Source organism: Corvus kubaryi, unplaced genomic scaffold (genome assembly GCF_017639235.1).
Source record: "Corvus kubaryi isolate FWS band 111438036 unplaced genomic scaffold, C.kubaryi_AGA036_p1.0 66, whole genome shotgun sequence".
In the NCBI taxonomy this organism is placed as follows: domain Eukaryota; kingdom Metazoa; phylum Chordata; class Aves; order Passeriformes; family Corvidae; genus Corvus; species Corvus kubaryi.
Genome location: NW_024582054.1, coordinates 23,431,462 through 23,575,640, shown reverse-complemented (window position 1 = coordinate 23,575,640; position 144,179 = coordinate 23,431,462). Strand labels below are relative to the sequence as shown.

The 144,179-nt window shown below is 38.4% G+C and overlaps 1 long non-coding RNA gene across 5 annotated transcripts; it reads left to right on the top strand.

Annotated features, from left to right (window-relative positions):
* The first annotated feature begins 34,894 nt into the window (after positions 1-34,894).
* Positions 34,895-92,099, top strand: LOC121673929. Of its 5 annotated transcripts, none has more exons than XR_006019365.1 (5): positions 61,965-62,575; positions 64,051-64,158; positions 68,904-68,930; positions 72,080-72,138; positions 87,994-92,099. It is a non-coding gene; the product is annotated as an uncharacterized LOC121673929 (long non-coding RNA). The 5 variants fall into 5 exon arrangements; XR_006019364.1 differs by lacking the exon at positions 87,994-92,099 and adding an exon at positions 72,659-76,413; XR_006019362.1 differs by lacking the exons at positions 61,965-62,575; positions 64,051-64,158; positions 87,994-92,099 and adding exons at positions 34,895-36,200; positions 51,041-51,113 and having other exon boundaries at positions 72,080-72,646.
* Positions 92,100-144,179: the final 52,080 nt, after the last annotated feature.

Genomic DNA, 144,179 nt, shown 5'->3' with positions numbered 1-144,179 from the left:
CTCACTTTGCAGACTATAGGATTCTTCACCAGGTTCTACACTGCAGTGTGCTTTTAGGTGTGAACAGTAGTGCATATTCTCACAGTTATACAGAAAGAAAAGAAACTCAGTCCAAAGTCTTTTGTCAAAGTTCAGCTAAGGTCCCCCAGAACAGAAATATTTAGTTCAATTGGGTTTGCATGGCCAGGTTTTTGGTAGCAGGGGAACTACAAGAGTGTCTTTTGTGAGAAGCTGCTGGAAGCTTCCCCCATGTCAAGCAGAACCAATGCCAGTTGGCTCCAGGATGGACCTGCTGCTGGCCAGGACTGGGCCTGTCAGAAATGGTGGGAACACCTCTGTGATAATGTATTTAAGAAGAAAGAAAAAAAGTTATTGAGCAGATGTAATTGTGACCAAACAATACCAGAGTGAGAATATCTGAGACGAACAACTCTGCAGACACCAAGGTCTTTGGAGAATGAGTGAGACGAAGGGCTCCAGACAGGGCAGTGGGCTTCCCTTGCAGCCCGTGGTGCAGACTGTGGTGAGGCAGCTGTTATCCCGCAGCCCATGGAGGCCCCTGGTGATGCAGAGATTCACCTGCAGCCCTTCAGGAGACCCATGGTGGAGCAGGTGATGCCTGAGAGGAGGCTGTGACCCTGTGGGAGGCCTGTGCTGGAGCAGGCTCCTTACAGGGACCCACAGACCCATGGAGAGAGGAACCCACACTTGAGCAGGTTTCCTGGTAGGATTTCTGACCCTGTGAGGACCCACACTGGAGCAGCCTGTGCTTGAAGAACTGTACCCCATGGAAGAGTGACCCATGTTGCAGCAGTTTGTAGAGAACTGTCTCCCATGGGAGATACCCCATGTTGGAACAGGGGAAGGACTCCTCTCCCTGACCAGTGGCAGAAACAATGTGTGATGAACTGACCATAACCCCCATTCCCTGTCTCCCTGCACTGCTGGAGGGGAGGAGGTAGAGATGGGAAGGAGGGAGGGGTGGGGGAAGGTGTTTTTAAGGTCTTACTTCACTTTTCATTATCCTGTTTTGATTTTGTTTGCAAGAAATTAATATCTCTAATTTGAGCGTATTTTGCCCATGACAGTATTTCATGAGTGATTTCTCTCTTTCCTTATCTCAACACATGAATCCTTATATTTTGTCTCCCTTGTCCAGCTGTGGAGGGGAGTGATAGAGAGGTTTTGGTGGGTGTCTGGCATCCAGTCAGCATCAAGCCACTACAACAGTGGGTTGATAGTCATTAAAAATATAAATTAGTGAAAGTTAGAAAATTTCTATAAGAATAAATCGTACTTCCTGAGAAAATGCATATTCAGTTGAATGTGATTTAAAGACATATGAACTCACTTCTAAAATATTGATTTATCTTCATCCATGGATACTTGCACTAACCAAGTATTCAGAAGTGTCAGAAGATGTTCAAGATGGTGTAAAATCACTAAGATAGGTCTCTTTTTCTGTTCTCACTAGTAAACTGTAGCCTGATATACATCTGGGTGCTGGGACATAGGGCAGGGATGGAGCAGGGCCCTCCTTCCACCCACAGGCTGCTGCCTCCTTTGGGACCTGCTACCCTTCCCCCCAGCACCTCTGAGACCAGAAGCAGCTATGGCCTGTTGGGCACTGGGCAGTGTACAGGGCAAATACGCCAGGGTACCTTCCCTGACCATCTTCTCTCCCCAGCTGCCTTGTTCTACCCAGATCTGAACAAGTAGACTGGTTCTGCTGCCAGCACCCCTCCACTCCCCGCTCCTCAATAACCATACTGCATAACAGTAGGATTTTGCCCTGAGCTGTTGTGATGACTCCAGAATTTCCAGTCTTAGAAACTCTCTGCAAATTGATAAAATATTCCTCCCCTTCCCTCTGCATTTCAAAATAAACATCCTACTAACTTAGTGCAGTCTTAGGGGCAATTAAAATGAATAAATACTATGGGAACCTGATAGTTTTGCGGTGCAAAATCAATACTAAAAATAATACATGTATCTTATTACAGGTTGTGATACAACAGGAGCATGATATAAGGGTTTAAAATTGCAGATATTATTGGAAAGATTGATATCATAACAATTTCTCATATCACATTAGAAAACAACAAATTTAATAACACAATGCATGTAAACCCACTAATAAGATTCAAAAATCTAGTAATATAATATCTGGAAACCTACAAATTTGATAGGATGTGTCAGTAGTACTACAAAAATTAGCTGTAAATCTGCTTCAATAAATGCTGATCTTTTTTCTACTCCTAAAAATCCTGCCCTTTATTTCACTATTTCCAAAGAATGTCATATTATCAATTCATGAGAAAAGACACCAAAAATGTGTGAACTACCAGTTTACAAATGGTTATGATTTTATTTTGTTCTTGATAGAAGACCTACCCGAATTTATGCTTTGTTTATCTAAATAGTTACAAGTGTCATTTGAAAACCAGCTACATTTTGGTTGGCTTCTCCCTTTAGTAAATGATATTTCATTGTTAAGTATTCCTTAAACTCATTCAGCTTCAACATCTCCACTGTTCTTCAAAAGCCGGAAAAAAGTGGCGTACTTTTGCAGTTTGTGTGCCAAAGCACTTTGACTCACCAGCAGAGAAAACTGGATCCATGTCTTCTTTAAAATTTTTTCCTCCCCATCGGGTGAAGGACATATTGGATAGGTCAAGAGGTTACATTCAAATTCTCATAATTTTGAAGGAGTTCAATGCAGATACCCATTCCATAGAAGGTGTGGTTCATTAATAAACCAGAGATGGAAATTAACACAGGAAAAGGCCCCTGAAGAGGCTAAGGAAAAGAGGGACTTGGTACAATGTTTGGTTTCTTGGGGGAAGTTATAGTCCTTTTTATCAGCTCTCTTCATCCTCCCTACCAAGGGAGGCCAAAGGTCCCAGCAACGATTTTGGGTCCAGGTTGGAAACTGTGAATGATCTCAAAAGGCTTTTTACTCTGTAAGGTAAAACTCTGTAAGGTAAAACACTTTTCTCAGACAATTTAATGAAAGTGGAGCCTAATTAAACCACACCTAATCTCTCTTCTCCTGCATGAAGAGGACATTAGGCTCCACATTACCTCACAGCTGAAACCTGAACTCCTGTTGACTGGGTCAGTGTGGCCTTCCATGTCCTAGAGCCAAAATCTGTTCATCATTGAGTATCAAGAAATGCTGTACGAAAATATCACTGCTTGCCACATAAAGTGGCAATGCTTCTGGTGGATGGTCAGGATCTCTTAATCAGGTCAGCTTCAGGCTGTCTGAGCATCCTTTACCTGTGGCAGAATTATCCTGGTTGTAATCCCAGGTTTAGATACCAAAGAAAGCCTTCAGGGTGCCAGCTGTACACTGGTGATCCAGACTCTTCTGTATGGTCAGCAGACGGGAGGGACAAGGCATGGTGCATGGAGCAGGCAGGGGCTGGTGAGACAGTGCAGTGACAGGCTCTGGGGAAGTGAAGAGCACAAGAGGGATTTCTTGTGGTTTACCAAATGCCTCAGATAGGCCAGCCTTTCCTGAGTCTTATCCCTCAAGAGCAAAGACTTGGTAGGCTCTTCAAAAGTCTGGAAAGAAACAACACTCACTAGAAATTTCCTTGGAGAATGTTCTGGGCACAGAAATGAAACACATCGCTGAGAAACATCTCATGTACAGTAGAGCAGAGAACAGCCATGTGAAATGGAAGCTAATTAAAAATGGATAGAATAAGGAGCTTGCTGTGTATCAGAATTAAAAAAAAATAAATGTAAAAAAAAGTTTGGAGGTTTCATTTTTTCATACCTGGTATGAATATTTTGTTATTCTTGTTTAGCTGAACTAGTATTTCAGGTGGGACAATGAAAGTGGATAACAAAGTTTCCCCCATTTTTTCCTCCAGTCCTTCTTTGACATGACTATAAAGAGGTACAGTACATGACACTGAATACCTACAGAAAGAATTAAAGGTGAGATGTGGAGGTATCAACTCCCATGGCAAGGAAAAGTCAGACAGGGCCAAAGCTTTGTAATTTGCAAGGAGAACTTCAATTCAGGAGTGTGTAACGAGGGCAGTTATTTCTCTAGCCTAGGTTCAGTTAACAGAATCTATTATTTATCAGCTTTGCCAAGTTTGAATACAGATCTGAATTTCCACGCCCATGTTTTATATGCATGTATAGCTGTATACCTCTGCAGGGTTTCCAGTCTCCTTTCAGAGTTATGCAGGCCCAGTTACTCACTTTGAAATCATTTGCACCTTAGCAGATCAGTTAATTCCTCTGTCTTTTGGTGATTCACATATCTGGTTGCTTGTTTTGATGTTTGCAACCCTCAGTTATGTGAAAATGCCTTACGTATATTGCATCAGTGAATATGGCTTAAATATATTCCATCAGTATTCTTTTTGAATTGTATCTGACATGCTTTTTGCTTTTAATGAGCCATAATAAGATTTCTTTTACTTCATGGCCTGGAGTTTTTTGTCTTCTCTCTTGGATTGCCTAGAACATCTTGGAGGTTTGTATGAGAAATACAGTCTTCCACAAAAACTGCTCAGATATCCAATAATATTATAAAACATGGTTTCCAGCTAACAAACTGCCCCCCACCCCCCTATATATAAAGATTTTACTTCTTGGACACCAATTTTATCTTCAATGCAAATTTTTCACATTAGCAGTATTTAAAGCTATGTTTAATGATACTGTTGATGCCACAGTTCAGCAGTTAAGGTGATGACTAATCACATAGAGCTATGAAAACTGAGTGGATAACCAGGGAAAAGAGCAAGTTTACAGAGAAAGTTTGTGTCTCAGTCCCAAAAGAAATAATTCGTAGTGTATTCTTTCCTCATTTAAGAGGTGGCAATATCACAACTTGTGCAGTATCTTGGCATAATTTGATGTCTTCATTTGAAAGAGGCCTGGGATTAATGGGCAAAAATAAGCCCCTATAATGCAATAAATTGTTGAAATCCTGCAGCGAGCCTGTTTCCCTTCACTTTCATCCTGAAGCTCTTGGCAGACCAGCAGAGAAAGGAGTGATTCAAAGTAGAGGAAACCTCCCTATAGCAGAAACAAATGTGAGTCCCGCCATTTCCATAATCATGATAATAAATCAAAGGCATTTCTTATTGATGTTTTTACATAATGTATTGGTTATATTTTGGTGGGCTATGCTTTCAAATAGCAAATTCTTTTGGGATATGGTCCCTTTTCTCACTGTGATTGTTCAGCATCAACCACACTTTATGAGATTAGCAGAAGCACAGGCTTAGGAGTATATACTGAGTATATATATTATACTGAGTATATATACTGAGTATATATATATATATATATATATATACTGAGTATATACTCAGTATATTATACTGAGTATATACTCAGTATATATATTATACTGAGTATACTCAGTAAGACTGGGCCAGGGTTTCTTCTTGCACCATTTTAAGAAAGGATCAGGCCAGCAAGAGCACTACTTTGGTCTGGCAGCACAATTGCATGGTTGCTTATTCTTTAATGGAGATGTCCATTTCTATTACTACTCAATCACTTCAACAGGCTCTCACAGAAAAATCCAATATAACTGAGCAGAGAATGATAACTTCTCTGTGGCATTTTGAAGCCAACCCAAAGGAATATACAGCAGAGATAAAATGTTACATTGAAAATGTGTATGTTGGTTTTAAAATGTTTTAACAAGACAACCCTTTTTACTAAGATCTATAGGTGTTGCGGTATGCTTTTTTTTAAATTGTTTTTTAAAAACTCTGTTTTGTGGGACTATATTAAATACCATAGGGCTTTGCCATGAGGGTGCAGCAGCGAAACAGTGAGTGTCTATCTCCTAAAATCATCTGAGGCTCCTGCCTAACAGACCATTATAAGGACAGACACACAGGGGCACACACACACAACTGCCACGCAGACCAGAGTCCCTGGCCCCCACCTCCTCTTCCCAAAGACAGCATGTGTGACCTCTGCAGCACACCCTGCTTCTCTGGCTCAGGGCGAGGAACCTGAGTCCTCTGCCATCCCGGGTGGGTGCTGGAGCTGCTGTTGCTGCTGCCTGGATGGGCAGCAGACGAGCAAGGCTCTTGCGACGCCTCCCAAATCCTCCTTATGCCTGGGTTTTTTCTTACAGAGATTTGATCTACTCAGTACCTCTGCCTCTGACAAAAAGATTTGAAACATTTACCTTGTGTCTGCAGAATTCAAAAGCTATTTGCTTGAACAAGGTTTTAGCTTTGTGGACAGGCTCAGCACTAAGTATGCTTTTTTAAGCAAAGAGTTTTATAAGAGTATCAGTCACCCTAACTTTCTGTAGCACTCTGCAGAAAACTGTCCAGAACTCAGGAATGTCTTTATTGACCTGAAGTCAGTTAATATATTATGTTTATTGTTCTGTGTGTACGTATGTCAGTAACTGCATATAATATCACTTCAAACATACCATCAATTCAAAGCAATTTACCTGGGAAATTTCTTTACAATCACAAGTGTGGGCTTCTTTGAAATAGAACAACTTCCAAACTGTCTTATCAAAAGTTCTCATAAGGAAAAATATTTCAATAGGGAAAAAAAGAGAGGAGATATTTTTTCAAAATTCAGATAAAAAACTAATTCTTAAAAATCTTCTTAAAAAAAAGGACTGAAATGTTTGATGAATTAAAATTATTATTATTATTATTAATAATCTGGATTTGGCAAGCTCCACTTTAGACATAAAAACCTTTCAGTTTTACTTATCCCAATCAACAGCTTGAACATTCGCAACACTTGATTTTTAAGCCACTCTCATTGTTCTTGTGGGAGGATGGGAACAGGACATATGCTTTATTTTTCCTTGAAAAAGAGAGGGAAATATTTCCTTTTTGACCTCCAAATATGTTAAACATAGTTCAGCATGAGCTACAATTTCAGTCCAAAGTAGTTGGATGTTTCAGGTCAGAACGCAAAAGCTTTAACAGAACTGTGGGAATTCTGCACAAATAATTCTCTTTGTGGCCCTTCATCCCCAGTGATCCCACTGAAAGGATACTCGCTCACCCTACCCAGCTTGCCCTTAATTTAATCTATACTGTCTGTATAAATTATAGAGAACTCACTCTATTAATGAATAAAGCTTTAGTCAAATGTCATCCTTAAAATGTCCTAGCATTTCAGATTCTGAAATTCAACCAAAAAGGGAGAAGACCCTGGGAACTGTGAGTGTCAATATCTCAAATTTTAATTGATCCTTATTTTCAAAAGGTACAGAATTGAAAGCTAGATTATTTTTACGAGGTATCAGGTTGGGTACTAGATACATCTGACATCTTTCTCTTTCTGTGGACTGATAAAGTTTTATCTTTTGCCTAAATATCAACATTTGAGTATTGGGCTTTACTGCTAATCTGAATGTACCAGAATGGATAAGGGAGCTGTAACCTTTGCAGAAACTCTGCTTGATTTACCTCACCCTGGAGCATGTAACAGGCAAGTGACTCACACAGAGTCCCTCAGTGCCCAGTTCCATCCAGCCTTGCTTCCAGAAAACATAGATCTTCTTTTTCCTGGAGCTTTGTAGTGCCTGTGGTGTCTGTGGTAGCTGTGCCCAGGCAGGTTAGTGGCATGAGAATTTTTTCCCTGTATCACCTTCAGGGCCAAGAGTTTAGAGGACAACTGCAGAATTAGGGCTGGAGCACAAGCTGGACACCTTGTCTGTTGTAAGGATATCTGTCTCCTTTCCTCAGCAATTGGCAGAGTTTGGGGGCTATTCAGGTCTGTCAGCACAAGCTGAAACAAATGATGATGAAGGTAAGCAGGGTGGCACTGACTGTTGGCTTCTCCTTGTTGGAAATGACCTGTCTGTACTCACTCATGACTTGGCTGTGTTCTGGCACTTCGTCATGGTACTCAGGATCCCATGTTTGTGATTCCTTTGAGCATCTCAGACTTCTTGTACTTCTGTTTTGTATTGCATGCCAGGAAGAAGTTGTGTAGTAAACTAGGCAGATAATATTTTGTCAGACACTTAGCAATAAAAAGAAGAAGTTTCAAGAATTTTGGGTTTGCTTTCCAATCCAGGTGAGCACTGAAGGTAAGCGACACTGTGGGTTCTCTTTTGTCTAATAAGGTTTGAGAAGTATTTAAGTTTTTCTCTGAGAAAGGATGCAAAAAAAATCTCTGTCCACTGCCAGCTGTCTATTTTGACAAGACTTAGAGAAACTCAATATTTTTGAAACTCTATCCTAATCAAGTTTAGTCCAAATTAACCGTGCAATTCAAACCTGATGGGAAGAGGAGGGGAAGGATGGGAAGTCTCCAATAAAAAGTCAGTTTTGAAAATTGCTAAATAACATCAAAGTTTGCCACTACAAAAGACTGTTAAAAATATAAAAACCTGTTGTATCTTAATAAGTGCATCAGTGGCCAATGGTTGTGCTGCCCACCACCACACTGGAGTTGACATATCACAAAGGAAGGAAATTTTAGGAGCTACTTTAGCAGTGCTACAGAAGGGAGTAAACTGAATGTGAAATCTCTGTGATGTATCTCATAGCCCTGTTTCATGACACCTCTGTAATACTGGCTGCTCTCTGTCCAGGAAATAGGTGTACAAGATAGGGTTACTCTTATGCAGGGAAGAAAAGAGGCCTGTATTGGCAAATGATACCTTTACATCCTTTGTAGAAAAGGTGTAGTATGCATCTATAATTTCAGGAAGTTAAATTATAGTTTATGAACCTTTCGTAGGTACTTCATCACAGTCATACTCTAAACCATCAAAAAATCAATTCTTTTCCAAGACAATTGCTTTTTCCATTGACCACAAATATGTGCTGATCTTTGACAGTGACATTTTATCCAAAGGAGAAAGATGTGGATATCAACCAGAAGCTAACATAATGCTATACTCTTGAGTCTTTTCTTTTAATTATTATTTTTTAAAAGGATAATTTACTAGAGAGTTGCACCATTTTTCATAAGCCAAGTTTCCCAATGGGTGCGTTAATCATGTGTTTTACACGCTGTCATATCACATAACATTTTGAGTTTGACTTAACCTGGTGTGATATGTCACAATCCTACAGTATGTGTGCCCCAGGGAACTTTAAATCAGTTTGCTGAAAAACAAAATTAAGACCCACAGTGAATTGAGTTTTCGTTAAAACTGTGCACGTACACAAACCCACATATTTTTCTCTAGGAATCAGCACATATTGCCCATGAAAATATTGGTATCACATAAAGACTTTAGAATTTGCAAAGCAAATTAAAAATAATATTTTCCAATTGCTAGATTGTCTAATAAAATTACTTGTATGTAGTGCGATTTAATACTTGCAGCTATTCTTCCCATATTCAGGAGTTACACTGATTTTTTTTGTCCAGCTGCAAAACAATATTAGAAGTGGCACTGGAATGTCTATTTAGATTGGTTTATCATTCCCTGATATTCTGAACACGGTCTACTTGATGGAAACCTATGGGCAAACACTTAAAAAATAAAACCTGCAAGTCAGGAAGGCTTTGAGAAGAACTGAAGGAAGTAGTTATAATAAACAGCATCTTCCAACTCCTATTTTCCAAAATGTACCTTTTACACTTATTTTTTAGCTGACCAGAAAGTGCCTCACCATGGCTGTGTGTAGTCAGACTTCAATGGCCTGATACTGGCGTGTGGGTTGCTTGATTGACCTTCATGGGTTGCTTTGGCTTGTGTCCAAAACGAATGTGTTTTCTCCTGAAACTATTTGAAAATCATCTGCAGATCTGAACTCTTTATTTCAATATATAAATTGGGCAACAGTAGTATGTCATTAAAGGAATTTGATAATGACAAACACTAATACCTATTTTACAAGGTAGTCACAAATTGCTTTTTCATATTATTTATTCAGCTGTGGTTTGGATCTCTAATGATGCTTCTCACATTTTTATTTTCTATCATATGTTGTTGATGTATGAGTGGCAATATACTTAAATGGATTAAGAGCTTTTCATTGCCTGTGGAAAGTGTAGTTTTAAACACAGGGTGCTACTTTAAGCAGGAAGAAACAGATCTTTGTGTCCAAATTCATTTTACTGGGGTACTTATTTTCATATGAAATGGGATGTGTGATGGTTTGCAATAGTAATAATGAAAAAAAGACTAACAAGACAACATACTGCCTAAGCATGTGGCCAGGTTTAACAGTACGTATTTTGACACACATGTAAATACAGGCAGAAGAAAACAAACATGTCTTTTTCACTGTATATGATAGATAGATAAATTCTAAGGGGAAATGACACATTTTGTTATTCATTAACATCCAGTGATCCTTTCACGCAACACCCTGAAGGCTGAATGCAGTGACAGCATAAAAAGGTATACACCCACCAGTACTTGGCATCAGGCATCAAGCAGTTTGCTGGAAAAAATCTGGCATATATTCCTTGATAATATGTCTCATAGTTTTTTTGGATGGCAGTACACTGAAGTGTCTGACCAGTAAATGACATACCAAAATGCTGACATTTAACCACGTGCACCTGTTGCCAGTCACACAAGTTTTCCGCAACTTCTATTCATTTTCTGCATGGAATCATTGAAGTCCATGCTGACAACAAGCTGAGCCTAAGCAAAGTGTAAATACGTTTCATATGTGTTATGAAAGACAAAAATACAAATTTGCAAGGTAAGTGTGGAGCAGAGAATTGCATTACACTCTTAAAAATTGAGATTTGACCTTATTGAAAATTACAGACATAACAACTGCTCTTTATTTGATATATAAAAAATATAAATATAAAATAATGAAACCTCGATTGTAGAACCAGACAGTTGCCTCCAAACAAAACATCTTGTTTGTACAATGAAAAAGGTACAGGAGGGTGAAATGCCTTTGTCGTGTTCCTTTATAAGAGTTTGTGTCCTTGGCTGTAAAAAAACAGATGTGCATAAAGAAAACCAAAGAGAGAGGTACTAATTGCATGTGCATGCAAAAGTTGCTGTAATGGAGCTTTCAGATCACATTTAGCCAAAAAGTGCTCTAGAGTTAGGAATGAAGAATCTTTTCTATCCTCATATTTTCAGAGAACTAGGACTTCATGCAGTCCTTGTAACTAAACAGGTAATGAAACCTTCAATAAAGAAGTAAAAAATAATAAAAAAAATAAAAAGGAAAACACGGACTGGTATATAAAATTTTATACCATAGTGTTAAGGCAAGTGCCCTTATTTAACCCTTCCCAAAGTGTGGACATAATTCTTGATATCTGAGAATCATTTTTGCAGAATATTATTAATGCAAATATCTTGATGAAATGTGCATGGAAGGAGGCAGAATTGACAAAGCACAATACCTGTAAGGAAGAATATTAGGATGGTCACAGAAGAAATGAGATGGGAAAGACCTGTAGTGAGCTTTGCAAGAGAACATAGAGAATTGAACTTGAGATCCGTCATATCTATAAACCACTAGTACATTAATTGTTTCTTCATGAAAATATAACCCAAATTTTTCTGGGTGTAACTTTCTAGAGATTCAGAAAAGGCACTAGCTCATATCTGAACTGGTGGCTAGTCTCTGGGATTTGTAACGAGGGGATTTATAAGGATAATGAAAAAAATCACTATGTTTTTGACATAAAAAATTAAACTTTTCTTATACAATGGTCTCAAATTTATTTCAGGATTACTAATAGCAGATATTTCATTTCTGTGCCATTTGTGGTCAAAATGTTCAGTGCTACCCTTTATTTTCGTTTATTTACTACTCTAAGTGCCATTGACTGAAAACCGACTTTGGAACTGACATTGACTTTGTATGCAGAAGCACTTCCTACATTCATGTGCAAACCTGTAAAGAAGCCTTTTGTAAAGGTAAAAGAAAGTTGCCTTTGTGTACGGCATGGCACAGACAGGCACTTTGAGCTAAAAACCTCAGCTTGTCACAGCACAGCCTGACTCTGAAATGGCTGTCCTAAAAGTTTACCTGACTGGCCTATTTTCAGGCAAACTTCTTTTCCTTCTTGCCTGTAGTATATAGATACGTCTCCCTGTAGGAACTGACATTCTGCTTAACTGCAATACTGAAGTGCTCTGCCTTTTCCGAGCCATGCTTTCTGGTCAAAATTTGCTTTCCCTTACATGTTACATGCAAAAGGACATTGGAAGGGATTGATGAGCCCAACCATTGTCAGTCACAAGTGACATCATTTGGGAGTAATACTTAGAAGATTAGTAACATCTGCTTTTTTAAATATGGTTAGTAGCAACCCCTCCAGCCTACTTCAACCATATGGGATGCTTTGTATGCACAGATAGGCACTGTACACTGCAAAAGCTATGCTGGAGAAGAAATGCTGCCTTCAAATAACACAGATGAAAAAATGAAATGAAATCTGTCTTTCTTGTTTGGTCAGAAAAAGCAAATGCAAAACCATAATGCTGAACTAAGTTTATTTTAAAATTAAAACCTTTACCTTATGTCTACTATTAATAAATATTATTATTACTGAAGTGTTTCTATTTTGTGTAAAAAGCTTTATTGCTCAACAAGACCATCACAGTAAGAAAAAGAAATTCTAATTTTAAGCACAGCATTCTGGTGATTTGTATCTTGGTTATCAGCAAGCTATTGTTTACAATTGTGAAGGAAAAAGCCTGACTAAGTGCTTCAGAAATCCAGAAGCTTTAGCCATTAAAACCCCTCAGCACCCCATTCTGTTCTCACTTCTTGGAGTGCAAGCTCCCTGTAATTCCACTGATTCTCAAAAGAAAGAAAAAAAAAAGGGTATTTACCCCTTTGGGACATTGGAAACAGAATGAAATCCCAGCTCTTTAAAATGATAAAGCAAAAGATTTCTTTTATATATAATTGCTGGGAAGAGGTATTCGTTTAAAAAAAAAAAGTTTAAGAAAATTGGTGAGCTCTTGGTGGGCTATAAATTAGGGGTAAGAGGAGGAAGGAAAGCAGAATATTTGTTCTTTTAGAAATGCTTTTCATAAATGTTTCATTCCCATTTCAGCAATTTGAAGGGATAGTAATAAAAGAACATGAACACAGTTTACTCTCATGTGTGGAATATGGGTTCCTGCCTTCCACAGCTCAAAGCAGAAGGTTTAAGGTTTCCAAATGAGCCTTAAAATTTGTAACTCAGTTGCTTTCATTGCAGCATGAGTTTTTACATTAGCTATCTTGCTTCTTTTCTTATGTCTAGTCTGTACAGAGTCCTGGACATTTTTGGCATAGGCTTATGAAAATGATCTTTTTTTTCTGAATTTGTGTCTAAACCAGTCATATAATTTCTATTATACAGAGCAGAATATCTTGAAATTTTCCTTAAACTAGTTTTGAATATGGTCCCATGCACTCAAACCCAATCTCTTCCATATCCCTAATTTCTTCTCTTGCATTTTACTACTAGGTTGTAACTAAAGAGTCTCCTTTGTTAATACTTATTACACTTTGATAAATTGACAGCTATTATAGCTGCTAAAAATGGGCACATTTCCAAAACATCTGGTCAGAAGAGGTCAGGACTGGCCTCTTCCTCTTCTTGCAAAAACAGTTGGGGCTGATGCAGTTGTAAGCATTAGGGTTCCCAGGGGAACGTTACTTTACCTAATGTACTGGCCGGATGGCACGCTTCACTTCCACAACACCTGCTTACAGATTCCTCCCTGCCACTCAAACCTGAGCCAGCAGAGCATGGGAAATTAGTGATAAAAGCACATACAGAATAACTTGGGAGAGGACAGCACAGTGAACAGGAATAGAGCACACTGAAAAGCATAGACATACAATGAGACAAGAAAGAAAAATGTCCAGCATTGAAGAGGTACATGTTGTCTAGGTAATTGTGATAGACAATTATCCTTTCATCCTACAAGAGCTATGTGTGGTATTGATTTCTTTTTTGTCTGTGATTACACCAGGGCACCATATCCTTGACCCACGAAGAACACTGTTCTCTTTCTACGAAGTTTTTTAGTGTTTTCCCTTGCTATTTTTTCAGAATGGATCATATTATGCTTTGTAAATTATTTGGGAGACTTGAGAAGGGTCAGGCAGTTTTGGATTCAGCCTGTCAACATGTAGCCTAGAAATGCGAATAATCACCTTTGCAGACCACTAGCTCTGCCTGTTTGAGGTGGTGACACTGCTTGTAGAAACTCATTCATTTGTTGTAGTAGAGTGGCAGCTCTCAGCTTCCTCTCTCAGGTAACTTGATCCGATGGGCAGAGAAAGTGGTCAAATGGCAGTAGTCCTCCCTCTTTACTGCACAGGAAAAACAATGAACTATGAAGGAGAATTAGTCTCACATCAACTTATTCTCTAAAACATCTGTGGGGCAGAGAGCTTGTAATTGGCATTTCTTTTGGGCAGGAAGAGAAATGGTATAGAGTGACCTGTATGTTTCTGCTAGACCAATATCCCTCATTAATATCTGTATTTTTATTAACCCATGGACTCCTTGTGAGCAGAGAAACACACTGTGAGCATCATCAGAGTGAGGTGTCATTTTCAAATTCTTTGAGTTCAGGTGGTTTGGGGAAGTAGGAGGTATTTTTAAATGTTGGGCTTTTTAAATTTTATTTTTATTTATTTGTATTTTTGTATTTTTGTTTTCCTTTTCAGGACTCGAGGGTAATTGAGTCATTTTCATTGCCAAAAGAAAGATAACATTAAAGGCTCATTTCAAATACTTTCTTATAGGGTAAAATTGACTGGGGTGGAATAGAAGCAATGTCACAGGGTGAGAACAGATACAGCTGTTTTATGACTAGGACACACTGTCCTGTGTCCTCCTTTCATTGTCTCTGAGGAACAGAATTTGTCCATTGCTATCCTGCTAAGCTCCTCTTTGCATGCTATCACCTAAAAAGGCAGACTAGGAGAAGGGCTCCAATGCTGTACAAACAGGAGGAAACCAGGATCTACTTGTGGCAGGTAAATAGATGATGGTGGGAGGTAGTGAGGCTGATTCTTGTTCTTGTTCAGGGGATCACACAGTGTATTGGTTTTGCACGACCTGGTTTTTGGTAGCAGGGGCGTCACAAGAGTTTGATTCCACTTATGGTGTTTCAAATACGGGTTCAGAAGGAGTGAAAAGATTTTTAGCAACTTAAATTGACAATGCATTGTGAGGGGGTTTATTTACCATCTCTAATTTCCAGTCCTGGATGGAGTGGATCAGTATGCAGTTACTGGTACTGCAGTAGGTTTCCTGCATTCTGCTCTTGGCCCTTACACTCACCTTCAGATATGCTGTACATGAGGAGTTGCTAGTGACAGCTGATATCTTCACTGGAACAACCAAGGCAGTCAGTGGGCCTTTTATCTCCATTAAATTTCATTCAGCAGATTGATGTTTGTGTCTCATTATTCCTCGTTTTCATGTAAAAGTTGTAGTTGTCTGGGTAACTTTTGGCAGACTACGGGTGAAGAAAGGTCTCCTCAGATTATTCTCTTCATGAAGATAAAGGTGTTATCTGTGAGAGATAAATATGGACTCCAGATTGAAGAAATATTTAAGCACTCTCACTAATACTAAGTAAGCCTCATCTGTTTATCTAGAAACATATACATACTAAACCATAAAATCTAGGTCCAAACTAAAATTCATTCTTCTCTCAGGTTTGTGAATACTAAAAACAAACAGGATCAAGTCACACTGCCAAGGTCTGGATTGAGGTTTTTAGAGTTTGGATTTTAGATTCCTGCCTTTAAGTTTTATCCACAACTTATCACAAGAATTGTTGAGCTGCAGGACTTGAAGAGACATCATTCCTTGTAAGTGAATGAAAGAAATTCTACCTGACAAAATTTAAAAGAGCTGTTACAAAAAACTTCATTTTATTTTTGGCCTTTTCAGATATTACTTATGAAATATATGGATCAATATGAATCAACTGCTATTCAACAATACCTTGCATTCTTCTGATAAAATATAAGATTTTCTTAATGGTATCAAATCCAATACTTAATGAAGCTTAGTTCTGGAACTACGTATATTACTAAAGACCCTTACGATTGTACTGTTAATTGCTTTATAAACCCATTGCCCATTCAGAATTAAAGCAATTTCACAAAAGACAAATAAGGGTATAAATTAAATATTAGGAGGTCTGAATAGGAAATAACTATTTATGCAGAACAGCTTTTGCTCTCTGTTCAATCGTGGTTGCTTAATTTTGTCAGCACTTTCCGGTGACACTTTGATTTACTGCTTTTGAAGTCAACAGCACCACCTTTACAGTGTATCATTGAGGTCTGTAAACCGTTAGGCCCAGAGAGATTGGGCAGTTTATTTTCCACATATCCCTGACGTGTCAACCATGTGCATCAGTATGACAAAAACACTGAGCACCCACGGACTTATAACAGTGTCAAACCTTGTCTTTTGCCAGCTAGCACAGTTAGCATTATGTTTGTTACAGGGAAAATGTCCACATGAAAAACAGGCTGGCCTCAATTTGCTTCAATTTCTACCTTTTTTTACAGTATTTATGTTAATTGGCTTTCCTGGAGATGATCCAAGTCACTCTTTGTTATGTTCTACATCTCACTTGGGTTATGGATTTAGTTTGACAAAGAATTCTATATTAATAAAAAAAACCAGAAACAAAACCAACAAAAACTCAAAAAAAAAAAAAAAAAAAAAAAAAAAAAAAAAAAATTGAAAATGCAAAGAGAGGAGGGGCAGAGACAAAACCTACTGGCAAATGTAAGATTTGCCAAGAGGCATGTTAGTCTATGAACATCCAGAGGGTCAGCAGCTCTACAGTGACTGCTTGTGCTCACCTGATACCCCAGGGTAATGCTACCAGCCGTACTCTGGAGAATAAGTGGACAGATGCTTGTGACACTTGTGATGCAAGTTCTCCCCCTACCTTACCTCATGAAAATGTGTCAAGAGCAAATAAAACAATAGAAGGGGAAATTTCCTCTGAATTCTGCTGCAGACACTCTGCCCAGCCAGTGTTCATCCAAGATTTCTCATTGTGCAATTCAGTTTGCTAGCAAGGCATATAGAAAGGCCCTCAGACTCATGGAAAGCTGAGGCACTGGATGGCTTTTTATACTTGTGTGAGTCCTGTCACTTTAACAAGCAGCTTGTAATCTTTGTAGTATATATCTGATAGATATTTAGTGGTAAGTGAAGTTGAATATAAAGCCACATCTATGCTGACACAAAAAAAATATACCAAATAGATACAAAAGGATGGAAAATTTTAAATAAGGTTTTAAAAGCCACTGTAAAGAAATCAAAATAGGTGTAATACATTTAGTCCATTATAAACTTTGTGGTACTTTTTTGGTTTATTTTTTTTTTTTCTCTCCAAACACCTGCCTCTCTTATAAATAGACCCTCTTCTAAAATATCCCCTATTTTCTTTTTTAACATCCAAAGTTTTTTCATCAGCATCTAATAGATTTCAATCCAGAGGTCCAAAAAAAAAACAAAGACATTTTTAAAGATGGATGAAATTGCAACAGAAAAATATCTTCTAAAAAGGACATTTTTCTCAAAAAATGCTTCTCTCTTGACTCTGCCTTCAAAAACCAAAATAAGACCCAGAAAGTTTGCAAGTCTTTGACAGTGTTCAAGTAAAAATCTGAAATTTAGGCCATTTTCAGGTTCACTTCTGTGCTCAAAAAAACCTGTCTTAACTGAATGTAAATCCAATTGCTGTGACTACCTTCTCCTCCTCTAACTGTCACTTGCTACTGTTCTGTGGTATCTAAGTCAGACAGTTTGTGAATTAATTATGAGGGGGTGTATATTTTCTTTTTCTGAAGAACAGTGAAACTAACATTTCTCACTTCAAGTCTGCCAGTGTCATTACGTGCACATTCTTCATTTCTTTCCAATCAGATTGGAGCCTTGCTATAATTTTCTAAAAGTCCAGATCTGCTATTCATTCAGCAAGATAGTCTCTGGCCATGTACAGAACAAAATCACTGATCTTTCTGGATTTTTTTTTTAAATAATGTAATTTTAAGTGCTTTAGACACTAATTGCACACAATGGCAGCCATTGCCTAGCTGGATTGGCTTAAAAGCTTCATGCAAAATGCTGATTTGCAAATTAACTTGCCTTGGCAACCAGGAGAGATGTCAATTTGAAACTAAGTGGCAGTATATCATTTCACCTCAAAAGGCCAGGGTTTGCTGAAAAGTGATACACACATATACACATGATGAAGGATTTGTTATGCTATTGACCATTGACATAAGTAAGTAAGAAACCATTATCCCGAGGACAAAAATAAAAATAAATCAAAGCTCACTTTCCAGCTGTCTATGAGGAGAAGAACTTGCTATTGATGTAATTTCTGGCTAAAATTACTTAGACATGTGCCAGCTGCTTTGTCAAAAGTGAGGGTCTGCTTACTGAAGGCACTATGGCTACTTGTCCAACCAGTGATAAAATCCAAAATTAAGCCATGTTTAAGGCTCTCCTTACAAATAGGGACACCAAAAAAATTTGACACTGACACATGCGCAAATCTACACCCCGTTAATTTCTTTCAAGAAAAGCCTGTTGGTAAACATGATCTTTATATTGTACTTATGGGGTGTTGTATGAATTTAGAGTCAGAGAAATATGAGTTGCCCCATGAAACTGAGAGTTCATATTGGTTGTATTGAAACTAAATGACATGACCATGATTCGGATGGGGCTGCACTGTGAGTGAGTGACAAACAGCAGTACTATCTGCAACACCATGTATCATCTCACAATGAAGCTATGGTGAAAGGCTCTTTGTTCTGGGAACCCAGCCCAGACAGAGGAAACTGTGGGGAGAAGAGATGAAACTTCTCTTGCTTTGTCTGTCCTCAAGGCTTGTCAACTCTGAGGCTGCTGTGTGCAAGCCCTGGCTCCTACAGGGAAGGGAGCTGGCTGACAGCGACGTGGAGCTCAGACCGGTCTCTTTCCCTGTAGAGTTTAGTTCCTATATCTTCTCTCAATCCCTTTCTTCCAGAGCAAAGCAATATTGCAACACGAACAGCCATGCTTGGCCCTTCAGGAAGATCGAAAAAGCAACAGGATGGGCAGCATGTTCGTGTGTGACTGGGTGTCCGTAGGGACGTCCAGGCATGTCGGTGCCCCTGGCAAACTGTGCAGGATGAATCCCACTGCAGGACCTCCCCCTGCAAACCTGAGAGGGGGCAGGAGCCCAGCCTCACCTCGGGAGTGGTGGTTATTGAATGCTCACATGCTGGACAGGAGAAGTTTATCTCAGCCCTTTCAACTCTAAAAGCTGCATTTGTAATTCGTCTGAATGGAAATATTGTGGAGAATGAGAAGGAGCAAAATAGACTTTTTGGTTTTGCTGACAACCCTGTGGTTTAACAGTGGCCTTGGACACAGAAAACCCAGGATTATGTTTCACCTCCAGATAACTCTGAGTAATCACATCTACAAATCAGTGGTGAAAATGAGTAATTTGTGATTCAGGTTGAGAATAGACTTTAGTCTGGGTCTTTTAGTGTTCCTGGCTGTGTTACGCAGACATACACTCACATGTGTGGGCATTTTCACCATATTTGCCAGGAAAAGGAACAAAAGCAAACCAAACAAAACTAGATACGAAGATGTGAAGTCTTGAAAATTAATGTAGCATGGAATTATTGTCCTCCAGTCAGCTTTAATTGCTAGTGCAACAATTGATGATTAGAATTAAAAAACTCATATCCCACAAGTATTCTTCAATTTTTGTTTATAATTTTTCATCCCATCAGATCCTCCTCACAGTAAGTTTATTTATCAGAGTGTTCATGGAAAGTAGAGCCCAAAGGGGATGTAAATACAAAGTAAGTGAATTTGTTTAAATATTTAAATCAACATTTGTGTGATGTATTATTCTAGCTCCAGTCAGTGTTCTGGAGTAAAGTGGGATGAAAAACAATTTTCAGAGGAAATTTTTAAAGATGGAAGTTAATTATAATTCAAATGCCTAAACTGTATTATGTAAATAATAATTCTTTTTGCTATTTTGAATTGAGAAATTTGTTAACATCTATTACAAAGAAGTATTTACATCATTAAAAAAATATGTTTAAAATTCAGTGCTTAAATTTGGTAACAAAAGTTTGAACATATATTCAAACTTGAAAAGTATTTCTATGCTTTCAATTATTTTATTTTTTAAAAATGAAATGCATCTAGTTCTATTTTGGACTTTTAATTTGTTAGAAAATGTTAAATTAACTTGAATATTTTCCAAATATGTTGAAATATGATACTAATCTAATGCAGTGAAAATTTAATTATAAACTCTGTGCAAATGCATTATAATAAAGTTTTTTTCATCCAGAAAGGAAAGTATGTGTGCTCTTGTAAGCAGACTAGCACTGTTGCTTAGTATCTCAATGTTGCCTTTCAGTTTTGAAAAAGAAAAGGAAATATTTTTAACTGTACTAAAAAGTTTGTGATGTGGGTGGGGAATTTTGGGAGGGTGACTGTAAAACTCCATGCTCACCCCAAATGTATTTATGTACAGCTGCACAGTTTTTTGTTATGAATTCATTTTAGCCATGTTTGCTGCTTACCTGCTGTCAACGCAGCAGGAACCAAAGTCATCTGTGTCTGCTGCAGTTATTTCAATTCTTTTCTTATTAAATGTGTGTTTCAAATGACTGGCACCACAGATTACATTCCCAGTAGACTCTTAGACTTTTGCTTAAATTCATGTAGATCGAGAGTTATCCTAAAATCAGCAAGACATTCTCATTATGTAAAGTTAAGCATATGTTCAAGTGTTTGTATTATCAGGGCTAATCCATAAAATTGAGAAGAAAATAGAATACACAAATATACAACATTTTTATAGGAACCTATAAGTGTATAAACTTAAAGGGAATGGGTATTTTAAACATTAATCATGTATGTGTATGTATGATACATATTTGTATTAAATTGAACCAGCTCAGATTTGAAACTGGCATCATCAGCGCTAAATACATGTCAGAAACAAATATATAACTCCTTTTTCTTCCCAAAAATGGGTTTCAGTAATGCCTGTTGCAAGGAGATGTGATTAACACTGCTTGGGCCCTGTGGCATTATATTTTTTATTTATTTATTTCTGAGTGAATCCCTAATCCCTGCTTAATTTTATGAACTGTCAAAATGATTCTAAATATCTCTCTGGTTTGCATTTTCACCTCAGGACAGGAGTCCAGAGGTACAGATTTGTTGTACAACAGTGGACTTCAGGCAATTTTCATCTTTTAATACCTACAGCATCCAAGGTTGAATTTGTAATAATCACCAGATTATCTCTAAAGGATCTTCCTGTTACACTTGCAAATAGTTCTGCAGAAAAATGCAAAAGATATAGAAGAAAAATAATTGATTAGATGCAGGAGATCATTTTGTCACATAATCCCAGATGGAAAAGAAAAAAAATGTGGATTTCTTTTTTTTTTTTTTAATGACAGTTGAAAGATATTATAGGAAAGATACTTGCTATTCTAGTTAAGTCATATGCTGGTTCCAGTCCCCTGGTTAGATTTTAAAATGCCATAAGAAAATGTGCAAAAATAACACTGTAGCTAGAATTTTATTTTAGAATGGGTATGGATTGTTCAAGTGGTGTGTACAACCATGACAGCTAACAAAGCAATGTGCCTCCACTGCTATTGATATGGCAGGTATAAAGAAAAAGAAGGTGCAGACAGAAGTTAACTATAGGTGAGATTATTATTCTTTTTAAAAGAATATGAAGAGACTTCCATTATATTTTAGGGAGCTATGAACTAATTGGGTGATATTTAAAGTGAGAAAGGGAAACAGAATATGGCAACAGATTCCACATAGTAATTATCTATATGAGAGTCAGGTGATGGGAACCACAAAGATTTAATAAATGTTGATAAATAATTTACATTTATTATTGGTATCATAAATGAGATCTAATTCAGGTATAATTTTTGGGCTGTGAAAATTTTCTGTAGTTTTTATTTTACTAAGAGATTGAACATCATCTCTTTCTCAGAGCTGGGATGTGATTCTAATTTTGCTCATATTATAAAAAATTCAATTGAATCCCACTTATGGCATCAATTGAAATTCACACCAAAATAATTGATCAAATCAAGGAAGATGGACTGAAAAAATTTTTAGGCTCTGCCTTTGATTTGAAATGTATTTTTCCTTTATGCATTCACATAAATCTTAACGTTTTAAAAGGTGAGGTATCCTTTGTTGGTCCAGGACAGAGGATGTATGGCACTTAGCCTGCTAGTACAGAAGCTTTAATATGTGAAAGTGGGACAGGGGAAGCCACACATGTGTGTCATTAAGGGGACCAAGAAAGGATGGCTCTCTGGGCAGGTCAAAAGGCAAAAAGAATTGATCAGAGTTTCTGTGTCTGAACACTGCATTTGAGGGCAAGTCAGTGTCTGTTGCAGAAGGAAGTTGTGAGTTGAATTACATGGTTAAAGGATTAGTAAGCAGGAATGAAAAATAGAAAAAAAATAAAGATGTATTTCCTATTTTTCCTACGTCTAAGGGAGTCAAGCTTCAGATGGGGTAATAGAAAGTAATCCAGAGGAAAAATACCTGTCTGTTGCCCAGAAAATACAGCATTTATTATTGTAAAGTAATATATCATACTGAAGTCACCCTGCATAACCTGTCTCCTGAAGCACGTGTTGGGCAGCCTGGAAGAAACTTGGTCTGTCTCCTGTAGAGTTTTCTTGCTGCTTAGAAAGAAAGGCAGGCTGTCCCATGAACCTTTATCTGTACTTGGAGATGAAAGAACAACACTTCTCTTCTCTGAGCTCCACCCTAAACAGCATGAAAGAGACCAAAACTTATGAACCTGGGAATAATTAAAACAGAGCCAGCAGCGGAAGGGTAGAACATGAAATCTTTCTGAAGCAGCACACATATCTACTCTCATCCTGCTGCTGAGGACAAAATGTCATAAACTTAGGAAATTCTAACCCTGATTTCTAGCAGAAGATTGAAATTTTTTTTTTTTTCACTTGTACGTAGTTAAGAATGTTAAAATGAAAGTCAAAAAAACCCCAACAATACAAAAGCAAAAACCAAACCAGGATATTGAAACTGCATCTACTTTCTACTTGTATGTTTTGATGAATGTAGGAGAAAGCATTTGGGAAATTTGAAATTGGGAAGCCAGGTGATGAAATTATCATCTTTGTCCAGATATATAGAGACATTAGGTAGTCATCAAATATTGATGATGCATTAAAGGTATAAGGCAGAGCACTCCATTTGTTTGTTTTGTTTGGCCAATGTGTTAAGTAGAATAACTTATGAGAAATGTTAGAATTCATCCCTTCTACTCCTTTTGTTAACAGGTTAGCGCTCGACCAATTCATGTATCGAAGGCTTTATGTATTATTAATCAAAAGAGTTAAAAAGTCAATCCAATCTGGTTATATACAGTAGTTCTTGTGGTTTTCAAACCTTTAAATAATTTATGGTGTCATCACTTTCCCAGTGGATATCAGGCTAGTTGAGTGTCTGGAATCAGAATCCCACTGGGAAAAAAAGAAACATAGTCAGAAAAAGTAGTAATTTTTTTTTTAATAACAGCAACTCCAGCCTATTGTATCATCACTATCAGTCTCTAGAGAGGCCATTTCTCTGAAAGAGAAGTTTTTCTTATACGAATCCTTTTGGGATCAAACAATCCTGACGAATCTATACCTACATATTGTTCTAACTGGATAAGGGAGTGTGTGTGTGTTGAGCACACATGGAGGTTTGTTCTGTCTCTTTTGAAGTGGTAAGCCCCCACAGTTGATCATTGTAATCTGAAATGGCTATTTTTTTTTTTTTTTCTGTAAGTATGCCTCAAATTAATTCAGCCATTTTTGATTATGTGAATACTGGGGAATCTACTTTTGAGCTTTTAAATCTTTCTAGGTATTCAAGAATACAATAAAAAAGTGATTTAAAATAACACATTTGATTTAAAAGTATGTTAGAGAAATAATGACATTATTTTATGTGATAGAATACCAGATTCTGCCTTCCCAAGAAAGGGACTTGACTTCTATTATTGAATAAACTGCTACCATATATTTAACATATAACCTTCTTTCAGAATTAAAAACCTCCTTTCAACCCAGAAAATCATATATTCTTTCTCCATGCAAAACAAGGTCATTGAAGACCAGGTGTGTGACAGGTACTCTGCTAGTTCCCCAGCAGATTATGAATTTTTATACCTCTTTGTTTTGCACTGTATCTTGCAAAAGACGTCCCATGCAAAGCCTTTTTTTTTTTTCTTGAATCTCTCAATAAAAAATTCAGGAAGCATCAGTGAAGAGAATTGTCCTGTGATCTTTTACAACAGCTGATTTTCCCTTTAGCTGCCAGCTGGCCTTACCCACTGACTTCAACCAGGTCCACAGTTCTTCCTGCTGCATCCAGATCCTGCTTTCTACTTGTCTAGGAAACTTTGCCTCCTGACCCTACAACAGTCTGTACAGTTGTTAACAGAATGGAGTGAATGACAAGTATGCATTTCTGCATGCAGCCTGCCAGCCAAACTAGCAACCTTCTGCTGGGGTTCAGAATTATGCATTTATATAAACTAAGACTGGCCTTAAATGTAAGTCAGGGAAGTAATCTTTCTATGAATGTGAAATGTTTATCCTACAATTATGAAGTGAGACTGAGAAAATTTGCTAGATGAGGGAAGTGGACATTTCACTTACAGAATCAAGATTTGAATTCCTTTAAAAACAGAGACAAAATCTGAAACATAAAATTTAACAGTATAAAACCTGAAAAAAAATGTGAAGGATTTAGGTGCATGCATATCATAAAACTCCCTCAGTACCACTAACTCAGCTGTATTGATGACACGTATTGACTCATATTCTGCTTTCAGCAACACTTGTGTAAATCCAGGGTACTGCAACTTCAGTCACTTCGGAGCAATTGCTCTTGATTTACACTCCTGTAACTGACAGCGTTTGACCCTTAGACTATACATATATCTTAAATTATGCATTTAGCTTCCTGAGCCACAACTGAACAATAAGGCAGTGTATATATCATCTGGTATGTACCATACATCAGTTTAATGTGGACATTTTAGTTCTGCATTTCTTCTACTCTTGTGCTGCCATTCTCATACTTGAAAGAGTATTAAATTTTATGCATGTATACATATACACACACACACATAGGCACTTTTAAAAAATTTGTGTGATTCTTAGATCATGTATGGCTCCAGAATGCTGTGCAGTTCTCTCATCTTTCCTAAACAATGTGTGCAAAAAAATGGTTAAGAACTGCATGACTCTTTAAATTGATCTTAATTAGCACTCTATAAGTGATCAGAACCAATCTTACTGTTCACAAGGATATTCCTCTCCTAGTTCCTATCTCCAAACAGGGACACGGTTGCTCACTGAACACATGAACATGTCTCAGTACAGGTTTACTGAGATGAGGAAGAAGAACAGAGGCGTCCTGGGTCCTCTGTTGGTTTTGGCCATATTTATGAAGCAATTTCTCCCTTTATATGGTGGGGTCATACCTGTGAATCTCTTCTTTTCCCAGGGTAGGTCTGGCTGAATTTCACAATATCAGCCTTATCTTGCCAATGCTCTGCCTAGTGCCAGCTTGCACAATGATTATGCTGCAATCACACTCCCAGAAACTTCTGCTGAAAACAAAAGGTGCTTCCAGAAATACCTTGAGAGACAATTAGCACATCAACTTAGGTGCCCTGCTTTAGCTTCCTCTGAAGACAACTCCTCCTGAACAGCTCCAAAACACAATGACCCCAAATAATTATTCTGTCCTATACTCACTCTTTATACAATGAGAACATCGTAGCCACAGTGAAGATGAGGCCAAGAGCAGAAAAATTATGTACACATCTTTGGAAACTTAGGAATGATCTTAAGCTTTTGGCTTCTTTTTTCTCTCAGTAATATAGAGCACTTCATTCTAGTAACACTTCACATTTCCACAGACTTCTTTCTAAAGAGACTAAACCTGCAGGGCTTGTGTCATTTCTGTGGTTCCTACAGGCTTCCAAGAGGCAGATATACTCTGCAAAAAAATTAAAAGAAGCAGGCATATTTTAAAATTGGATCACTAAGACATGAAAATAGGAATTAATTTTATTTGTAGGCAAAATCAGAAGGAAAAGAGAAGAAAGTTTAACAGAAAAGCAATAAAGTTTTGGACAGTTCACAAGGTCTAGCAGCCTGTGGGCCAAACAATAAGCAATTTGTTGAGGAAGAGAGAATAAAGACATTCTTTCAGGCTGGCCGGCTGGCATGGTGAGCTGCCCATTGTGCTGCTGGCTGCGAGACCTGGGATTAGGGAGCAACTCAGGTTCCCAGGCTTGGCACCAATGGAAACTCAACTTTATGTATTTAGTCTTTGAACAGAAGAAGAGGTCACAGTTCAGTACCATTTGAGAGCTGATATACCAAACAGCACTAGTACTGGCTCCAGAGGATGAATGTTCATCTGCCCATTTGGTCAAAGGTGAGCTGCCCTAATAATGCCTCTAGCAAGGTAGAAAAGATAAAAAAGCTTGGAAAGCATAGTTGGAATGGGGGAGGGACACTCTTTCAACTGATAGACTGTAGTGAAAAGGCAAAATACAGTCATAACAACAATCTGCTCTGTGAAAGTCGCTCAATGGGTTAGAATCAAATAATACAGTATATAAATAGATACATTAAAAATATTCTTGTTATTCATGCGATTTTTTAAAATCAGATGTATTTCTGCATTAAGAAAAGCAAAGGTAGAGAAACAAAGGGTGGTTCTTTGCTATACTAAAGCATGGGTTTTTTCAAAATAAAAAAAAAAAAGGCAGAAAAGCTGGAACGGAGTAATAAAATCCAAATAGTTATAAATAAAGTATATATTGCAAGGTTCATCACACCAAATGTATTCCTCAAGAGTCAATAAGTGGGAAAAACTAAACTACATTAGCACCCCTAATGTCCAGAAATTATTACACTCTGATGACTATGAGGAGCACTAACTTAGGAACTGACATTCTCTCTGGATAGGCATTTGTTGTAGATATTCCAAAAGAGGAAAACCCCATTTTCTGAAATGGTAGGTAACCCTTGTCAGGGGAACTCAAATAATCAGACCTTTTTTGACTACCCCAGTTAATTGAAATACTTACTGGAAATGCAGAGCGAATAATAGCAAAAATTTTATATTGATAACAGACAACTTCGTAGAAGAATTAAGTTCTTTGCTGATACTGTTCCTGTTCCTGTTTTGGTAATTTTATGCAGATCTAGGGGAAATTTTAATAAATTAGTGATCCAATCTCATGGTTATATTTAAAAATTAATTTTCTTGAGTCATGTGCACTAGAATTCTACACTTAATGTTTTTTTCACTTCCTGAAAATATCCACAGGATTGAGTTTTTCCAGAATACATATTTCAGAAAGAAATGTTGATGCTTGCATGTGTGAATGTGAAATTTAGAAGATCTAAAAATTTAGAAGATCTAGAAAGAAATGTCGATGCTTGCATGTGTGAATGTGAAATTTAGATCTAGAAAAAATCCCCAAATAAGTGATCAACAACCAACAGCTGCACCACTTGAATGTTCAGGCTCACTCTGAAAAGAATAAGGAAGACAAAAGTGCCGTTAAGCATACAGGAAGCCTTGCACATTTTTCCCTAATGAATACATTGGAGATAAATGAGTCTGTTTATGAGCATCTAGTGGACAGAAGAAGTATCTAAATTTGTCATCCTCTCTGGGGTATGAACTGAGTCAGGATAGCAAAATCTGGCCTTAGGAGAATTGCTCATTAAAGGCATTAAGTCCAGTTCTACCTTCTTAAGATAAACAGTAAATTTCAGAGTCAGGTTTTCCTGGTAAGAAGCTTTCAGGAGCAGCAATTTAAAAACTCTCCAAAGCACAACACTGCATGAGGGCTTGTGATTCACTCCACCTTTTGATTTTACATTAATCTCTTCTGTTTGATATTTTTCTCTTCTTCACAGACAGAGAAAAGAAATAGTCTTTTATAGAATGAGACCACAGGGTAACCAGGCTGAAGAATTATAACAACAGACATTATGAAAATCTGTAATTATTGGTTTGAGATTCCAGCACAAGAGAGAATGACACTTTGGGTTTCGGTTCTTCAGCTTCTGCTGATGTAAACTAAGCCCCAGGTCCAGCCCAGAAGTGGAAGATAGCACAGCACAGGAGTCATAGGACCTGCCCTCAGCAGAGTATTTCTGCATTTGCTTCTGAACAGTGATCTCTGCAAACTGCTCGACCTCAAATTCTTGCTGTGAGTTTTCCAGAGAGTTGAAATTGGGAGAGTTTCTTAAGACAACTGAATGCTAAGCCTTCTTGCCAGTAGAAAAGCTGGAGAGAGGAAGGATGCTCCCTCAGTTTTGGTGGGACTCTTACCCCTGGTGTCAAAGAACCACCAAATTCTCCTCACAAGGAACCCAGTGACAAATGGCATGAAGAGTCAGTGGCATGGCCAGTGATGGCCAGAGGTGACATGCCTTAGAAAATTTGTGTCCAATGAGGTCATGGAGCTTGCTGTGTAGTGTACTGTTGATTCACGTCTATCCTAAATTAAACAGCGTCAGTCCTTGGCTTGAAAGTTTCTGTGCAGTAGATACCACATCCTCCTTTAGGTTTTCTCTGTATGTGCCGGCAAGGGAAAGAGGGAATACTACCTCTGCTGTGTCTGAGCATTGCTGTCAGAGTAATATGAAACAGCAGCAATTAATCATCTACTTTGGGAGCGTAGTTCAGATTAACTTTATGAGGAACTTGAATGGGAGCTTGAAATTCTGAAAAAACCTTCAAGCCATCTAATCTGAGAGAACAAATCATCTACTAATGCCTTTTTTTTTTTTTTCAGTATAGATTAACTTTATGTATAGAGCTTAGAAAGGGGTTTTCCATATCTTTCTTTTTTGGTCTTGTTGTGCTTTCATCTTTGCTGCAATTCTGCTCCCCTCCAGTGTCAGTTCTCACACATCTCTCATCTGTGCATTTTGATGCATGCCTGTCCTATGACTGCTGTCACCTGCATGTGCCTGGTATAGGCCCCACATCACACCCCTCCCCTTTTCTCTTGCTGCCTCTGTCTCTTTCTCAGACCACAGGGGCCACACGATCACCACTTTCTCAGTGTGGCATTTCCTTCTGTGCGTTGCTCTCGCGTGTTGTTTATCTCTCAGAAGGATTGCAGCTATAGATAGCATCAGTGGAACTGTATCTGTCTAGGAGCAGATGTCTACCTCTGCCCTATCATCTTAATTGCCCTGCTGTGGCTCACCTTCCAGAAGCCTTTTTTTTCTCCTGTCTTACTTTTTTTCCCCCCTCCAATTTTGCAAATGATTAGTTCAAAACCAGCAGGACTCAGGTTATAGTCATAGGACTTAGCTGGGCATATTTAATCTTTTAAGGAGAGAGAATGCCTTTGGTTCCTAACCTACTGGACAGTATTTTCTAAGGTCGTTGAAGTTTTGTCTTACATTTTCATTTTATAGTGAATTAGGTAAACATTACTGAAAGAGAAACTAGAGAAGTAGGAAATTATTATAAAAGTATCAGTCAAAACCAAAGTGTTACAATCTGGACTAGGAGGATAAGCAACTAATGTAAATAACTATATATGACAGAGACATACTCTTACCTGTTTCTAGGGTGTTGATAATTTAGAGTTTGATTTTTTTTTGAGAGAGAGAAAATTGAATCACTCAGCATTTCAGAAGATTCTTCTATGTAAAAAAATTGAAAGGTATTCATTTGGCAAATTATACCTTTCAGTCATTCTAGTTTCACATTGATCAACAGTAAAATATGGATTTGTATTAGTTTGGGACTAAAATTTATATTATGGGAAAGTAAAAAAAAAATGAGCTGGCAAATGATTTATCCATTTTCCATTGTAACTACTTTAGACATTTTTTAGAGGGCTGAAAAAAGTGTTTGTATCAGAAAGCCATGCTTCAATTATCTGTGTTTGCCATGTGACAGAGATAGGTTTGAAAAGTATCCAGGCTTCAGTTAGCTCAGACTTAGCCTGAAGTTCACAATAAAATTTGAATCAAGTTTCCTTTCAGTCTTTGAAATCATGCTGTGGAAAGGGTTTAGTATTCTCATCCAAAAATATTTGGTCCTTTTGATGAAGTAACACAAATACAGTATTTTAGCAGGTGCATACACAACAACATACACATTCACTGTCAGTGATAAATTAAAATTAATCAACTATTACCATGCTAGTATATAAACTACTACAATTATTTCCAATCACAGGCAATACAAATCAACAGAAAAGTAGCACTCTGATGCACCAAGCTAGAAGAACTTTTATTTTAAGTACTTATGTGCATATAAACCATAATTGTATCTCCCACCCTGTCTCCTTTTTTTCATAGGAAGGACTTTCCAATGCAGGATGGGAATATCCTGTACCCAGCATCGGGAATGTGCCTGTCACAAGACATCTAACTTCTATCAGAGCTATTTACAGAAATTTTGGAAAAGTTAAATTAATTTTTTCATTCCTTACCCACTTCCCACCCCATTCCCCTTGCTCCTGCCCCATGACAATTATGCTCTCTTTTGCTGCATTTAATGTCTTCTTAAGATATCTCCTCACTTCTTCAGTATCTTGAGAAAAGCTGAAGCTCTTTGTGCTCTATTTCAGGCACTGCACTAATACAAGTTTCAAAATAAGTCAAATTCAGTGCAGAATCTTCATCTGGATTTTTTTTTCCTTTACTCTTTCACCTCAGCTTTTTCAAACAGATTAAATTTAGTCCAGAATTGCCCTTGCAAAGACAGTATCTTTTTACACATCATAATCATTTCCGAAGTGTCAGCAAAACAAGGATTTTTTTACAACAGCAGCAGCAACAGCAAAATCGTACAGTTTTGGGAGGTGAGGTTCAATCTCTCTTGGTATTTCATCAGAGCTGTTAATTAAATTTCACTTGATAATATTTACCGCAGGTCATGTTGAACCCTCCGCCCTCCCCGTTACAGATATACACACACATACAGACACAAAAAAGTCAGACCTCAGGAAAGAAAGTGAAGCTTTTAAATCTATTTGCAATTGTAACAGTTCTACTTTCAGAGTCTTCATCTGATTTTCAGAATTCTTAGTGACAAAATAACAAAACAGAAAGATTTAATCAAGACAGCGTTACAATCAGGTAAATTTTTAGTAAATATAAATTATTGATATTTAGCAGTTAAAAATAAACTCATAAATTCAACAAAAAGCCCCAAGAATGAGCCCCACTTATTTTCCTCAGAAATATTGGTAAAATTACAAACTTAGATAAAACTGTGGGTCAGACAGATACCTCCCAGAGTCTCTCTGATCCTGGAGATAAATGTAGTTCTTCATCTGCCTTTCTCTTTAGCTTCAAAGATCTCTAGACAGTTATGCTTGATTTCAAGCAAGTGTCCCTTTTTCTGTATCGACATCCCTTTTATCTGACCACTGCAGCAGTACCAGAGGGTACCTACATTTCTGCAAGTTCCTTAAGACCTGAGCTAGCTTTCCATTAATGTCCATTATTTACAGGGACTATATTTATTTTGATATTTGAGTTCTAAAAGTTCTGGGAAGCCTAGATGTCTTTTCAGTTAGCTGCAACAAGAAATAACAGAAAGAAACAATTTTTGCTGCAAAATATTTGGGGTAAGGCGACCTGCTAAGCCTCCTGCTGCCTTGGGAGACAGACAACAGTCATAGACTGCTTCCTCAGCTCAACCACTGATATTCTGTGAGGTGTTTTGGACAAGTTACTAGACTTTTCTTTTGCTTCTATTATCCTTTGGAAAAGGATGTCAGTGATAAAACTTCTTTCCACCACATTTTTTTTTTTTTAAATCTTTCCTTATTAGATTTTTTAAAAGACTGATGCTGGCTTTTGTGTGTCAGCAGAACTAGGTTATACTAGGCTATACTTAGAATTTCTAGCCATTCTATAATCCTAGTGATAAGAATAGTAAATATCTGAATGATTAATTGATGTGAAGAGGAATTTGGAGCTAATCTTAAGCCTCAAATGAATCCAAATTGTTTAGATGGCAGTAGTCCAGACATTCAGAGCCATATCTGAATTTCTTTCAAGTATGAAATGTTTGGGTAGTTCAAGCCCAAAGGACTTAATTATCTTCATGACTAAACTTGTAGTATCTCCATGGAATTGGAAATTCCTCCCTATTTATGCAGGCAAAATAGGGCTACATGTAAGAACAATGTGAATCAGGAGACTGGGATCAGGCCGCCATGTGTTCACTATCATGGGCCATAACTTAGGGAAAGTGAGCTGTAGAAGAAGCACCATTCAGGGAAGTGCTGCCCAACATCCCTTTCTGGTCATTTCTGCCTTAGCAGCCACCCAAAGTGGATCCATTTAGTCTCTCACTGTTATTCCCCACTGATAATAGCATTATGTGATTTGAATGTGGACAGAAGGTTCGTTCTTCACACCTCTTCCCAATTTTTCTTTTCCTGTTTCTGGTGTGACAATAAATTTTGGCAGCATACAGTGCCAACTGAGCCAGTATCAGCATCCACTATTATTACGCTGAATACAGTATCTAGAACCACTGTTGTATGTGCACATTATGAGTTGCTCAGGCCTGTGCTTCTGATCTCACAATTCAGTGTGACAAAAAGGAAGAATTTTGGAAAACTCAATCTGTGCATCTAAAAGTGGGTAGAAGAAGCTGGGTAGCTGAGGAAGTGTTTCATAAGGCATAGGCACTATAAACTGACTCAGCATGAATGGATACTGACTATTCTCTGACAGAAAAAGGAAGAAGTGAATGCAAAGCTGCATGAAGTGCTCTAAGACCTTGTTCTGTACTGCACTGGCTGACCTCCTCAGACAACAAGGCACTGAGGCTTTAGAGATGAACCAGCTTTCTCAATCCCCGAGTTCACCTTACTGACCAACTCTGTAAAATTTCAGTCAATTGTAGTGATTTCTGCAGATGAAGTCTGTCCATTTGGTGACTCTCAATGGGATAACATAAAAAAAAGTTTAACATAAAAAACTTTGCCTTCCACGTGTGCTAGAGAGTTATTTCTCTTCCCACTTTTTTAACTGTTATGTTTTTTTTTTTTCTATTTCGTCTTGTGTTGCCCCTGTAACATCTACAGTGTATACACACTTTTACTGGAGCCCCCGTACAATCCTTGCAGACTGCATTTAGAAGAAGACACTGGTATTGCACAGACCTTTCCCTGAATATAGCAACTGAATTTTGAAGTATTTGTTGGTCCAGCTTTAAAACAACCCCATACATAGAAGAGCACTTTTGAAGATGGCTACACTGTTCTATTACCTGTTTGTTCTGTGGGGACGACCTACTGTTCTCAAAAGCATCAAATTGGCTCTTCATATCAAGTCTATCATTAGCAATGTTTTTCATGAATTTATGGCAAGAAATTATGGAAATACCATTGTTTTCTGCATAGACTTGAAAAAAAAATTGTTTTCAAAAGGGTATTCTTTTCAATATTTCATAAGAACATGTTGATTTTAATGATTTCTTAAGGGAAATATTTCAGTGATTTAAAATCAAAATAAAATAATTAATTTCTGCTTTTGTCTTCCAAATTTATTCTTCTAACATTTGTATTTTATTTTGTATTAAAATTTTACATCATATATATATTTAATATTTCAAACTGATCAGTGAAAAATTTTTTTACTCTACTGAAGCAATTTAACGGTATCAAAACAAATGTATTGTTCCACTTGTTGGAAATAAATACTTTTGAAGTTCTCCCCTGTTGCTCTGTGAATGTGGAGTTCTACATTTTGTCCTAGATAGGCACAAAGGGAAAACTCGAAAAGTCAGGATTCACTCTACCATTCCTAGGATGAAAACTGGCTGTTTTCAGAAGAAAAATGGGCAAAAGAAATACCACAGGAAAAAAAAAGAAGCAACACCTCTTCATGTTGCCTTAGACAACTCACTGGCCTTTGACAATTTACCATACTGTCCAGCTCTGTCCCTTCAGTACTAAGGCTGCTCCTCATTTTTTTGTGTTTTTCATGAGCCATACACCTAACCATAAGAGAGCATTAAATTTTAAGAGTTGCTCAAATACATTTTTTCCACTAACCAAGTCATTTTGCAAAACAAACATCAGTCAAAAAAGTTAGGACATTCTTTATGAGAGGTGACATGTTTGAGAGAGAATAAAGTAAAATGTTATTTACCCACTGAATGATGGAGTCATGGCCATCAGCATTACACAGAAACATTTGTGAATTATACGAGTATCTCAACTTTAGAAAAAGAAAGATAGAGAGAAAAAAATAAATTACTTGGCCTGTCATTAGGGAAGCTCTAGCAATAGCAGCAGGGAAGAGGGTAAAGAATCCAAAAAATAAAAGACAGAGAAAAGGATAAAATCTGATTAATGGAGTTTGTAGATTGGAAAGCCTATCTGTGGTTCATTTAAACATGAATACCTAATGCAAGGCTAGGCAATCCCTTATAGCACTGACTTCTAGAAACTGTAAAAAAAGATCATGCTTTAGTCCTGCTATTATTTTGCCTTGATGATAGGAGAATATGAATGCTGTTTGAAAGATAGTACCATTTCTTTGATACATCAAAAAGCACTCTGCAGTAGACTACTACTTTAGTGGGACACTTATAGTCAAAACCAGTATTTGACTATGTTCCTAATGTCATATTACAATGACAGACGCTCAAGGTATATCAATTTAATCTTAGTTCAAAAAAATCTTTTAGTTCTGCTGTAGAGAAGTCAAAATGGACTTTTATAGTTTTTCAGCTTGAAATTGGACAACGAACAACTTTTATAGTAAAAATGAAATGCAGAATATGGCTGAAAGGGTAATCATATTAGGATTTAAAAAATAAAGCACTTGCTATTTATTTGGCCTAAAGTTTCCAAATAGGAAACTATGCTAACAAGAATGAGATTACACAATTAAAAATCAAGTCTTCTCACTACTAAAAGCGAGTGGCTCTTCATTTCTTGTTCACTTGTTTTATAATGTTTAAGGATAATGGATGCTTTGAAATGAATCCTGATATACCTCGATGGAAATGAGAACTAGGCTCACTTCGTAGATGTTTGACTTAACAGTTTTGTATATGGCTCAATATAATGTGAATAAATTTTGAGTCAGCTTGTACTTTTTAAAACTTCATCAGTGTAATATTTTGTGTTAAAAAAAAAAAAAAAAGAAAAAAAGAAAGTGTTCATTTGTAGAATTACAACATGTAAAAAGTTCTTACAAAGGATAGGTGTTACCAGCCTCTGGTTTCACCAGATTGTAAAATGAATCGGTGGAGTGAGTCACACATTTCAGTCACAGTACCTGGCAGCCAATTCATTACTCACAAAGAGATACAGAAATGGAGTGTATGTACACTCATCACCAATAAAACATTTAACAGGTTTTCTTGACTTTAAAAAAAAATTCCATGTCTAGATATAACCCAGCTCAAGATTCAACTATGTAATTTAAACGACTGGCCCTAGAGATCAAAAAACACATACTGCAGATAATGTAGGTTCTCTCTGCATGTGTACAGCCTTTTCTAGGTAGCATTGTAACTGTATGCAAAGACAAAAGGTGTGAAATCATATAACTTCAGAAAGCAGGTTTCTTTTCCTGTCAAACACTGCACTTGGAGGCTTCTTGTTGTTCAATTTTTACAATATTTGCTATGTTTGATTGGGAAGCCTCATCCCAGGAGGAAAACTGCCTTCCAGCTTCCTCTTTTTCAGATCTATTGGGACCTCTTAGTGGTGGCAACAGTGACCAAAAACCCCCAAGCCCTAGCGATTCACAAGTCTGTACAATTTCTCATTTTTCCTTTCCTGTCATGGTTACAATAATGAAATTCTATGGAGTATTGTGGAAGTAAACTATCCAACTCTTTGGTTTGCTTAAGAGGTAGTTTGTGGTCGGGTATCAAACAGACGTGTCGAATTACCTAACTTTAATTTCAAGTAATTGGTGAACAGAATTACCCTCAGGGTTGAGGGAATTATAAACAACGCAGCTCCTGGTAATTTTCTCCCTTCTGGATAGAGCCAAGTGGAAATTGCTGCTAGTGGGTATGTTACAGCTGCTTGTGACATTCTGAGAAGGTGGATATTTGCAAATAATACAGTTCATTTGACCCTCGCTGCTTGGCAATGAAAGAAAAACTATCTGAAGTACTTTCTTGGGGTTTTGGTAAGCACTATCCTTCTTTCCTGTGATTTCTGCAATAATCATTTAAGTGCTGGCAATAATTTGAGACAATTTCTTTTGAATAAGTTTTCATATGCACAGCATTAGTCTAATAAAAAGGACAATCCAGACTTGACCTCAAATGCTGCTCTTTAACTAACATTATGTCTGCAAAAGAAACATAAATCTTATACTGATTAGGCAGAAAAAGAAATAATAATATGCATGATATGCCCTGTATGCATTTTGTTTATCCTAATTGCTATGAAGGGGGCGATGTGGAAGAATTCATGGGATTTTCACTTCCCAAAAGATTTTCTGTTGTCAATTCAAAGGACCTGATTCTGGTATCACTTACACTGTATTTCCTTGACTTGAACGGGTTTAATTTCTTTTTATGTAGGAAATGTCAACATACTCTCTTCATGTTATTCTATTCTGGACTCTCAAAATCAAGAAGTGAGGATAAATTCAAATCAGTTTGAGATAAATACCTGAGCTCAAGTGGTCTCTTTCAGACTTGATTGGCATTAAGTGGGAACCCAGCAGGTCTGTCAAAGCCTTTCTTAATATAAACCAGTCAGATTATTTGGGATGTCTCCATCTCTACACTTCATGTGTTGCTCTGTTTCCTCTGTTTGTTCTGATCACTGCTGAGACTGATGGGATTTTTGTTGCTTTTATACCAAACTGAACAGCCTATCCACCAGGCCACCTGTCCCCTTAATGAACTTTATGAAACAGTCTGTTGACCACAAAACTAACCACCAGTTGCTGAGTCAGGCTCATATGCAGAAGCAGAGGAATGATGGCCACACAATTTTTAAGTCCATGTTTAGAAAGTTAATGTTTCTGGACTGCTATAGCACTTAACAACATGCATATGGTATACATTCAAACCCTCAAACTGAAAACCTTGAAAAGCACACTGCAGACACACAAGCCAAAGCCTGATGACTAAGAATTCAGCAAGCACCAGTCAGAACATTGTGACTATGAGGCCACACAGCCCATAGTTAAAGACAGTAGGGCTGAGGTTCCCCATGGTCCGACACTGCACTCCTGAGGAGAGCAGAAGAAAAAGTGACATAGTCCACTGTAGGTGAGTTAAAAAAGGCTTTCAGCATATTAGTATATTATTGATAAAGGTGACAGTTGGTCAAAACTTGTAGATCCCAGATTTTGTGGAACAGCTAAGTATACCAGTGCTCAAAAGAAAAAAAAGCTTTAGGAAGAACAAAATTTTCAGTAGACTCTACTTAATATTGCTGCGACTTTTACATGGTGAATTGCTGTTGTTTGTAAGATGAAACAATACACTAGGGGAAAAAAATAGGGGTTTAATTTTATGTTCTATATCTCTTTTCAAGGCTATTGTTAAGGGACAAAGGAAACCAAGAACCATATTGCAAGGCATTGTGTGGCTGTGCCTTGAAATTTTTATTTCAAATAAAAATTGAATTTGAACTCTTCTAATACAAGAGATGAAAGGCATTACTGTGTTGACTTCTACATCAACTGCTGTAGTAATGAAGAGCGGCAATCCAGGCTCTCTCACTGAACAAAGATTTGGTTTTGCATGACAAGCGAGGGAGAAATCAGATATGAGATTTTTTTACTTTCTGGTGCCACAGGACATTCAGTGTCTTACTAGTTCAGCAGGTTTTAGTCTCAATTGCTTGTCAGGGCCTGTACACTGCCTCCATTTTGTTTGGTAACTGTTCATAATTTAACCAGGGATTGTTCTCTTTTATTTGCAAATGGTCTCTGCCTTCCTCAGTTTAGAGTGCCAGCCATAAGTGTCTATGAGAGTGTTTGCTAATGCTTAGTTATTCTTATGGACAAATATTTCTGTGCTTGCAAGATAGGTAGTTCTAGATAGACAGAAATATTTGTCCATAAGGACAGTGATATTTGTGGGAGTTTTGTGGGGATGTCTCTAAGGAAAGCCAAAAATATCCCATGGTCAGTTTCTGTGGGTTTCAGATCGCATGTGAGAGGCTGAGAGTCAAGTCTTGGGCCTGCACATCTTGTTTTATTCCAGTTGAGATCAACGGGCAGATAGAGATTTGGCCCCAGGTGTTTTGAGCCTTTCCTTCCTTTTTAACTAGAGCTCACCTTATCACCCCCAAACTGTTTCAAACTCATCAGCTTTCAACTGTGGGAAACACTGAACAACTGAGTGAAGCCCTGTCTGTTTATGGGAAGCTGCTGCTGTGAGTGTCTGTCCGCACCAGTTACACCTCAGCCCCACTTCCTTCTGGCAGTACCCGTTAGCAGCACATGGCCCTCAGCAAACCTGCCCCATCAAAACCTCTTGATAGGTGCAGGATAGCATTTCAGCTGAAGTGCCTGGGCTTTGACATTTCTTTTTCAGCTGGTAAAAGCTCTCTTTGGATCTTTCAGTTATTTGATTTTTCTTTTCCTTTATTTATTTACTACTGAGCTATCCATGAGCAACTGGAGGAGACAAAACTCATTCTCTGGGATTTTCAAACTTCGAGAAAGCTATAAGACAGGAGGTTCTGCAAGCTGAAGTATTTCCTTTTTATTTTTTTCTATTTTATTACTCATTTACTATTTAATGTTAAAACTTCTTACATATAAAATCTTAGTTCCAGTGGCATATTTTCTCCAAACACTAATTCATTCATGTTTGTGGTATAGCTTAAGACTAAGTGAAGAACTTTCAGTTTTCTCTTCTTTTCCTTTAATTTCTTGATAATACAGAAGCAACATCACCAACATACTTTGTTCCTTCTTTTCATACTCCTTGCACTGATGAAATAAAGCACGCTAAAAATGTGTAAAGCCTCTAAAATGTAGGAGTGGCTTAAAAAGTGAGATATGTTTCTTTGTTTACAGTGATTTTAGAGTTTATATTCATCAAAATTTCAAGCTCTATTTGTTCAATGCATGCTAAAAACATTTTATTCTGTACTGAGATCTAAAATGCTCCTGAAAGCACTTGAGTCCAGTAGTTATGAATGTAAAACAATAAAAAACTCACAGTGAAACTCTCACAACTATCAGCAGGTCTCTCAGGTTAATAAGCAGAAATTTTTCATCAAGACAGATTTAAAAAAAAAAAAAAAAGGCCAAGCAGTTTTATAGTTTATATTCTACATTACCATTTTTACAAAAAGATAACTAGTGTAACCTACTACATTTAATTTTTAATCAACATTAAAAAGTGAGTTTTAGTTTAATCCTGTTCTCTGGTTTAGCTCAGAAGTTTATACAGAAGTCTTAGGAGTGGCTATGTCTCCTGATTTCCCCAGATCTGGTCATTCTGATTTGATATTCAAGTTCTATAATTCTGTACAAGTCGTTTCTCCTGAAGTTTACAGTGATATTCTTTCATTGAGAAAACATCTTTTTCTCCTCCTTCTACTGTACCCATTTTAAGGCTAGTTAGAAAAAATTAGTGTTAAATAAAAAAAACACAGGGGCTATGTTAGCAGTGTCATAGAATCACTAAAGTTGGAAAAGACCTTTAGGATCATCAAATACAACCATTTACTTATCACTGCTAAGTCCACCACTAAACCATGTTTCCTAAGCACCACATCAACATGCCTTTTAAATACCCTCAGGGTTGGCTACTCAACCACTTTCCTGGGCAGCCAGTTCAAAGGCTAGACCACCCTTTCAGCAAACAAAATTTTCCTAATATTCAAAGTAAAACTCCCCTGGCACAATTTGATGTCATTTCAATTTGTCCTATAGCTCATTACCTAGGAGAAGAGACTGACATTCACCTGGCTACAACCTCCTTTCAGGCAGTTGTAGAGAGCAATAAGGTTCCCTCTGAACCTTCTTTTCTCCAGGCTGAACAACCCCAGCTCCCTCAACCACTCCTCATAAGAGCTTCTCCAAACCTTTAGATTCCCTTCTCTGGACATGCTCCAGCACCTCATTGTTTTTCTTGTCGTGAGGGGCCCAAAACTGAGCACAGAATTCCAGGTGCAGCCCCACCATTGCTGAGTATGATCACTGTCCTGGCTGTGCTGGACACACTATTTCTGATATAAGACAAGGTGCCATTGACCTTCTTGGCCACCCGGGCACACTGTCCAGGTAGACAACATTCATAGCCTTTCCCTCATCCACTAAGCAGGTCACCTTGTCACAGAAAAAATCAGGTTGTTAAAATAGGCATAGGACCTATCTGAAATCCATGCTGAATGGCCCTGATCACCTGGTTGTCCTGTATGTGCTGTGTGATGGCACTGAAGATGATCTGCTCCATCACCTTCCCTGGCACCAAGGTCAGGCTGACAGGCCTGTAGTTCACCAGATCCTCTTTCTGGCTCTTAATGTAGATGGGTGTCACATTTGCCAACTTCCAGCCAACTGGCACCTTCCTGGTAAGCCAGGACCAATGATAAATGATGGAAAATGGCTCTTTGACCACTTCTGTCAGCTCCCTCAGTACCCTTGGGTGGATCCCATCCAGCCCCATAGACTTGTGTATGTCTAGCTGGTGTAGCAGCTTGCTGACCAGTTCTCCTTGGATTATGGGAGCTCCTTTCTGCTCCGTGTCCTTGTCTTCCACACTTAAGGAGCTGAGTACCTGAGGATAACTCGTCTTCCTATTAAAGGTTGAAGGAAAGAAGGCATGAATTACCTGAGCCTTTTCCTCATCCTTTGTCACTATGTTTCTCCCTCCATCTGATAAAGGATAGAGATTTTCTTTATCCCTCCTTTTGGTGCTGAGGTATTTACAGAAATATTTTTATTGTCTTTTATGCCAATAGCCAGATTAAATTGACTCTTCTAATTTCCCCCCCGCACAACCTCACGTTATCCCTTTAGTTCTCCTGAGTGGCCTGCCCCTCCATTGAAAGGTCATAAACTCTCCTGTTTTCCCGAGCTCCAGCCAAAGCTCTCTGCTCAGCCAGGCTGATCACCCTGGACCAGGGAAGTTCAGAGAGGTAATAACCTCTCACCACTGGTTAGAGGCATTCATGCAGTGTAAACATGAGCATGTCCTCTGTCTGAGTCCCACCAAGTTAATAAAGGACATGAAGGGCAACAAAGAGCACTCATTTTGATCTGGCTGAGAACAAAACCACAGTATTATTTCTTTGCAGTCATAGCACAATATTTTTTTCTGTTCTTTCAGCCAGGAAGACAGCATTATGACTTTGTTGAGCCATGTTTAGTCATACACATTTTAGAAAAGGTAGGGTTTTTTCCTTTGATAAAGGTTTTTTCTGATTATGAGAGAACACAAACTCGGCTCTCCTTTAAGAATGTTTAATGTTCCAGCTCAGAAAGCAAGTTCAAAAAGAGCTCCAAAGGTGTTAAAACCCTACTGGATAACAATAAAGAAAACAAATTCTTATAGCACACAATAAAGCCAAGGCATTAAGAAAGACAGCAACACAGAAATATTGAGACTCACGTGATGCCAAATTATCAGCCACCCTCCTCTGTCCGTTCAACCAGAGACCAAATATCGTGGCTCTTCGTGAAAGGGGCCTGAATTAAAATATATACAACTCAATCCTCTGGAATATAATGCTTGAAACAAATATGACTAGGCAGAGAGAGGGTGCAGTAAGCAAACTGAAACATCAAAAAAAATTAAGAAGCTAAAACCAAAAAGTCCTTGACATATCACTAAAGGGTAAGAAACTCTCCACTATATAACAATTCTCTGTGCACAGAAACCTCACCTTCAACGATCTTTATAGTCTATATTGTGTATATTATTTACATCTGATCTTTCAGTTTAGTAAAACAAAAAAGCACCATCTGCCCAACCGCACTTTCCTTCCAGGAAATTGAAATGAGAACGGATGTTGTCTTTCGTGCTTATTTTCATTCTTTTTTTTCATGTTTAACTCTTTGTACAGTCAGCATACTCTCAAAATGAAATGTAAACCAACATATTCCTTAGCCACTCTTTCCCAATGCACACAGCAAAGGGAGAAGGAAAAAAAAAAAACACAGGCATAGAAACATCAAAAAAATCCAACCTGAAATAGATTTCCATGCACAGTTATCACAATTAGAAGATGCGGACATTCATTGCCTATGTTCCTTGGCAGCTGTTTTTTCTTATAAGGCATATTAGTCAAGCAGATAGAAAACAACAGCACAGGAGAATAGTCAATTAATCAAGGAGTTATCACTCCTTAGAACAAGATAAATCCTCTACCTTTGAGATTTCTGAAATGTTAGGGGTAACAGAAAGCCCCATCTTTCCTCCCATCCCCCAAATAAGCAGGGTTATGTGCTTGTGCTTATGTATTTAAGCATATATGTTAAAAAGGTGAAGAAGAAAGGCTTCCCGTTATATATTGATGTGTAGGTATGGCAGTATGGCAGTTCTCAGAAAATTCTTCAACATCTGCCTGTCCTTTTTTTTTTTTTTGTGTTGTTATTCCTTGTGTAGTTACAATTAAGGAGCAACGTGCCTATCAGGCATAAATAGTCAGGCTGCAATCATATGCTCCAGGGAATGTTGCTCTTCCCATATTCCTTTTACAGAAAGTATCTGTATACATGCAGTTTAATCCTCATGTTTGTCTGATCATCTGTGAGTGTCTACGAAGTAAGGAGGGAGGATGATGAATTGCCTCAAAGCTCCTCACCACTCTGGGGTGGACAGAGACTATTTTTGACACCCAGTTTACATGAGGATAGCCACAGATCTGCTCAAGCCTACAAAATAACTACAGCAGCTTACTATGAGCTGCTCCAGTGATTCACTACTGTCATGCTTTGAATTTACCTGAGTGTCACCCCCATGTTGGATATGATCCCTTCTTCACCAGATGTGAAGGTTTCCACCTCTGTGTGCCTATGCACTAAGCACACCTCCTAGTGGCTGCGGAATGGGAAGCCAGAGATGGCTCCAAGCACCATCACAGAGCTGCACTGAGTGAATGACAACTGTGAATCGATGGACTGCTCCTTCCCCTTGCCCTTCTGGGTTGTCTGCTTTGTTCTTGGCAGAAATATTAACTTATGATATATAATTACAGCCCAGGTTACCGTTCACAGTGTGCCCAGGGATTGGTTGCAATACTGAGAATGACCAACTACTAATTTTGGGGTTTTGTGAGAATTCTAATTGCAATCCCAAAAGGCTTTACACAAAATCCAAAAATTTCTTCTGGTAGCAGGAAAAGAGGACACTTTTGAGAAAATGGTCCACTGAGTAGTCTGGCTTGAAAAAGTTTTTTGTCAGTGCTTGCTTTGTTACAGCTATCCTGTATGACCCCAGATATTTCTTTGAGGTTTTTTTTGCCTAAATGGTGTAACACGGGTTCCAAAGAAAGACCTCAACAAACAAAAAGCAAAATGTATTAGTGCAGATATGAAAGCATACATCATAGCTTTACTGCTTCTAGTACCCATGCCAGACATATACCCACGTCTCAGTTTCTCTGAGGCATGGGTATATATCCTAAAATGCATTTTGAATCCTAAATCCTAGAAAAAAGTATTCGAAATAAATTAGGTGTTTAAGTACTTTTGAGATGGAGACTTCTAGACCTTTATTCTCCATGTCTAAAATACAGATAATAGATGCTCTTCCTTACCCAGATGGCCTAAGGATATTCATTAATCACATTAAGATTGTGAGGTGCTCAGCTACTATAAATAGAGGAGTTTCATGATCTTCAAAATGGTGGTTACCTAGGAGATATATAGATCAACATATCCCTACTTTGCTTTGCCATTCCTTGAGGATAGCATGGCCATGCTTTTTACTGATCTGCAACCTCCAGCTTTTACTGCTGCTCTGGCCAGTGCCAAAACCACAAGTAGAAGACATATAAGCTGTGTTTTCTAATTTGCTGACTTTCCCCCTCCTCTCTTTCCCATAAGTGTAGAAAGCCTCAACTCTCTGCATTATCAATTTGTAGGCTATAAAATGCCCTTCTGGAAATTTTACCTCTTTTTTTTTTTTTTTTTTTTAATTGGAGTAGTGCAAAGTAAAAAGCTTGTAAAGCTATCTAGTTCTATGCTGATCTTTAGCTCAATGATAAACAACTTTGCTCACTTAAATCAATTTTATATAAAAACAACAGTGAAGGCTGAGTGTTTTGCTTGTGGAGAACCTTTTTGATGGAGAAATTGTGCAGCAGAGGAAGCAGAGAATTGGGATGTACCACTGTACTGAGAATTGCTCAGCTCTATGATATAGACCCTGAGCTGCTAACAGATATCCTTCTTTAGCTACAAGACTGTGCTTTTGGAGTAAAGAAGATCACAACTCCATCTGTACTGTTGCTGTGATGTACTGAGTGGGAGTTGTGTACAGGACAGTGAGAACTGTGAAGTTCGAAAGTGGTCATGGATTTATTATAAAGAGAACTCTCGAGCTGTTTGGTGGTGGTTTTTTTTTTTTTTAACTTATCCTGAATGAAGCTTTTAAAATTTTTGATGTGCTCAGTTAACTATCTGAGAAATTGGTTTACTGCTTTTTTTTTTTTTTTACTTTTAGATACTAAGCAGAATCCCAAGAGCAAATATACCATGTAATGTGGCTTTTTTTATTTTCATGACAGTTTCTGGTTAGAAGTGGAAAACCTCTGGTAAGAATGACTTACAATATGAGATTTATATGCTAGCATCCCAAACTCAGATGCTACCTTTTGCAGGTTGACTATCACTGAGTTGGTAAACAAAGATATATCCTAAAGAAATTAATAGAAAGGATCTGAAACTCCTTAGCTGAATTTTATGGAGGTTTCCAATAGAGAGTTTCAGGGATTTAAAGCCATTTAGAATGTTGATATGGGCATGGATCTGATTCTAATGTGATTTTCAACTCCTTATGAAAGAATGTAAGAAAGCACACCTTGACAAGCCAACAGCTGGTTCAGCCCAGTGCTCTGTCCCCAGGCACCACAATTGCCACTGCTGGCTAGGGAAATCCCAAAAAATGTGGCAGAATCTGGCAATCCAGTCCCATCCACAATGATTGGATTAGGGCTATTAGAGGGTACACCTTCACTTAATCCATTTAGCATCCCTTTATGGACCTGTGGTCCATGATAAAACAGCCAGATTTAAAGCCCCTTAAAAAACCATAAATCCTCTGGGGGAAACCCTGGCAAGCTCCTTTAGTCTGTTATCACTGTTGGGTGCTGCTTTAATCCAGGAGCTGCAGTCGCAGTGTGCAGCCGGAGCAGAGCACGACGGCGATAGCGCTGTCATGTGAATGAGCTGTCCCAGCACTGCACAGCCTGCTCTTTACTGTGCACAGAGACACATCAATACTGAATATAGTGTGTTAGCAAAACAGAATGGAAATCTTTCAGGTGAAGAATGGCTTCACTGATTGCTTTGCTCTACCAGAATGGGGTGTGTTTTCAGGCATTCTGATAAATGTGTGCTATTTTTCAGCCATTCAGTGTGAAGTGCTGTAGGTTTCATATAAACTTTTATTGCTCACCACAGGCATGGAAGGATTGATTACATTGTTTGGGGATTTCCTAACTTCTGAGGCTGCCTTTTTAGTCAGCCTTAATACAGTGTAAGTAGGGAACAAAATGCTACTGTGCTACGCAGTAGCCTGCTTTCTACCTTTGCATTTTTAGGATCAGGCCTTCTGGTTTGGAATGGGGTAGACAACACCCAGCCTCATCCACATGATTTCTGACCATCTCCAATGCCTGAATGCAGCTGGATTGCTAGTGATGACTATGATGATGTCTTGCAACTATAGGAACAAGGGACAGAATTTAAGGATTATTTCATTTTATTACTTATACTTTGGTCAAACTGTGATCATTTCTGAAAAGAGAGCGAAAGACTGACCTTGGAGTTGGGGTGCTGTCAGTGTCTGAAATGTACAAGACAATTTTGGTGAGTCTATGCTGAAATTTCCTTCCTGTGGGGAAATCAAGAGCAGCTGATAACTTTTTTGAGGCAAACAGCTTAATATGCTCAAGTGGGGACTCCTCTGAGTGGGGCACATTCATGCTGAGCCCTAACTGCTAACTTTTAGTGAATTTATAATATACCTTAGGGTTTCTGAATCAGTTACCAGAGATATCACCTTCTCTCCAATTCTGACTTAATGAACTAATCATGTTTCACCCATTCCCTTTTGCATTTTCAGACCTCAAGCTTACTAGAACTCAGTTTTACCAGTTCTCAGGTCACATATTCAACTGAGAATTTTGTTTTTCTGTATAATAATTTTTACTTTATCTGTGGGGACAAACATAGAAACCCCAAACTTTTATCATTATATAAATTTCTTTTGATTTTTAGTAGGACTAGCTATAGCCCTCACAAAGCCATCAGCCTGGATTTCAACTACATCAGACCCTGAATATACTCAAATTGTACTGTAGTTTCATGTAGGATTCTTCTCACCAGTATTTATTAGCTATGCAGCACTCTAGTATATTCTTGATTACTGGGCAAATGTCAGAAATATCTCCGTAAAAAGGAATGTTGCATTTGTTGGCAAAAATCTAGCAAAAGGAGACTGGTGCCCTAGGCATTATGAAAAATACAGGCTTTCGATAAATAAATAATTCAATTCAATTAAAACAAATGTCTGTCCTGATGTACCATAGTTTCTAATTTCTTTAATAAGCATTCTTGGGAGGTGTTTATCAGAAGTGATCCTCAAAAAAATCCCAAAGGAAGGTTCTGTCAGAAAGCAGAAGTTGTGATGTCACTTTACTTTTCTGCCAGGGAGAGTGGTGTAAAGCTCCAAGACAATTCCAGCTCAGAATAAGCTTGCAGAGTTGATGCTATGTATGGAAATGTGAGCTTGGACTACTGGTACACACAGGATCCTCTCTCCTGGAAACGCCCTGCTCAGAGAGACACAGTGGACAAGGAACAAGATAAGGAGCTAGGGAAATATGCAAATCCTGTGCTACTGTGTCTACTGATGGCCTTAGCCATGTGCAAAGACAGTGATGCACTGAAGTTGTTTGTAGCAGCCTTGGCTAGCTCTGCACACTCCCAGACTCCCACCAGGGAAGCCACAGACACAGCCCAGTAGACACAACACAGCCAACTGGCTGTGCAACTGTCTATTTAGGTCTCTGAGCCTAATATTTCCTACTGGCTAGTTGCCTCTGGAGGTTTAGCAACAGCCTCTGTGCACAGATATGGGGATAGAGTTTATGCTCTATCTGCTGGCCTGAGAACAGAATTTTCCTCATACATTCCTGGCATCTTTATCACCTTCCAACCTAATACTGTACCCTAACTTAATCCAAAAAACAGGGTGACTCAACAGACTTGCATTAAAAACCCCTGAGGGAGGTTCACCATTCTGTTTTTCTGCCTGAATAGATATGTGGGAGGGTAACAATGTGTTGAAAAGTGAGAACATTTAGGCACAGAATCTTCCCAAGAGTGAGTGCTCACACTGCCTACCAAAGCAGCTTGAGGGCAGAATCTGGCCCTTAAATATTGTCAGATATCTGGGCAAACACAAACAGTTTAGCTGAAACTGCCTCCATTTCTCTTGCTCAGAAAGACTTCAGTTGACAATATCAATTTTTGAAGGTAAAGCCTGGGTGAGTGATCAGATCCTTACCCTTCCTTTCCTCTGAAGGGAGATTTGTAGTCTCACTTGAAACCAGCCATCAACTCAAACTGAGATTTGCAGGGTACAAACCAGACTTATGCTGATGCCCCAAAACTCAGATCTTGATCTGGGTTTGAAATGGTGAGACTGACAGTGGAGTAAGAAGCCACCTAATCCAAACCCACATAAATCTATATATCTCCCTTTTTAAAAAAAACTTATCAATACACCACATTGATTTCAGCTTATACAAATTCTTTAGAAAATTTTCATGATAGATTAATTTGACTTTGTCTCATTATTATTTACTCTTCACATGCTGTATCACACAGGTGTGTGATATTTTCTACAGAAATTCTTCACAGAGCTCTAAAGGAGAGTTCATCTGTACAGTGCACAGTATGCTACAGCCAGCAAAAGGGGAAAGGAAGAGAGAAAGGAAGCAGAGATGCAGAGAAATTGGTGCTATTTCTTGCCATACAGAGTTGCCAAGTACTTTTAATTTACATAAATGACTTAATGATGATTGTATGATATTTAAAATTACTGCCACCCACCACAGATGCCTTAAAACTTTTATCAATATGTCACTTTTACTATCTATTTGATTGTAAAAATGCAGAGATCATTGGGGAAAACATAGCTTGTTGCCAGTCCCTAAAACCCAACTCTGTGACCCTTCTGGATTAAAATAAAAAAAAAAGTAGCAACAAAGATTCTTCTACTAGTATCAACACGATTTACATTTACATGAACAAATAAGCTGTTTCACACAATGGAAACAAATAATAAACTAGGACAAGAACTGTGACCAGCCTGGGACCTATTAAAGACCCCTCTAGACCTGGCAGGAATCTGCTTTTTCTATCTCAGGGACAATCTCCCTGTCACCCCTCCAAGTCTAATTACCTTTTTAAATTCATATCTAGAACCACAGGCTGCCTCATGGGATTAAGCATAGTATGCTTTGCAAATTGAAAATAAGATAGCTGTTAGGAATATATACTTGCCTCTATGATTACAGCAACAAACAATGGCAAAACACTAATTTACATCTATTATAACAGTGAAAAAAAGCTCAGGATTTCCTTTGTGTTATAGGCAAGAGATAAATCTGCAAAGGTGAGATTCTAAGAGGTGTAGGCTCTAATGAGGGAGATTGTCTTGCAGAGCAGGTAACTGGCAGGATGACATCAACTCAAAGTTATGAGGATTCAGTATATCATTAAATTTATTTACCATAAAATGGATTGAGCTTTTTTTTAATAGCAAAACTATTCATAAGGAGAGGAAGTTTATATATATCTGTGGGTTGGAAGGCATTTGTATGGGGTGAAACAGTGCAGAGCAGTGGCAACAGAAATCCAGTCATGCCTGGATCTAGGATTTTTAAAGGTGCTTTATCTAGTAGAAATGAATACAGCATTTACAAATTGAAAATAACTCTGTAAACTCAGATAAGATTGTCTTGGTAATATTTTACCAAGGAAGCAGTTCACCACTGCTTACTTTCAATTAGCCATCTAAATCATAGCCTATACAAAAAGCAATCCCTGCTGCCTTGCAGTAATAAAAAAGAAAAAAAAAAAAAAAGAAAAGAAAAGAAAGTTAGACTAGTTCCTAAGAGTTTTGATTCATGTTGCTGAATATAGATCTGTAATCTTCTCCTTGGAGCCTATAGTTTAATGTAACTGCTTGAAAGTACTTCCCTTCTGCTGCTGGCAAAGATATTTTTTTTTCTGAAATGAATGGTGATACATTATAGATAAACCTTCACGATTAATTTTGTTTTGACTTGAACTTCTGAATAAGAATATAAGCTCCAAAGCAGTTTCTCCCCAGATAGTAACCATGCTGTTATTTTTGGATCGTATTGTAGTAGACATTTAGAGAAGCCTAAATTTAGAATGAAAAAAATAATTTGATTGTCATCAAAAGTTTTAGCTGTAAGATTAAAGGTGGCTTTTTTAAAAAATTATTTTTATTAGTTATCTGCAATGAATAACAGATAGGCAAGTTCTTTGGAAACAGTATTCAACTTCACTGGCTTCACTGGTCTACAAAATCCACAGAACTAAAAGTCTTGGAGGGCTGATTGGTCAAACTCACAGGTTCAATTTGCATCTACACCTTTTCAGTGGTTTGCTGGTAGTGTGCTGGTAAATTTGAAGAGCCAAGCAGGATGGCATAGGAGCCCTTGCTGTGACAGTGACTTTGTGAGGGTCCAATACTGCATGAAAATGAGAATTTAGACAATTTCAATAATGTGAAGAGACAGTTAAGAGACTGAAGAATAGCCAGAGTTGTTGTAAATCACTACATGTAGCATTTTTGCAGTAGCTAAATCTGATTCATGAATTTGTCTGAAAATTAGTTTCCCTTCCTTCTCTCTGACTGTTTTTTAACTAAAATAACTATTCTTTATTTTTGCCCAGTTCTTCAATTTCTATTGTAGGTTTTTTTCCTCATTTCTGTTGAAAAGCATTTAACCCTGCTGTACGGGCTGAAAACTGTCTTGAACCTGTCACCTGTTGTGGTTTTTTTCTTCTTTAGTAGTTCTGGGAGAAGTTTTAAAACAGGTGGAATACCCAGATCGTCTGAATTACCAGCAAAGCTCCACCAATTTCACCAACAAAGAGGAATTTTTTTAATTTAAAAAAATATTAAAATTAAAAATTACCTGTGTGCTATTATACAGTATCTACAACATACTGTATATAAAGGCTTTTGGAAAGCTGGGTGCCATGAAATGCACCTGAATGATTTTACTTGCCTTCATAAAAGGATGAATGGTGCTTGTACCTCCCTGAAAGCTGTTAGCCCCAGGCAGGAAAGGAGTTTTTCACTCTCCATCATTGTCTTCTGTTTAATGAGTGATTTACTACCAGCTAAGCACATGCCCAGTGTTTTAAAGCTGGTGGAGTGTCCCATTGAAATCAAGAGGTTTGATATATGCTGGGATTACTCCTTGCTGAAGAGTGAGGTTGATGTTTCACTGCCTTGCTGAAGAAAGATCTGATTATTGAAGACTAATTTGATCAGCAATTTGGTCACTTAAGACAGTGAAACAGGGAAACAGTGCTTGGGGGGTTTTTTGCATTATTTTTTTTTTACCTAAGAGATTCAAAATTTACAGTAATGAATTGGATATTTTATCCTTAAACAAAAGTAAATTTTACATAAACCTTCAGAAAATTTCAGATATTAAGAAGCACAAATCCACAAACTCCAAATTTCTCCTCCATCTGTAGATTATTTTGGCCTACCTGCATCATTTTGTTGTATGACTTCACTGAAACTCCATCTATATCTGCAGGTGAATCCACTGCTCAGATTATGGCAATAGTTTCTCCTCCTGCAAAGAAGCTGGAAACATCTCAAAAATTGCTGTGAGTACTACCTGAAGTGTATCTTTGCTTGCTGACCACTGGGCATTTTCAGCCACAGGCATTGATCACAACCAGCCTCAGGGTCAGCTGTGTGGTGCAGGGCTTCATCGGATCCTAACACAAAATAACTCCTGTTAGCTACCTCTATGGCTCACATGGTGCACAGGACCATTGTACAAAAGCAGAGACAGGCAGGGAGAACCCATATGAAAATGCAGTGAGAATTTATTTTACAAAGAATTTTTGTAAGCCTCATGACAAACAGAAGCCCATGGGCTGCTGTAAATAGTCCACCACAGATGTTCACTTGGAGGATACACAGACCTAATTCCTAAAGCAAAGTTGTTTAAAAAGGGAGAGGAACTAAAAGTGAGAAGCTGAGCCAGACTATTGCATTGATAATATTTTTGCTTATTTTTTGGATGTGATTTCAGCTTTACTTTTTGTCTTTTTTTTTAAGAACAGCCATTCATATTGCAGTGAAATAGAAGTCGAATATCCTACATATGCCATAAGCTGAGCTATAGCACAGCCATCCAGCTGTGATCTTTTCTGTACCTGAGCAACATCTCAACAAAATCCCATGTGTATTATATGTGTATATATGGACAGATTTGTACCAACTCTGCATTGTTACACTTGACTTGCTCTTTTTTTTAATTATGTAAAAAAATCACATTAAGCTGAATCTAATTACTGCAATGTATATTAGAAGCAGGGCACCATCAAAATTTTATTTAAATTAATCAGGTTTTGATTTAAGATATTAAATTCAAATTAATCATGTAAAAATGGAAATGATCCTTGACGTGCTTCCAGCTGTGACTTCAGTCTGTTTTCTCGTGTGAGTCACTTTCGGGATGTCTTGGGGGGAACATTACGAAAATTCACGCCGGTGCTATTTCAATTAGAGTTATTTAGCAGGACAGATGTAAAGAATACGGTATAATTAAGAAGGAGCTGATGACATGGCTACAGACTTTCAGGATCAAAAAAAAAAACCTGCTAGTGAAAATTGACTACTGGTCATGTAGTCCAAGTTCAAATATGCTGGGGTTAAGCACTCATTAATGATGGAATGAGGTCTTTAGATAGACCGTTGAACTCTTCCTCTGGAGCAATCTGCAGAATTCTGCCCTGGAAATAACTTTGAAGCTTCATTAGCAAGCAGATGATACCTGATAACATCATTTTAAAATTCTTAAAATAATTTTCCTCCCCTTGGTGCCTAATCCTTTCTGGCCAGATAACTTCAAAGGCCTTCAGAAAAACCTAGAAGTGGCATATAATCGCCAATATAAAAGAGGCATTACACATATATGTACATGTATACACTCAAAACATTGTTAAAATCATGATGAATACAAGCTGCCAGGAATACTAAAATTTCTTCCAGCATTGTTAGTCTGTGCTACCTGCATGCTTCCTGACTGAAACCACAAAGAGGATGGGGGCTTTCCCACACAGATTCCTGACTTAGTACTTATTTATATCTCTTTATACCATCAGTATTTCTACTGTGAAAAGTGATGTGCACATTGTTTTTCTTATTCAAGAATAGGGCAACACAAACATTTTTTCTTATGTGCTGTAATAGTATACAGCATAAACTTGGGAAATATTTTACAAATTCTTTCACCTGAAATTAAATCTCCCAGGTAAAGCTCTCAGACTTTTCAACATGAAAAAAGATCAGAGAGACGACATCCGTTCCTTCTTGTACTTACAGATCTCCTGAAAATATGTGTATTTAAACATGCTTCTTATGGTTGCTATCCAGGGCTCTCAGTATCTGTTCCCTCCTACTGAGTAATAGTAAAAGCCAAGTTAAATTTAAAAAATGCACAGTACATACTGTACACCCATAATTCTAGATTAAATATTGATTTCCATGGTGTTTTTTCCACGGATTTTGCAATCTTTCTCTTCCCTCACCAATGTCCCATTGACACTTCCCTCTGCAAAGCAGCATACAACTGAAAATATTTTCTACAACTAAAACACTGCTTTTAACTAAAAGAAAAAAATATAGTGTATGAGAATAAAATAATCCAAATATCTAGCTCTGTATATCTGGCAGCATCTTTCAGAAGCAGATTCCAGAATCTGTAGAAGCCTTATTTGCTGTTTTAGGGCTGCCATACGCTTCAGCAAGGAGCTGTACCCAAAGGAGGAGCGATGCACCAGACCAAGCATGCCTGGCTATCCACAGAGGATTGGCAGTAAACAGCATATTACACTTACCACAGCTTACCTATTATGCAGATTTCAAGGCAGGAAACTGCCTGCAAAACAAGTATACAGTGAGCATAAACTTTTTTGTTATTGTGGTAGTTGATGGTGTTGTTGTTACAGCAGGAGAAATTATATGATTCATTGATGGTTTCTGCTTCCTACTCATAAGATATAAACCTACATAATGATTGTTCTTTAATAGTATTTAAAGATATTTTTAAACAAACTGTGTGGGAGTTTAAGATAATAATGGTTTCAGTTTTTCAGGAAGCACTTTTTGGAAAAGTGTATGACTATTTTAATATTAAAAATGGTTCCTCATAAGAAACAAGAATGCTGTAAGTAATTTGCAAGAAAGAGTATGATAAAAATATGCTCAATTTATTCACTTTTCCACTTAAAATTTATTTTTTCTTTCGGCATAACAGCTGGAAAGAACAATCTTTTTTTCCATAGGCTAGGCTGTTGCTTGAATGACTGAAATGCATTTTCCCAGGAGAGATGCACAGGTTCATTTCCCATCTGGGTATTTTTCCCCCCTCCTGTTTCCACCTCCCCTCCTCCAGGACCAAAGCAGATTGGTAATGAACCATAGGTTTCCACTGATATAACTCCATACACACCTAAGACATATGTCAAACACAACAGTGCTCTGTGTGAAGTACAGATCAGCCCAAAGATGTCTGTGGTCCTCTTTCTCAGTCCTTCCTCTAGGCCTGTGTGAGTGGGCTCTAGTAACCACATTTGTAGGATGAAGACACATGGACTTCAGACTGATATCTGGTCATCTAGGAGCTGGGGTTAATCACCTCAGGAGGGAGAGCACAGATTCCTGTAGAGTTCCTGAGGGAAGAGAGTTGGGTGGGGGAGCACATAGATGGTGTGAGATGAGAACAGGAACAGTCCTCAGGGCAGTGGAGTCTCTCTCCTTACCAGGGGAATGGCCTTGTCCACATGGTAAATATCATGTCCTCTCCAAGGCCACCGCAGTCACTGAGCTGTTGAACCCATGGCATTTGCCAGTGAAATGTGGAGAGGGCTAAAAACCCAAATTGTGGGGAAGCTTTATTTTAATGAAGTAGAAGCTGAAACTCTGAACTGGGACTTCATGTGATGATGCTCAATCCACAGATTTTTTGCACAGTCCTGGTGCTATTCCATAACTTTTCTCAGTTCACTCTATGTGGAATAATGGCCACAGGATGAATATGCCTTTCTTATCTCTTTCCAGTCTGGTTAGACTGCAAGCTCTTTGTGTCAGTGAAGGACTATGCATTTCTCAGGGCATTGTGTACCAAGGCTTAGTTAAACCTAAAACCAATAAGGTATGCAAATAATATTGGTAATAAACACTAGTATTTCTGTATCATCTCAAAATTATCATGCTCTAACATTTTTATAGAACCTCTATCACATATGAGGACTTTCTCAATCAAAGAGCATTTCATTGACTTGTTCACAGCCTTAATATCAATCTGTGAGAGGGCATGGTTCAGATCTATTAATTTGTGATGTTTCCTCTTAATTTTGAAACACTATCAGTATATCTTGGTTTAGTATATTTGTATTTAATTTATTTGCCTTACCCAAAATGTATAAGCTGTTGGCTATTTCTCATTGGTTTATAACTACAGTGAGACAGATACAATATAAAGCTATGAGGTGTCACGGGACTCTGGAATTGACATGAAGACTGGTTAGTATGTATGAAAACTGTGTATGGAAATTCTGACTTTTGCAGCTGGAGCCTTCATTCTGTGGATGAGTTGAGGTGTTTCTCTCCAGAGGCCATTGACACAGGCACTTGGGCTGACTCAGCAGGAAAATCTGGTACTTTGGGAAAATTCTCTTGAGAAAAAGAGGTGTTACAAAGGTGAAACCAATATTTTTACCAGTCCAGCCCCTTTTGGAAAGCAATTTTGTGCAGCACAATAACATTTGGGTCCTGTAGTCAGTGCTTTCATTCCTTCTAAGGCAAGAAAGAAACTACACATAATATATTACAGAGCAGAGATGCTAATTTTAAAAGTGATTTTCCAGGCAACTGAGCATGTCCCATGGGTTCCACCTGCAAGCTGAATGTTTATGTTTAACTTTGGAAAAATCTTTTTCAGGCTACTGAGAGATGAATATGGCTGTGTAAATGTATTTTAGAGGCCCTGCAAAGCTCCCCCTCACTAAGTGATTAAAGCCATTTTCAGAGGAGAGGTAATCACTGCCCAGCTGTGAGCACACCGTACACCAGTGGAAGAGCCTGGGTGTGTCATCTCAAAGCAAGCAGTGGGCTAAGGACACTGGGAGAAATTTGCATGTTCAGCACACCTCAGCCAGCTCTGTACAGAAAACAGTACAGTACTTAAACCACCCAAAATTCTGAGCTTGGCTGTTAATTAAAAAATCAGGTCCCTGATTCTGAGCCACTCTGCTCTAAGAAGCAGTAAATATTGACACAGAGTAGAAGTCAATGCTGCGAGCCTTTCATTGTGGACAGCTAAACAGGCAGTGTAGTCAATTTTCCAAGTTGCATCAGGAATCATGCCATCTTTGGTGTTGTTATTAACACCTGTAGGATTTAAAGAAAAAAACCTTCTTTATTTTATTTTAGCAATATGTGCATTTATAGCTCTTCTGTTTGCCAAGTACAGTTTGAAAAAAATGAACGTTTAAAAGTTCAGTCGATTTTATTTTAAAGCAAATATTTAAGATGGGCTTTAAAATATTGTGATTTCTACACCAACTTCACATTATTTTGGGAGCTGATTCTGGATTTTTGGATATTGATGGCAGTCAATTTGGACACAAAATCAGAATGCAGTTCACATCCTTAACTAGGTGAGTGAGTGAGGTATTGGATAAATTTGAAATTGTAATTGGATGCCTTAGATCTGCATCTAATTCATGTAACTTATGATAAATATAAATTAATAAATGACCATGCTACATTTCTATGCACATGAAAAGCAAAAATCTGCAACCTATAGGATATTCTTCTGACCCAGAGGAAAGTAAAAATTCTAAACTAACATAATTCTGTAATCCTCTCTTTCATGAACACAGTCAAAGTACAGAACTACACAGGATTTAGTTCTGATATTGAGCTTTTTCAGACTAGAAGATTCCCAAAGTCTGCTCAATGTAATGTTAGTACAGACAATAATTCAGATGAGTTTTTAGTAAGTTTCTCCTGTTTTGATGCTACTTCAGCTTTTGGACCCTGATAGCAGGTAATTATGGAAACACTTCTAATTTCTCACTGTAGGGTAGAGAAGTGTTTGAAATTCACACTCTTCTAAGTCAACTTTGATTGGAGGTAAGGTAATCATTTGAGGCTGAACAATGCATTAAAGAACCTTGGCAAAAATGAGATGCCCTCTAGACAAGAAAAGGGAAGTTTGGCTGAAGGTGTTCAAACAGGTCCATGAAGACAGGTGTTTGTATCTGTGCAGAGAAGTTTTTAGAATTAGAGATACAGTCCAAAATCAGAAATCTGTATTAATTTGTCCTCCAGATTAGAAGTCACAAGGAATCTTCTTATTTATCTTTAGAATAATAAAAAAAAAAGTTGATCTGGAATAGGTTCTTGTCAGTTTTAAAGTACAAAAACCATAATCTGTGATTTTTAAAAATCAACTTAAAATATTTAAAATCCATCCTAATTGAGGCTCACTTGGTTCACTTTATTTTTAAGGACAATAATTCCTTGTCAGCTACCCTCAAATTACATATTACAAAGTCTTACCATTTTCCCGTGTAGAAGACACAACTCTAGATGAACTTGGTTTTTGTCTGGATTTCCCATCCTCCAATTTCTGATGTGTTTACATGAGGGTATTTTTAGGACTTCATATTTTCCTAGTTTAGTAGCAGCAGAGTGCTGTGAATAGCTTAACAATTCATTGGGACTTTACACTATCTTAACCTGAGAGAGAAGACTCCTAATTATAAACTAAGTACAAACTGCAGCCTTGTCAGAGTGATTTTATTATCCTGATTGCATCAATTTTGACCCTCTATGTGGCTGTGTTTTTTGGGACATCAGGAGTCTAACAACTGAAAACAAGCAGAAGACAGCTGCTTTTGTCTCACAGAAGTCTCTGGATATATTTAGCAATTTAGCCTTAAAAGTAAGCTGTTTTGCTGGTACTATTGTAAGATGCACCGTTTCTCAGTGGGACCCACATGTTTGCCTTAATCTCATAGATTTCTCATTTTTGTTCTTAACCTACTTCCTTTCCAAGAGGTAAGGGAACTTAAGCAGCAGCCGCCAATAGCAAATGAAGTGGGAGGAAGCAAAGAATGAAAAATAGGCTGTGATTTATAAAAAGAATGTAAAAATCTCTGATTATATAATGATGTACAGAATATGCCAGCTACCAAAGAAAACTATGACATCACTGTTAACTTAGAGAGCTCCCTATTTATCACTGCTCTGGCATAAAGACAGCTTCTGAAGTAGTTTGAAACCCATAATCTTTAAGTTACATATTGAGAAATGATCCCTCAGTCCAAACTGAAGTCCAAACTGTAGAAAGAGAGCTTGTTATCTGAGGCAAAGTCATCGATCCCAAGTTAGCTTTTATTTATTCTTGTTTAAATTAGAAAATGAAATGTGATTCAATACAGAGGTAGAAGTTGATGTGGAATGTCCCATGGAGTTTTTGAATTAAGAAAGTAAACTAATGGAAGGTGGATTAAACCAAAAGATTTAGTTGTGAATTAATGTTAAATAATGACCACATACACCAAAGAGTTCTGAAAACCTAATGGCTCTTAGTAGGAGAAAAATCCTTATGTAGAAATATGGGCTTTGGCTCCTGTGGATAAAAGAGCAAGGGTTGGAAAACAGATCTGTATCTTTAAATGATTTCTCTGCTGCTCTGCAAGGACAGAGGGTGGCAGCTGTGACCACTCAGTCCCCATCCTCCTGCTTTGCTGTATTTGCTGCTGCACTGGGAGCCCTCCTGGCCACAGGTGAGCAGCCTTGCCATCTGCAATCCTCAGTAGGCCAATCAAGCTGGCCCTGCATGAGGTAAGATGGATAGTCTCCCCGTGTGCCCTGAACTCCCTCTAAAATTTCAACAGATCAATGTAGCTGTGGTTTTTAATTTCCCCTCCGATTCAGCATTATTTCATGGACTCACACATGCCCTGCAGGACACAGCATCACAGAGCACAGATAAACAGCCACTGAGCCCCGGTGCCCCTTGAGGTGCTGCAGTCACCCTCCAGAGGGGAATGTCACAGTGGCAAGTTCCTTTCCCTGGGTAAACTGACCTCAGGGTTTCCAGGCCAGTTTCAGCTTCAGCTGAGACACAAGAGCAGACACTTCACCTCTATGTTCTGGGGTAAGAGCTCTTATATTTCGTAATAAAACTTATTCCTGTCGCCAAGTGCAGGCACAGAGATCAGAATGGATGGTGGGGCTTCTGCTCTTCCCACTTCTTTTCTGAAGAGGAAACCAATCTATCCTTGCAGTCTTGTGCAGCAGTAATCCATAAATATTTGAGCATAGTGCAGCACCGGGTCCAGCCATAGAAGACATAGAAGACATCCTGAGAGGTGCTCAAACAGCCCTGGGTTCTAAAGTACTCACTGGCTTGCAAAAAAGAAACACTTCCTGAAGGCTACCTGCAGCACAGTCTGCTGCAGAGGTTGTTCGGACACATGTTGGCAGTGTTATGAACAGACTTAAAGAGAGAATACCTCTCTGTCCTTTCTTATTCTTCCCAAAATCTCCTGGTTATGCACAGTGACAGGAGAATGGAGCTTTTTCAGTTTAATTTGTGAGCCAATGGGGCTTATCAGGGAGACAGCACTTACCATGTGGGGAGTACAAACTAAACAGGGCTGCGGGAGGGAATAGATGATGAAAAATATCAAATTTTGATTGGAGTTCTTTAGTAAATTAATAGCCAAAATGTAGTTTTTGATCAATGAAGAATGCCAATATCACTGTTAATTGATATTGGGGTAAAAAATCATAAACTGTGGCCCTTGGAAGGTGATGATAGAGGTCTGCCACTGTGCTTGTAATGCAGCATGCAGTAGCTTTCTGAGGCACAGCACTGGGATCTGTGCATCAGCAGTGCAAATTCTCCCTGGGGGTAAGATCTTCTCAGACCACCACTGCAGAGGGAGACAGAAAAGATGAGGCAAAACACAAGTGCATGCTCTGTAGAAGCAAACAGACCTGGGAGAGAACTGCTCACACCTCTCTGCATCAATCATTCATGGTAATTCCTTCCTAGCAGCAGAGAGATGAGAGACCATGACACAGAAGATGCTTCAGCATGTAACTGTAGGCATGTGAGCAGTAGTCTTGTTGGGAGTGATTCCATGTGGGTTTCACAAACACACACCCCTGAGCCTGTTCCACTGCTCCTTGTGTGGTGCTTGTATGGTCAGTGACTACAGTGTCACAGAGACTGGGAGAGAATGGGCAGAGGAGGAGCTGCCTCCCCGGCTTCCACACACAGGTGCTTCACAGTGGACATGAACTTCTCTAGTTCAGGAGGCGTGAGGTAGAAAATGTCTCTCTCAAAGCTCACTCAATATCAGTGGATGTCTTTCCATTCTGTAATGTCTTTCTGTCCATCCTGCAAATGATAGGTACAGCTGCTACCTCAACAGACCTTTGACAAAGCATGGGAGAGGTCCTGTGTTGGCTGGTTATTGAGAATAGGAACCCCCTTGGCAAATCTGTATGTGCCTAGGCATGATAAAGCAGTATCTGTGTAAAAAGGCTCAGTGGATGGCAGCAAAGGAGATGATACTTCATCACTTTAGCTCTGGTTCAGGTGTTGGACATCCTGTGCAGAAGCTAATATGTTCTTTTCCAGTGGCAGGTGATATGAGAAGAGAACAGGCTAAGCTGCTACTTTCATCAGTGAAAAAAAAAAAGAATTCAAGGCCTGACTCTGGGTAGCTCTGTGCCCTTTCTTTCCCTCAAAATGTACTGGTTGAAGACTCTCTTTTCTTCCCACGCTAAAAGCAATATCTGTCCTTGGGTAGCTGGCACTAGCTGACATTGCTCTGTGGAGAGATGTGATAGGGACAGTTATGAGACTGGGATAAGTGAATTCCTCATTCCTATTGGGAAAGAAGAAGATGAATACATTTAGTTTTACTCAGGAAAAGGGCCTTTCATTAGTTATATAGACCTGAGGTGGATCTAACTTAATTTTACTGATAAGAGGAGAATAAAAGCAGGTGAAGATGGGATGACCTAAATGCATAGAGCAAGGATTGGCTTTATGTTAATTGGGATGAGAGCATGGAGTCTAAAATTGTCATGTGAAGGCAGATTGAATTAATTTTTTGAGAGGAGGTATTAATTATTGAGTTGTGGGCAGAAGAAATCATTTACTTATTAAAGCTCTGTGTATCTGGAGTTGGTTCTTGGAATGAAGATAATACATGCAGTTGACTTGTTCCACTGGGACTGCATGTAAGGCTTTGATAACCACTGCCTGACTGGATGAGATGCAGCCATGGTTAGACAGATAACCCGAGAACCAGATCAAACTGTAGAGCCCAGATTCTTATCTCAAATACTTGTCAACCATATCCCTCTGTTTTGACCAGCTATGCATATTTAAATTCAAGCTTCCAGCTGCTTTGATTGGATGGGAAGGTTCCTCATCCATGGGAAAATATTGTCCTGTTTTTCCTGGGTAATTAAAATCAAGTGGTCAGTTTAATGAGGAATGAGATATGGAGTTCCCTTTAGTTTCAACTGTTCTTATTTAAATACTTGCTCAAATAAAAATAGGGGCAATGACTTTCTGTTTTAGAGAAAAATGATCTCTGAGGTTCCCAAAAGGACTGCCAGTAGTGTCACATTTTCTGGAAATTTGGCTCCTTATGGTTTTCTCTTACAAATATGATCTGATATTTAAAGTATCTTGGCAAGAGGCCATTTGCCATCTTTGATCTGGATCCTGATATGTAATTTAAACACACCCAAATGTATGAAGCAGTTACCCACTTCAGACAGGATTTGCAAATGAAACTACAGGTACTGACAGCATTTTTTACTCTGAACTATCTATGCTGGGACAGAAGAAGTTAGTAGGTAAAGGGCCATCACCTGCAAACACGTCTGGAAGAAAATTCAAATTTTGATTTTGAAAGACCACCCAAAACCCCCCACTTTGTGCAAATTATCTGAATTTAAAGTCAAGTGTAACACTGCTACAGGCTTCAACTTGCCTGAGGGTTGTATCGGACAAAGTCACTGAGAAAGCTGTTTGTGTAAAAAGAAGGGGGGGAAGAATAAGAAGAGGTATATATTTCTCTTTCTCTCTCCCTATTTTTTGTTGATTATCTGCAAGTGATTTGCATCCTAACTATGCGTTGCAGAATTTACCTGGTGTAGCAGATTACTGCTCTGCTTCTCTGCAAACAGCACCCATGAAGGAGCATCAGTCACACACAGGATCCAGCAAACACGAGGGGTGTCAGGGAAGGCATCAGCTGAATTTCACACTAGTATGTTGGGAGTGCTGTGGCTTGCACTGCAGAGTGGGCTCAGGGAGCACAAACTGGGTTTCTTTCAGATGAAATTAATATAGAAGTTGTGCTCTGCAATCACACCTAATGCATTCCACTTGTTAATGCACATCAAGTCCATGGGACCAGACTAGAATTAATTTGACGTAACCCCCAAAAAGATACATTGTGGACACGAGGTCCTTAGTACCAATTATGCACTATATCTGTTTATTCCTATGCACCAGCTACTTGCAAATATGGTCTAAGCCAAAGAGGCACATTGAAGGATGCCATAAAAAAATAGCTGAAGGAACTGTATTTCCACACGCACATTATTATTTATAATTTGCACTGAAGCACTATGTAACCCTAAATCCCCCATTGTGCAAGGTGTTAGATACTAACACAGAACAAGAAGATGGTTCCTTCCCCTGAAGAATTAAAACCTGGAAATATTTTGGGATGGAGCTTTGCCTCACAATCCAGCCTGACATGTTCCCAGGTGCTGTTCTGGCATAAGAAAGCTGTAAATTCAGTCATGCAACTTAGCTCTGGGAAGGAGGTGGGACTGGGGAGAGGAGTGTAAGATTTCACAATGCTCACTTTTCCTTGTGTCTTCACTGGGTTGAAATGGATGGAAAAAAGCCAATAGCCAGCAGAAAGTGGAGGCTGAGGGAATACAGTACTGAACCAATATCCTGGTGACTTATGACCTTCCTGGGACACTGTGAAGAGTAAGTGAGTGACAGATTATCTGCTGACCTGTGGGATAGCTCATTTGCTTTTGTTCAAGCAGCAGTTTTTCTGTAGAACTGTAGATCCGATATATTTCTCTGTTGAACTGAGCTACCTTACTGCTAAATAAATATGTCAGTCAGCAATGACACAAGTTAGTTTCTCTGGTGGGAGGTGTTTGTCTCACTCCAAAGGGGAGCCTGAGAGGATGCACTGTGGAAGTTAGGAGGCAGGGACCCTAGGGCAAAACAGAGAGCGAGTCAAACTGACAGTGGGGGCAGGCTGCAGAGCTACCTGGAGGTATTTGCATGCCACAAATGGACCTGTGATTTCTGACTCTTTGTAGGATTTTCTTTACTATTCTTTCCTTAAAGTTTGGACAAGTTTATGGTTCCTGCACTGAGGCTAGTCCTTCTCTCCTGGGGTCTCGTCAAATTTAAAAGCTGTACTATTCTTTTTCATAAAAAAAACCCCAAAACCCTACAAAACACAAACCATAAAGCTCCTTATACTGTCCCCCTTCACAGATATGTTTGACATGATCCTTCATTTGCCTACACCTGTTTAATGTTTATTTTTGTGAGATAACCCGTTCTGCTTTAGAAGTCTGATCTGTTAAAACTGGACTAAGATCATGATGCAGGAGTGTCCAGCAGAGGACTGAGGAGGATGGTCTGGCATGCTCTGTCTTAGTGTAACAACCACTTCCACTGGTTATACTTAAATTTTAAATTATTTTCATTTGTACCATTGGAACTGTAAAGTTAATGTTTGCAGCAGAAATGGGAAGGCTACACAGAAGCTAATATTGCCAGTTTTTTTCAGAAAACAGTATTTCAGAAATCACAATTCTACTGGCTTGCTTTGATGTGAATTAACAGTGAATATTCATGGTCAGGCATATTTTGTGATCACAGACACAAAACATGGGGAGTAAAGCCCTGTACCACTTCTGACCTTGCAAGGGATCCAGTAACAACAACAAGGAAGAGTAAAAAAACATTTCTCTCCCCAGTACTGATTGCCTCAGTCTTGCCCTCTTAATAAGCATTTAAATAATGTAAATGTGAAGGGTGGTGCAGGAGAGAGAAAGGGGGGGTGCACACAAACGTTTCTGACTTTTCTTTTTCCCCTGAACACTGATTCCATTGCATAATTATATGGGTTGGCTTGAAAGAATGAAACCCAGTTCAAAATGTATGAGTTCATTTTTATGTTCTACTGAGAAAATTTATTCAGTGTGACTGCTCAGTAGCGAGAGCAGTAAAACACCTTAATCCCTGGTTGAAGAAAGGTAATACCTTGACAGATGTGTGCCTCCTACTTTCCTTGCGGCCATGTTTCAACAACAAACCTTTATTTCTGCTTCTCGGCTGTAGCAGAAAAAAAAAATGAGCGGAGCAATAAAGCAGTCAGACAAATCTCAGGAGCCAGGCGGCAATGCAATAGTAATGACAGATTTTTAATGTGGCAGGAGAGATTGACAGGAAAATGTCTTCAGAGCAAACGCACGCCAGATGGAATGAAAACGGTTTATTGGAGTATGGAGGTGCTGCTGAACTGAATAGAGGGCGGGTTTAAGGTGGGTGTTTTATCTGCTTCAAGTAAACAACAACAACCAAAGAAAAAAAAATTCCACTCACCAGGTATTGCCTTAGACCGGTCTTTGCACCGAGGGGATATTTTTTGTTTGTTTGTTTATTTGGGTTTTTTTCTACAGCACTGCACCAGAGAAAAACTTTAAAGTCAAAAGTTCAGTCATTACACGCACTGCACAAAAGGAGAAGGCAAACTGGTTTGGTCTCAGCTTTTTTCATTGTTTGCCTCTCTTCCCTCCTTCTCCCCCATCTCTCCCCCTTAATCTGAAGGAATTTCTCACTCACTAGAACAGATAAAGATGTTTTGATGTGCTTTCAGATAAATCAGAATGATTTTTTTTTTTCAAAAAGAGAACGAGTAAGAAAAAAAATAATTCCAGCTGATAGAGTAGCTATCAAATCTAGGACAGAAGAAGAAGAAGCCTACACTAAAAAACCTATAAAAGCCAATATAGCTGTTTCTATATCAAGAAGAACAACATCATTGTGTCTTTTTCAACTGAGTAAACTTAACTTGCATGCTCTTAGTAATGATAATAAAGTCAAATTCAGCCTTACATCTCACAAGAAAACATAACTCTGAAATATTTCATACCCTCCATACAGAGCAAAGGCAGGAAAACAGCCATAAATGGGAAGAAATGGCATAAAAGAAAGGAAGAAAATACAACTCTAAACTGTGAATCTCCCTGACATCTTTTCATTATCAGCCTAGTCAATGAAGAATGCCACAAAGGAAAGGACAGCATCATATTATTGAAACATGCTGGTCTGGGGTTTTTTTGAAGGATGCACTTGTATATTCTCTGTGGGTAGATTTTTTTATTTCATTATATCTGCTATTATTAACGCTCTGTAATTGTGTTTTACATGCAGGGCTTGGATTAAGTGTTTTGCCTGTATCATATGCATTTGTACCGTTCTTTTTAGAGTTTTTTCAGAGCTTTTTTCCTTATGCAAACACATCAGAGAGAAGCCATTGAGTTACCTCCTTTATTTGTATTATACTTTAAAACAAAACAAACCCACCCTTTTTATCTTTGACAACATGCTTCTTTTTTGCTAAGGAATATTTATTTAGACAGTAAAAAGATGTTATGGTTCTTTCCACTAGTAGAAGTGTATGCACTGAATATGCTCCAATGTAATTTGCAGAAAGTGAGGAAAACACTCTGGAAAAGTAAGCAGGGAGTTTTGCCATGTAGTTTCATCTGATAACTACAATACTACGATAACAAAGCTTTAGGCAATATGCTTAAAAATGACAGGAAAAGTAACTGGCTAAGTGTTGTAATGATCCTTTTATATTACATATTTTATAAATTTACTGATTGCTCAGAAAATAGGTCTTTTTTTTCCATGTTTTGTCTTGTTCAGAATCCTGCTATAAAGTTCCATTTAACTCTCCTTTTGTATTAGTCCTGACAGAGCTATAAAAATTGCTTGTATAATTCTTATGGTCTTTGGGGTTTTGTTTCAATTTCCTTAGCATGTGGCTAAATATTGGCATGCAGGCTGTTCACCACAATGCAAGAGAAAATATTTTTATATTTAAAAAACGTTTAACTGGTTAAATCATTTGTCCATATAAAGAATGACACAATGCCAAAAATAACACAGATAGACAAAGTAATGAAGGGCTGGTAAGTGATATTGTGTATATTATTTCCTTGTACTCAAATGTAACTCAATTATTGGTGAATGTAACTTTTTCTGGTTGGGTTGAAGCTGTTTTGTAAGTCAGTCCTGCAAAGGACATCACGTCACTAGTAGCTGTTTTTTTAGAAAACAAAAAAGTTGAAAGAAATTTTCAGTTTATTTTAGAATCTGTTTTACTAGCTTTAAATACTCTCCAAAATTAAACTCCGAATGAATATTAAAGCAATGTTGAAGATAAAACTTGACACAACAGGATGTGATGGCTGCCATTCTGTCCTTAAACCACCTTTTTGCAACACATAATACAGAATATTAATCAGTGTTTTAAAGCTGTGGCAGTTCCTAGAGACACAATGACAAGTTAGGGACAGAACATCCAGCTTAACTGTGAATAGCATTGCCTTATTCTGCACCAGAATCCTCATATCGTTTAAAAATAGATTTTACTGTGTCATCAGCTCCATTCTGGTATCACTAGTAAACTGCACGAGGTATAAAATCTGCAGTGGAAATTGTACCAGCACAGACACCAAAGTTGCCATCGGTAGTGTGCAATAGCTTGAGTTTTCATTTCAGAAGACACTGAATACTGACTTTCAACCTCAAAAATTTTTTTTATTCCTAAAATCATACCAAGTTTGTCAGCATGCTCTCACGCATCCCCGCACTGTGGAATTTTGATAATGTATGTCCTAACCGCTTAATTGATTGATTAGCTTACTGCAGCTTTCTGAGGCACCAAATTTATCTTTAATAGCCGGAGTCAGGCACGGCAGGCAATCGAGGGGGGGGTCCCTTGGCGTCGATTTGCTCTTAACTGGAAAGTCATTACCACTTAATACATGTAGATTGTGTTGAAAGAAAATTATGTGTAATGAAATGAGGGAAAAATTAGTGGAGTGTTATGGGCGAAAGCAGATGTTACGGAGGAATTATGCTAGCAGAGATAATCACCTTCGCTAGCATTGTGTGTGCTGGGGTGTTAACTCAGGGAGAGAGTTGGTGAGAGAGCTAAATAAATGCATTGATTTACACAGATCCACTTTTCAAACTACAGTATATGACTAGTACACACGTCTACAAACACATCCATATATATACACGCACATATAGACATGCTCAGGGCTGAACTTTTATATTTCTGACGCTCTTTTTTAGCTATTTTCCAGTTACTCACACTATATTCAGAAGTCCTAGCTGGAAGCACAGGGAAGTAGCTGTTGATTTGCATAGTATTGTGAAGATGAGAATAATATCCAAGGGCAGAAGTACTCATATAAGCATTAAGATGAGACCTTGTATGCTTCAAACTCTGGACAACCTCTCCTGAGAGAAAACTCATGAATTTGAGAAAGGTCTTTGAGGGGTAGCACCAGATATTTTAGAAACTATAAAAGTGAAATAAATAACAATTGCAAAAAAATTATAGAGACACAGAATGTTGTGCCTTTACTTAAACAGCCTGTAAATAAAGGAGATAGAAGAAAATAAGGGAAAGATTAAATCTTTCTTTTAATGCAAGTTAGGAACATGTTTTAAGGTAGTAGTTTTGCAGACAGTCAATAACAATAACACTCAGAATCAGGACAAGGAAGGGAAGAGAGATGTCACAGATTTTATTTTTAATGCATTTAAAAACCCTGTAAATTAACCTTTCACCTGTGGGCATCTCCCTGTCCTTTTCCAGCCATGACTGATATATATTCTTGATTATATTTCTAATATCCCAGCATGCAAGGTCACTATTAATTTTTATCTTGGGTTTATCTATTTCATATAACATGTGTTTGGATTTAGAATTATCTCTGTTTTATCACCCATTTCATAATAAAAATGTGGTCTCAGGAAGATATTAGTTTGCAAAATTCACTATGAAAACCATTGACAATTAGGGTTTCCTCATATATCGTTCTGTTCCTTTGCTACTAAATGAGTCTTTACGAGTATAGTTATTGCTGGTGATAATAATACAAATTTTAAAAATTAAAAAAAAAAAAAAGACTGAAGGTTTTATATTCCCAGTATTACCATTCAGAGATAGGAGGTTAGCAAAAAGACTGTCAATTTTCTGTCACTATATTAATGAGTTAAAGAAATGCAGCCAGCCCCTCATGAATCAATTGGAAAACTATGATGAATGTTTCAATAATTAAGAGAATAATTAAATTGCTGAATGTAAGATGGCACTAAATGAAATAGCTTTCGTAACAGCAGCATATTGCTGTTTATAAATACAAAGAGCCACGTTAAACTAATGCAGAGTCCAGCTCAGATTTATCTGCCTGTCTTTAACAGGCTGTGGGCCCAATCCTGCAGAAGCCCACCCTACAGACAATGTCCCTCCTGCCTTAACCCTGTGCACAAGGGCAATAATGGTGTGTGAAAAGCTGAGCACAGGCAGGGATCTGCTGCTCCATCAGAGCCTCTCTGTGTACCTAGAGCCTCCCCACCTGCACACTGCGACGTGGCCACCATCGCGCTGCCTCAGCGATAAGCAGCTAAACTTAAACAGATAACGAAGCCAGGGAATTCGCAGTTAAAGCTGACACTCTGATGGTAGCATGCATGATGCCTGTGGAAATATTTTTAAAAGGTGATATGTGTTAAAGGTGAACTGTAAAGCTGGAGTGAAAATTATGTTAAGTTCAGAAATATGTCCTGAATCTCTCAACTATCAGGCAAGTTTTACTGTAGCTTTCAAAATTCTCTTTTCTCCTGTACAATAATCTGGCAGTTTCTCCTTTGATAAGGACATTCCCAAACATAACTTTGTGTGATATAACACATACCAGAACCTAGGATGCTAAAAACAAGACATCCTAGAAAATTGTCCTTCAAACCAGGGTGTCTCAAAGCAATGCACATATTTTAAAAATATATTATTTGGAAGGAAAAGTGTAAACCATTCCCTAAGCTAGAAAACTTTTATAAATCTTGGTGGGGGGGAGGAGTGGGTGGGTAATAGGTGAAGTAATTAACTGGTATGTACTTGTATTTTGTTTTGAAAGCATGTCACAGCTTTTTTTTTTTTTTTTTTTTTTTTTTTTTTTTGCTGCTGCTGGAATATCAGCATGTTTAAGGAGACCCTACAAATAAGGTAGGGTCATTTCAGGTGCAAAATTTAACCAAATGCATTTTGTTTTCCTGCCTATTAAGATCTTAAAGTGTGTTTTTTACTGCCCCATCTTTCTCATGTCCCTGTTTCACAGTTTGGGTTTTTTCCTTCTCTCTTTTCCCCACTCACTTCTTCCATTCACATATCTCCTTCTGTTTCACCATACACCAGGCCCTAGCTCTCCTTGCAGTGGGGGTAGGTTTTTTTGCTTGTGGGATAAGTCTATGGAAGGAAATTTTCTATACAGTTCTGAGTTAGCCCCTCTTTGGAGCTCAATCATCATGTCAGGCACAATTTCACCATCTTCTTCATCTCCTATGTTGCTGAATTTATTCTTCCTGTCTCCTTCAGCAGCATATTCCTGTGTAGTCAGAAAATTATCAATGATACATATATTTCACATTTGCCTTCATTCCTTTCCCATCTCTCTTCTACTGGACAGAGGCACCTCAGACACTCCCCTGAGCCCCATGCCCCCAGTATGTTTCTTTTCCACTTTCCTCTTCCACCTTCAATGCCTCTTTCCTACTCATCACATAAATATATGTTCTGGGTTATTTCAAAACCCAGCATTATGTACTTGGAAAACTAGTGATTTGAGGTGGAATGGAGAATAAATATAGCCATAATATGCTTTAAAATAGGTGAATTAGTTGAGCAGGAGACTTTTAATGCCACATGGGTGGTCAGTAAAAAAGTAACAATTACCATGAGATGGAATTTGATATACCACAGTTATTTCCTACTCTCGAGATAGGGCAGTACCATGGTAACCTAGACTCCACTGTGTGGCAAGTATTGTTAATTGTATAGATTTTTAATGGGGATAATTATGCTTCTCCTGTCTGAAATCAACCTTTACTGGCAGTGACCAATACCCAGAAGGATATTCTCAAAGGGATGTTGCACGACCTACAGTTTGTACACTTCATATTTCTTCCTTATAGTCAGAAAATTTCACTCCATCAGCAGAAGAGGTGTGAAGTGCTTACCTTCTGATAAATCCTGTTAAGAAATTAACATATTAAAAGTTCAGGTGGATAGATATTCATTCTCACCATAGGTTAGGAATGCTACATATTGATGGGCCAAGCCCAGAAAAAGGAAACCATCTTGTTTGTATTTGATGTTTAATTAGATAACTTAATTTTCCAGTATTGCTATTACAGTTTCTTTCTTTAATGTGGAATTTAGGTTTTTTTCTGAAATATCCACATCTATAATGAGGGTGGATGGAAATTTTCTTTGGCAAAATCTGCTTGAAGCAGATATTGCTTTGCCAGAATTTAACATTCAGGTCAGAGCTTTTCTGCTGTATGGCTCTGTTTCAGGTGAATATTCACTTCTGAGAACAAGATTAGGGAAAATATGTGCCAGTGTTTAAAAATAAATATACCTCTCAGTTGTTTCCTCAACAGCTCTGCAATTTAAAACTTTGCCTTGAAAACTGGTCAAACCTTAAGCTTCTGGAAAAAAACCCAACAATATTTATTTATGCTTATTAGAGGCTTGTTATATTTGTCAGAGTGTCTGTGGTCGATCAGGTTGTACAGTTACATCACATTTCCTAAGATATGTAGCCCTGTCACTTGAGCAGGTCTTTGGTCCTGCTTGCTGGAGTTGGTTGGATCTCTGGATCCACAACTAATGGCAGAGACCATCTCTCTCCTCTGGTTCTGATTGAGCCCAAAGGATATGCAGCAGGAGGAAAAAGCTTCACGTGGAAAGTCACTAAAAAATGAGAAAGAAAGGGTGTAGGGAACCTGGGAATGGAGAGCTCTGAGTGAGGGGGGTTGGAAGAGCTTGTGTTTAACAAGAAAAAAAGACCAGCCACTTTGGACATGGAGCAAATGAGCACACACTTATTGGTAGGTGTACGCGCTCCATCTCTGACAATTATGGAAAAAAATTGAAAAAAATTATGTTGGTCCAGAACACGACATATGAAATTGGCCAGAACATTGAGAAACATGGCAACCTTGAGACGTGGCTAAGGAGGAACACGTGGGTATGGACACTAGCCCCAGCTTTGAGAAGAATGACTAAATGAGCAGGAGTTGGATATGAGACTATGCAGGAATAACAAATGTGAAGAAAGGTGTGCATGAGTGCTACCAGAAGAGAGGTAAGAAAAGGAGCAAAATGTTAAATGTTGGAAGGAAGAAGAGGAAATCTATTCCATCCACCTCTATGGAGCCTTAACATAAAATTTATAGGCCTGAATTCTGATTTCACTACGCTGTTAAACAAAGTAACTGTAACTTCCATTCAAATTGTTTTCCATCTCATGCTTAATAACAGGTTATGTAGAGGGTAACTGTCTTCTACCACTTCTGTGTGAAGGCCAGAACAAACAATTATATTTTTGCTTGTTCAATTCCTATACTTCCAAAACACAATGGAAATGCACCTATGAAATTTAAAGTAAGCAATGACATTGTGAGTTTTAGCACTCAAAAACTGGAAAATATCTGGATTAAACCTGCTCTGGTTGTGCCAGTTTGGCCCTTTTAGGGTTATACATGATGACTGCTGATAAAGACTGGATCCCATACTGTCTCCATGTCCCTGAGGTATGCATTGGTCACACTGAGGGGGAATGGCAAAGTCTCTGCTGGCTGCGACAGAGGGCAAGGCAGGGTCTCCTGGTTCAGGCACCTGAGGGTGTAGAACATGCTGTCTCACCCTATTGCTTACAACCCAGCCCTGTTCCTGAGAGTGGAGGCAGAATTAATGGGGAGGTTTTCAGGTTTTCTGTTGATTATATAGTGAATTTATTCACTAGTTTTAACAGCCTTGTTTCAATAGCTACAAAAAATTTAGGTGCAAAGCAAGTACTACGACGATGTCCAAAGGACTGGACTTCACTTCTTATCCCTTTGCAATGAAGAAGCAATAATGCATCCTGAAGTGTTCACAGTTGTACACTTCTGATCCCTCATATCGTTCATCTCCCAATCCAAAACAAACCTTGCTGAAGGACCTAGATCTCTCAGCAAGTAAGCAAAGTCACCCATCCAGTGCCCTGTGCACAAGAAATATTGCACAGTATAAATGCTTTGGAAAATCTTTTATTTTGTCTCACAAAGTGAGTAGGCAAAATCTGATGATTTTTCACATCTTTGTTCTAGTTGCCCAGATGAAGAAAGGATACTACATCACTTTTCCTAGAAAATTATAAGGAATTTTGGTGAGGATTAGTTAATTTATGCCGTAGTAACAGTCTGCAGCTACAGTGAGGTTCTTGAGGATAGCCTTGCAGCTAGGAGGTGAAATTCACATTGAAGGTGCATTTTTCTCATCTGTTAGTTTTTATGCTCCATTATATATTTTCTATTATAATTTGGAGTGGAGGATCACAGAATAGAAAGCTGATGCATTTTAACAGGAAATGTTTGCTTTCAAAGAAGTGTACCTCTATTTACAGAAAGCCTGGCTAGAGTTTCAAAAGTACTTTTGTCCCTATAGCATCATATTATCTTTTATATTTCTTAATTGAATCCTCATCCTGGAGGCGAGTAGGTGCTGAACGAAATAGACCTCCCAGGTACAACTGCAATGTATTAAGTCTGGGCTTGAAAAATAGGAGATAGCTATTTGGTGCTCAAAGATATTTACTTTAAACCTGTGGGTTTGTTTTTTGTTGGTTGCTTTTGGGGGGGGGGCGGGGAGAGGGGGAGGAGAAGTTTGCTATTATTTCCTTCCCACAGCTACTTCATGAGAAGAGAGAAACACAGGATGAAATGAATGGAAAGCAGAGTTGACAATATTTTTCACAGAATCTACTATAGCTGGCTAAATGCCATTAAAAAAAAAAAAGTGCCTTCGATGGAATTTGGAAATGGATTGCTATCAACCATTGTTCATTTACTGGAATTTGCAAATGGATTGCTCTCAACCATACTGTCTTCTAGCTGTGTTTGCTTTCTAGGGACATTTGTAGGATTCTATTACTATTGTGGCTATTCACTGAGAATTTCAGAACAGCATGCATAAGTATTGATGGAAACTGGGTATTAGATTCATACACATGAATATGTGCACACTGAACACATTGGAAAAATAAATCAACACCATGTGACTCATCAAAGCAGTCATATCTCACAAAGCTCAAGAAGTGATTGGGGAATGTTCACAGAGAAGTGTTCCTGAGCAATTAGAAGTACTTAGAGAGGAAAAAGGATCTCTTTGAATTCTTTTGCATAATAAACTCAAGGAAACCTCAGTCTGCCCATGGAGATCCCATAAGCAGAAAAAGGGCTAAACTTACTGACTAAACTATTCATTGTGAATCATTCCCTCTGCTCTAATGTCTGCACGGCATGGAAGCATGGTGCCAGCCCTGCTACACACTGTAATTTTACTCTTCTAGGAATAAAGTGGGAATATACTGCTGGGCATGTTAAAGCACTCTGCAGAGGACATTATATATATTTTCAACATGTGACCTGCCTTTGATTTTTGTGTTGGAAATGGAGTTAGCAACCTTCAGAGAGAAAATATTAGCCCACAGACAGTGAAATAAGATAATATTTTTTACTTTATTTCTGTAAAGTGCTATTTGGTACAAAAAACTGTACAAGACTGAAATGTAGATTTTGAGCAGTCAGAGCTCAGCACGGCAAAATTCAGCCAGATAATTTTTACATTTTTTGGGCTGACCATGAGTTAACAGTTACTGATTCCTTTAGCAAATTCCTGCCTAACTGTTATTTTTCCTTGATTAAATTGTCCTTTATAAGGACATCTGTTCTGTTCCTTGCCAAGGTGTAAGATACAATCATATCTTAGAATTTGTAAAGTACTTTGGACAACGCAGTAATAAATATATTCTGATGATGAATCCTGCAAAGGAGACATTGTCCTCCCCCCACCCAGCTTAGCACATCTCACTGTCAGAATATTTTTCCCAACACTGTAACTCTCCTTCTCTCCTGATAAAGTATTTCCTCTGTAATTCATCCCTTTTGCCAGCCCAGATCCCTCCAGCTTCTGAACCTCCTTGGAACAATTGCATTGCTCCCTAATGCAGTGTGAGAGTCACCCCTGCTCTGAGGACCAAGATTTCTGTGGGTGGCGGAGTACCACGGAAAGTAATTGTCATTAAGGGGTCAAAGAAAATTGCCCCTGAGTTACAATGTGAACTACCCCACCCTGTATTCAGGACAGCCCAAATGCTAATTCAAAGACATGTGTTACACGGGGATAGCCACGGGAATTCCTCTCCCAGGGAGGAAAACTTGACCTTTCCAGATCTTTTCAGCATGTAGAAGTATTTAAGACTGCTCTTGTGAGCTGTCTTGCACATGGGGCAAATTGCTGTATGTAGAGGTACAAAATTCAGAGGAGAAAAAGTTTTCATAGACTGGGGATGACAACTCAAATCTAGACAGCATGATCTAAGGAGGTCTTTTAATATAACAGAGATATATTTTATAAAGATTGGAAAAACAGAGACTTGATTTTTAGAAATTAAATCTGGAAGAGAAACTGTGAAAAGCAGGTATGGTGCTAATAGTCTCCAGCATCATGCCACAGGGAAGTAATTCTGTACAATGGTGAAGAAACAATGGCTCAAAGAGGTTGCATTTTTGCTATCCTGGGCTTATGACCAGACATCTGGACACTGATATGAGTGGATAGTCTGAGATGAAAGGAGTGGACAGAAGGTAGCAACCAAAGATAAAGAGATAAATGCTAGGGAGCCATCAGCTTTGTGACAGTTGCTGAGAGTGAATTAAATCATAGAGGAGTAAAACTCAGCAGGAGATGGGGAAGCATTGACAGAAAACGGGAAGGCAGAGAGAATACTGAAGAAATGATTGGAACATTGGAAAATAAAACAACGAAGCATCAAGTTGTGGAAACCCATGGTGGGGAAAGGGAGAGTTGTGGGAGATGGGATGATTTGCTCTCATCTTCTAAAGGCTCCCCATTCCCATGAATGCTTATAGTTTTGCATAAATTCACACGCAAAACATAAGGAGCAGATTAAGCTGAACTGGAAAGGAACCACAATGTGGGGAGGTAATAATTAAAGGCAGTTGCTGGGCAGCTAAAGCGTATGGGAGATTGATTATAAATAGACAGAGATAGGTTTGCTGAAGTGGCTAACGTGCCAGTGAGCCTGAGGGAATGGACAGCAGCTGCAGGCAAGTCCAGGACAAGGAAGGTACTGTTCCTCTTGCCCCACTCATCACAGGCACTAGCCCCAGTCCACTTGTGAATCTTGAAACAGGGAGGAGGTAGTGAAAAAACCATAAACTGTGCACCTCTGAAGACAAAATAATCTGTGGCTGTGTACATTGTTTGTGATATTGAGAATGACATCCTAGCTCACACTCCTTAGCAGCTTTACCAGTATAACCATCAGGGCTTTGGCCATTATAGGGTAAAGCTAGCATCACCCTGGGTAGCATCAGAAGAGACTGCTACCAGGAGGACCACCACTATTATTACTAGCTGCAATAAAAAAAGCACTTCTTAAAATGTTTTTTCTACCTAATTGTCAAAACTGAATAATATTATCAGCTTTTTTATCCTTTGAGTATTTTTCTAATAAGAAAGCGCAGAGATGCACTGCAAATAAAAGCAGAAGATTCGAGGATGCAAAGCAATCATGCAAAATGACTTTCATATCAGTTTGATAAGCAGCTGAAATTTAATAACTACATCTCTCCTATGGTGCTGGATGAAAGTTTAATACTTTATGCTTTTGCTTCTTTCTTCCGCATGATGCTTATTCAGAATCATAACTTTTCCTTTTATAGGCACAGCAATGCTTAGGTGCAGTGGATTAATCGAAGCCTTACGAGACTCCAGTACAGTCCAGACTATAGTGACTTATAATCAAACCCTAGGAGAAGACTGTCAGGGGTCATAAGGGAAATGAGTGGAGATCCAAATGCAAAAGTAATATTTACTGAGGATAATGCACACAGATCTTACTGTCCCAGTAGGCAAGATGGAAGGCCAGTCTTTCACAACCCAGTTCCAAGAGACGCTGGATGCAGGAGAGGAAAACGAAAGAGGAAGGTAAAAATGCCTCTCAGAATTTGGCCCACAGATTTTGGCTTAAAATGTGATTCAAAACTCCAGGAATGTGAGACAAGGCAAATTAATATATTAAATGAATAAAATTCAGCCACCAACAAATAATTGTGACACTGGGAAAAAACAAAAAACACCACCACCCCCCCACCCCCCAAAGAAACAGCACACACCGCTTCTCATTTGCAAACCAGTGCTGGTAGCATTCAGTGCAGAGGCTGCTCCACCGTAGGTGACACAGCCCCCAGGACAGTATCCCCACCTCGGAAACCAGCATGGGGCTAAAACAGCTGCAGCGGGGACCTCTGAGCCCTGCCCGATGGGTTTTTCCGATGGAAGCTTGTGGTGGGAAGGGTCACATGGGCAGAGGGTCATGGCCAGGCGGGTGTGGGTCAGGAGGAACAGGGAGCCAGGAGCGGTGAGGGGACGCGAGCAGGGGCAGGGGGGTAGGCAGGGGGGCTGGCAGGGGCAGAGGACGGGGCAGAAGACAGGGGCAGGGGGCAGAGTGAGAGCACAGGGCAAGCAGAGCCCTGTCAGGAGCAGGGGCAGGGAAGGAGGCAAACAGGGCAGGAGCCTGGGGCAGGGAGAGGAGCAGAGGCAGGGGCTGGGGCAGGAGTAGCGACAATGGCAGGAGCAGGGGCAGGGGCAGGGGCAGCCAGGGGCAGGGGCAGCCAGGGACAAGGGCAGTGGCAGTCGGGGCAGGAGCGGGGCAGGGGCAGGAGCAGGGGCAGGGGCAGGAGCAGGGGCAGTCGGGGCAGGAGCGGGGCAGGGGCAGCCAGGGGCAAGGGCAGGGGCAGTCGGGGCAGGAGCAGGGGCAGGGGCAGTCGGGGCAGGGGCAGGAGCAGGAGCAGGGGCAGGGGCAGGGGCAGGGGCAGTCGGGGCAGGAGCAGGCCAGGGGCAGTCGGGGCAGGAGCAGGGGCAGGCAGGGGCAAGGGCAGTCGGGGCAGGGGCAGGCAGGGGCAAGGGCAGTCGGGGCAGGGGCAGGGGCAGGCAGGGGCAAGGGCAGTCGGGGCAGGAGCAGGCCAGGGGCAGGGGCAGGGGCCGAGGTGCCGCCTGCTCCGCTGCAGCAGCGCCCCCTTCTGCTCGCTGCCGAGGCCGCAGCCGCGCTCGGCGCTGCGGGCAGCTGCGCATCCCTCGCATCCCGCCGGCTGGGAGGGAGGCTGGAGACACAGGGGAAATGTAGAGCATGGTTGGGGATTAGAAAAAAGGATTTAAAAATAAAAAAAAAAAAAAAAAACCCAAAAAACTAGAAACAGTCGTTTGCAGGCGGATGATGGGAAGTCTCCGGATTCACTGGTGGATGGGTGCGTGGCTTCAGTTTCGAGCCTGTGTGTGAATGTGTGTGTGCAAAAAAACAGAATTAAAAAAAATACAAATGAAAGAACATCTGATGTAGTCATCAGATCTAACTACAGCACTTTAATATGAATTGCTACTCCAGATGTTGTCTTAAGAAAATGAATCAATTAGACAAATGAGGAATCTCTTCCTAAATCTTAACAGGAGAAAATAAAGTCCAGTAGCTGCAGACTATTGTATAAATGTCCTAATGGCTTTCATTCTTCTCATATACCTGTCAGCTTTACTACAAGGCTTCTCATCGTTTAAGTTGTTGTTTACCTTCCTGAATACTGGTTTGATTTGAAAAAGTGTTCTAAATGTTCAACACCTTTTACCCTGAAAATAATAATACATCAGCCTTTAGGAGTTGAACCCAGCAGAAACTGGTGTCACTATTCATAAAATAATTGAGTTTACACAAAAAGTGATTTCTGTAATAGCCCCCTTTTTACAAGTATGTACATTTTATTTAAAATTACTGACTCAAAAAGCAAGGTAGGAAAAAATCACCTCCAACAACTTCCTGTAATTGCGAATTATTGTGAGGGAAACAGAAGGAAAAGATTTTGAAATTATGAGCCATTATGCTTGAGAGAGAGAGGGAGTAAGTGAGAGAGAGGGAGAGGGAGAGAGAGAGGCAGTGGGAAAAAAAGACATCTCGGCTTCATGAAACACAGCTGACAAGCTCGACTAAATTACCCCCGGACCATTACAAAAATCACTTAATTGCCAACCATTTTGTTAGGTCAATTGACTCTAATTGAAAAAATAACAAAAAGCTTATTATGCTGCAAATGCGGCCGTGGAAAATGAGTCTTCTGTTAGGAGGAAACAATAATTCTAAATTTCAGCTGCTGCTAACACTACAAAGTTCAGTGTTTCCTTCTGATAGAATCTACTGCACAGGAGAAAGTGAATATGCTCCAATTGATTGATATTTCTTTTAATGTTGCCCCCTCTTCCTTCTTCGTACTCACAGCCCCTTCAGCTGACCCACCCACCCTGCTCAGTTTTATTTCCCTTCCTTGCTGCCTCGTGGCTCTCCTTCCCGTGGCAGGGTCGATGTCAGTTTTTGCTCCTAAGGCGTTTGTGGTTTGGGGGTGTGTGAGGCTGCTGTGACTCCTCTTTTCAGCTTCTTCACAATAACCTCAAAACCCAGGTGAGGGGTTAGGAGGGGCACCTTGCTAAATCCTCCTGGCCCCCTTCGCTTTCCTCTTTTCCTCACACACTGCAATTTTCTTTAAAGCCTGATAAGAGAGAATTGTTTATGTATTTTCACCAACAAAATACCTTAGAAAGAGTCCCCCCAATGTAAATTAAAAAGCACAAACCTTGACTGGAAAATAGAATTGTAATTATTTATAATGATCAAATTTTTAGGAGTGTGTGCATCAGTTTCTTCATTTCAAAAGAAGATAAACGGGCTGGAGCTCCACTATTGTCCCAATTACAGATTTGAATACTGGAGGTTCATAATGGGATGGATTCTGCTCTGTGAAAAGTAATTATTTGTCCATAAAACCACAAGGCTGCAGAAATGAACTCGGATGGCAAGAGCCTTTTGTTCAGCTCCTTTGCAGTGAAGAGGTAGTGAATGGAAGAAAGTTCTCAGTAGCCACAGTGCATGATTAAATATTTCCATAATCATGTCTATATGTTTGCCTCTTGCACTGTGTTCAGAAAATTCCTTTTCTGATTTTATCCTTTCAGGGAAACTGCCTGACTGTGTTGCACTTTTGCAAGGCCCAAAACTCTTGAGCTGACTACAGTAAAATGGTGAACAAAAAACAATGTGATACAGCAGGATGTTCCTTCACAGTATTTTAGAAAAAGAAGAAAAAAAAAAAAAAAAGCAAAAAACTTTGTGCATGTGTATGGGTATGTTTTTGCTTTGCCTTTTATACCTACGGTAGATCTTCCAGTGCTTTACAAAGCAGTGAGTTAAATACTGGTGGCGTGGTGCCTGTGTAGGCAAACGGCACAGCCATTATGTGCTCAGCATACGTTTTTATTGTTTCTTTATATAGAACCCAATATCACTTACACAGAGGGGGATACAACAAATATATCAGACCATGAAGCACACATATGTGCTGTTTCTTTCTGAGCATCCGCAGCTGTATATAATCAATGGAACATTCCTTTGGAGTGCGCCACAGGTCAGCAGGAGCCTTGATACACAGCTGAATTTATGAGTGATCACATTGTTTTAAATATGCATCACTTAGATTTCTACAGGTGTTTAAAGATTTCCCTCAATATTCCCTTTTTTTTTCTTTTTTTTGTTCCTTTTGTGAAAGGCGTGCACATGGAAAACAGAGATTGTATAATTAAGGCTTCCATTTGAATGCTAAAATTGATATAATTTACCATAACTGACAACAGAGAATATTATATCATCTCTAAGAAAAAAGCCACTCAAACTGCTAAAAAAATTAAAATTTGCGTGAGTGAAATATTGCTTCTAATCAGGGACCAGAAAACCTCGAAATTCACCAAGCCTTGTTGAATGTGGGGGACTTTGTAAAGCATTAAGAAAAAAAAATTAAAATCTACTTTTATACTTCAAAATATATGTCAGTAATTTTGTCTAAAAGTGTACATCAAAAATAAAAATAAACAACACATTAGAGAAACACTATTTGAAATATGTGATTTAAAATAAAACAAGCATTATTAATCTGCTTCCTTTATAGTAGAAAAGATATAAAATTAAATAGATAAAATCTTAAGAGAAACCAATGTGCATGTATTGAGGAAAGACAATGAAGCTTCACAGACCGAATAGAACCAATTCCTTTCAAATAAGTGGGAAAGCCCTACAGAGAGAAATAAAAGTGAGGAATGGTGAATTCTGTAACACTTGCCAGACCAATGAGCTTCATCAATTAATCACAGCAAAATAATCACCACCTACATTAAAGAATAATACATGAAAAGGACAGGGCATAGCTTTAACTTATTCAGAAAGGGCTGACTCCCTAATCCCTCTGAGTCTTGACATGTTAACTGGGTAGCGACTAATTAGATGTCAAAAATTCATAAGCACTCTTTAATATTGCATATATCTGCGGCAGACATTTCAATATGAGAGTTGTATACACAGAAGTCACTATAGCATTAAAACACAGCAGGGTGGGAGAAATAAAAGGAAAACAATAAAAACAATGGCCCTTAAAAACCCAAGAGAATGCCTCCTTTGGAAGTGTGTACTTTCTTATTCAGAAAAAGTATCACCTTAATAAGAATTATAGGCAAAGAGGTTTCACTGTTCCATGCTGTGTGGACGAAAAGAGGGAGAAAAGACTGACTTATCAAAGGCACTGGCAGGTAAATAGTAATTTACTATGCATGCACAATGAACATTACACAGTGCCTTGACACAGGGCGATAATGAAAGACATGCTATTGTGGCATCCATCGAGGGAATTTTTTTCTTCATTCTTCCTTCCCTTGTCTCTCTTGAGCAAAGAAGCAGTGATGTTTCCTGGCAGCTGCCTCCTGTTTCAAGCCATTTCACATAATATAGAAAGAACCTGAAGTTTAGTGTTTTAAGTAAGTGAGTTAGTTTGCTGGTTTGGCGATATATACATTGCTTGTGCGTGAACTTATATTTCAGATGCAGGGCTCTGTATTTTTATAGAACAAGCCTTTTCCTGTCTGAAGAATTATATGAACCTGTTATATAAAACAATGCAGCAAGATTAAATACAATGCATCATATAATACACTGGTTTATGACTTGCATCCTTTAATTGTAGCTCTCAGGAATAAAAAGAGAGGAATGTGTTGTTGTTTATAATGCAGAATTGCCATTCTCTCTTTTGACTAACAATGTGTACTGTACAGGGTAGTAGTCTGTGGATATTCCTCTATTTTCTCCTTTACCAAACAGCAAAGTTAAATCCCACTTTTTCAATGCTTCTAACTAGCTTACAGGCAGGAAGCCTTTGAATTTAGCCTGCATGCAGTATGGGAGGCTGTGACTGTAATCCTCCCTTAGCTGCTGCTGTTTAAATGTGACATGGCTGCAACTGGAATGTTTTAATTATTTTAAAAGTGTAAAATCTTGTAACATGATGATATAAGGTAAGCAGTCTCGTGCAGAGAAAAAATTATTTGTTCATCTCACGGGAGTAGCATCTAAAGAGAATGTGGCTCTCCTTGTATGTTGCAGTGTGTGTAATAATGATATTTGCATGTATCAGCTGATTAGTACTTTCATAAGCTGACATCTCTCACTGTGATGGCAACTTCTGGACTGATGTAGTACAAGAATAAGAATGAGATGCAATTTAATGACTGCTGACCATGTTAGACTGAATGGTCACTTGTTGTTCAGTTATACCTGGCCTTTCCTTTGAAAGTTGCTACGTTAATTTTATTTCCAAAAGACCTCCTATAATCAACACTGAAACTGTAATTAACTGCTTGCATTTGTCATTATTACACTATTCACACCTTTTTCTTGCAATTGTAAATGTGTTACCTAGCACTTATGTTTGTCCATGTCTTGAGTGTCCAAGGGTGTTTTGTGGGCACACACTTTGTGGTTTTAGACTAGAATCAAAATATTAAAGGCAACAATTAATTAGTGATTTCAATCAGAAGGTGATGATCTGCAGTGCTGGTAGTAGTTTTTGACTCCTTTTCTTCCTTTCTGTCATGTTCCTGCCTGTTAGATAATAACGCTGATGTTAATGTGATACTGCTCCATTTTCTGACACACTTGGCCGGCGAGATGGTCCCAAAGCACTCTGTGCATTCTCCACTTTGCTAGAGTCCAAGCACAGACTGGCTCACTTGGATGAGATCTAGCTGATTGTGTAAATTTTTCCAAAGGAGTCCAAAGATGCTGGGATAGTTTCTCTGTAGCCACTGTGGTCTGTTTTTTCTGTGTGACCCAGGGTTTGTTTGGATGTTCAGGAGCAGGAGGGGCTTCCATACTGCAAGTGGTCTGCATCTGCAAAGCTCTTATCTACAAACCCCAGGGAGCTCATATGTACCATGGGTGCTTTGTTCAGGGTTTCCTTACTAATTGGGGCTTCCTGATTTTTTGATTTGATCAAAACCAGCATCCTACCCACATCATAAACATTTCATAAATTATTCCTAATACCCAGTATTTATGTAATGAAACATGTGGGTTTGGAAGCATTTTGGTTGGGGGTGGGAAGGAAAGGAGAAGGAAGAAAAGGAAGCTCCTTCCTTTCGAAGACAGGCTTACTCTGACAAGTGATGTTGAATACCAGTATCTTTTTGTTTTTGGCAAAATTCACATGGCTTTCAGAGGGTTGAGGCCAGAAATTACATGAATTCAGTACACCTCAGCAAACAGGTTAACTAATGCCTCCTTGAAAAGCTGAAAATAAAGTGGTGTAAGCATCCTTCATTCATCTACACTGTTCAGATATGTCCAAGGTTCACTGATACAAACTAAATCCTCATTTATAAAAAGTCAGGTTTTCCAGGAGGATGTTTTATTTTTGTAAGAAACCTGGTTTTCTAGTAATACTGCTTTACTGGACGAGTCTAAATCCAAAACAAATGTATAAAAAGAGGCATGATCCTACCTAGTGCCTGACTGCCAAGGAAAATTCTGCAAGCTCAGTATAATGCATAAGTCTGATCATAGTGTGATCTTAAAATAGGCTTTCAGAGCTGTGGTGGGGGAGAAAAACAATATCCACATAACTTATCAATAGCTGAGCATCCCTTTAGTCATTCCACACTGTTGTGCACAGGCAACTTGTGAGCTGACAAATTTGGAATTCTGTCTACAAAATGTTCTAAGCCTGAAAAATGAAGTCATGGCAAGTAAAGGTCATATCCAGCAACTGCATGAAGAGGGTAGTGTGATTGTGGTTTATTTTAAGGGATAACAAAGATATAACTGGGGAAAAAAAGTGTGGATAGGAGCAGTTTTGGTTCTCCTTAGACCATACTAGGCCAGTAAGTTTTGTGGAGAGTTAATAAAGGAGATGGATGTGTTCCCAAAGGGAAAGGAATATGAATCACAAAAGTGCCAGCTCAGTCAAGACTGGAAGAGCATCTGCTAACATTTTAGCCTTTTTAATGGTCTCACACTGGTTAAAAACATCCAGAAAGATGGAAGGAGTAAAACATAAACCAAAAGAGAAGAAAGTCCCTTTCATTACATGTTCCTTGAACCAGTGAAATCAGCTAGTGGGAATGACCACGGCAAAAAGTTGTGCGTGTGAATTCCTAAAGAAGCAGAAAAATCAGTCTAGGCCAGTTTTTGCTCTTTCTCTTGTTCTGTACAAACACTGTCCTGGGCCAAGATAGAGCTGACTGATGCCACAACACTTCAGAAGCCCAAATTATTGAGAAAGCTGAGAGGAACAAATGGGAATCAGCAGAACGCATCACCAAAAGGACAAATAACAGATGGACAAACATAATTCCAAAGCAAATGCCAAATACTGGAAGGAACAACAGAGTTGGGTAACATACTGGAAGAGAGGCAAAATAGTTAGATTCAGAGGACCAGCACAAATGCCAAAAGGCCTTTAACAGAAGAGAGAAGGTGAAACTAGACAGGCAAAAGAGAAGCTGCTTTCAAAATTCAGAGTATTTGTAGCACAGAATATTTCTATCTGTTAGGCTCTTGGTGTCTCATCTTAAATATTTCCATTAGCACTGTATTTTCTACTGGTTCAGGGCACTGTGCTCTGCATGCTGGAGCTGTACGTGGACATGCTGACAATAAAGTATGAAACTGGGATGGCCCAACCCAATTTCAACCATGTAGCTCTTTTGAATTCCCACGGTGGCCACAGCAATGTGTTCATTGTGTAGACCAGCTGTGATCCAATGGATGTTACCCCAGGAGCAGCCCACAGACTGAATGGACACATGTTAAGTCAAGTCTGCTAAACAACTGCCTTTGAGATTCTTTCTGTCATTTAAGTGCTGTTCATATAAATTTGTAAAAGTTGTTAATTATAAGGTGCTCTCACTCAAAAAATTGTTTCAGTAAACAGCATCCTACATTCAGGACCCTGTTTAGCTGTGCTCCAAATTACTCATACAGTTCTAAGGGTTAATGACAGAACAAATGTTCTTGTAATGAATTATTGGTGTACCTTGATGTCACAAGCCAAACAGCTGTTTGTGCAGAAGCATTATAAAATAGGCTGTAGTGCTATTGAGACAATATTAACTGAGGTAGAGAGCTGGAGAGTTTGGTCCCTTTTCTACCCACTGTTGAGGTCAATTCTATTATTTATGTGGTTGAAAGCACAACAAATAGATACTGTTATAGCTCTTTAACCAAAGCTTGTGGTGTTAAATTTCTGATTACACTTGGTAGAGAGTGTGAAAACCCCAAAATCTCCTGGTTTTCCTCTTCTTGTTGCCAATGGTTTCTGAATGTCATTAAGGACAAGAAGTACATATGACAATACCTACATGACGATTTTATTTTTGCTTAAAAATGTGGTAGATTTCTTGCTGACCCTGTCAACAACTATGAGTACTAATTTGCTAGCTCAATGACTCATCATCAGTTCAGTTTACATGTAGCTAACCAAGGTCAGCCCTGAATAAAAAATATTTGATTTCAATACTTAATTCAAGGAGGTGTGATATTTCTATGGGGTTTTTGACTGCTTGATGTAAAACCCTCTAATTGCAGAACCTGAATAGTTCTAGGTTCACTGGTTCATTTTAAATTAGATTTGAGAATCATTAAGTCAGCTTCCTGAAAGGGTCTGACCTGTGTTGGCTGTGTACAGTACAATCGCAATGTCGGACAAGGGGTTCTGCAGTTAGAGGTCACATATTTTCATTGGGTTCTGCTGGCTGGGGTCAGGAGATTCTCTTTCTGAGTAATTCAGCACAGTTTCAGGCCTCAGCTGTGCTGCTGGGGGTCACTGTTCTTGGTCAGGTTGCCATGGGGAAGGGATAAGGGAAAAGTGGACTTTTGTGCTTCCTTCCATTTGACTGCACAGCTTGCTGCTTAGCACAGGGCACTTTGACAGGAAGTGGCTGTGAGGAAGCCCACACTTGTTCCAGTTCATCTATCACAACAAGAGTTATTCTGGAGTGAAAGGATACAACCTAAGGGATGCAGAAATTTCAAAAGATCAAAATCAGAGCATGTGCATGCTCCCAGAGAAAAAGCTCCCGTGTAAAACACTGTAAAGCATGAAAAATGTGGTATTGGGCTGCTTAGGGATGGTATTCTGTTCTGTTTACGTTGTGATTCTTTTTTCCCTTCAGCATTCAGTATATTGGATTTAAGTGGTCACCACAGAAGCAGTTAGTATGCAAATGCCAGGACTAGCATGGATGGTTTTGGTGCTGGTTCCTCCCTTATTTGACACTTGCACAAAGCCCTACAGCCCAAGAAAGCAGCCAGAGCCCCACATCAGACCAAGCTGCTGCTGCTTGTCTCATTCTAGCAGTAGGAAGCTCCATGGACGGTGTAGGCCAGTGAGAAACAATAATCTATATAACATATATATTCTAATAGGAAGAAATCATTTAGTAAAAAGAAATAGAGACATATGCTGAAGAAGAGATAAAAAGATAAGTGCCCTGGCACAGGTAAGTATAATTCCCACTTGCTTGTGAAAGCTGAGTCCTTAACTTGTCAATAAATTGGATGAATTGCAGCCCCAGTAATAATGTTGTAAGCTGTTATAGGTCTACTGGTCCAGAAGCATATACTCTTCACTGGCTCCCACTCCTTTGGCATCATATTCTGCACTTTGAGAGCTGAGGACTGAAAACAGTGAATGACATGATGTTTTATGTCTAAAAGAAAAAGAATATACTCCTAGCTGTGACTAAAACACCCTACATAGGATAAGCAGGAAGAATTTTCAAAGGTGGAGTAGTATTAACCACCAGTAACTACTACACTAAATAGATTCAACTATACTTAAGTGTTTTCATAGCATTATTGTGCCAAATACTTATTTGCTTGTCAGGAGACTGTATTTGCTGGAGAAAAGTTGAAACTTTTTTATTCTGATTTTAGGATCCCTCTTGTCCTTATGTCATATGAATATTTTATTTTGGCATTTTTCAGGTGAATCTAGAAACCATATTTTAGCCAGGTGTAGGATCTAGTTTTCTACCTTGGAAATTATAAAGTAGGGACATTTCAGGTAACTGAAAGGCAAAAATAGGTTACAGATGTTATTGTTACAGTTACCATGATTGCCATTACAAATGTACCACACTCCACCCACACCTGTATTTCCTTGTTCTCAGAATTGGAAATTTTTGCAGTCACTTAGAGGTTTGAACTGGAAAATGAACAAACTGCAATGCTTCTGAATCCCATGATCTGCCTGCAGCCCCCTGAGCATACACCCATGCAGGAATGGACCCAACAGGGAGCAGCTCAGAGCAACCTTTGTTCAGGGGGGCTGTTGCAAAATCAAACTGTGCCAAGGCTGGCAGATCAGAGCTCAGCACTGAGGAAAGAGGATTAAGGATACTCCCCATTCAGTGAAAGTATGTACAGAACCTCCCCCAGGGTCTGAAATTTTGCTTTTAAAAACAACACATAAAGTTTGGCTCACATTTGTAGCACTAAAAGTGCTCTCTTCTGAGGAGAAGATCCCAGTCCACATAGCAGACCTTATAATTCACCATTCTAGTCCTTTCCTGTACGTAGTTGTGATGCTGTTGGAAGATACTAAAGACTTGGAGCTTTTAGAGGTAATTCAATTTTATTAAAAAATATGCAAATTTATGTTTTCATAGTATTTTGCTGATTTTAACTGAGATGGACAAAATTTCTACACAAATAATGTCAAATGATGCTTGCTTCATGTTCTTGAGATCAGAACCACTGACCTTACTGAAGACATGTTTGGGAGATCCTGGATGAAAGCACAGGATTGGTTCAGTCTGTGTAACAGGGTCCAAAGTCACCAAGGCTTTTTTGACTTGCTTTCCTGAGGCTTAGGAAGCCTACCAGAGAAAGCCATTTATGTTTCTTGTTCTCCCCATCTCTTGTCTCTGTGAATATAATTTCAGTAAATTAAATCAATGTGGTTAAGTGATCAGATATGTTAATACTTGACAAGCTTTGTGAGACAAATGCCCCAACAAGTGATTCCACTGCAGGAAGGGCAGTGCCATGAGCTCAGCAGTGTTGCTCTCTGGGTAGCCAGCTCGCACACACTGGCTGGCCAAAAGGCACGTGCAGACTTCAGGCATTACATAGGTAATGACAGGATCTGGAAAGGCAACAGTGCTAATGTGTATTTAGGATAAAAGATCAGGGCATGCCATAAAGGTCTGAAAATATAGTAATATAGCCACCAAGAGGAAAAGAGAGATTACAGTAACTTCAGTGAGACCATGGAAATATTAAGGATGTGTTTGTGGGAAATCACGCTCTGAATGTCCATTGCTTACAACTTTTTCATTTTGACAGGTAATGCTTGAATCTACTGACTGTCTAACTTGAGACCTTCTGGGTTGTGTTTTGGTTTTTTTTTCTTGTTTGATTTGTTGGGGTTTGTTTGTTCGTTTGTTTCATGGGTTTTGGTGGGTTTTGGGTTTTGGGGTGTTTTTTTGCTGGCACCCTTATCCTTTGTAATTCTAACACAGGATTTAAGTGTTAATGTCAAATCCTGCATGGATACATTGACGTCTTTTCCTTTTACAGAATTTACAGATGGAGAAAAGAACCCTACTGCACAGGAGATTTGAATAGGTGGATAAGTACCAGTGAAAGTATTTGCATAAGGAAAAGAATTCTATTTTATAACTCAACATGAGAAGCATAGATTACTTTGCACATACTTATTAAGATTAGTCCATAAGAATTCATTACTGGCATCTTACTGGAGAAATTAGTTATTTCTTTCTCAGTCAAAGATAACACATAAAACTTTGTTTGTACAGCAGACAATTAAGATGGAGGTTATTTCCTAACACTAATGAAAGTTCTCCCGTAGAACCATTGCAAATTTCTATGGACCTCTAACCTGTCATTTTCTTCTGTTTAGTTCATTGTATTTTGCAACAAAGAAAACTGTACCCGACTGTGCACAGAAAAAGAAAAACCCTTTTTCAGACAAAAGAAGCAAAACTCTTTTGTTACAAAAAATAGCACAACTTCAGAAAAGATATTTCCTAATAGAGATCACTTGGCTATTTGACTGTTTTCAGCATGCAGAGGGTTAAGCTCAGCTGAGAATGCCAGACATACCTGTATTCATTCCATTTTGAATAAAGTGACAAATTCCTATTCTTGGTCACTGGAGCAAAAAATTAGCCCTGTGCTTCAGTGAAAGGTCAACATGGGAAGAAATAAACAGGAGGTGAGAGGTCATGACCTGTGTCTAGAACAGCAAAAAATGGCTGAATAAAAAAAAAAGTTAATTCTACTGTACATTGTACTTTCCATATAGTCAGGTCCCATTTGAAATGCAAAGCACTCCTAGAGTGTTGTTCTGGAAAAAGATTGAAATGTGTGTATAATTATTTATTTATTTTGCTATTTTTGTACAAGCCCCATTGGTTTGATCTATTTTAATAATCCCTGCGTATACATATATATTCCTATGATCAGGGATCCAATGGATCCAGGAGATGTTTAACTGAGCAGGCCCAGAGAACTCTTTGGCTGTCCATGTCTTTTGGTCACATCTTCAGTGATTACTGAAGATCCAGAGACTCCGTGAAATGCTCAGGGAAGAGAACCAGTCACCAGTGGGAATGAGAGCCTGAATCAGACATTGAAGGTATTGGAAAGAGGCAACAAAAAGAGTGTTTAGCTCTACTGCTCTTGTTTGTGCTCAGCCTCTGTCACTGACAGACTAATCCTGTCTGATGCCGAATATCAGTTCTATCTAGTCCAGGAGTATAAAAGCCATCTCGTGTGCCCTAGGTAGATGTTGTGGACATGTAAGCACCAGCAGCAGCAAGCAGCAGACTATAGAAATTAAATAAAAGCATATTTATTCAGTCAAAAGTGGTGTTCAGTGACACACCTCATGCACTGGGAGCTGTGGAGAGGAGAGCAAATCTTCTTCAGAATGCAGCACTTCTGGGACATCTTGCTTCTCTCAGCAGCCTGGGGATACTTCTCAAATCACTGCTCAAGAAGGTGCAGGTACAGGTTTGGGGAAAATATCAATGTCCACTTCTTCAGAATTTTGATTGCAGTTTAAAAAAAAAAAAAAAAACAAAAAAACCCAAGCATGACAGAAAAAAGCCTTCTCTGAATGTGCATATGGTTGACAGAAGGGCCAACTAAGAAAGAACAACTCTGCCAGAAATGGTTTTCTCTTTAAATATCAATTCAAAATCAAGGTGTTGAACCAAAGAACACCTCCATGGACAATGAAGTATTGATTTGTAGGGTATTTGACTTTGCAAAAAGAAAACATTAAAGGTGGCAGAAAAGTCATTGTTCAATGTGCAATGCTGAGCAAAAGGATAATTTTTTTTCCATTTCTTCTTCTCTTATACACTGTCTGGGAGGGTTTTTATGAAATATATCTTCATCATGAAACAACAATTCACTGCAACCAAAGCTCTAAGCAGTACAAGATTGATTTTAGCTAATTTTCTGTCTCCCAAAATATTAGGAACAAATGAAACCAAAATAATTGAAACAACCTGTTTCAACATTTTGAAATTAAAAATCCTCTTTTTCATTTGTAGGTACTTTTTATTTAATAAGGTAAGTATACTTACATGAGAGAAGTGAAAAATTATGAAGATAATATTTTTAAGAATCTGAAGTGAATATCAGCTTATCTACCTTTCAAGAGTTTGAATTTTTATTTTCAAAATATATTTATCAGAGTATGAGAACATGTCTGCAGAAGAGCAAAATGCATCCTGCCGAGTTCTAGTTGTGCAGTTTCCTAAATGCCCCTGGATATGATGACCACATTGTATTAGGATGCAACAAATACCTTGAGCAAGCCACATATTTAGTTGTATGGCTTACAGTAAGAGATTACAACAAAGCTTTCAAAAACATGAAATAAGAAAATTTTTTTGTGTCTGTCTTATTTTGGGGTTGTTCATTTTATTTTTTTCATTTTTATCTAGTGCCTTACCAATGCTTTGCTAATTTGATCATATTCTTTTATTCTGAAATGGATATTTGCCTTCTGTTTGCTTTATTTTCCTTTCTAGGACTTGCTTGTGTTTTTGGCTTAATATGTCTCATATTAGCAGCAGAGTTGTACAGTGTTATGCCAGTTGGCACTTCATATTTCAGCAGGTTGAAGAGCAGTATGAGGTCTTGTGTGAAAGATATCCACCCAAATTAACCAGTTACCATCCTTTAGCAATTGTTTGTATGTATTAGCTACTGCACATCAGGAAACAGAGTGGTTCTGAGACCCCAGAAATGATTTTCCAGTGGTTCCCAAAAATATATGAGCCAAGTGAATTTCTGTTGCAGTTCAGAGAAGGTGGTAGATATACCAGTGAGACATATGTCAAAAAACAGAAAAAAAAGGATGGTTGAAATTGGCATTACTACTTAACATTAAATCTGCTTGCATGCTGTTGTGAGGTATATTGTTCTTTTGAAACCAAACTATAGCATTTATTCTGATGCTAGGAGAAACAAAACCAATCATCCCTTTTCTCCCCATTTCTGTGTGGCAAGTGAAGATAAATGCAAGTAAAATATGAAAAATTTTGTATGATGAGAAGGCTGTGTGATCTAGTAGAATTCTTCAGTGAAATTCAAATGAATGGATTACTTTGGGTGAGGAGAAAATACCTCTTCTGTATATCTTCTTGTGTATCTTCTGTATATTGATGTCTATCAAGTCTGTTCTGCTATGGCTGCACATGCATGACACCATGTCCATGTGACATCAATGCTCAGAGCATAGTGAAGACTGATGTTCACTTTTTACAAGACTGGATGGAAACAGAATAGAGGGCCAAGTAACAAGAATAATTGTTTAGGTTTGCTCTGACATGCCTAGTTCAGAGATCTTGATGTCAATTTGTATGTGGAACTGAGAAATTATTGTAGTTCTCAAACAGTCTTGAGCTCTGAGGCAGTGGCTTAGATAAAAAAATTCTTTTCTCTTTACCTGTCAGCACTTGAATCCACAGCAGACCTTGGTACAGTTGTCCAAGATTTGACTCTTGGAAACTGAAATGTTCTCTCCTTTGCTGCAGCTTGAGATTATATGCAAAGCCCAGAGAATGCAGCACAAGGTTGGTTGTTCAAATGACATTTCAAATAAAGAACTTATAATGCTTCATCAGGCCTTGCTATCACACAGGTTCAGTTCTCAGCATTTCAGACACATTCCTGCTGTATGGCACTTTTTGCCCAGAAGGAAGCTAATAGTGTTTTATCATACCAAGGACAGAGGTGCTTTTGTCAGGAACCAAACCATTACTGGTGTGTTGGCTATCAGATAAGGATGCAACCACAACACTGTGCCTTGAGCTACCCCTCAGTCCTGTCACCAAGGCCAGGCTGCACCGGGGCTGCGGTTCCTCCAGCACAGCCCTTCCTGTCATCTCTGTTCCATACACAGGGCGATGAATATCTAAACCCCCTGCTTTGTTACAGCAAGATGTTAGTTCATCTCAAGCCTATCCCTACATGAATGGTTTCTCTATGCTAAAAGGGTAACAAAACAAGGTATCAGATAAGAGCAAATCCTGAAATCATGAGTCAGTTGTTGTTCTGTCTGCATTCAATGGTCTGACAGTTGCTCATCACCAAAATGCTGAATAACGTCATGTTATGTGAATAAAATGGCATTCTTTGCTTCACTCATGTTCATGTGTAACTGATTTCATTGAGCCTTGAAGGGAGGTGGGTATAAGGGAAAGAATAAGGTTGCAGGGAAGGTCTGGGGTAATTTTCCAGTGGTGTGCTGTGGGTAGCACATTTCGGATAACACTCCTTTGTTCTGTGTTCACGTGGCCAAATGTTTATTACTTTGAAGACATCACCAATGTATTTGAACTTAACACACTGACAAAATTTTTTTTTAGTAGAATAAGAATTCCAAAATCTGAAAAAAAAAACCAAAAAGAAAGAAAAAAAAGAGACAAAAATAAGTGAAATGTTAAATTTATATTGCAAGAATATTTTTTATAATTAATTTTATGAACTATTTACATCAATAGTAAAATATACTGATTGTACCACACTGGAAGTGTTGTTACACAAGTAGCTGCTTTTAACAAAGGTAAAGGTATTAATTATCAATTTGCAGAAATTGCTTCTAATAAGACAGAGAAAAACTGATCAGGAAAAGCTGACACTTACAATGTTCTGTAAATTACCAGTTAGTTGGTTTTTTTCTCTTTTTTTTTTTTGGTTTTTTTGTTTTTTTGTTTTTTTGGTTTTTTGGTTTTTTGGTTTTTTGGTTTTTTACATCTGCCTTGGATGATATGAAAAAAGGTGTCAGAGACATAATTACTAAATACATCTAAGATACAAACCCTTTTGTTGTTCTTTTAATCATTTGAGGGAAGAATATTAATTCCTTGGAAGATTTTTGTCCTTTTTTGCAAATAACAGGTAAAATTAACTAACGGCTCAATTATTTTGTTAATAAGGTAGCTCCCCTCCCCACTGGCATGAATTCAGTTTAATTTTTTTTCTTCAAATGTCTTCTATTCTACTATCAATCAAATATCTTTTTAGTGCATAATCAGGAAATCCTAATGGAAGGAAAAACAAGCTGGAGCTGATGACAACTACAGTGGCTTACATAAAACCACTGCCTGTCACACATGCAGCCATACTAGTGATTACAGGTTGACTAAGGAAATGGAAAAGTACTTTAAAAACAAGGCAGCGATAGAGGAGCCAAAGTTGATGACTTTTATGAATATTTAATTATTTACTCTATATAAGTTAACCACACCACATTTAAATCCATTGCCCTATCCCAGATGTGTCTTTAATGAACTGGATTTCATAGCTTTTAAGAAAAAGCACTCCAAAATGATGCCTTTAGTTACCTTTTTCATCCACATTAAGCACTTTTAATGAGTGTGTCCATTTTCAGAAGTGGTCTTTCCACTGACTTCAGGGAGCAAAAGCAGAATTATATAATTTAAGTGGCAATCAGTTTCAAAGCAATAATAAGCCAATAGTCAGTGTGAATAGTTCACAAGCAACTGACAGACTAAAATATGGTTGCTTAAACTAGTCCATGAGTACCTTGAAATAAGAATTGTGACACAAATATAACAACTCTGCCCACCACCACCAAAACCACCAAAAACCCACCCAGAAAAAAAGTAGAAATAAATTTAAAAACCATGCTCGCTTACTAGCTAATTCACAGTAAATATTTTGATTGTCCATAACTAATGTCAAACAGTGCCTAGAATGGAAAATTACTTCAAAATAAAGTTGACAAGAACATTCTGAACTAGTTCATTTCCTGGCCATACATTTACAATTTCCTGAAGCGTGTGCTGGAATGATCCTGCCCGCAAGTGACGTATATGGCTGGTGACAGCATGGTCAATATCTGGGAAGAAAAATTGCAAAACACTGGCAACTAAAAAAAGTTTAAAAAAATGGTGGCCAGTGCTGCTGTCTAGACATTAGGAAGCATCCAAGGATGTAACTCCTGCAAAAGGCAAATGACGACATATGGGTACAGATTCTTGTCATTTATTTTAGTTGTTGTTTGAACTGCCCAGCATTGTTGAGGTCTAGTAATTTAGGTTAAAATACCCTCATTCAGAACCACAGGACCTGAAGCTAAATATTTATGTCACTGCTGCTTACTGTACTGAACTTTATAAATAGCAGAGCAGAACCCTACAACTTATTTAGTAAAAAGAAATAGTTGCAAATTAACAATATTCTACTCTGGACATCTGTAAAAATTAATAATGAACATAATAGCACAGTCTTTGGTATCTAAAAGATACTAAAAACTAGAGCAGACTCAAAAATCTCAACTGATATTTTAAATCATGTCCTAATACCTTTGTAAAACTTTCCATGTCATCTACTATTCGGCAAGGAAATCATTAGGAAAAAAGAGAAAAGACATTTTTATTTGGAGCTTCATGTTTTATTTGGTCTTCCACAGATGGACAGGCTAAAAGGATGGGCCAAGACCAATGGCATGAGGTTCAAAAAGACCAAGTGCTGGGTCCTAGACTTTTAGCCACAATAAGCCCATGAATTGTTACAGACAATTTTATTGAATTTAGAGTCAGAGATGAAGTTTTTTTTCTCATTTCTAACAGAATCCTTTTCCTGACACTGATTCTCATGGGCTTATGTGATATGGTATCAAATATCAAATGAAAAGAATCAACTCAATCTGAGGTTCTTAAGCTGCTTCCAGAAATTATTTTTCCAGCATGTTTACCTTAACATTCCCCTCCTCTGGAAGTAGATTCAGACATCAGTGGCTGACCATTAATTTATCATCCACAGGAAAATAAAAGGCAGAATATTTGCCTCTGTGAGAGAAGGAAACAAATACAAAAAAACATCCAAACAAAAAAAACTATGCTGCATGGATCATATCCAATATCTCTACGAATCCATTTATCCAAATTCACATTAGATGTTTTGTCCTGAAACTGTCTAAATATATCCTATATCTAAAGACAAGATACTGTGTTTGTGCCTGCTGAAAAAGACATCATACCTTTGTTCTAAGGAAATGCTCTTCACCCTAACCTTATTTAAGAAAAAAAAGTTTGAGAAAATATTTTGCTTCTTGTCATATATTAATTCTATTAATATATTCTGTCATACATTAATTCGTAAACTGAGCAAAAAAAAGAAAGGGAAGGATTATATGGATATTTCAACTATTTTGTGGAAATGAGATCAAGCACACACCTTGTAAAATAAGGAATAAGGACTACTCATTTTGTGAATAAGGAAGTATGTAAGAAAGAAATCTACCTTCATTGGAGGTTTTGTGATACAATAAAAATTAAAGAAATATTATTGTCTCTCATTTAATTTTTCTATTAAAATCTATTATTGTTTGTTAAGAAATTAATTAATACCCTGAAAATAATAATGGATTATTTATGGAATGCACACAGACCCAATTCTTCTTGGTAAAGGCTCACAGACAAGTACAAACCCAGTTACAGAATAACAATATCCTATTTTACAGCTGAAACAAGCCAGGCTTCTTGTATATGTAGATTCACTAGCAAAGTTAATGCAATTCAGTAGTAATGCCAGGCATGCAAAAAATATGTTAAAAATAGCAAGAATAACTTTTTTCTTTTACATGATTCAGTAACCACAAATAAGCCATCATTACTGGCAAAATGAATCAATCAGCCTCTGGCCACAAACTTCAGGGGACATATCAGCAGGTAAAACCCACCCTAACAAACATAAAAGCTGCTTCTCTTTCACCCAAAATGAAAACTTATACAACATGAAATGAAAGTGACTCTACCTCTTGCAGTGGGTCCTGTCTTCTGATGATCCAATAGCCTAAACTTTAAAACCCCTTTAAAGAAAACCTTAAGGCGAAAGCACAGGCTTTTATATTGCTTCCCTGAATACATGTAAAGTTATTGAAAACACTTACAAACAATATTATTATACATTCATTGCAGAGAAAAAATTTTCTGGAAAAAGTTTCAAGCTCACCTCCACTGTGTACTTTAATAGGGTTTACCTCTGCGAATTTTAAAATGGAGAAAACTTGAGGAAATTGATGGTCCTAAGGCATGATGACGGTGTCTAAAAAAATACTTTTGAGTTTCAAACAATTGGAAATTAGTGATTTTCTTTAAAAGTGAGTCAGATATGTATTTTTTTCAATAACGACATATGGGAACTTTATTTCTCGGAGTAGCTTTCAGAAGTCTCTAGTCTGAAACACTGATGAAAAGGATATATTAGAACAAGTGCAGTCTTTAACAGACACAAGATAGTTTTGTATTTGTGATGAGATTAAGCACATAATTTTGTCTGACTTAATGTTTTGGAGATTAGTCCGGTTTTCATGTTGAGTTTTCACACTGCCTGTGGCGACCTGTGAATAACATTTTGAATACCATGTAACTTCAGTTTTGTTTGCACTTTTTCTTTCACTCGTGCAGGATGTGTAACCGTATAAAAATAAGTAGTGTCATCAGTGATAAATTACAATAGAGTCCTAGTCATTAGTCATTGTTCTTCCTCAGTCTTGCAATTTAGACTTAAGATATTGAAGGATAGATTCAGAAAAAAATATCCTTTCAGGTAGATAACATGCAAATTGATTGTATATGTTCAGATCTTTCCTACTGGAAAGTTATGCAGGTCTGCTGAACTCAGAAAGTTTACTCCAGAGGATAGTATCTCCCACTCCAATCAGAAAATCTTAATAGTTTTAAGAGTGGCCTCTAAAAGAGTTGAAAAATACAGTTACTCTTTCTGCTCCTGAGGTAAAATCAGTGATATTGTTAGAGTGTTTTGGAAGGTTTTTTTAGGTTTTATTTCCCTTTTTAAAACTTATGGAAAGATTAAAGACTCCTTCACATAAACTAGGAGTAAGTTAAGGTTAGGTGCAGACATGCAGAACCAAAATGTTAGTAATGTGGAGCTGTGGAGTCTTGAGAATAGCCATTCCTCTTCTGATTGAAGATGAGGTGCCAGAGGTGCTTTGCTATGGTGCTCTCTCCTAACTGTAATGAAAGCATGAGATAAAAATATATATACATTGCTAGGAGAAACAACCCAAATACATTAATGGAGTGGTGTTTGACCTAATAGGTATAATAGATAGTTTCTGATTCCCCTAAAAGAGGCTAGAATTTGATAACTTAGTAAAATGTTATCTAGGTAAAATTATATGCAAAACCTTTGTGCCTTCAAGTGTGTGATTAATGCATTCATGGGTGCTGTAAAAACATATGGGACTAGAAGGATGGCAAAAATTAGGCATCTATGACCCTACACCATGTTTACATACTAGAATGACTTTGAAATGGTGAATGCTTCATGTAAAGTCATTTTATGTTGTTCCAGAAACAGCCTTGGTTTTTTGGGTGTTTTCAGCAGTAGTGGAAATACACTTTTATAATATGCAATATCAAACGTGATGGGAAACATACTGGAGGCATCAGACCCAGAAACATCTAAGATGGATGACAGCCAAATGAAATGGGATTCCTTCCCCTCATTCCTCCCAGTCTTTGTCCTCCCTCCCACCCCCTGCCACACAAAATGAATCAAGAGATGGTTGAGATTTTCCTATTGTTGTCATCAATGAATTCAAGCGTCAGTAACTAAGGAATCAAAGAAGTGAATTCCATTTGGGCCAAAATGACTAAAATACTGAGCTTATCAACTTTATCAGTTTATTGGGAACTGATAAAAGAGAAATTGACCAATAAAACAGCACTGTATCAGGGAATGCATTGGATCTGTGATTCAGTTCTGAGTGAATTGCTTTCGTGTCTCCGTGTCCTGCACATGAGTAAGTTGGAGATGTCCGTAAGGGCTTTCTTCTATCCACTGCTGGAACTACAGCTACCAATATGCACTCTACCTCTATCCAATACTGACACAGGCCCTCGTATACCAAAATATTTTTACTGCTATTTCTGGTGCCATCAATAGGATTATGAATAAGTATTTAGAGCAGTAGTGCTACATCTCATGTCCAGTAAATCTCCAGTGAAACTCCAAGGGCTTTTGACATATTAGAGTGCAACTTGCAGAACATGGTCCCTGAGAATGGCCTCAACTTATCACATGTACATGTTGCTATAGGCAGAACTCCTCCAGATGTGGATGCTTTCTAGGGGTCTCTAGAAAAAGCAGAATTCAAGTTTACAATTCATTGTGGGTAAGGCCTTTCTGAGTGTCACATAAAAAGTAGTGATAAAAATTCCAAAGGAACTCAGCTGAATGTTGGACCCAGCATGCAGTTGATAAGGCTCAGTTATTCAGTACTGACACAGCATGGCAAAGCTATGAAGACATTGCTTATTTCAGCTTCTATTGCCAAGGTTGGGTGCTTGACAACTCAATCAACAAAGGATGAAATTGGAAGAAAGAAACTGAATCACTGCCTTATGATGAGAAAGATATTCAGAATGATTTCTTTGTTCCTTCCTTTCAATAGAAGACTGTAGGGGAAGGATTAAGGGAAGCCTAAAACCCCAATGTGTTACCCTAGTGAGATGCAGATCAATATGCAGTGGCATCAGCAATGGCAGCAATGACCAGAGTCCAAGGAGAAATTTGGTCACTTCAGACACTTCACTTTCTTCTCTTCTGTGTAATCTTTCTTCAGTTATTCTCTTCCTGCATATTCTTTCTTTTACCTTAGTCTACTAAATACCCACCTACAGAGTGCATATTTTCCATGTGTCAAGTATGCAACCCTTCTCTTAGGCAGTGATTTTCTCACTCAGCACTTCCTCCTCAAATTCTTTCAGTGTCAGGCTCCCACCCTCCACAGTGACTGAAGATAACTATCATCCTGCTATTCAAATCAATGCAAGTAGATACATAACCTTTCCCCCCTTGTTTTCTCACATTTTGGTCTTAACTGGTTGGGGCAGGAGAATAAAGACAAGCAAATAGCATGGGGCCCATTGCCCTTGGAAGTGAGCTCAGCTGCCTCAGAAATTAGCATGCCTGTGCATCTTCTGCCCAGTGAAACATCTGATCAACGCTTTTTGGAAGAAAATGACATCCATACATTTTCAATTATCTTTATTTCTGCTTGAAAAAGTATTACCCGTTGTTGGGCTCAGCCTTGCAGCGATAAATCCGGGTTTCTCAGATGGGACAGACATTCATCATTCAAATGATACTATTACAGTGCAGTGAAGGCAGAGAGCCCTTATGCTCCTTGCAGTACAGAAGTTATGGGGATTATTTCCAGAGGAGGCAACTGTGCAAACCAGTATGGAGGAGATTTTAAACTGGCCTGGTAGAAAGCTTGGTCCATTCTGGTGTGAATAGTTTCTGGTTCCCATTAACTGAAATGTGCGTAGACCCCTGTTGCACAATTTCTCTTGGATTCTTTCTAGATTACCTACAAACATAAAAAAGACTCACAATATTTAAAAGCCCAGAGCTGAAATTCTCATTAGTTATCTACTGACAGCTCCCCAAAATTCCCTTTTGTCTATGTGTAACCAGTTTGATGGCTTGAAGTAGCTTCAGGCTCTTCTATGTGATAAATCAGTATGGGGCATGAGTCTGTCTTTGTTTTTCCATCACAGACCATACTCTCATCTTGCTCCTACTTATTCTAAATTCTATGTGTACTATTTATTTAAATGGAGATACTTGAAATTCATACTTGTATGCACTTTGGCACAACACAAGCTGCTAATATTTGTGCTTTTTTAGTTCTCTGTCCCATGGTCTGGCCAAGCACAGTGTACTGATGATGTTATTGGAAGTTGGAAAGCTATCTCTTTTGTCACTCCAGGCTTTACATAGGAATAAGTACAACTATCAGAGCCAGTGCTTACACCTCAGTATTATTTTTATTTGTACCATTATGTAGCAGTTGCTACTCTTGTGGAACCATTTAAAAAAAGGCCACACATTTCAAATGATAACTGCAAAGCCCTAGGCATAAAATGGCAGATTTAAGGGTGCTTTAATGTTTCCTTAACATTACTTCAGCGTATTCATACCTCAAGCATTATTTTCTAATCAAATGCAACACTGCAGAACATGAGAGTGTTTGCACTCTCTTTCTATCAGTAAATGCACAAACTGAGAAGAACGTTCAAGTCCTGTTTTCAAATAGAGATGCATTAGTGGGAAATAGGAGTGGATTTCCCTGCTGTCCTATGAAGCCATCAAAAGCTGTTGAAGCATTTTTCAATCATCCACAGAGCTGACATGCTCTGGATCCCAGTGCATTAAATAAATCTAATTATGACATTTTAATAAAATATGTTAGAGGCATTTATCTGAGTCCAAAATCTGGAAGCAACACAGAACATGTTCCAACAATAAAACTCCTACACCTGGATGTTAACCTCTTCAATGCCCTATGGACATATGGCTTCAGTCCAGAAAAGCAGCACCTGTAGTTCTCTGTGAATGTCTGCCATACATCCAAATACTGCAGAAAGTTAAATATGACATATTTAGTAAGTAGGGAAGCACACTGACTCCAAACATGCAGAGTTTACTGGTGCTGTAAGATCAGTGAGCCAGTAGAGATAGCACATAAATTGTTCACTTACAGCTTGTTAGATGAGAGAGCAGGGTTTGGATTTAGCCTCTTCATGTCCTTTATTATTCTCTGTTCACAAATACTTATGTGAGCAAAGCAATGTTCCTACAAACATCCACAAACAGCAGATTTGAGCACTTGCCAAAGGAATATCATCAGAAAACAAAACCTGTTTTCTGATAAAATGGCATTCATTTTGGGAGAAAGCAATGGCTTGTAAAGAACAGACCATCAATATGGGAACAGATATAACACCACGTGACTGGTCACAGCACTCAACTAGAGAATCCTAACTACTGAATGCTCAGCTAAATGCTTTGGATTGTCCAAAGCTTAAGAGAGATGTCTGCAAACAAGGAGCAAGGACAAACTCTGGTCTTCCCTGTGCTGTTCCTTGGAAAAGGAATTCTGTGAATCACTTTTGGAGTACTGGATTGTCTTCCAGGAAAATTAAGTTGTCTCTGTGATCTGAATTAGTTTGACAGAGTTTATTTGAATTACATAGATATCACATAATAATTCTGGAGTTTAAAAATACGGGGATACAAGGTGGGGGATTTATATGGCAACAGATTTTTCCTATCATACTCAGTGCTAGAGGCAACTGAAATTTGCAAATGAATATGCAATTAAAAATCCCACACAAAATGTAAAGAAAAATATTTTTATTGTGCTTTTTCTGTGCCAATATCACAAAGTAATTACACAAATGCTGAGTGAATTTCACTGCCCTGCTGCTTTACAGAAAGCAGTGTGACAATTTATCAACAACAATTAACATCTTTAAATTTATTTAATTCCATTTAAGAGTAAAATATGCCATATATGGGGTTATTTTTCCAGTCTTTTATAGATCTGTGTTTCACTCTGTTTCTGTTTCAGATGGACATTGCTGTACCTTTAAGCACAAAATATATATATATTAATATTCTCCAAAAAATGTGAAGCCTTGTTTGCAATCAATGCATATTCCCCTTTTGTGTAAGAATAACAGATGTTGATAGAAATAGCCATTGGGTTTGTAAAGAACCCATTTCACGTGTCAGAATAGTTGTGCCTCTTCTAGATGAAATGTCAAAAGCAGGCAGATATCTCAATGTGAAATGACCTTAAGAAAAACCCGACCTCGCCAAAGATGACCTTTTTCCAGCAAGAAACATTAAAATTACAACCATATTGATGCTTCAGCTTCAAAAACAATATGTATTTCTTTTTTAGTGTTTTTCTGTCTTGGCATCCTACGTATTTTAAATAAAGATGTGCAGTAGTCCACTTTATACTGTTTCTGTTGAGCTGATTTATGGTCATGAATTTGTTTTATAAATGTATTCATACACAGGGACATGCATAACAATATTTTCATAAATGTAGATATACATACAGACACATACGTAAATACAATTATATACATTCATAAAGGTTCAAACAAGATTATCCTAATTTCTCAAGGGGTCTAACATTTTTTTTATGTCCATATTACATTAGTAGAATGTATTACTTACTGTAACTGAATTAAATCTTTTCACAGTATCTTCCTTTTCTGAATTTTTAACAAATTCCCATGGCCTCACTTTCTTCAAGGAAAATATATCTCTTATCAAAGTGTTAATCAAACTGAAGTGTGTAAGGCTCTTATAAAGTAACACTGAAGAAGTATTCACGTGTAATAGTGTATGTGTGTTCATGTGCCATGGCTGATTAATGGCATGCAGTTTCTCCTTTAAACTAGGAAAACAAAACACAATATAGCAAAACAACAACCGCAGACAAAAAAAAAAAAAGAAAAAAACAACAGCAACAGCAACAACAACAACAACGACAAACAAAAAAAAAACCAAAAAACAAAAAACAAAAACAAACAAAAAAACCCCACCAAACCCAAAACCATCCTTTACTAAGTACTGGAGACGTAAAATTTCTTTTTTGTGAGTGACGCAGAATCTCAGTCTCAGCTTTTGATCTAAAGTTCACAGTGATTTGAAATTAAAGGCTGAAGATCCTATACACTGGAGATCTTCAGGAAGGCACCAGATGTTCTGAAAGTTCTCATCTGTGTACAGGATGATTAAGGAAGTACACAGGGGTTTTGGAGGTCAACAGTATTAAAAGTTTATTCAAACTCTGCCCGTATAAACCAAACCTTTCTCACAGCCCCTCCTTAGCTGATCTGTACCTCCAACTGCCTTGTTCCCCAGTTCCCTCTTTCCCTACCCACAATCTGTGCCCTGTCCTTCCAGATACAGTTCCCACCTCTCTTGAAGTCATTCTGTTGACTGAAGCAATGGGGAGTACTCAATATATCCTCACAAAAGCTGTGCTGGGAAAGGACAAACAAAATTTCAGGAGATGTTCTGTCAGATGGTTATAGAATAATCTTTTTTGCTCTTTTTCCTCCCTCGCCTGTCATCTCCTGGCAGAGATATAGAAGTTGCCTCAGCTCCTCTCTGTTCAGGTATGTTTCTTGCACTTATTTCTCACCTGACATCTCCAGCCCATTTCAAACAAATCATTTCTTCTGAAATCATTAAAACAAGTCACTAAAATGCCTACAATTTAAACTCATCTTAGATTTGGTTCTGAGAAGGCACTGCTACCCACAGATTTCATAGACTCATATAGTTGTTTAGGTTTGAAAAGACCTTTAAGATCACCAAGTCCAACCATTAACCCATCACTGCCAAGCCCAGCACTAAACCATGTTCACAAGTACGACATATACACCTCTTTTACGTACCTCCAGGGATGGTGACTCCACCACTTTCCTGGGCAGCCTGTTCCAGTCCTTGACCACCCTTTCATTGAAGAAATTTTTTCTAATGTCCAATCTAAAGCTCCCCTGGCACAACTTGAGGCCATTTCCTCTTGTCCTATTCCTTGTTACTTGGGAGAAGAGACCGACCCCCACCTGGTTACAACCCCCTTTCAGGGAGTTGAAGAGTATGATAAGGTCACCCCTGAGCCTCCTTTTCTCCAGACTAAACATCCAGTTCTCCCTCAGCTCATCCTCATAGGACTTGTGTTCCAGACCATTCCCCAGCTCCGTTGTCCTCCTCTGGACACGCTCCAGCCCCTCAATGGCCTTCTTGTCATGAGGGGCCCAAAACTGGACACAGGACTCAAGGTGTGGACTCACCAGTGCCGAGTACAGGGGGATGATCACTGCCCTGGTCCTGCTGGCCACACTATTGCTGATACAGGCCGGGATACCATTGGCCTTCTTGGCCATCCGGGCACATGTTGGCTCATGTTCAGTCAGCTGCTGACCAATGGCCTTGATGAATTGCCATTATATCTCATACTGCCTATGTTGCTACATCAATAACTGCTAAACTTTAATTTCTCAGTATAATGCATAGTGTTCAGTATTTTAGCTTCAGTTTTTCTGAGTCCCATAACCCAACACAGAAAGGATCCTTTACTGTCTTCCAGGGGAAGAAAAAATTGCTGACAAAATTTATTTTTTATTGTTTCTTTTCATTCTTGGAGATCTTTAAGGTACTTAACTATTTAGTTCTTGTACATAGACACATTCAGGTAACACACTTGTTTTGATTGGGACTGTTTTTAGTAAATAATTAATTCAACATATCAAAGTAGGGTTTGTTCAAAGTGGGAGAATTTAGATCTCTCAGTGAATAATCAAGCCCAGAATATACTAGAGCAAAAGTACCTGCCCTCTAGCCAGGACAAAAAGGATGAGAGGTAAGCAGCCAGGGAAGCAGGCCAGGAGAGGAAGATGGGGATGGGAAATAGCCATGCAAGAAATTTGGGGTTATGCTAGCATCTTTGCAGAATAATTTTGTTTTGTTTGTTGCCTAGTTTCATGTCTCTGATTGGATAATAGCATCTTTTCTTAAAAAAAAAGAGTGGAAATTCAAGGGAAACTCAAGAGGACAATGGGACATTTCTGTTGCAAATTTTAATGTGCCAGAACCACATGGTACAAGTATCTGCCTCTGTCTTTACTCACCAGGTCCGCATTCCTTTTAGCTGACCACTTCCTTATTACTCTTGTCATTGCTGAGTTGCCTTTCACCAATATGAGTGATGGCCTGACCTGGCTAGGTTGTTCAGGAAGCTTTTCTGCTTTTAAAGGATGCCTTTTTAACCTCAATAAAGCCCTGTACTTCTCTGCTTAACCATAGTTTTATTCTCACCATTTTACTTTGTTTTTGTTCTCAATGATACACAAACCATCTGTGCCTCTAACACAATGTTCTTGAATAGCCTCCAGGCTGTTTCTGTGGTTTTAAAGTTTTTTACTTTGCCCTTCAGCCTGCTGTTAACCATTTTCCTCATGGTTTTAAAATCTGCCCTTTTAAAGTTTTTCACTTTTTTTTACTCCTATGCGGGAATTTTACATTGGGATTTTGTGGCAAGGTTTTGGTAGCAGGGGGACTGAAGAGGTGGCTTCTGTGAGAAGCTACTAGAAGCTTTGCCTTTGTCTGATGGAGCCAATTCCAGAGCACATTCCAGGACAGACCAGACACTATCGAAAGCCAAGGCCATCAGCAACAGTGTTTGTTACCTAGTTTCATGTCTCTGATTGGATAATAGCATCTTTTCTTAAAAAAAAAGAGTGGGATCGCTGAGATAAGGTATTCAAGGAGAAAAATCTCCCGTGCAACTGCAGCCAAAGAGAGGAGTGAGAATCTGTGAGAGAAGCAGCTCTGCAGACAGCCAGGATGGTGAAGGAGAGGCAGGAGCTGGTGCAGGCACCAGAGCTGAGACTCCCCTGCAGACCCCAGTGCAGCCCATGGGCAGGCAGCTGTGCCCCTGTAGCCATGGAAGTCCATGGGATGCAGAGATCCACCTGTAGTCTGTGGAGCACCCCACACAAGCAGGTGGATGTCCGAGGGAGGCTGTGACACCATGCAAAATCTGTTCTGCAGCAGTCTTCTGGCATGACCTGTGGACCATGGAGAGAGGAACCCATGCTGGGACAGGTTTGCTGCCAGGACTTGTGACCCCAGGCGAACCCATGCTGGAGTAGCCTGTTCCTGAAGGACTCTACCCCATGGAAAGGATTTCTACTCTGATTTGATTGGTGATATATTAATATAATTTTCCTAATATGAGTCTGTTTTGCTCATGATGGTAATCACTGAGTGATCTCTCCCTCTCTTTATCTCAACCCATGAGTCTTGTCTTATGTTTTCTGTTGCCTATCTAGTTTAGGAGTGGCAGAGCAGCTTTAGTGGCATCCAGTCAAGGTCAACCCATCACAAATTTCCTTCTATTTTGTCACAAAGCCTGATTATCCAAGGATTGCTGTTTGCCAATGAAGTTCAATTTTGTAGAAGTAGAAAATCCTTGAATTTGAGATGTTCAGTTAAGTCTATATTTAGGGTCAATGCAGTTTGATAAAGACTGCATCAAAATTTCCATGGGTTTTGTGATGACTCAAAACCCAAAGAAATGTCCATTTGGTAACAGTAACTTTGCCTTTCTATCAATCCTGATATTCCAAAAATATTATTAGCCTAGAGGAGGAAGAACTGTCTTATGTTTACAACATTTAACCCAGAATCTGAGTGGACTAAGTTCAGCTTTTTATACTGCCAGAGTTTCTTTGGGTGACTTTGACCCATCAATCACTTTGTGGTTGTGTAACACCACTTACCTGAGTGAGGGGACTCCTGGAGTGAACCCTAATGTGCTCCCCGAACTCGGCTGCTCATTTTAAAGTTTCTGCCATAAGTAGCCTCAGATTACCCCAACTCAGTTTGCCTGTAAAATCCAGTGGTCCATGTCAAAAAGCATCATCTAGGCCTTGCTGTGAAGGACCACGGGAAGGACTGTAAGGACAACTCTGTTGTCTGTTTATCTTCAGCCCCATAACCACATGGCAAAAATGAAAGCCACAGCTGGAGGTTGTCAGATCAGGCCCAAAATAAAGTGACATACAAGAAATCATATATACAAATACAAGGCTTTCCTACCCTTCTTCCTAAGGAGAGCAATTTGGATTTAGCACAGAACTGACTCTGACAATTACAGAAGTGAGGTAGTCACGGGGTCTGCTTTTTGCAGAACAGCTCAGAAGCATCCCCATGGACTGGGGACAGTGGCAGCACCCTGACTCTCCAGCAAGTGTATGTTGTCTCCAAAAACAGAAGTCCTAAGAGTCCTTCTAACACAGGGGTCTCTACATCTGATGGTATCATATAATCTGACACCATTTTTTTTTTTCATGGTAAAGCTATATTTCTTCACTAAATCATGTTGCAATATGTTATGAACTGAATACTACAGTAACTAACCTTTCCCTTCCTTATTGTCTAAAAGATTTGAAATTTGTAGTGGCAGATATTTTAACTTTTCCCCTATTTTCTGTGGATAATTTTCAATCCTTTCTTACCTCTGGCAGCCTATCTGGGTCAGGATATGATGATGCTTCTAATTATTAGTGTACTTAAGAAATAAATTGTTTAAGGTAGCAGATTTAGGCAGAAGTGCTTCCCTCCAAACCTCACTAATTCAGGTGTCCTAAAAGGACAACAGGAACATGTACACACACATGAATAAGAGTTTACATCATAAATAGGGATTTCCAGATATCAGATTCAGGATAGGTCCTGCTACTTCTTTGCCTTTCAATAATAAAACTACTAAGATCCAAGGTATAAGTAGGAGAAAGCTGACGTGCAAAGCCACCTTAGGATACCTGGCAGACACAGGCATGTGAAGGAGGTGCAGGTATGCATAGTTGAGCAGTGATTCCAGAATGTATAGAAAAATTACCCTTATTTTATGGAAAAGCATAAGTCATATGTATCCTCAAAATGTTATATCCCTGGGATATGGCAGCAAGAACCTTTATTTTAACAACTATATTTATTTAAGCAGAAGACAGGGCTTGAAAGGGAGACATGAGGTGACATGAGGGGAGTAAGCTTCATGGTATAAGAATGCTGACAGAAGCAGTCTGCCTCTCCTTTAGTCCCTGGAGAAAGTGTATGTGGACGCACTTGATCCAATTTTCAGCTATAAATCAGTATCAATCAATCCACTGTAGTCAATCCGTTTGTCATTTTCACTTGCTTTTGGTAGTTACCAAGGAAATTGGCTCAGTCTTCTTCTGAAAGTTCTTTTCATGAACCTTCCTTCCTATAAAAGTGTGCTGGAGAGAACAAGATTAATTGGGCATGAAATACAGAGAGTAAAAATGAGAAGGGAAAGGAAGAGGGAAAGTTAAAAACTAAGGAGAAAAAAAGAGGAAATAAATAAACCAGAAAAGACTATCTAAGGCAAATCCAAAAGAAGAGGTGCTTCCTGGACTATTTTGGCCTTGTTAGGACTGCAGCCACAACAAAGAAATCTGTAGAGCCTTTTGGCTTGATATGCAGAGACAAATCCCATCCACTCCTAAGCAGCTGTTGCAATGATGTACAGAATTTACTGGGCATGGCAGCCAGGGATGAAGAGAAAGTTGGCCACAAAGGAAGATGGGGGAGAAAAAAGAGAAAGAGGAGAAAGAGAACCTAAAAGCTATTAACTAAGTAGGGAAAATATCAGCCAAAAATAAAATTTAAGAAAATAGGTGAGAATACAGCTTTTATAACCAATTCAGTATCATTATTTTTCTCAAACATGGCTATAAATATGCCTCTCATGTACAGCCTTTGTGCATGCATGTGTGCATGCATGCATACTTTTCTGTCCTTCTCTCTGATGGTGCTTTAGGATGAGAGTACGTGGGAAAACTATGGTTAAATAGCTGTTTTCTAGTGATTTTCAGCATTTTTCCTATTAGATTTTATGCCCACTATTCCAACTAGATCAAAGGATCAGATACCTAATACATGAAGAAGAGGACAGTGCACTTGAGATGCGGAGAAGCAAATGCTTATGAGTATGTGGGGAAAATGAAGGGAGAAAGCAAAAGAAAATGGTAGGTGTGGTGTCAAGAGCAGGTGAAGAGAGGCCCTGTACTCACTCCTTTCTTAATGGAAGACAGTCGTTCACATGATTGAACAATGAGTTTCAGATACTTTTCTAATCAACATTCTGAAGAAACCAAACAATGTCTTAATTTTCAACAGAAATCCCTTGAAATGGCAGAGTTGCTGCACTGCAACTCCCAAAAGAAAGTGTGACCTTGTGTTATTTCTGGCTGTCTCTCTTTCAGAGCAATACTTACTGGAGGTCTGTTTAAGCAAACCAAGATATAAATATGAAAAGAATTGCATTTCACATAACTGACCTGTTCTGCTCTATGCAGCCAAGTTAGGAATTGCTGGATATCTGTGGCTCCTGGCACAATGAGTCGTTGGTGTCAAAAGAAGCCATTGATACTGAAAGAAGAAGCAACAATATTGTCTGTCACATGCTAGAGGAAGAATTGAGAAAACAACTGAAAAGGCAAGAGATGAATATTCTGAACATAACAAATGTATACTACGAGCACCATCACATTATTTCTACCACATCATGTCTTTCTCCTGCAGTTTTATATATTAATCCTTCCTTAGGTTGGGATTTTTAATTTGTTCTGCTCCATTGCACAGTTATATCCACCCTGAACTGTTGAGAGTATCTCTGGTTCCCTTAATGTCTAGCGTAATTCTCTGTTTCTTGAGACATATCCAAACTTCTTCTCTAGTCTGTAGCAAAGGATCATTTAATCCAATTGATTTATATTTTTCCACCCTGACTCTGTAGTCAGTTATATCAGACCCCTTTGGCCAAGCTCCCTCATTTTTAGTTTTAAGGTGCTGGTGTTAATGCAAAGACACTTTTATATTTCTATTTTACAGCTAATGGTGAAGTTGTCATTACCCCTTTTAGGTGGGGCTCTGAGGACCTCTATTCTTTACTCTGAGGCTCAGCTGCTTGTGATGTGACCTTGGGTAAATTATTTAACCTCCCTGGCTTCTGGACTGGATTTTTATATTGCCAGGGTAACTCAGAAGGGGCTCCAGTGAAATTTGTGCAATTTTAGCAAGAAAAAAGGAATTTGAATGGGGGAGACTTTGTCCCCTGTACTTCACTGTTCAAACCCAAAGTAGGTGTCATCATCATTTCCTTCTAGGTTTGTTTATAAAAGGCTGAAATCCTCCTGTGAGAAGTACTCCACTGATCCAAATTACTGTACAGATTATTGTTTATGGAAAGCAATTTCCTGTCCCTTATGGTTTTAATAGTGTCCTGGAAAGCTAGCACAATCCAAAATGGTGTCCTGGTTCCATCTTACCACCAGTGCCTGAGAGTTTCCCTAAAGACAGAATGACAGCTGTGCACTCAATACATTGAACTCTTTGGTTCTCTGTAGGAGATTTGTGCTGGGGCAGACCAGATGTATCCTCTGTCATGTCCACTGGTAGTCAGCCTTCAACCCTTACAAAGAAACGACATGATGGAGTGAAAATAACTGAATGATTTCATGAAAGTAGAATGCTTAGTGCTTTTGCTGTAGGACTTTGAAAATAGGAGCAAAAGTGGTGGTTTCTTTGCTTAATCATAGGCAATTTTTTAGTGGAAAATATTTTTTTCATTGCATCAAACTGGTGCACTGACAGTCGTATACAGAACTGACAGGTGGGGTTAGGTTTCATGCATTGAGGGAGAAATTTACTCTTTATTTTCATATATAGATAATGTGGAAACAAGTTGGTTTGGTGGACATAGTAAGCCAAAGATGGTTGAGATTGGCATTTGAACTTCTGTTTTCTTTTCTGAATAAGTAGTCAATTTTTCAATTATGGCCCCCCAAAAAAAAAAAAAGAGGAGAGGGGGAGGCTGGAAAAAACTTGGAAGATTTGATTAAATTTATATTAGCTCAGATGAAACCACTGAGAGACCCTTTAGCTCTGAAATCATAAAGTAATACTTGGGAGCTGGGCTGTTTGATTGTTGGGTTTTTTCATATTTGTGGTTTTTTTCTTTTTTTTTTTTCCTAAAGATGCCTAAATTATACCCAAGCAAAGCTGAGCTACAGTTTTTAGAAAAAAAAATGTGAACAGCAACCTTTCAAATTTATTCAGACTAATGAGCTAGTCTAAATTTTGAGAATACTAATTCACAGAAGCCGGTTCTGTGGTGGGAGAAACACAACAAGGTTGTCACAGCCTGTGAACAAAGTGAATTGGTTATATGACTGACAGTAAAGATTTCTTTTAACATCAGTAAAAGGAGGCTGAAGTGACAGGTAAAAGGACAGATGCAGAATTCTGCAGCACTCTGAGAGCTTGTGTACTATCACTAAGGGACAAGTTGACTTGATACCAACTTAATAGGCTCAGCAGGGGCTGAGCAAAGGGATGGAGACTGTAAATGGGTGTAATAGGGCATCTATACTGTATCAGCCTAAGCATGAAAACTATCTAGCTGGTTTTGGCTGAGGAAATTAATCACATTACCTTTAAAGTCAAGCTTGTCTTTTAATCTACGACCTGGTTGGTGTACAATATTTCACAGGAAACATGCACATAATTTTAGTTACTTTTATGCATCTCCAAAATGAATTTAACATCATCACAAGGCAGCTTAGATTCAACATCATCTCTGAGAAAATGAAATACTGGAGCAAAACTATAAATGGAAACCTTAAGACCAAGGGGGTATAAGCAGGCATACAGCATTTAACATGCTGTATAATCTGCTAGCAAGAATGCTTGCATAAGAAAAGGTGAAGGTTTCACACTTTTCTTGTACATTTTCTTGGCAGGTCCAGTCTAATGAGCCTCTGAGAAAGTGTTGGCTACTGCTTTCAGCAGCAGATGAATTAAGCTGGGAGATTCTTGCCATCAGAAATAATTCTACAGTGGGAAGAAATCCTGCTGTGCTGAAAGTTGACCTCTTGGACAAACATGCTGTAATAAAAAGTGCTATTTGCTACGAGCGCATTGAGAGTTTTAAATCATCAGCCTAAAGTACCCCAGGCTCCAACAGTAAAATTTTCATTCAAAGAAGGGCTCAGCTTCACAACACAATAAATTATATATGACTAGGACATATAAAACATTTAAAGATATACAGAAACTCACTGTATTTGTGTTCAGTAGACGAGTTCATCTCTTGAAGTACCTTTTTATGTCAACCTTGCCTATTCAGATGCAGGTGGGGGGAGTCTTTTTCTCAAAACAAGTAGAAGCAAAATAAACTGGCCGTTTTCCACCAAGTGTCTGAATTTAATTGCTATACAGGTGGTTTTTTGTGTATGGTGAGAAACTCTATGCAGAAATTAGGGATGGTATGCACCTATGTGGGGAGATTTCATTGCCCATTGTAGTAAAAAATTGAAGGATGCTTGGAAATCTTTAGCAAAATCTTGCAATAAAAAAAAAAAAAAATCAGAGTGGCGTACACAGATGCAACTGAGTGGGATATGCAGAAGAAATGTGACCAGTAGCTGTCACATGAACCTGGTGACCTCCTGGTGTGGCTGATTTTAGGCATTACTGCCAAAGTGAGCAGAGTGCTGGATTCACTCTACTGTCACACAACCACTGTCCCCAAACACACCAAAAAAAAAGCATATTTTCTGATGCTTCCACCACATACAAAAAATAAAAAATCAAGTTATCTGATGCAGCATCTTTGGGGCACTATTTTTTCTCACCCCCTGATTTCAGCAAGTACCAGGACCCTCTTGCTGGCACGAGAAAAAATAATTGCTGTTAAGAAACCTTGAATTTCCAGGGAAATCAGGACAAAAAGGTGAGGAAATAAAAAGATTAAAATCAGGGAAGGGTTAGAAATAATTTAAATGTAGAAGAAGAAAATCTAATTTTTGGGGTCAGTTCTCCACACCCTGGCAAAACTTTCCTGGAGAAAAACTAGTAAGATTTGGACAATAGGCTCTTTTAGAGCATAGATGAGCTCATGACTTGATTATAAATCAAGGGCGAGGCCCCTCTCCTCTGCAAGTTCATGCACAACATGTCTGCATAAGGAAAAGCAGAGGAAATTTCTAACCATCTCACATCCTGTGAGCCAGAGGCATCCAGGACCGTCACGTGCTCTTTTGTGCAGGACACACTTGCTATGGTGTTCCCAGCTGGAGATGTACCCAAATAGAAATGTTCATCTGACTCTCTCTACCATTAGAAGCAAAGAAATAGAGTAAAATGGCTTTGGCCTTACCTTGTAGATGTAGGGCTAATGTATAGGATCCAAATTATTAGCACATACATGGAAATATACATGGAAAGTAACAAAAAGTAAAGTAAAAAGACAGGAAATATAGTCAGAAGGTAAATTCTTTAATAGCAAGCAATGACTTTTCCCCTCTGACTGTACCACGTCCCCACAGTCATACAGAGCCTTAGAGAATATAGAAACCAGTCCAATGGACACTAATAAATAATCATTGCCCAGACATCTTAAGCCTGGATTAATTTACATTAGCCTGAAATGTACTTTATAGTTATTCCCCTAAAAGGGGGCTGTGAGTATAAGTGAGGCTGTATCTACACCAGTAGCATAACTGCAGCAGAAATAAACTTTGACTAGTGTGCTGCTCTGTCTTTCCTCATGGGCAAACCCTCATGTGCTCACAAACCAGTGACTTTCAGCTCCCTTAGGCTCTGCTGAAAATTCTTGGTTTATGTTTAATCCACAGTATGTGTAAGTATATTCCATATATTATCTGTTAAGTTCCATTAATATGTGACCAGTTCTTCACCGCTGGTCTTGTGGGTTTTGAGTTCTAAGCTCAGGTAAATTTACATTAATAGACCTTCAGCGTTTTACACTGAGATCAGCCTCCATTTCCCAGAGGAACACTGATTTTTAGGAATAACTCCTGCCTAGCTGCCTTCATGCACCCAAACATGTCTTTGACTGCTGCTTCTCCTCTTCTTCCCACTCTCTGATACATGTAGGACACTTGTCACCTCACTTTTCTTCTGGGGATGAGGAGTTTAAATCAAAACAGACAGACTCAAACTATATTCAACAACTCCGGAAATAACACCTTTTTTTTTTTATGAGAAAGAAGTTTAACTGCAGTGTCTAAGTATGCAGACAGATTCATTCATGTGTGTATAACCTCTTGCCAAACCAGCATTCCAGGGCAGGTATTCAGTTAATCACAGTTTGCACAGGGACTTCAGCCAAACCCTCAGGTAGCTTTGTTATGTTTTAGTCTTTTGTTTGCTATAATTCAGTATCCTACACCTGTGTTCTCTGGAACCTACCAAAATCAAACTGGGAGGCATGATAAGTAAACCAGTTATTTACTCCCTGAATTCTTTTTTCTTCCATTCTCTCGCATGAGGTTTAATATTGTGCCCAATCTATATAAGACATAGAACATCATAAACGGAGGGGGAGGTATAACACTGGCAAGGGAGAGAGCTCAAAAATCAATCTTTATGGTCCCATAAATGATTTTTTTTCCTATTAGTCCTCTTAAAAAAAAAAACCAAAGTTATCAGCATGGATTTCTGCACCTGAAACACCTATGCTAGAATGAGTTGTAAAAAAAATGTTGATGATGAGATGATTAACAGTATTTCAGTTAGGTCTTCAATATGTTTTCCAGACAATACAAACAATAGTATGTTCTGACGGCAGAGCAGGAAACAGGACAGGAGACAAGGCTCTTTACTGATTGTGTATTTCACACCAAAATAAATTGTAAGGATGCAAAACAAATGAAAGATTTAGGAAAGCAATAAAGCATTCTAGAAAGATTATTTCACATATACACATACTCACACACAGAAAGACAAAGAGAAGAATTAAGCTTGAAATCCACTCCGTTCACATTAAAGCCAGATGTTTGGACTTCGTGCAAATGGAGTGTGGAACAGCTGCAGAGAGGAAATCCAATCTGAATCTGCAGCCAAGCTGAATGTGGGGCCTTCATGTAGCCCCAGTACAACTCCTTTCAGAACTGAGGGGCAGAGGTAGATTGTTCTTGCAACCTCTGACTGGCACCTGTCCTCCTCTCCTCCATCAGCGCTCTCCCTTCTCACTGTAACTGCAGGCACCATGAGGTCTTCAACAAATCTCATTTAGGATACATTACTCTGAACTGAATTATTTCACCAAAATTAATTTCTCACATATGCATTCAGAGTCAAACTTCATTAAAAAGAATGAAAAGTTGCTCCATAATAATTATCAGAAAGCAGATTGTTTATAAAATGTAATGAAGTATTTATCCAGTTTTTGTTTTGCTTCTGAATTCTGAAGCAACATTAAAAACATGTCTTGCATCTCTTTTGAAAGGTTCAGTGTCTCCAGTATAACACATTCCAGACTGACAGAAAAGGATAAGGATATTTGTATACATAGATATAGGTGATATTGATATACAGCTGTAGACACACACACATATTGCATTGTTTACATAATTTATTTCTCAGCTGAATCTCTTAAGGGTCCTGATACAATGCAATAACTCCCTTATTCAGAATTCTGCACACAATTTCCAACAAGTACTTAAACATGCTTTAATTTTATTCCTGGAAATCTTAAAAGCATTTAGAAAGCTGTTACTCTCTTAGAAGAAGAGCCCACAATATGAATATGAATACTGGATTAACTATTAAGGCTAATGTAACATGTTAATAATACAGCAGGTTCACACTGCTGGTTGCTTTTAATAACACAGCAATACACTGAAATTCATGATACCTGGCAGAAATTGTGTCCATAGCCTCATATAATCATATTTAGGAGCTGCTTTCAGACTGCATTGGCTCAACTCAAATTTTAGACCAAAAAAACCCCTTTATACTTACATAGTATCTTACATCTGAGGATCTTAAAGTACTTTAATTTCCCATAGTATTAAACTAATACAACAGTCTTCTCATATTCTCTTTTATTTGTATTTGGCTTCTTCCCTGCCTTTTGTCTTCTCTCGTACCCACTGCCTATATACATTTATTCCTGCTTCTTTTATCTGTACGTGTATAGATTAATTCCTTTTGATATGTCCATACTGCATGCACTTGTGTATCTAGAATGAATTCCTGCCTTCAGATTTATATCAAATAAAGAAAAACAATTTCTAGAATTAAAAGAAATACACACAAAACCCAGGAACACTGTTCTATATCTTAAATGTCTGTCTTTGTAGTTTAAAACATCAAACCTCATTACAGAGCAATGGCTGAGATTGTTGGTAATTATGGCTTAAAAGAAAGATTTGAACTTTCCTGACATAGAAAGCTCCTTTTTTTCCCTTTTTTTTTTTCTTATATGTTTTTTTCACAACCTAAGCTGAAATTGTTGAAGAGCCAAAGGGTGGGGAGGTTCTGGGATCTGATGAGGGAGCAGAACCGACCATGACACCAGTCCCATTCCTCCATAGAGGAGTGTCTGATCTTTCAAGATTCCATCAGCTGGAGCTGGGAATTTGATTTAGAAGAGACCCTCCATATCTCCATATACCTGCAAGTGGTCAGAGAAGTTACATCCAACACAGAAGGTGCACCTGAATATCCAAGAAGTCAAATGCAGCTCAAAAGATGTGTTGACCATCTTCAGTATGTAAGTCCTAGGGAGTTTGGCTTGAAAAAGAATTGTAGTTCTCAGTTGCTTATTTTATGAGAATTCCCCTGTTTTTCATGTAGAAATCTGAAAAATGAACTTGTGGATCAGGTGTGTCTAGCTAATTCAGTTCATTTTTATACAAGATGTCAGTTAAAGGCAAAGGTTCTGTAATAAATAATAGTTGTGGAAAAAAAATTATCTCCCAGAAATAAAAATTTCCTCCTCTCTTAAATAAACTCAGATTGGCTAACTCACAGATTCTACTTTAACATCAAAATCTTTTTTATAGAGTAAGATTTCATTGGGATAGTCTTGTTATCTATGTACATAGCATAATCCTTTATAAAAAATTAGTTTCCTGTGCAAATATATCTCTTGTGGCATTAGCTCCTGCTGTCTGATTAAGAATGATCTATTGTCAGTTTTCTGTTGTCTCTCATCAAAAGCTTTGAATGTCTTTTTCTCATTTTCTTGTAAGACATAATAGCTAACACATAATAGACAAAAATAAAAGCATTTTATTTGCTTTTGGGTGGTGGAAGTGTAAAACACTGTGTTACGCAAATAGTCACAGGTGTTGTATTAATTATTATGTAACATGTACCTCTTAATTAAAGAACCAAAAATAACCAAACAAAAAACAACAAAACCAAAAACAGTAAAGAGAAAGAAGTCAAGGAGTCTAGAAAGTGCCCATGGAATACGATGCCACTCAGAATCTGTTACAAGAAGAGCCTTAAAATTTATTTTGAAATTAAAACCAGTTTTATGCTTATTGAGGGAGGGGGGTAGCAAGGATCAGAATATGTGTATTTAAACAAAGTATTGGGTTTTGTTGTGGGGCAAATCCAAAACCAAGAGAAGCCTATTTTTCTCATTCTGGTTTTCATATTAAAAAAATGTTCCAAGAACAACTATTCTCATGAGGTTTTGGCTCAAGATGGCAAGAATTTTAGGAAAAAACAGATGATCTCACAAGACCTCCGACATCCAAAGCAGAAAAAAAAAATATCACAAGTCAGTTTGTGCCACATGCCACTACTCAGGGCCAAAAATCTGCTCAGAACAGTCTAAAGAAATGTTGGGATATTGAACCAAAAATAAAAATTTCTGAGTTTTTTTACTCTCAGGCCTAAAGTCTGAACACAAATCTGACCACAAGATGAATATGGTCTCCTCAGAGAGTAACTCTCACATCTGTCATTGATGACCGACTCTCACATCTATTGTTGATGACCTACTGGCTGAAAAATAAGCATTCAAAGAAAGAATAAAGCAAAAGGGGAATCCTATTACAAAGATGGTAGTATACTTCCATGTCCAATAATTCAGCATCAAATTGCAAATGATGAAACAAAGTACCCAGATCTTTATTGTGACAAGATGCGTGGGGAAGGAAGAGGGCAGAAGACAGTTTCATCGTAGGTATGGTGGAATTGATTTTGTACAACAATTTTGGCAAGCTTAGAATACTACCGTCTTCAGTTTCGTGGTCAGCAAAGGCTGATAGGGTTCACAAACACCATTTAATTTACACACTCAATATCACACACACAGTTGCATATGAATTCAGTCTGAACTGTGTGAATATTTACGAGTCTATTTTCAAAAATAAGGTACTTGACATGTAGTTGACATTAAATAAAATCACAGTTAGGTGGGTCTGAAAATTATATAATGCTATAAAAGTCTTTCAGCAACACGTTCTCTGAACCAGAACCTCGATAGGTGCAAGGTGGTATATATCCATTTATTTCAGTGTCTATTTTATGCCAGTTTTGAGCCTGGTCTTATATGTTATCGTACACAATCATATTCTCTGACTTTCTAAAAATAACACCATACGATCGAGAGATGTTGTCAGTTTTGGAACAGGATTTTCTGTAACATTTTGAAATTTTACTAAAGTGAGAAAATAGAACATGGAATACTTTTTGGCAGATTTTTAAGCTGTGAGTCAAGAGACAGGATCATAGAATAAAATAGTATATCAACTCATGAGTGTAATACAGATATTTATGACATGATTCGCTGTAGCCTGGTAGAATGAAAGTGGGATTAATAAAATGTGTGCAGAGGAGTGTGCAAACTGTTGCATCCTCTGAATTCATTGAAGATGACGTGAAAAAGTTGTTTAGATGCTTTATTATGTGTGGATATCCTATAAAAAATGCTAGTCTGGAAGTAAAAGCGGCCAGAGATAAAGATGAGCATGATGGGGTTGACAGTCCAATTAAACTTGAAAACCTCTTTTTATGTTACACATTAAAAATCATGTTTGAAACAATAAACAGAATGAATAAACATAGTATCATTGTATGTGTATTATGCATCTATAAAAGTAGAACACAAGACTGACTATAGTATTTCAGTGGTGTTTAGTTATTATGAGAGATATGAGAGTATTGAAGGAGAGGTTTGGGATAAAATAACCTTCAGGTTAATATATGCCCTTAAATAAGTCAGTGGAGGCTCTAATTTTCTCAATCCAGCCTTATTAGGAAGACTCCATTCTCTTAAATATATTACATAAGAAAAACAGATTAGGTTGAAGAAAGCTCAATAAAGAACAGATAGATCTCTCCAGTAACTGAAGGATCCCTGGGTACCACTGAGTTTAAACCCTGTGTTTTCTGGTGCCCTTTTTCCCTTGAGACTTGTGCAGAGCTGATTTGCTGTCCCTCAGGAGGTGCTTGGTCCATGCTTCTTTCCAATAACACCGTGGCTGTTGGCACTACTCCACCAGGAGGATTCAAAAGGGCAGTCTGGGAAGGACCTGGGCTGAAACTCTTATATGACTGAATTAAACAGGGAACCACCCAACAGAACATAGCCAAAATAGCATGCAAAGATATACACCTTTTAATTAGTTCAGGTGGGTTGATGCCAGCATGTGAGATACCTAACTGGAAAAACTCATGACTTTTCAGATTAATCCATGGATGAAACAAGATACCTACTTCCATGTTATTCACATGAAGGAACCTCAACACCTCTGGCTCTAACTCTGACTATAATTGCAACATTTTCTTGCTGCAGTGGCATAAAAGCATAGTCGGTGATTCCTTTATATGGCAGAGGACAATTTTTCAGACAGCCTAAGGCGAGACACAAGAAGAGACAATTTGGATTATTTTCTAGCTGTAAATGTCTTGTGTGCAGCAAGATGGGAGTAACTTAGTTCTCCCTCTGCTCCCCCAATGCTGCCCTGAGATGCCAAACACTGGAAGTTTCAGAAGGGAGGCAGAATATGATATGTAACCAGGCATCTCTGTGTTATTACCTTTTTTGTCCCACCTTGGATAGGTGGGGGATACACTAAACAGGTGTATCAAAAAGGCAATGTAAATGAGCTGATTTGCACATACAGTTAATGGATTAATGCAGTCAACTTTTACACCTACTCCTCATATGTTATTCTCAGAAAATATTTTTCTCCCTAGTGAAAAATATTACTAAACCAATTTTTCTCATTATTTACAGTTTTCCCTATGAAATTTTTCTATCAGTGTCCAAACTACCCTTTGTCTTTCAGCAGAAATGGGAAATTTTAAACAAAAAGCAATCTTAAAAAAAAATAAATAAATTTACCATTCAACTGAAATCCATTATCCAAGAGAAAAAAAAAAACCAAATACTGCATTAGAATCTCTTGACTGACTGCAGTTTTCAGCCATTATATGGCTACTATTATTAATGCTTTTGTTATTATTAGCCCTGATTGTTTCAGACATGCAAACACTTCCTAAAGCAACATTATAGAACAATATTTCATTAAATTAAAATCACTAAAATCTCTTAAAAGACATCCTATAATGGGAAAATATGAGAGAAATGGAACACTGGGAAGGCTCACACTGAATTTTAAAGCCCATCTGACTGTTGTGTGACATATAAGCACATTGTGTTGCATGCAGCATTTTTACCCTACACAATGGTTTAAAAATATTGTGTTTTAGCTTTTTTCTCCCATTAAAAATTTCATACAAAGTCATGCACGTTAATTGAAGCGGATGTGAGTGAAATGCAACGCTTGGATTTTATTATGTGAATTTAATTCAGGAAAAGGAGGAGGGGGCAGGGGGAAAAAGGCGCCTCAACAAATTGCTGTGGATTTATTTTCTTCATTTATATTAGGTTACCCAGAATGAAAAGGTGCCCAATGGATGCTAGATATAATAGCTAGAGAGTTTAATATGATTTCTGCTGCAAGAAAAACTGGACTAGATAAAAAAATCCATATCTTAATGATAGGTAAATAATCCTTTAGTATCTCAGATGTACATGCTACAGGCAGGAACTCTGTGTTCATGAAAACTCTTTTATTCGTGTATGCCATTACTGCAGAGATATTGCTATATTGGTAGATATATTCCTACACTGATAAATAGACTGCATAAACAATATGCCCCCCCATAAGCAAGATAATGCTAGTACATTCTGGCAATAATAGCTCCCCTGCAGGAGGCTAGATTTTTCCCTTTTTCTAAATGCTAACAAGAACAGTTCTAAGGTTATCCATGTAATGAAAAACAGGGGTAAAATAAGTGTGGTGCACAGAAGTCTCTTTCCCTCATCTCTTCTATCTCAGGTGATAATGTCGCAGATTTCCTCATCCCCATGTACTCTGATGGCACGCTTGTGTTCATGCCCCTCTGCGCATGTGTATAAGTTATTTTCTTACTCAATAAATAAATGTGTGCACTTCCCCAGTGTCAATAAAGTTTTAGCCACCTGTGAGATCCCTGTATATATTGGATAGCTACTTCATTTCAAAGATTCTGATGAAGTCCATAATCCACGGGAATGTAGCACAAGTCCCTGCATGAGGTACTGTAGGGTAAACTGCTAAGAATCACTTGCAGCTCTGCATGGAGCCACATAGTTCTCTTTGATAAGTTGCCCGACCTGAGAAAGCTGAAAATATGTCCATTATTGTGAAGACTGTTGAAAGAGTATTGGATTATTAGTCTGGGTAGTGACAAGATCCTGGAGACTGATTTAGGTAACACATTGTTAATCACGCTTTTAAAAAAGAAGTCTCTTAATTTGCAAGTTACTAAAAGACACAGATTTTTGAATGGTAGACTTTTAGCATCAGAATTTATGTCTTCATAATAGTTGTCTGGAGGACCTAGACACAGAAACAACATACTGGTGTTAAAACTGCATACACAGCTTCTGTCTCCCTTCACACACACAAGTGCAGCAAGCTAGCCCTGGTTTAGGGATACTTCCAATCTGTGCAAGCCGACGAAGGGACAGTCAAAGCCATTGCCTTTGTTTTGCTCCACCTTTCTTCGTTCTGGAGGAAATGGGGTAGAAAAGCGCAGTCACATATGCAACTCTCCCATCAGTTTACATGGCTGTATGAATGACTGGCTAGGCAGAGGACTGTTGTGTTTTGTACCTGGACTGTGCACTGGGCTTTGCACACCTGTGTTGCTGCCTGAAGGACGTGGTTCTTGCTGTACTGTGCACCCCAGTGCCCGCTGCTGGCTCTTGCCGCTGTCCCTGTGGTAAGTGGTCTCAGGGCTTGCTATCACCTCGTTTTACAACCATGCAGGTGGCCTGTAGGACAAGGCTTCCCATGGGGTTCAAGGCAGGTTCAATACAGAGTGTTGCCATATCTCATCACACTCTGAGATCAGTAAAATTCCACCATATGGAAAATTATTTTTTCCTGCTGCATAGGGTCTAACATTTTGTCATGAACCAAGCAGAAAGAGGAAGAGGAAGGAAGGAAGGAAGAGCTGGTGCAGAAAACAGCCACTGATCTGGGTATTGCTTTGGAAATGCTTTGCTTTAGAAGCACCCACATTGTTATCCATCTGCCTCTCCTCTCATGGAAACCACAGTAACAAACAACAATGCATTAGCTTAGGGGTTTTTAAGGAAATGAATCTTGTTTTCCTTAAGTATACTCCATTCTCTGCTTATAAAGGAATAGAGGTTGAGAGGAAGAATGTAGGCATATGAGTAGTTTAAGTATCATCATTCACAACACAATGTAAATCCATTTTTATAATTTCTACAATATAAAGGCTATCCCAAAAGGCTTTACTGTGTTAAATAAAGAATTTATAGAAGAATAAAAAAACATTAATAACAAGATGGAGGTAATATTCAGAAAGTCAAACAACAAAGCTTTTTAATTTTTATTTTTAGGTTATGTATGGAAAATCATGGGTATTCAGGTAGGCAGAGAAATGGCTGTCTCTTCCAAATGACTGCAGATAGGAGGAGGAGAACGATTTTCACCCAAGAATGGGAAAAACACCGGTATCAGATAGCACTAACAGAAAAAAAACCTAGAAGAAGACAAAGGGGCAAGTGGAAAAACACGGACAAGAATTCATTCAGACCGGATTAAATTCCACACAGTGGAAACAAGTTTTCACCTCTGGGGTTAGAAGCCAAAGCATTTGGATGGACATAGCATGTAATGCAAAACTTGCTTCCACATAAACTTCCAATAAGTTTTCATGAGAAATCCAAAACTCAGTCTGAGTTTGCCATAAAATTTAACCAGATTCATAAAATTTTTCATTCAGATAAATCTAAGTTCCCTTCTGTGCATCTCATTATCCTGGAAAACAAGTTATAGAGGCTCTGAAATCCCTACTTGAATGGTTCTACACCAATTAAGCTTCAGAGACGCAATTGCTCTGTTCTCCTATTCATCAGGTTTTGACAACATTTCCCCTCGTGAAACATTAACACTATGCAGAAAAAAAATATTCTACCTCACAAAGGAGTTTAAGAATTCAAAACTAGTTCTGACTTTGAGGAAAAATTAAGTTGTTGTCAAACTCTCCATGAAGTGAAATAATTAGAAAGTAATAATTTCAGGGCATTCACAATATAGTGTTTGCTTAATTTTTAATGTTGATACAATTTATTATCTGAATTTTAAAAAGTTGGGGTTTTTTTCAAGTGCCAGGTCCAAGGGTTTCATTCCAAAAATAGGATGTTTTGGCATCATCAGAAGAGTTTCCTGTTTTTCTTCCTAAATGATGTTGTTGCAAAACCTGCCCAGTTTCACAAAGCTTTTCATTTTTTGACAGAATCTTAGATTTCAAAAGAATACAGGTCTATTGAATTTTCTTCAGCCTGCTATGAGCCAATGGTGTATTTCCAAATATTAATATTACCTCATAAATCAACAGAAAATCAGATCTGGCTGTTACTTTTGTTTCTTCCCATGATTTTCCCACTTTTGCTTCTTCCTTTGATTTTCCTCTCCTTACTTTTTGGCAGCAGCAGCAGTGGTGAGATGTCTTTTTTTGTAGGGCCATGTTCAGGACACCCTTGGGTTTGGTAGCTGCTGCTCAGCCTGGTGGGCTGTTTGCACACCCAGTGTTATAGTGCTGGTAGGAAAGCTGAGTGAGGTGTGTGTAGTTCACTGAAGTTGAACCAGATGTAGGCTTTTGGGATGTGAGATGTGCATCTCTCTTCTCCCATTATTACAGGCATTAACAATCCTCAGGATGAAATTCTCCCTTGGGAATTTGTGTGACTTTTTTCAGAGGGGGTAGAGGAAGAGAAATGAAAGGTAGAATACAGACCAGTGCTTGTAATATGGATCACACATCTGCTGCATCTGTCAGCTTCCTTATCTGCTTAGTGCCTGCCTGGTGGCCAGCAGGAGTTGAGGGTGGTCAGAGGCATTAGGGCTGACTCCTTTGGCCCACATGATGAGAAATGCCTTCAGCGGGAAAACTGTGAAGTCCCATGGCTCACCAGAGGCCATATCAATCCACACAGGAACAGCCATAAAACAGCCACCCCAAAACCAGCATCACTATCCTCCACAGTCATTCGGAGCAGTTGTTTTTGCCTGTTTCCTCTGTTCATTAATTTTTCTCCTCTTTCTTAAGCTTTTGTTTTACTTAGAACCTTCCATGTCAGAAAGATGAGGTTTGTGTTTTTCAGGCCTTCAAAGCCAGCATATGGGTTTTAGGATATAAAAAACACTGCAAACTGGAAGAGGAGAATAAGGAAGTGAGAGGTGGTGACGACAGAGACAGGGATATATTTGTCAAGAGGCAAAGAAGGTGAAAAGGTTAGATGTTGTCTTTAAGTCCTTGCTAAATAACAATATTACTATATTATGGAAGCAAATATCACTTCAGATTCATGATTTGTAAACAATTAATTACATTTAATGAATTTTTTGTTTGCAGTATATTACTAGTACTATGCTTCTCCATTTTACAGGAAATGAAACTATGCAAAACTTTCTCAATAAACTGCCACTGGAATTCAAAGTAGCACGTAAAATCTTTTTCTTTATCCACCAGCAAAAAAAATTGATGTAACAATCATATAATGAAAATTATCTTCCAGACCAATGATGAATAAAATACAAGAGTAAAGCTACACATTGCTGGGAATCTACCATTTCAAGTGGTAGAGAACATGCAATAAAAGCTGATCCCAGCAGAACTCCCCAACGTTCAAGCCCTGAATAACCTGAGAAACATTAGATTCTGGTACTGCTGACTTTGCAACTGAGTGACCTCAAATCTACAGGAGAAACTAGACCTCCTGTGCTGGTTCTGTGTACTGTCTCTTCAATACATCATTACTGAAAAAAGAAGCTACATAGGAACTGAAATTCTGGTCACCCACTGCCTGTGGCATATATCATTCACAAATTTCAGTTGCCAGGTTGTATATTCTTGGAGTCTGGAAAGAGATGATACATCAGAACTAATAAATACAGAGAAAGAATTGTTTAATTTAGGTCATTAAGTTACTCATAATCTATTACAATACTCACAAGAACTCGACAACCTTGCATTTCTGTGAATTGGTATATGTTGTATGTATTCCTGATACATTCTTGTTAGCATTTGAACACTCCTGGGCTCTTGTACCTGCTGCCCTCAATTACTTCAACAAGGAATAGCTCTTTCTTGGCTCTGTTACCACTTCCACCTACTGGAAAGGGGGGAAAAAAAAGTCAGTGTCTGGGTAAATGGGAGTCCTGAGATATTTTCACTTACTGAATGATGGAAAACATCAGAAATCTCTCCCTCTTGAAAGCACTAGAGAACAGAGCTGTTGAAATTGTTATCAGATTTTGAGATATTTAAATTCTATAACCAAAAAGCTTATTTGTTTTGAAACAGAGTTGACTGGTGCACAACAACATGGCTGGTGTCAGTACCTCCTGGGTTATCTTCTTCTTGCCATCTCTGGCTCACTAGCTGGCCTTGGACAAAGCTTTCCATCAGGTTTGGGAAAACTTCAATCCCAGTTTCCTCACCTGTAAAACAGCTAGACTGATAAACACTTACTTCTCCAAGACAGCTCACTGGGCTTTGTGGGATTCTCTGGATGATGCTTGTAAATGTAAATGAGTTCTGTGAATGTCAAAAGTTCTTACATTATAATGTCATGACTTTACGTACAGTTCAGGAACTTTATATACAGATCCCAGGGCAGATGTCATCCTGGGAAATAGAAGGGCTGGAGGAAATATTGGAGCAAGGAGGAAAGGATGCTTGAATGGAAAAAAGAAAATTACTTGTGGGGGAGACAGCACCATGAGAGTTTCTGCTATCTGCAGTCTTACCCAAAATAATCATCTGCGCTGCCATTCCAGCTAGAAACAGGTTGCAACTTCATATAAGCACTCACAGAATTGGGGCTTGAAGAAAACAGGAAATAACACACATTTTTTTTGTGGGAGAGATTCTAGCTGTTGGGAGCACTATTCACTTCATGGTGGAGTATGGGAGAACCATAGGGTCCTGTGTGGGAGTCCTCCAAAAAAAATCCCCTTTACAGTCTGTTTCATCTGAGTCATTTCTCTTTTGAATCATGAGGTTGATTACACTTGCCTTTGGCACTTTACTAACCCATGATAAAGATGTAGCTTGAAATCTCCTCAGCACTTCCTCTGACTGGTTTTATTGAGCATATGGGGGTAGACAAAATCCTAACCTGCCCAAATATATTCTTTTTTGAGGAGCTAGACACCTACCCCCTCTAGAATTGAGAGGATCCTGCCAGACTGTGTCTGTCCCCTCTGAATAAGGTGTAATTTTCCACAAGTCCCTCCCACCTTGGAAATGATTTTGTAATGCCTAAAATAGACTGCTGCGTGGCCTACCTGTCAGGGGAAACGGAGCTGAGAGGGTAGAGACTGAAAATAGTTGCATGTTTTGTCTGTTGTGGTGAGTATAACTTTAGTGAACCAGTACCATCAGCCAAGTTTCTCGTTGCTTTCTAACAATGGTACTCTAATCTCTGCTTGCTTATTTATTGAACCGTCCTCTCCATTTACCTGGGTTCGTGAGGCAAAGAAGGCAGGAAATTTATAAAGCTGGAGTGTTCCCATAGATTTGCTATAGGAGAACTGCAGCTTCTTTTTTTGCTGAAAATAAAGGTCCATTTGAAAAACATTCTCTGTAACAGTGAGGTGTGCACAGTAGATGGAAATTTTTGATGGTTTCAGTGGGAATTAAGCACGTCTTAAAATTGCATTCATAAAACTGTAATCAGCTAAAACTGCATAGGATGTACACTTAACCTTGGAAATTTCCCTTTATATATATCACCTGAGGAAAGGATTAATCTTGAATTTGAGACATGTGCCTCTCTCATCTGTAACCATGAGGATAATGTTTAATATCCAAGAAGGAATTGAATATCTTGCCATTTTAAATAAAGAATTAAAACTGTTCTAACAAATATCTTCTGCTTTGCTAAAAGAAAATGTGGTTCTTATGGAACAGAATTGAAATAAAACCAGATCAAGAATAAGTATTTCAGATGTGGCAGAGAGCAGAGCATGCAAATACTCTGGGATGTGACAAGAGAGCTTCATGATCTTATAGTAGTAGGTTCATAGTGCTGACAGCTCTAGTTCAGGTTGTTAAACAGTCTCCAGTGGAAATCTGGTTTCTTTTTCTCACAGTTTTTTGCTTTTTCCTCTTTCAGGTAAAAATTTTCAAGCCTTATTTGAAATCTTACATTCAAATAGAATTAGGAGCAAAAACAAAATGGCAAAAAATAAGCATGTATCCATTGTTCTGCAGCATTGGCATCCATGAGTTTGCCATGAGTGGAAGGGCTTTTAAAGTGCACTAAGGCAGTGCATCTAGCCCCACAGCCTGTCTTGGTCATCTGCTATTTTATGCTGTCTCCCAGATGAGGACCCAAGTCTTAAGAGAGGAACTTTTAGGCCAGGGAGACAGGTATTCTCCCTGAAATTGCAATATTTTCTGCTTTTCAGCAGTCATCCCAAAATCCTCAAATGTGAAAGACCACAAGTAGGACCTTCTATCAGGAGCTGATACCCATCATTCAGCATATAATACATATAAAACATACCATCTTCTTGAATAATCTGTCACAGAGATGGACCTGAACTACAGGTTATATTAAATATAGAAACGGACAGCACAGTGCTCCTACAGCTCTGCTCCTGAGATTTATCTGAAAATCTGCTTGGAGATCAGCACTATGGAAGTTGGTCAATGAATCTGCTTCTGTTGTTTTAACACCTATCCTGCCTAGAGCAGCAGACTCTTTAGAAGACAAGAAGGTCCCAGCAAAGCTTTTCTTTTTCTGCATTTGATTTCCTCAACTCCCTCTTCAGAGTGCATGGTTCCGGTGTATTTGCAGAAGCTCCTAATTAAACCAATATCAATGATAGTTTTAGGGGGCATGAAGCAAATTCATTTTCATATAGAATCAAAGGGGAATATTATGAAATGCTGAAAATATTTATGTACGCAACTGGAAGGGAATGCTTGATCTTACTAGACCTTCTAATTTGGTAGATTTTTATATAGTTTGGGAGAGAGGAATAAAAACAGTATATTGTTTTAGGGCTTTCTTTTCTGCCTAACTTTTGTCTTTTGATGGCCTTTGTTATTTATGCTGCATTGACTCTAATTCTCAGGCTTATTGGAGTTGTGATATTTGTTTCCAAGTGTCATTTTAAGAACAATACTAGATGTTTTCCTCTCAATGAGGTTAGCTTTTCTTGATCATCTGTAGGCAAAAAAAACCCTGAGTCATTATTCTGTTCTCTCATATTTAATTTGTGACTTTCGTTTGTGGCTGGAGTACAATACTGCAACACACAAACATTTGTACGCACTTGACATCAGATGCTAACACCACTTAGGTGTTCCTGATCGATAGATGAATGTCATCTTTACCTGTTTGAAAAGTTTGGGTATTTTGTTTTGTTTTGGCAGTTTTTTGTTGATTTTTTTGGTTTTCTTTTAGCTGGAGATCACCAAAAGATTGATGTGTTCCGATCACAGCAGACATTAGTAAGAGGAGGTAGAGTAGCCAATGGATGCACCTTATTAAGTGAGCTTTCTTTTGCTCTTTTTCTATCACAGGAATTTAGGCAACTCACTAAATTTCTGCATGAACATTTCAATTCTTTCTATGTTACATATGAATACAATCAATTATTTGATCACATAGTCTAATGTTCATTAGATCTTTCAAATATCTTTGAGACCCTTGAAAACTAAAGTGAATTTTTATGGATAGGTAAGTGTTATAGTATTACCAGATTCTTGTGGCAGGACAAAGCACACATCATTCATCCCAAAGAAGCAAGGTTCTAATCCTTATCAGATTTTAAGAGGCAGAAAAAAAAAAAAATGTTAACAAGTTGTAAAAACTGGAATTAGATGCCTTGTCAGCATGTAAAAATTTCAGTTAAATATCTCTTTATGGTTTGGGGTTTGGGAGGTGTTGTTTTGTTGTTGTTTTTGGGTTTTAGATTTTACATAGTGGGGAGAAAAACTTAAGAATATGAGGGTCTCATGAACCCTCATTCTTGCATTGCAATAGTGTAACCATGCTCTGGCAACCACAGCATTGCAAACCTGGAATAGCATGAGGAAAATATTTAATGTATTTTTAGATACCTTTTAATATTACTCCATAATTAAAGTAATTTGTAGGATACTATTATATTGGCTTTTTGTTCTGATTTTTGATGACTTTTGTAGAAGAACCACAAATAAGAGAAAAATAACACCATGTTAATTAACAGCATCAATTCAGAGTGAAGTTAATGGCACTGTTTGCATTACTAATGCAAGCAGAATTTGGCCCTTAGGATGTTATTTCATATGGCAGTTACATGTTTGTGTCTGAAGTACCAATACCAGCTGCCAGGTTCTTGTGTATGACTGGGAGGATGTTTCTGCCCTCTTGAAACCATGGAAAGAGGGATTTCAACAATGACCTTGAGAGTGGAAAAACAAGGCAGAACAGAAAGACCAGGAAAGGGAGATTAGCCCCAAGACAGTAATCAAGAAAATGAGAGAGACTTGAAGGATAAGGAATCATCAAACCAGCTAGATAAAATCTAGGGCTGAAGGTAACAGCAGAGACCAAAGCCATTAAGTCACCATTCCTCACATCCCTGCTCTCTTCCTAACACCTGTTAAAACAAAGACAATAATAAAGTTGATTTTTATAAGTGATCTTTTATCTTTGAACACAAAGCTCTCTGGCCTGAATTTTAGAGCACTCCTGAACTTGTACCTATATTCTCAATTCATTGTGACTCTTTTAGGCCATGATAATGAATGAGGGATCCTTCAAAACAGAGAGCAAGAGCAATTATCACCTCATCTGCTTCCTTCTGTAAATGAAAAGTTCAGCTCTATCTATTCATTATTGAGTTCCACTGTAATTTGTAACGGGATAAAAGGACTAAAGGAAAACAGCTTGGTTTACATTAGGGAGATATTTTAGAGTGCTGGTTCTAGAGCATAGAACAAACAAGTATTATTTTCAGTGTTCTTATTTAAGACCCTAAAAGCTGACCTTGCCCCTTGCTTTAAGGTATTGCAATCACTGTAATGATTCCCCAATCTGTGTAGTAGATCTCCACAGTCACAAGTCTAAAGAACTCTTTAAAAAATCAAATATGTTCTTCAAAATATTCTTCTTCTTTCTCCTTGTTATATACCTTCAACGTTGTGCAACACTGTAAATGCTGCATTGTGAATGGGTATTCCCAGCTGGCAAGCAGTCTTTATTGAAGGAAATGTGATACTTTTAGAATATTATCTAGCTAAGGATTTTGAAGTCTTTTGGTAACATTAATTAAATAATTCTCTCAACAACTCACTCACAGTAATATTATCAGTCCCACCTTTTAGTTGAGTGAATTGGGCCTGCCTTGTCCCACCTCAGATATCACAGCAGTGAAAGGAATGAGGGAAGAATAATGCCAGACTTCTTCATGCCTTTCAACACTTCAACTTGCTTATTTTCAGCTACTCTTTTGTCACTGCGCCATGCAACATTCCTCAGGCCAAGAAGGCCTGAGGGGAACTTTGCCTTTAATATAGTGGAAATTAAAAAAAAAAACCCAGAAAAAAAAGAAAAAAAACCACCAACAAACCAGAACATTGCAATTTGGGCATAAATATTTTGAGGCCAATATGTGAGCATTTCTAATAAAATTGCAATTTTACAAAAATTGTCCATCAAATTCTCCTTCAGTAAGGAATGAAAGAGTTCTTCATAAGCTGCCTATTCCCAAGTTTTTCCTTAATGTTTTGGGCCAGAAACTGTTTGGGGGTATCCCTAGAGGCTATGAGCACCTTTGGCCAGTCACAACCAGGGGAAATCCTCCCATTTAAGATGAGTGGGTGGATATACTCCTGAGACATGGATGTCCCAGCAAGTGTTTGTCAGCTGTTGATTTTCAGGAACTGCCAGGACAGCTAATTTTCCTCACTCCAACCAGTGTGAAACCACTGAAAATTAGTGGACCAGACAAAACAGGTCTGCAGACCCCTCAGGTGGAAGAGGATGTTTGTTTACTTAATTGCTTGAGAACTACTTTGCCCAGACACATGCAGCAACCATAGAATAAGACAAGCAATTTCACAGAAATGCAGTTTATTGCACTTCCTCTTCTCACCTCATCTAGAGTACAGGTCTCCCCTCTGTGATCTAGTGTGTACACATCTAAGGGTATGAATTGTCAGTATGTGTTGAAAGTAAATAATAAATGTAAATATATACATTTTTGATACTGAGATGACAAATTAAAAAATAAATAATTTTAGAGGAGTGCTCATCAAAACATGAATCTAATTCTTGGCTTAATTTCTGAAGTCTATAGAACTTTTCAAGTTTTCTTCCTGTTGTTAAACAATGATACTTTTTGCTGCTATATGACCCTCTCATTCCTGAAAAGAAGCTTCTATCTTGCTAAGTCAGTCCCTACAAAATCAACCTACTTCCTGAACCCATATGATTATTCTTTCCAACCAAAATTTTTTGGTAGATAAGCTTTTTAAGAAGAGACAGAAAATAGCTCTGGAGCCTACTTCAACCAAGCATCTTTTCCATAGGGAATGACAGAAATATTTCCACTGAATATCTTCACAAGAGAAGCAGTTTATATTTTCTGGTACATAGCTGGTCTCAAAATAAGATAAAGGATGCTTTCTACTTATTAATAAAAACAAAAACAATAAAACCCCACCCCCCCCCCCCCCCCCCCCCCCCAGCACAGAATAACAAGAAGGGCTTCTACATTTATGTTAACCAGAAAATGAAGGTCAAGACCCAATCAATAATGCTGGAAAACTGATAACAATGGATGAAGAGAAGGCTGAGGTATATAAACAACTTTCTTGCCTGTCTTCAATGGCAATCTCTTTTTCCACAGCTCTCAAGTAGATGGACAGCAGGATGGGGACTGGGGAGCAAAGTGCTTCCCACTGTAAGTGGCTCATGACCACCCAAGGAACCTTAATGTATATAAGTCTGCAGGATCCGATAAGATGTATCCCAGAGTTCTGAGGGAATGGCTGATGTAGTTGCCAAGATACTCTCCACTATACTTGAAAAGTCATGGCAGTCAGATGAAGTCCAAGGTAACTGGACTTTGTAGCCATTGTACCCATCTTGAAAAAGGTTAGAAAGTGGGACCCTGGAAACTACTGACCTGTCAACCTCACCTCTGTGCCTGGGAAGATCATGGAACAGATCTTCCTAGAAGCTCTGTTATGACACAGAGAGGACAAGGAGGTAATTTGGAACAGCCAGCACAGCTTCACCAAGGATAAGTCCTGCCAGATAAGCCTGTGGCTCTCTATGACAGAGTGACTGCATTAGTGGACAAGGAAAGGGTCACAGATGTCATTTATCCGGACTTCTGTAAAGCCTCTGACATGGCTCCCCACAGCATCCTTCTCTCTAAACTGGAGATAGATGGATTTGATGAGTGGGCTGTTACATAAGAAAATATTTGGACAGTGATATCCAGAGGGTTGTGGCCAACGGCTCAGAGTGCCAATGTGACAAGTGGTGTCCCTCAGGGGTGCATACTGGGACCAGTGTTATTTGATATCTTCATTAATGACATAGACAAAAGGATGAAGTGCAGCCTCAGCAAGATTTGCAGATGACACCAAACAGAATAGTGTAGCTGGCATTCCCGAAGGACAGGATGCAATCCATGGGACCTGGAAAAGCTCCAGCAGTGAGCCCATGGCAATCTCATGAGTTTTAACAAGACCAAGTTCAAGGTTCTGCGCCTGGGTCAGGGCAACCCCCGCTATCAACACAGGCTGGGAGACAAACAGACTGAGAGCAGCCCTGCTCAAAAGGACTTGGGTGCTGGTAGATGAGAGGCTGGACACGAGATGGCAAAATGTGCTTGAAGCCCAGAAAGCCAATTGTATACTGGGCTTCATCCAAAGCAGTGTGGCTAGCAGGGCAAGGGAGGGGATTCTGCCCCACTGCTTTGGTCTCGTGAGGCCCCACCTCAGTCCCCAGCACAGGAAGGACATAGACATGTTGGAGCAAGTCCAGAGAAGAGACACCAAGATGATTAGAGGGATGGAGCACTTCTACCAGGAAAGGCTGAGAGAACTGGAACTGATCAGGCTGGACAAGAAAAGTCTTCGGGATGACCAAATTATGGCCTTCCAGCACCTGAAGGGAGCCTACAAGAATCACGGAGAGAGACTATTTACAAGAACATATAGTGACAGGACAAGGGGAAATGGCTTCAAACTGAAAGAGACTATGTTTAAACAAGATGTAAGGAAGAAATTCTATACTGTGAGGGTGGTGAAGCATTGGAACAGGTTGCCCAGAGAAGATGTGGATGCTGGATGCTCCATCCCTGGGAGTGTTCAACGTCAGGGTGGATGGGGCTTTGAGCAGCTTAATCTAGTGAAAGGTGTCCCTGCCTATGGCAGGGGTGTTGGAACTAGATGATCTTTAAGGTCCCTCCAAACCCAAGCCATTCTATGATTCTGTGATACTTTTTTGGATTCCAACAGAATGGGCAGTGATCCAAAACATGAAAAGATGCTAGTTCAAGCTTTGCAAGAACTAAGTACACAGGATGCTGGCTCCTCAGCTGCATCCATTCTAACTAGAATGTTTGTACACTTTCCCATAAACCTGAATGGGAACACTATAACTCAACCTCCTCCAAATGCTCCTCAGAAAAATGCCACAGACCACTGCTTTGTCTCCTGGCTTCCTCTTAGTTTTGCTGCTTTACATTTTGCTTTTCTCTTAATGAATCAGATTCCTGAATCACCATCTGGATATAACTACACAGTCAGTCTACCCATCATTCCCCCCAAAGGCTGAGAATAAGGATGTGTCCACCAACTACAGTGAAGAATGAGATATATGAGAGTTAAGCTGTTTCAGTCTAAGCCCCTCCAGTGTGCTACCAGCCTGAAAAGAAAAAAAGGAGAGAAGGAGAGACTGTTAAATTTTTCCAGTAATCTGATGAGAAGAGAGAGAGACAGACAGAGAGAGTTCACTTGGTTAATTTCCTAGCCAGCAGCTACAACAGTGCTTCTATTAGGAGATATGAAAAGAGACAAAGAGATATAATAGCTATAGATTGGCTTTGTTGGCCAGAAGAAGTTCTAACTATGCTGGAGGGATGAGGAGGTACAGAGGCGTGCTCTCAAGGGATATTTTTTTACTTTAATATCATCATTTTGGTGCATCTCTAGCTGCACATTCACTTAACACTGACTGAAAATAAAGGTTTTAACAGATCACACAGCCTGACCAGAAAGCTGAAATGAAAGCTGGAAAAATGCATTGACTTTGTGTTATTGTCCTTTGCATTGACTTTGTGAGATTCAGATTCAAATTTTTTGGCCTAATGTTTTGGGCAGAAACCTTCCTTCAATAGATACAGTTGTTTCATCTTATCTTCACTCTGTTTTTTCCCCTTATTAGAGAAGATGGGAATGTGCCAATTTGCTTTATAGTCTGCCCAGTCCATTGTCATTAGATTATTCTCAAACTCATTTGTCAAATCCCTTGTCCAAACCTTTCTTCTTGTACTACTTCATTCTGAACAAGAAACTGCACATCACTTGTCTCTTTCATTCATTCTAAAGCTGAAGTTGTACTGTCTCCCAAAGCACAAGCATTTGAGAGTTACACATTTTCACATTTCTCATCCATGTTAAATCTAAGATTATTTTGTTCCCCCTTACTGCCTCCCTCTTCTTCTCCTGACTGCTTGCCTGGATAAAAATAAAAATGCCTTAAGCAAATCCTTTCATAACCTTATATATTGGGATGGTTAGACCAGAGCTCCTAACATGAGAGAACACATTTCCAAGAATGGGTGTGTGCCTGAGAACAAGAAAATAGACAGGACTGGGTATCTTGCAAACAGCCCTGTTTTCATGAGCTAACTAACTTCCATTTAAAATACTAAATTATTTGATTTTATTTCCATGAGTATCTGACCTTTGGAGAGAGAATCTCTTACAAATTTATGTCATCCAATAACCATTGTCTCAGATATTTTTCCTTCCTGCAGATATGCATATAACAAAGAAGGCGAGCTAATATAAATGAAAAACAGAGATGCAAAAAAAAAGAGACTCATATGTAGACCTTGTTTTCTGAGATTTTCATGTGATTTTGTGCAAGTCAGAATTTTTCTGGGCCTCAGTTTACCCAGCTATAATTTTAATTACTGTCATCTACAGTACTATAACAAGAGTGAGATTTTGCTAATTAAGTAAGTATGCCAAATACAGTGGTCATCTAAGACTTCATTGCTATGCTGCACAACTCAGAGAACCTCACTCTTACAGCCATACAAAATTTAAATATTGCTAGATACTGGCTCCAAATCTTGTGCATTTTTAGGGTTAGGTCTACAGAGAGATTTGAGAAAAAACAATCCAATTTTTAAGCACTGCAATGATCCTTAACATCTCACTTATCTGCTGCCAAAATCTGAGTCTTTAATTATATATACAGTGTTTAACTTCTTTGCTAGGAGCAATTGAACACTTCATCCAGCATGTAAGATAACCAAGTGATTTGGACAATGTCCTTGGATGAGGAAAAAAAAAAAAGACAGAAATAAAAAAAACCCAAAAACAACTAAAAAACCCAACAAAACTAAAAAAACTCAGTCTCTGCTCAAGATCAAAAAAGATAAAGATTTCAAAACTGCTCCCTGACAGAGACTTAGATTGAAGGTGTATTTGTTTCTATGCACAACACTTCACAAGGAAAGCCTAACTCAGGACTAGGTGCCCAGCTCCCTTGTGATTAGGAATCTCAAGAGACCCCTGGTCCCTGAGAGAAGAAATAAGCCTCTTCTTGTCTGATATGCACTTTGCGAGATGCCTAAAGCTTCCTGGTTTTAAAGGGTTCATCCCCAGGTTCTATACTTCTTGCATTTCATGTGTTGCCTGTGACACTGGGGACTGCGAATTTCACTAAGCTGTTAGGCACCTAAAAATTGCATGTTGCATGACCTAGGTCCTTTATGGATCCAGCCCCCAGTTCACTACAAATTCCCATGTTAAGACTAAGCTCATCCTCACGTACCTGGGCTCACTGCTAACAGCCTATGACATACAGCTGAGGTCATTCTAATTCCCTCTAGTACAAGGTAAGGGATACACATGCAGGAGGTAGTTCATTATGGTATTATAATCATGCCCTGCTTATACCCCAAAGTAATTCACTTCCATTAAAGGCCAGGAGAGCGACTGTGAACTGAATCCCGAAATGAGTAAGTAGCACTGTTTGGGAAGAAGGTCGATGAGGTCATGGTGGTATTCATGGTGATGGCAGCCCTCATGAATTCACCTATTATTTTTTATTTCATTGCCTTCCCAGAAATCTTTCTGAGCTTTAAATAATTACAACCTGTGACACTATTTGTTTAGGATTTTGTTTCATTAACCAACACATATTCCTACTCATTCCTCTTTTTTCCTAAATTTAAACATTTTAAATTATATGCAGGTTAAGATGCTGGGCTAAATGAGATTAGCAAAACAAGTGGTGATAGGAGAATATCAGTTTTTACCATCAATGCAGTAACGACTGCAAGGATTGTCCACTCAAATCATTGCCATTTTCTTCTTTAACTCAGGAAAAGACATATACATGAGTCCTGAAGGATATTGCCTGGAGACTATGAAAGAAGAAAAGACAATCACCTGCATATGGAATGCAAATATTAGAAGCATTTTGATACTTACCCGGTTTTTGTGTGAGTGATTTGCACTGCACAAAACTTTTGCAGAATGTGCTGGGCAGAGGCAATCCTAGTGGTTGTGTGCACCAATGGGTACTCCCAGTTGTTCCTAAGTTGGGAACTATCAGCCACTTCAGGTCATCAAGTGGAGAGATCCACCAAAGAAAGGGCATAGTAAATCCAAACAGCCCTCACTCATCTGCTTAGGTTCAGTTCAGGCTATTTGATCAGGATATAAATTTGGGTAGATCAGAATTCTTTCCCTCACTTCACAAAGCCTAAAGAAGAAAAGCAAACTGACCTTAAAATCAGATTTTCTGGTTTTGTTGTGAAAGATAAAGATAAGAAGAATTTTCTAAAAGGAGATATGTTTGGAAAGACTGTCCAACTTTCTACTCTCACTTATTCTTTCTTCATGAGACATTCAGTAAAAGAGAAGAGGAATAAAGCAAATGAGGTCATTGAAATTGCTATTGAGAGTTATAGGTGACAATTGAAAATGGGAAAATAAAAATCAAATATGTCACTTCCCTCCTGGAAAAATACATGTTTTCAAGTCACAAATCCATTTCAAATACCTTGATAGCTACAATTCAGTATTTCCCCAAAGAAAGCTAGAAGGCTAGTTCCTAGGTATGGAGGCCATAAGAACATTGTACTGTTTAACTTAACTGTCAGATCTGTAGGTAGGGAGACAACACCATTCACTGTTAAAAAAACCCAGTGACATGCAGGATTTGGTTAGGGGCACTACAGGAAAACATTGTAAAATGATGTAATGTGCAACGTGAAAAGGAACCTTATCCAGGGACACTGCAGAAGGAGACTTAGCAGAAAGAGTGTCAAAGATTGATTTGGCCAATATTGATCAGATTAAGTAACCAACAGTCAAAAGTCTTTTTGCAGACTCTAGCTGGCACTGCAGTCAAGCCTTGTGTTTAGTATATTTATTTTATATGGCATTTATTGTTTATGGCTGTAAGTGGTCAAGACCTTAATTTTATATCTGGTGGTACCTGATACAACACAATGTCCTAACACTACCATCTGTTAAACAGAAATGTTCCCTGACAGCCTGCCATTTAACTATTGGATTAGTCCAGCACTGCTTAACTCATGAGTGCTGACAAGATTCCCAATATTAACTTATTAATTTATTATTATTAATATGATTGGCTTGCGGTTACTCTACCACCCTGCATTCCCAATAACAAATAGAGCCCCATTGTCCTGTGCACTGTAGAAACATTACATAAAATAACGTCCATAACTCTAGGCCATTACAAATGAAATAAGCAGAAATTAGATAGGCATTGAAAATACTCTAATTAGTCCCAACAAAAAATGATGTAGTTCTTGTTTGTCACAGAAACACCAGAATTTGCCAACAGTGAACTTACTGTATTGATCAACATGATCCTACACAGTTAAGAGTATGAGATTATCAGGCTTGCTGTAACTGGGGGAAGCAGCCAACTATTTCTGTTCCCCATGTGTAGCCCAATTCTTTGCTCATTTAGCCCAAGAGATGTGAATTAATGGGCCAAACACTAGATAGAGCAGGGAAGGAACTCATTAGGGCAAATTCACAAGCTCCCAGGAACGCAACAATATCCAGGCCAATGTGCTCCTTCTCATTTTAAATCAAAACAAACCACAAAATGCTCCAGCTTGCCTTTGTGAGAAAATAATTCTGGATCATACACTGATACAAGCCAGAAAGTCCAGAGTGCCACTAGCCTTCTACAGCATAAGGAGTAAGAAGAGCAAGTCATAACAAAAGCAAAAATGGAGCCCTTGTGTATGGTTTGATTCCTTGAGTTATTTTGGGTTTGGTTTAAATCCTTGCTTTGGGACACATACAAACAGTTTAGCATTCTGAAATCTGTTTTGCTGAAAATAGAGACGGGAAAAGGGAAACTTACATCTTTAATTACTATCCTATTGTTGGTAGAATTTATAAATTAGGATATTGTTACCTGAGGGCTTGCTGACAGACTGCATCATTTCTCCTCAGTCTGGCTCTAATCCCAGCTTCTATTTTTTCTTTTAAATCCGGGAATGCAGACAAAAAAAGGGTTTCCTTTCAATAAACCAACTGTCTGAACCCAGATTACTGTGCTGTGTCACTAAAATAAAGGATCTAGCATTAATCTCTTCAGCTTTCAAACAAAATATAAAGCATCTACAGTATTTCCTAGTCTCTTCCCCAGGTAATGGAATTTATTTTATACAACGATCCTTATGAAATCAGAGTAGAGCTCAGACTGGGCTTGAAACAATTGATTTGCCTGGATATTGTACCCACCATTGGTTAGCCCTTTAAACCCTAGTCAGTAATTAGCCAAGGTTTACTTGCCCAGGACTCAGTTAGATGGAAAATTAAAGATCAGGTTTTTTTATTACTTGAGAAATGTATTGTAATACCTACTTGTCATAAGTCACTTCCAGTGCCAGTGTTTTGAGAAAAGCAAAAAGACCTAAACATGAATGAATGGAAATATTATCAGGAAAATAACTGGTTTTCAGTGGCAGGTGGATAAGTAAAAAGAAGCCATTGTTGAGGAAATCTCCTTCCAGTTAATTTTTTGGTGTCCTGTGCAGTCATCCATCTGCATCATGGTGGAATAAATTCCTCTCCAAAATGCAGTTCCACTGCTATGGATAACCTGCAGAAATCACCAGCCTATGACTTGAAGGAGTGTACAAAGTGTGCAACTGTGCCTCCACTGTCAAAGAAGCAGCGTGAGACTTTCCAGAGTCCTACAGGAGATGCTTCATTTCAGCTTGGATGGTGATTGTGCCTACCTACAGAGTAAAAGCAGTGCTGGGTTTGGTTATACAAAATGTATAAACCACATGTGCTTGAAAGTTTTCAAAGCTTTCACTCGGCACACAACTCATTTCACCCGAACTCTGTATAGGGGCAATCCAACATGAGCTAGCAGCTCTGTTGGAGATGTCTTCATTTGGGTGAATCCAAGCCAATAACTCATAATCACTGAAGATGACATTGCTGCAAGCCTAAATGCTCTAATTCCTGGATCCAGGCCAAATTTACTGTTGATTATTTCCACTCCTCTTGGGTGAAATGCCTGCCTGGCTTTCAAATGGAGACCATAAGCTTCATCATCTAGAACTCAGCACTCTCATTCGAGATAATACTGTGGAAAAGCATTCGGACAGCTTATTTATCAGGACAATGAACAACATCATCAAACTTAATTCAGCAAAAAGGTACAGCATAAAAAATAAGAGAAATAATTCTTCCAAATACTTGCTGCAATTCTGCTCTGTATGTAGAGTGGAAAATATTACAGTTACAAAGCCCTTTCTTTTACTGGAAAAAATTCTGTGGCACTATAAAAACTACGTAGTATTGCCCAGATTTTATGCTCTGATCTTTCCTGTATTCAAATTTTTAACTTGGATGAAATCAAACTTCTTTGAAAGTACTAAGCAACCAAATCAGTTAGACAGAAACAGAATCTGAACCTCACATTTACAGCATCATTTGAAAATCAATGCGGAGGAAATTAACTCTATGACTTCACAATTAAAAAGACCAAACAGACTACTTCAGAAAAAGTTAGTCCCCCGGGGAAAAATGAATGTAACTGTCTCCAGCTATATAGAAGACACCAGACTCAGAAGATGCAAAACACTGAATGTTTTTTTCTTCTTTTTTATGGTCTTTGCTGCTACAAGCAGAGAGATGGGAATTTGAAATTCCCTGGGCCCCTGTGGAACTCAAATGTATCCATATTCCTGTAATGCAGTTTCTCTGTATAAATGTACTAACCTCCCACTAAGAAAATTAGCTCTTTAATCACTTGAATCCAAATAAAGCATTGTTATATCCTAAAGGCACTAAAGTTCTGCACTTTTAAGATAGTGTCTGAACATTTCCCAAATACACTTAGAGTGGGAGAAGTTCTTTTATTTAATTTTCTGTAATTAAAGAACAAGTCAGGTAGAAACCAAAGCTGTATTTGTGATATTGCTTGCTAAAAGCAGAAGGTCTGCCTTCCACAATCCTTATATTGCATAAAAACCAACATCAGAAAAGAGAAAAAAATTATTGAAAACTCCCCATGTTATTCCCCATGAAGGAAACAGACTAGATTGAGACAGTAAAATATATCTCATATTCTTTCTAAGTGCAGTTATTTATGTAACTTCAGGTTACAAGTTTGGCTTTTCAGGTTTGAAGAGAATGCTTGGATTTTTCACAGAATAAGCTGAACGAAATTGCTCCTTTATTCATAATTATAATGTGCTGACCACAGCAATAAATTAGGCATGTAAAAGTGGAATGTAAAGGGAATAGCTTTGGAAGTCCTAACGTGACCTCCCTCAGCACTTACAGGCTTTGGAGATCTTACCATCACACAACCTTCCTAACATCTCTCTTAAAATAAGCACCCTGCTCAGATAAGCATACCATAGAGAGTGTCCATTGTCCTGATATATTGATATGACACTAATAATGAAGGAACTGTCTCTTTTGATGGGTCTCTCACAAGTTTGGCCGGTGATGGAATTCTTCACACTCTACTGCTTTCAGCAGTTTTCCGCACTCTCAATTTGACTTGATTCCCTTGGACTTCATGCTCAGGAACTCTCTCCTTGTTCCTAAGAAAGAACACTTCATCTTTTGAGCCTGCTACATAAAAACCTTCCCCTTCAAGTCAGTGGACACAAAGGATTCATGGAAGGTAGCTAACTTCGAGGCAGGCTGATCTCTGCCTGAATATCTGCACATATACTGCACAGACAACCTTACAAGTTGCCTCAGTTCTGAACAGCTTGACAAGTTTGGTATGATTACAATTGGGATCAACATTTCAATACAGCATAATTAGTCTGTCAGGTGATTAATTCATTGTGCATATTAGACTATCCAAGCTGTCCTCATTAAGGCTGTATTTCACTAACTTGAAGCTTAATTTTTTAAGTATAGGACTAGTACCCTTGAAATCTTGGGGCTCTTCATATACATAATGCTAAACGCATGCATAAGAGCTGTAATAAATAGAGGGACTGGCCCTTTTATAGTAGTTTTTTTAAAACTATTTATCATCATTACCTAATATTTATTTGCAGACTAGTTTAAGTTACTTTTTTTTTTTTTTAAGCTACACTATCCTTATGTCCTTGCTCTGCTATTTTTAGCCACTCACTCGTAGTGCACTAGTGCTAAGATCCCTAATCAGGGATCAGGGTCTCATCCCATGCTAGGTGTTGTACAAAGAGAACCTCATTGCAGAGGGTTTTAATCTAAAAGCTACACATGGATATAGCCAGATCATGAGCACAAGGCATCTATGAGAAAATACACAATAGATATACTAAGAATAATATCAGCTCTCAGTCAGAGGAGCCAACGGTACATGACAGGGTGGTTTGTTACAAGAGATTGCAAAGTTATGTTTTTCTTACCTGGCACCTGGATTGCTGTGTTAAGAAGCATAATTCATCAATATCTCAGGCATTATTTTCAGTGATAAGAATACGAGGGTGGTACTAACCAGACCTGTTCACTTCTTAGTTCAGCCATATAGCTGATGAATGCCACTGCACCTTTGTGTGATGATACAAACTGGAACAGTCTTTGACTTATTTGGAAGTAGAGTGGCACAAACAGGCAATGTTTTTAAGTGAGGTTCTTACACGCTACAGCAATATAAAATATTTAGTGGGGATAATAATAACAAATGTAAATGGTATGTTCATGTGTCCACACTGCAGTCTATTTATTTGCAGCCTACGCCAGTAGATGTATGCATCCCTGACCCACGGGATTTCACCTGATTTCAGAAAGGCTTACATGTCATGTGAGAAAGATCGAAAGAGGATGGTTACTCTGGGTGGAGGTGATACCCTATTTCCACATAGAAAAAAATCTAGCTTGCTCCCTATGTATATAAAAGTAGAAGTTAAGATCAAATAAAGCAACCATGAAGACTGTTCCTAGTTTCATTGGGGTCTGGATGGATACCTTGAAGAAGCAACTGGAAGTCACTGCATGTATTGCTCTCAAATATTACAAAGTCACAAACAGCTGTGTATAAACACAAAGGAATAAAGGCACAAATATATGTATACCACGCTCACAAACACACTTGCTCAGAAGTACCTACTGCAATGTACATCTTCTCCTTCCTTAACTTCCAAAATTGGGGACTAATTTCTTTATGTGGCTTTAGTTAAACTTCCTCTACTGGTTCTGGCACTCATCAAAAATAAAAGAGTTGAATAGAGGGGGTGGAAATTCTAATTAGTCCCTGTCACAATTCATGCTGCTGTTGAAGGAATTCACTGTATGCAAAGCAGGTTTGAGCTGCCCTAAGCGCCAAGCTCTGTTATGGCTGAAGGAAATCAACAATTCTTGGGTTAAAAGGCAAGAAAAACACACTATCTTCTCTACTTTACAGATAACATCTTTTTGCTTAGTCAGGCTTAAATTGCCCATTACAATGAGAAAAATAGAAAGGTAAAGGCTTATCTTAATAAGTGACAGTAGTAGTAACAATAACATCATACATATCTTCTGCTCTATAGCAAAAGTATAGTCTGTTATATTCAGACTTAAAAATAAATAAGCAGCTAAATCAAAGAGAACTGCAATGCAACTTACTATAAATGCTACAGAGGTAAAGATAACAGAGAGTTAATTCTATGATAAATGACTGAGCACTCTAGGCATAACATCACTTGCTGATGCTGATTGGTTGCTGATATGAATCAAGAGTAGTTCAGGAGTCCAGAGTAGATCAAAAAACAATGAAAATTAGGATTTTTGTAGTTGTCTTTTAGTGAGCTCTCTCTTTAGTACACTCCTAACTACAAATAACTTCCCAAAGAACAGCTTGGTGCACATATTATGAAAAAAACAATCTTTATTATACTCACCCATACGTTATCCTTTCACTTAAAATACTGCACAGAGCACACTGGTTTTTGTGAACTTGTGCTAAACTTTTATTGCTTACAACACTCATTGAAAGGGAGAGGGAAAAAAAGGCCTGACGCATTTATTCAATTCTACATGGTCTGAGGGTGAGGAGGAATTAGTACTGGTAAATAAATATTTTCATCTGAGCCAAAGATGTTACATTTTCCTGGGCATTCTTTAATTTCTGGAGTGAAAACTGCAAGTGGCTTGGGAGATGATCCTTAAAAGGAATTGATGTTCACAACTTTGTCACCAGCAGCTGTAGTTACTCTATACAAGGTTTTCTGGGATATATGTGTTATAACTGCATCACCACTGAGACTGTACACGATGACATCCTCCATTTTGGAAAGTGAGCATCTGGATTGCTGATTACAGAACAAATTGGTGAGCTGAAAGACACTGCAATCTGTTACTCTTGTATTTATACAAGCATTAAATCAGCTGTTGAATTTGGGCTTAATAATGGCTTCAGAAGAAGACTGACAAACCATTGATTTTTAAAAGAGGGACTTTTGATGTCTTCCTGTAAGCTTGAGTGTTCTCAAGTTCATGAGCCTGTACTGCCTGTCTTACAAAACCTTCTTTTGGTTGACTCCACTATCAGCATTTTATCTCACTTGGTCAGAGCTACAGGGGAGACATACAACAGACTGGGACAAATTACAGTGATCTGAGGTGTATGTTGTGGAAAAAATCAGGACTGACATCCTCCCCCTCGCACAGATTTCTCAATGTTATACTGAAAGAGGAGAGCAGAA